General features: G+C 41.1%; 2 protein-coding genes and 1 long non-coding RNA gene across 4 annotated transcripts; 1 reads left to right on the top strand and 2 right to left on the bottom strand.

Moving 5' to 3' along the window:
- Positions 1-13,691: 13,691 nt before the first annotated feature.
- Positions 13,692-18,566, bottom strand: LOC115508768. Its single transcript, XR_003967110.1, has 2 exons — positions 18,471-18,566; positions 13,692-14,068 (listed from the first exon to the last, which is right to left on the bottom strand). It is a non-coding gene; the product is annotated as an uncharacterized LOC115508768 (long non-coding RNA).
- Positions 18,567-26,847: 8,281 nt separating this feature from the next.
- CBLL1 (Cbl proto-oncogene like 1) lies at positions 26,848-45,069 on the top strand. 2 transcript variants are annotated; one of them, XM_030307762.1, is made up of 6 exons: positions 26,848-26,951; positions 32,003-32,170; positions 35,420-35,517; positions 36,172-36,255; positions 38,931-39,004; positions 41,518-45,069. In XM_030307762.1, exons 1-6 carry the CDS (start codon positions 26,939-26,941, stop codon positions 42,551-42,553), a joined length of 1,473 nt encoding a protein of 490 aa, XP_030163622.1. In that variant the 5' UTR covers positions 26,848-26,938; the 3' UTR covers positions 42,554-45,069. The 2 variants fall into 2 exon arrangements, with proteins under 2 accessions (XP_030163622.1, XP_030163621.1); XM_030307761.1 differs by having other exon boundaries at positions 35,417-35,517.
- Positions 45,070-50,366: 5,297 nt separating this feature from the next.
- Positions 50,367-78,066, bottom strand: SLC26A3 (solute carrier family 26 member 3). Its single transcript, XM_030307760.1, has 20 exons — positions 77,856-78,066; positions 77,056-77,195; positions 75,229-75,339; positions 74,801-74,973; positions 73,332-73,496; positions 70,879-71,031; positions 70,387-70,469; positions 65,750-65,897; positions 65,538-65,651; positions 65,354-65,431; positions 61,615-61,710; positions 60,607-60,713; positions 59,437-59,506; positions 59,253-59,345; positions 57,810-57,905; positions 57,028-57,261; positions 55,140-55,194; positions 53,056-53,198; positions 52,865-52,930; positions 50,367-50,423 (listed from the first exon to the last, which is right to left on the bottom strand). Exons 1-20 carry the CDS (start codon positions 77,984-77,986, stop codon positions 50,400-50,402), a joined length of 2,280 nt encoding a protein of 759 aa, XP_030163620.1. The 5' UTR covers positions 77,987-78,066; the 3' UTR covers positions 50,367-50,399.
- Positions 78,067-103,677: the final 25,611 nt, after the last annotated feature.

The raw sequence follows: 103,677 nt of genomic DNA, 5'->3' as shown, positions 1-103,677 counted from the left end.
AAACACTGATTCAGAGGAGTGAAGCAGTGAGATTATTGTGGCTTGTAGAAATCATATTTGATATGATAATAATCATGGATCACAGTTAAGATCAAATACAATGTATGACAGATTATCTCTAGCTTAAACATGCAGCTTTAATTTACCTGAGTTTATAGAAATGATCACTGTGTACAGGTCTATAGAGGTATGTTCTACTTAAAATCTAATGTAAAAATTGTGTTATTTTGAACAAAAAAACCCTAATTTTGATACATTTATAAGGCTGAGTTGATATTTTTCTCTAAAATTTTAGCAAGATGTAAAGCAAGTGATCTTTAAAAGAATTCTGACCACTTTTCCAAACACAAACAAAGTAAATAAATAAAAAGTGAACAGCCTGATTATAAATCTATGTTTAAAATGAGTTTTTAAAGGGGTACCTGGGTGGCTCAGTCAGTTGAGCGTCCCAACTTCAGCTCAGGTCATGATCTCACAGTCTGTGGGTTCGAGCCTCGCGTCAGGCTCTGTGCTGACAGCTCAGAGCCTGGAGCCTGTTTCCAATCCTGTGTCTCCCTCTCTCTCTGCCCCTCCCTCAGTCTCACTTTGTCTCACTCCGTCTCTCAAAAATAAATAAATATAAAAAAAATTTTTAAATGCGTTTTTAAAGATGGAGCATTCTAAATGAGCTCAATATCAAAAGAAAAAAACTTGTTTGGACTATATACATAGAAAATATATAGTTTTTAAAAAAGTTTATATATTTATTTTTGAGAGAGAGGGAGAGAGAGTGTGTGAGAGCGAGTGAGGGAGGGGCAAAGAGAGAGGGAGAGAGAGAATCCCAAGCAGGCTCTGCTCTGTCAGCACAAAGCCCGATGTGGGGCTCGAACTCACGAAACCCTGAGATCATGACCTGAGCCGAAACCAAGAGTCAGACACTTAACTGACTGAGCCACCCAGACATCCAGAAAATACATAGGTTCGTAAAAATCCGTATTTTAAACCAGAACATTTTGCGTCTTTTATTTTTAATCTTTTCTGAGTGCCAACAATTTTCTAGGTATTATATATAATACATAGGCTTTAGTCCCAAGGACTATTACCATACATTTCACACTGGAATGAATGAAGTTGTACTTAAATTTGAGGGGAAAAGAAATACTCAGGTCCCCAACTGAGACGCTGTTTTGCCTGGTTGAGAGTTACATTGTACCTCTGGCACAAAACGTGTGAAATTCTCAAATGTGTTTGGCTATTCAAAGGCAGTATGTCTTCTCCCCGTTTTTCTTCTTAAATACAATCAGAAACAAGTTATCTACTTTGGAAGAATTATTTTCAGTGATCACACCACACTGGTTACCTAAAGGTGGCCCCATCATCTCCCCTAACTCCCACACGTTCTGCTTCTGTGTATTAGAATTCAAGTGAGTTGAAGTGGATTGGGATGTTGCAATATTCTTTCACGCTCATGGGTTGTACTGTCCTCCGCTGATATAGAACGATGTCTCTTTTGGGAATAGCCTAAACAGGGTTATAATATTATCTCATTTCCACATCAATACCTGCCTATAAAAGCAACAAATCTTATAAGATTGAATATAACAGTCTTGCAAAAAATGGATGAATGTCTCTGTTCGATTGAGGAAATATGCACTGCCCTTTTGCTCATTAGTTGAAGGACATACCAAACTTAAATTTTACAATAAGGCTAGAGTTTTGTAAAATCTTGGGTCCCACTCGTAAGACCACAGTCTATCTGACTTGTTTCCCAAGGACACTCTAGGGATGCTGTCTTTTCTGTGCATGTTGTGAATAGTAACCATACTTTTAAATCTGTGTCGTCAAGGACAATTTTACTTGAAATTAAGGTTGTCTTTTGTTATGTTTTTTTTTTTAACCTATAGGATAAGATTCCAGTGTTGTATGTGAATGTCTATAACAAATAAAAAAATCAAATTGTGTACATTTGGAAATATTTGCACATATTTTTTATTAAATGTAAAGTTGCCTTTGAAACTATTCCGATGTGTCCTTTCTGAACAAAACTATTACATCTTATAAAAATGCTACCTTTTAAGTTTGCCATTACTTTTATCACCCCTCATTTTGATGTATCCTTTATATCTCCAGTTCTATTTGTTTATGTGCAGTGTCTTTTAGTAAAGACTTACCAATGCAATAAACAATGTTATAAATAACCTCAGTTAATTCTTGTAATTCTTACCCAAGTGATTCTTATTTTGTGCAATGTTGATTATTTTAAGCAAACTTTTCATGTTTCTACAACATATGTATCAAAAGGATACAAAGTATAATGTACCCCTTGGAATTTTCACAAAGCAAGGACACCGGTATAATCACCATCTAGGTCCATAACCAGCAGCCCAGAAACCCTCTCATGCCCCTTCCCAGTAACAGCCCTAAGGGCTAACTACTAACACTTGTGTGGTGTCTGTCCGATTGGATGGGGTCCCGCAAATGTCAGGTGACAATCAGGTAGGAGCCTGCGGCCTGAGCACTGAAAGGATTCACCCAAGGCAGCCCAAAGGAAATAGAAGTTTATGGAATACACCACAAGGGAGTGGTGGGCAGGACAGCAGGGGGGAGGCTGTCTGCAAGGAGGCAGTGGGTGGGGGGTGTTTTGAAAGGGGGACGATGACAAAGTATGCTGACTTATTGAACTTTCCCTTTTTTGGTACCTGTGCCTGGTTGTAAGTAGCCCACTGGTCAGTTAGGAATTAAGGGTATTTCCGGGTGGGTCACCCAATTGTCCTATCTGTTCAGCCAGGTAGTCGCTGTGGCCCTCTCTGCATTCTATCACTGCTCAAACCTGTTTGCCTAAAAGCGGCCTCTACAACTTGTTTTTTGAACTTCAAGCAAATCAAACAAGGAATCAAACAAGCTGATTTCTTTTTTTCCCCTTCTCTTTTGTGTCTCCCCCTATTCGACATTATGAGCGATTCATCCATGTCACTGCGTATAGCGATCATTCATTCTCACTGCTGTGTTCTGTTGTCTGAATTTACTACCACTTATTTATCCATCCTACTGTTTGTGGACATGTGTGTCATCATTTTTTGGCTCTCATAGATATTCTCGTTCATTTGTGTGTGTGTGTGTTGAACATGCACACACAATTCAGTGAAGTATATGCCGGGGAATGGGGTGGCGGGGCCGTGTATGCATGTTTTGCTTCAGTAGATACTGCAGTGGGCTCATCTAACATCCACGGCAGACTGTTTCCCAAAGCCTTGCACCAATGCATGCTTGTATCAGCCGGGACATTAAGAGTTCCAGTTGCCACATGCTTTTGTCAACACTTGGTTTGTGTGTCTTCTCCACATTTGCATGTTGCTGATGACTAAAGAAGTTGAATGCCTTCTCAGATGTTTATTATTATTTAAATATCCCCTTTTGTGAATCATCAGCCCAAGCCCTTTGCCAATTTCTCTTTTCAATCATCTGCCTTTTTCGAATGGCCTTGTAAGAGTTTACATAGGGAGGATACAAATCCTTTCTTTTTTTAAAATTTTATTTACTGGGGTGCCTGGGTGGCGCAGTCGGTTAAACGTCCGACTTCAGCCAGGTCACGATCTCACGGTCCGGGAGTTCGAGCCCCGCGTCGGGCTCTGGGCTGATGGCTCAGAGCCTGGAGCCTGTTTCCGATTCTGTGTCTCCCTCTCTCTCTGCCCCTCCCCCGTTCATGCTCTGTCTCTCTCTGTCCCAAAAATAAATAAACGTTGGAAAAAAAAAATTTTTTTTTTTAAAAATTTTTATTTACTTATTTATTTTTTAATTTACATCCAAGTTAGTTAGCATATAGTTCAATAATGATTTCAGGAGAAGATTCCAGTGATTCATCCCCTATGTATAACACCCAGTGCTCATCCCAACAAATATCTTTCTTAATGCCCCTTGCCCATTTAGCCCAGCCCCCCAACCACAACCCCTCCAGCAACCCTGTTTGTTCTCTGTATTTAAGAGTCTCTTATGCTTTGTCCCCCTCTTTGTTTATATATATATATTTGCTTCCCTTCCCTATGTTCATCTGTTTTGTATCTTAAATTCCACATATGAGTGAAGTCATACGATGTTTGTCTTTCTCTGAATAATTTCGTGCAGCATAATACCCTCGAGTTCCATCCATGCTGTTGCAAATGGCAAGATTTCATTCTTTTTGGTTGCCGAGTAATATTCCATTGTGTGTGTGTGTGTGTGTGTGTGTGTGTGTGTGTGTGTATACCACACCTTTTTTATCCATTCATCTGTCAATGGACATTGGGCTCTTTCCATAGTTTGGCTATTGTCGCTAGAGCTGCTGTAAACATTGGGGTGCATGTGCCTCTTTGAAACAGCACACCTAGAACACAAACTTTTTGTTGTGTAGGGGCCAAGGGCAGGCCACTTCAGAATGGGCCACTTTGGCATGAAGATTATCTTTGAGTTAAAAGCAATCAAAACCTAGAAGATTCAGGAGAAGCTCCTTTACCTGCCCCACAACAGCCCAAAAAGAATTGAGATAGAAGACCTACTCTAGGAAGAGAGGTATCACCAGGGATAATTGTATTATGATATGAACTAGGTAGGGTAGACAGTGAGAAACTTAGCAACTGTTTGATCAACTGTATGTCCCATTGTTTCTGAGTGGCCCCGCAAACACTTCACAAACATTTACTCTTTTTCATCTTCCTGTGAATTGTATTCTGTCCCCTTGAAGCACCAGACCCCCTACCCAGTTCTCCTTAGTTCGGAATGTCATAGGTACCTCTTTTTGCCTCTCCGTGTCTGTGTGGACTCCCTGTATGTACGAAGTTAATTTTTATTTTCTCCTGTTGATTTGTCTTGCATCGATTCGATTCTTAGTCCAGCTGGAAGGATCTGGAAGGGCGGAGGAAATTCGTTCTTCCTAGCAGGCAGAAATATGTAGTGCACATATCTTATTCCATTTGATGGGAGAATAAAGGACAAAGCTGGACTTTGCTGTGGCTCATAGTCTCCAGGCAGGATTCCTATAGCATGCAGATTCGAGTATCCCTACAGCTCCCTCAAGGACTTCCTTTAATGTTTTACCACACTAGCTTTGCTTTGGTGTGACTTCCCTCTGATAATTGTAAACCCTCCCCCCACCAAGATATGTTAGCAATCATCCTTCAAATATATGGCCCACTGGTACACATTTGAAGGGTCTCATGACTAGTGACTTACTAGGCAGTAGTAAATAACCTTATCTTAACAGCAGCTAGCCCCTTAAGGTCCTGGAAGCCTTGCTTCCAAATTCCTTAGTGGCTTACACTATCCCTAACCCCCACTAACTAAGGTATATAATCAGTCACTCCTCACAATCCCAGTGCAGCTCTTTCTGCCCACAGGCCCTGTCCCTGTGCTCCGATAAAAACACCTTTTTGCACTGAAAACGCCTCAAGAATTCCTTCTCGACAATTCGCTTGCGGCCCCACGATGTATTCTGTGGATTGGCTTTTCATTCTTAATCGTGCCCTTTAATTAAAAAGAATTTTTTTTTACATGTTTATTTTTGAGAGAGACAGAGACAGAGCACAAGCAGGGGAGGGGCAGAGAGAGAGAGAGAGGGAGACACAGAATCTGAAGCAGGCTCCAGGCTCTGAGCTGTCAGCACAGAGTTGGATTTGGGGTTTGAACTCATGAACCGTGAGATCATGACCTGAGCTGAAGTCGGACAGTTAACTGACTGAGCCACCCAGATGCCCCAATACGCCTTTTTAATTTTAATGTAGTTCGACTTATCATTTTTCCCCCTTAATAGCCTTTTTTTTAAATATAGCTTAGGAACTCTGTGCCTAAGATAATGAAGATATTTTCCTATATTTTCCAATAAAACCTTTGACTTCTTACATTTAGATGGACACTATATCTGGAGTTGGATTTTTGTATATGGCGTGAGGCAAGGAGTGAAGAGTGCCAGGTGCACAGCAGGTGCCTGATCGACACTGTTGGAAGGCTGAATTCAGCTGAGGTGGTGCTGAACAAGGCCAGTATGGTTTGGGACGGGCAGTCGGATTAGTGTGCAGCTGTTCAGAGTTTCCTGGGCTTGCAGGCCTATTTCTGGGGCCCACCACAGCTCCCCTCCCCATTTGCCTGCTCTCCCTCCAGGTCCCCAGAAAAGGCGCTGGGTATTCACGTGGACACACACAGAGGTTCTGGGAGCGGAAGGCCCTCCTAGACTCCATACTCATTTTGAATCTGCCCACTTCATCCTTTTCTTCAGGGACACCTTTGGGCCTGGACACACAGGAACTGCCTCTGCATCGGATCTAGCTTAAAGGCCATCTGCAATGCACTGTTTTAGATCAAGTGCTCCAGGGTTCTGAGTACCCCCTGCCCAACTCAAACAAACAAACAAACAAACAAACAAACAAACAAACCAAAAAAAAAAACAAAAACAAAAACCAAAAAAACCAAACCCAAACAAAACACTTTTTGAAATAATTATAGATTCACAGGAATTTACAAGTAAATTTGTGGCCAGGTTCCCATGTACCCTTCACCCAGCCTCCCCCAGTGTTAACATCTTGCCTAAATATAGTAAGTATAATATAAAACTCATGACATTGACACTGGGACAAACCATAGAGTTTATTCACATTCCACCAGTTATACATACTCATTTGTGTGTGTGTGTGTGTGTGTGTGTGTGTGTGTGTGTGTGTGTACCTCTATGCAACTTTATCCCCTGTATAGCTTCATGTAACCACCATCACTATTGAGATGTTTAACTGTATCTTCAGGACAAAACCCCTTCTGAGGGCCCATTTTAGAAAGCACTCCGATCGCAGATACACCTCTTCACGTTACACCACCTTCAGACTTAAGGCTGAACAAAAGCATCCTGAGTCATTGTTTTTTTTTATTTTATTATTTTTCATTTTATTTATTTTTTAATGTTTATTTTTGAGAGAGTGAGAGACAAAACCTGAGTGGGCGAGGGGCAGAGAGAGAGAGAGAGAGAGGGAGACACAGAATCCAAAGCAGGCTCCAGGCTCCGAGCTGTCAGCACAGAGCCTCACCCGGGGCTCAACCCATGAACGGTGAGATCTCGACCTGAGCCGAAGTCAGACACTTAACCGACTGAGCCACCCAGGCGCTCCCTGAATCCTTGTTTAGAAGGGGTATCTCTGATAATTGCACTTCCCACAGCCCAGAGAAGTTGGCCCCCTCATATTCTATTTTAGAATTTGTTTGCATTTTTTTTTTTCATTTTTACTCATTACCACCCCCAGTCATGGAAGTCTACACCTCACAGCAGGAGCATCTGCAGGTCAGCTTTAGATGTCAAAGAATGGTACAAATCCCTGACCAACCAGTGCGACAAGTTGGTGGGGACTGACTCTTCGGGAGGCAGACCAGGTATGGCTTGTCTTCGTGCAGGCTGCCATACGCTGGGTGGCTTAAACAACAAACATGGATTTCTCAGAGTTCTGGAAGCTGGAAGTCTGAGATCAGCGAGCCAGCATGGGCAGGTTCTCGGTGAGCGCCCTCTTCCTGGTTTACAGAGGGTTGCCATCTTGCTCTGTCCTCACCCGGCTAGCTCTCTGGCCTCTTCCTGTAAGGACGCTGATCCCATGGTGAGGCCTCCACTCTCCTGGCTTAATTATCTCCCAAAGGCCCCACTTCCAAATACCATCACTTTGGGATTATGGTTTCAACACATGAATCTGTGGGAGACGCGCTGGGTTCACTGCAGCTCTCTTCAGAACGCCTGTGAACTAGGTGGCACTGTCACATGGCTGAAGACTTCTGAGCCCTGCGTGTTGATCAAAGCAGCCAACCCCATCCATTCCAGGTGAATTCACTTCCTCGCTCATCAGTCAATGGGTGGTGAGTCTCGCGCAGCAGAATCCTGGAACGCATTCCCTCGACTCTGTGCCATACGTAAAAGGAGGCCTGAGCGTTCCTCTATACCCCGGCACAGAAGTGTTCAGGTGCACACGAGACATCTGCACCATCAGAACATGCCCGTGAGCCTGTGACCTTTCTCCACTAAACGTAAGGGAAGGAGGCGGTGGGCAGTGAGGCTGGGGTGGGGGCGGGGAACTGGGCCCGCTTATGAGGGGCCTTGGATAGCACATTAAGGAGCTTGGGTTTTTATCCTCTGCTCTGGTAAGCGATAAAGGCCAAATGGCTGGGTCACATTACCTAGCTAATCCAATCAGCTGACCTGGACACCTAGAGATAAATTCCGAAGGTGAAATTAAAGTAGAGGTGAATGCAGCTTTGTTGTTTAGTTTCCAAGGAGAGAGTAACAGATGAAAGCAGACGCATTAATTAGCTTTTGTGACTTAAAAAGCTTGTTCAGGGATGTGATTTTTATTTCTCTCGTTTATCCTGAAGGCAACTCGAGCATTCTGTTATCAATAATGACTAAATGTAATCATAAAAGTCATGCCTCATTACTTTTATGATTAGGAAAACATGTGCCATATTAAAACGTTTAAGGCAGAAGCGGATACTGATTGGAGGCTGTGGAGTCAACGTTCCTTACAAACGTGTTGCCGTTTCTGTGTGGGAGTCACTGTCTTTTCTGGCGTTGCTCTCTTGTTAAAAAGGAAAAAAAAAAACAAAAAGAACTTCTGGTCTCTAAAACAAAGGGAGAAGTGTTGGCTTCATATTTCTGTTTAAACCACTTATTAAACGTCCCTGACAAAATACAAGGTCTGGCAAAGCGCTCTGTGCCTGCTGCCACTTCTTCCCAGAAAGCTCGAGGCTCTGACCCTTTGGGAGTGATGGTTTTTTGCTCTTCTCTCCCTTACCTTCTCTTTTCCGTATTGGGAGGCTGGCCTAACCAGCAACACAGCCAACCGCACAGTGAGGAAGCTCAGGATAAAAATCTAAAGTCTATAGCCGGGGAAGAAACAAGACGGAGAGCAAATCTGCCTACTTAAGTAGTTGAGGGTAGTTTCTTTTTTTGGTTTCATTTGCCTTTTTATCAGGACACTAGTCTTCCCATTAGTTCCTTATTCATCCATTCACGCATTCATTCATGCATTCATCAAGTGTTTACTGTGCACCTATGTTGTGACGTGCACAGAACTAGAAGCTGGGTAGATAGTGATGGTGAACCAAACAGAACAGACACAATTTCTCCCCTCACGGAACTTAGACTCTAAATTGAGAGAGGGTCAATACACAAGTAAACATATGGTGTCAAATATATGGTGACTACTTGTGGTAGAAGCTTGGAGGCAACAAATGGAGGGACTTCCGCGATGGAGAAGAACAGGGGTGGGAAGGCTGTGCAGACTCTCCGAGGAGTAACGTGTAAGGAAAGAATGAGCGCATGCGGATCTGTGGGGAAACCGTCCCAGCAGAGGGAACAGCCTAAGAGTCCAGAGGCGGGAATGATTTCAACCGAGAAGATGGTTGTCTGGAATTGAGAGGAGGTCAGCAGGACTGAGGGGACTGCTAATGTAGGGTCCTAAGCCTTCAAGAAGCTGTAATGGGAAAGCACTTAAAGGTTTTAAACTGGGGGATGGTCAGTTTTGTGTTTCCGGAAGATTACTCTGAGAGATATATTGACTTGTTTCTATGTGCAGCTATATCTGAAGGGATCCACAAGGATCTGGTCATTCGGGTTACCGATAGGCAGAGAAACTAGGTGGCTGAGGGACAAGGGTGTGACGCAGTTTTACTGCAGACCTTTTATTAACTTCTGAGTTTGACAGTATCATATATATCCCAAGACCGGGAGCAGGAACAGAAGGCTACTGCAGATGTCCAGAACAAAATTCAGACACACTTCAAGAAACTCGGTGATCAGACTGTGGGAGTGAAGAAGGGGGAGGCATTAAGATAATCCCTGCAACTAAGTGGATGGTGATGATAAATGATATTGGAGAGAGGTGAAGAGGGACAGTTTGGGGGCACGGACAGTTGCAGAATTTCTATTAGGAGAGGCTTAGGGGTGGTTAGCGAATTGGAAGCAGGGGCTGGAAGAGATTTGTCTGCAACATGCATTTGCATAGCCTTTATATCATCAGGATAGGTTCGATTATCCAGCCGTAACCTAAACAACACACAAAACATGCACACACCTCAGAACTAAAAATAGCAAAAAACTCGGTGACTTATATAACAGAGATTTTTTTGTTTTCGTTTTTGTTTTTTTCCTTGCTCAAAGTTTGCTACAGGTCCAAATGACTCTCTGGGCAATTTTCCTGCACGTGATGGCTCAGCATTCCAGGCTGCTTTGATCTTAGGGATCTGTATCTCAACACATGATAACTTTGGGACAAAGAAAGGGGGGGGGGGAAAGAAAAAGAAAAAGAAAAACAGCAAAGAGAAATTGTGCACCTGTGCCTAAATATTTCCACCCACATGCGAGATGTGTAATTTCCCCTCATATTCCGGTGGCCAGAGTAACTGCCATCACCCAGTCTCCCTTCAAAGAGATGGATAAATATAATTCTCCCAAATGTCTAGGAAAGCAAGGAGAGCTAGAAATACACTTATTAGTAAAGCACTAGTGCTGTCACTATGATACTTTACATAAGAATGAAAAAACTTCTGGGGCACCTGGGTGGCTCAGTTGGTTGAGCGTCTGACCTCAGCTTAGGTCATGATCTTGCACTCTGTGAGTTCGAGCCCTGCGCCGGGCTCTGTGCTGACAGCTCAGAGCCTGGAGCCTGTTTCTGATTCTGCGTCTCCGCCTCTCTCTCTGCCCCTCCCCCGCTTATGCTCTGTCTCTCTCTCTCTCTCTCTCTCTCTGTCAAAATTAAATAAACATTAAAAAATTAAAAAAAAATGAAAAAACTTCCAAAGTTTGTATCAAAGAATGGGGTACATAAAAAAAGGGGGCTCCTGGCTGGCTCAGTTGGTAGAGCATGTGAGTCTTGATCTCGGGGTCATGAGTTTGAGCCCTATTGTGGGTGTAGACATTACTTTAAAAAAAAGGAACGGGGTACAGGTTATGAAGAGAGTTGAAACATAGGCCATCAATGAGCACGTTCCCCCTCCCTCCCTGTCAGTGCTGTGTTTTGTGTGTGTGTGTGTGTGTGTGTGTGTGTGTGTGTGTGTAGGGATGACTGAAAAATTCCAATATTGGACACATTAAATTCAAGATGCCTCTATCCAAGTGGGTGTCAAATAAGCAGCTAGAAGAAAATGTCAGAGGACAGATCTGGGCTAGGGATGGAATTTGGGGAGATTTTGGGGTGCCTGGGTGGCTCACTCAGTGGGATGTCTGGCTCTTGATTCCTGCTCAGGTCATGATCTCATGGTTCATGAGTTTGAGCCCCGCATCGGCTCTGTGCTAATGGGGTAGAGCCTGCTTGGGATTGTCTCCCTCTCTCTCTGCCCCTCCCTGCTTGCTCTGTATCTCCCTCTCAAAAGAAACAAAAATAAACAAACAAAAGAGTCTGGGAGATTTAAAAAATATCTATGTATATTTGGGTCTGAGAGTGGGAAGTTCAGGACAGGGGTCTAGGCTGTTGTGGTTGGGGAGAAGATGATCTAAGGAGGATGCAGAGGACAATTCAGACAGTTGTGGACAGAACCCTGCCACCGACCAAAATTAAAGAGGGGTCTGAAAAGGAGACAAGAAACAACCGCAGAAGAAGGGAAGAATCAAGAGTGACGTTGTCACACCTAAGGGGAAGAGCTTGAAAGGGTACGTGTCTTTCTTCTGAACTTGTCAGAGCAAACTCCTCCGACCAGGGCGATGGATCCCTGCCCCGCCCCTTCTGTATCTCCACTCCTGTCTCTCCATTGAATTAGAGCTGTTAGCATTTAACGCGCTCTAGTGGCTTTTCATTGTGTGTTTACATGGTGGACGGGGGCAAGGGATCTTTGTGGGGTCTTGTATTAAGGGCACTATTCCTATTCGTGAGGGCTCTGCCCTCAGACCTTGTCGCCTCCCAAAGGTCCCATCTCCTAACACTGTCACCTTGGGGGTTAGGATTTCAACATATGAATTTTGGGGGGGGACACGAACATTCAGATTATAGCAGCGCTTCACGTCACACTGCCCTGCTGTTTCCTTCGCAGCATTTACAATTCAACACTTGATCTTAGAAAAGGCCAAGCAATGCTACAGCATTTACAATTCTAATTATTAATTAGATGTATAATGTATACTGTGAGTCCCCAGCCCCAACACAAAGCAAGCTACTGGAAGATATAGGAAAGCTTAGCTGGGGGAAGGGATGTGGATTGGCAAGCGTAAGTGGTGGTTATTTCCTTCCAAAGTATCACATTTTCACCAATTGTATGATAGTGTGTTGATAAGAGAGTTGTCGATATGATGAAAATAACATTTGAGCAAGCAGTCTGAAATTCAGATTGTGAAGCAAGCAGAGGAGTTAGTCAAAGTTTGGCACCTCAAAGTCATGGGCTCACCATCCCCCTCGACAGGGCCCCGGGACAGACAACTCTGGTTACAACCTGGGTACCCCCTTGAGACAGGACCTCGTCTATCTATACATCACAGGGCCTAGAATGGTGCCAAACATAGTAGGTGCTCAATAATTACTGAAGTTGTATTTACACAATCTTACATAAATTATTTTATTTATGCTATAATATGTATAATTATATAACATACATTATTTCATTATTTATACAATAAATAAACAAAGTTGCAAGTATTGTGGATAGCTTAGTTAGATTCAGGCTGAAAACTCCCCGGTGATTTTGACATGAAGTTCACTGGTAATCTCAGAAGGAGCATCTGCAGTCAGGTGTTGGCAAAATGGCCACAGTGCAGGGAAGGAACAGTAAGTGGAACCGGGGAGACTGCTCTTTCTAGAGGCTGGCAGCAAAGGGAAGAAAACAAGACAGTAAACTAGGAGGTGCAAAATGACAAGAGTTTTTGCTTTGTTTTAAAAGGTAGAGACTTTAATGGGGGCGCCTGGGTGGCTCAGTTGGTTAAGCGTCTGACTTCGGCTCAGGTCATGATCTCGTGGTCCGTGGCTTCGAGCCCCGTGTCAGGCTCTGTGCTGACAGTTCAGAGCCTGGAGCCTGTTTCGGATCCTGTCTCCCTCTCTCTCTGACCCTCCCCATTCATGCTCTGTCTCTCTCTGTCTCAAAAAATAAACGTTAAAAAAATTTTTTTTTAAAAAGGTAGAGACTTTAACATCTTTTGTATGTGTAGAGAACAGAGCCAGCAAAGAAAGAACTGAGGGGGCTTAGAAATGACAACTGATGGTGTGTGGACAAGAGGAGATCTGGCATGTATAGAACCAGGAATTCCCTTTCCCCTGGGACAGAAACGAAGGACGGGTTGGGGGCCCGCCAGTGGCCTCTATCATCTTTCCAAACGCAAAGAGCTGAAGCGCGACCTTTCCAAACTGCTCTTTTCAACTTGCCCTCTTCCCCAATTTAATTTGGTTCCACATTTGTTTACAGACCCTCTTCGCTTCTGCCCACTTATGCGTCATCTGTCAACTCCTCCCTGTTCTGGATCCACCTGCAGCCCCGAGGTTTTCCACCGGCCTAGTGTATTACCATGGCCAGTTGTCTGGGATTGTGCTGCTCTTTGATACCCAAATGACAAACTCTTGCATCCCGTGGAACTGTAGGGATTCCAGGCTTTTATCTGCTGTCTCTGAGTACAGGTGAGGATCCTCATGGAGTGCCCTCACATCTCACAAACTCTTAGCACCCTACTTCTGTAGCTCAGTTCCAACTGGTCTAAAAATTCCGAAGATGGACACAAACCTCTCCCTTTTTTCCCCAAAATATAACTAAGAAATCTGAAACATTTTATTTGAAGGCTTAGGGATAACAGAAAAGAATGACAAGAAAGTAAAAAAGTGTTGTAACTCAAATGTCCAGGCCATTTTGTTCTTGCTGTACCTTGAGGTCATTTTCTCAGATGTCAGAAAAGCAGATCTCATTGCAAAAGCACTACTGATATTCCTTATCACATAGAAAAATCTGCTAAAGCCCCATTTGAACACTTCCGTACTTCCAACCAAGTTTCTGTCCCCATGTCATTTCTGTCGTTTCCCTTCTCTGTCCTTGCAGAAGGTCCCTCCCACAGCGCAAAGTCTCTGGCCTTCCGCAGGGTCCTCCGATCATGTCACCTCAGCAGAACAAGAGCTGGAGGAACAGAGGTCTGCAAAACAAAAGCCCCAGTTGTTACCTAAACCTGACCAAGCGTCACTCCGCTGTACCTGGAAACAGAATAGGAGGGTTTTTCAAAGTTTCTCTGCTGATCCCCAGTATCAGGATCTCCTGCGGTCAGGGAATCAAACCAAAACGATTTGACTTGTACTGGTTTTAGACAATTGCTTCAGGACATTATTATGAGTCAAACACTTAGTTTGGGGGCCAAACTGCATTTACATCTATATATGTACATCGCCTTATCACCACAGTTTTATTGGTCTCCTCACGGGACTTCTGAACTTACGAAATAGTGTTATGTGGGAGATTTTATTTACCTGTGGTTGGTGCCACCTAGTGGACATCATCTCCTAAACAGCTTAGAGTCTAGGATTTTTATCTACCTGGCAAAGGTAGTGACGAAGATGAAGGGGGCTAACACCAAGTTTTGTTTTGTTTTTGTTTTTTGTGTTTTGAATGTAGGGCTCCACATCCGGTGCAGAGCCCAATGCAGGCTTGAACTCACAATCCTGAGATCAAGACCTGAGCTGAGATCAAGAGTCAGACGCTTAACTGAGCCACCCGGGAGGCCCAAACACTCGGTAAGTTTTCTATTATTTGTTAGGCATGGTGTTAGAGGTGATGCTAATCTATTTAAATTCATCTGGCTCATTTAATCTCCAAAACAAAACTAAGAGGAGGGAACAACTATTCCCATTTTGCAAAATACAGAGACTGAGACAAGGAAAACTTGAGAGTTGCCTCTCAGGAAGTAAATGGCAGAGCTACAATTCCCGAGTCCAAGCCGTTAACAACTGAGCCAAAACACCGAGTAAATTCTGTTAATGAGAGATTTCAGTACAATGTGTGTATATATTGGGAGGTGATGTTGATGGTGTGGGGTAGCACCTAGGAGATGGCTGAAGACTAGGTACGTAGTAGTACGTCGTTAGGTACTAACACATTCCAAGGAGTAGCTCAGTTGTCCCTTGAGGCATTAAGAAGGGGCCAAAGAAACGTCCCGCATGGGCCACTGGGCAGACAGGATTCATTCTTCTGGGTCCTAAATTCCTCTGGTGTCCACGATGCAGGCAGACCAAGCCATCATTTTTATTGCCTTTCATCATGAGAGAGAAGCAAATATTCACAGCAAGTGGGACAACTAAAGTAGGGTGAAGAAGGATGGATAGTCTCCCCCCCCCCCCCACACACATCAAATCAGAAAGCTCAGATGCTGACAACCTGGTGTCTTTATTCCTGACAAGGGAAGAGTGTATCACTCTCTAGCATCTCAGTGAGAAGTCCGATACACTCATGAGGACTTTTTCTGTGGAGCGGACCTCATGGTGCCGTCAGGGCTTTTCTGTGTAACTCGGAAAAGTTAGGTCATTCCCAGATGTCTTAGTCAGCTGGGGCTGCCATGACAAAACACTATGGCTTACACAGCAGAATTCATTTCCTCACAGTTCTGGACGCCAGAGGTCCGAGAGCTGGGTGCAGGTTGGTTGGGTTCCGGTGAGAGCTCTCTTTCCGGCTCACAGAGCCTTTCCTGAGTGCGTGTACCAGGAGAGAAAGAGAGCAAGTTCTCTGCTGTCTCTTCATATAAGGTTACTAATCCCATCACCAGGGCCCTACCCATAGGACCTCAATCTAATCCTAACTACCCTTCAAAGGCCCCACCTCCATCGCACTGGAGGATAGGAGTTCAGTATGACTTTGGAGAGGGCGCAGATATTCAGTCCATAACATTCTGCCACTGGACCACCAAAATCCACATCCTTGTCACATGCAAAATACATTTATTCCATCCCAACAACTCTCAAGTCCTGTCTCATTCTGTCAGCTCTGAAGTCTAAAGCCCAGAGTTGCATCCAAATATCATCTAGATCAGGTAGGCGTGAGCCTCTAGATAGGATTCATCCTGAGGTGAAATTCCTCTCTGGCTGTGAACACGGGAAACCAGACAAGTCATGCGCTTCCAAAACACAATGGGGGACGGGCAGAGGACAGACATTCCCATTTCCAGAGGGAGAAACAGGAAAGAAGGAAGGGGTGATGGGTCTCAAGCAAGCCCAAAACTTAGCCAGGCAAACTCCATTAGCTCTTAAAGCTGGAGAATAATTGACTTTGGCTCAATGCTCTGCCCGCCCTCCAGGTCCACTGAGGTGGCCGTGTCACCATATCACCACCCCCCCCCCCACATGGCAGCCCTGCCCACGTGGCTCTCCGTGATGGCACTGTCCATGCAGCACTGCTGAGCGGTCCCACCCTTTGAAAACGAGGCCTCGCCTGTGGAGTAGCAGCCTTAATGATCTCTGAAATCCCCTGTGCGGTCCTTCTTCCCTATTCTTGAAGGACCGCACACACATCCACGGCCAAATGGCTCCATGGTCTCGTGCTGTAAATCCAAGAAGCCCGACAGCCACCCCTCATTCCATCTTGTCTTCTACCTTCCCTTCCGCTCACGCCAGCAGAGCCTCGGCTGGTACAATCCCATCTCTACGTGTGGCTTCGTTGAGATGGCTAAGTCCATAAACTGTTGTACCGATGATCTGTATCTAACGGCTGTTCAGCCGCACCTTTAGGGATCACTTCAAAACCAGTTCTCATTTTACGCAACACGGACAGGCTGAGAGCTTCCCAAATCTTCCTTTTCCGGTTCCCTTTTGCCTAACGACTCCATCTCTCTCATTTTGCACATCACTAGGAGCAGTCAGGAAGAAGCGAGCTGCTCCTTTCATAGCTGCTTGGGGATCTCCTGAGCTAAATACCTGGTCTCATCACTTGCAAGTTCCACCTTCTATGAAACACCCAACCACAGTGTGGCCAAACTGTCACTTTACAAAGGATTGCCTTTTCTCCTGTAAACATATTCCTCCAATAACACGTTCATTTGTCTGCGACCTCACCAGAACTGCCCTTAGCGTCCATGTGTCTACTGTGCACTTCAAAGTTCTTCTAAAGCTGCCAAAGCCACTTCCGCACATTTAGGTATCTGTTATAGCAGCACCCACGTCCTGATACCTAAATCTACACTAGTCAGCTGGGGCTGCCATAACAAAATACGGCAGACTGGCTGGCTTAAACAACAGAAATTTATTTCCTCACTGTTCTGGAAGTCTGAGATCAGCATGCCAGCATGGTCAGGCCCTGGTGAGAGCCCTCTTCCTGGCTTCCCTCTCACTGTGGGCTCATGTCGCCTTTCACTGGTGTATGTGTGTGACGAGGGAAGGAACACACTCTCTGGGGATTCTTCTTGTAAAGATACTGATCCCATCGTAAGGGCCCCACTCTCATGACCTCATCTAATCCTAATTACCTCCCAAAGGCTTTACCTCCAAACACCAACACACTGGGGGGGTTAGAGCTTCAACATTTGAATCTGGGGTGGGGAATACAAACATTCAGTCCCTAACACCAGATATTTTAATTGCTTTTATTGCTTACATTTGTTTTTATTGCAAATGAGTCTCTCATTTTTTTTCTAACTTTTCATTATATAATATTTTAAACACCAGAAAAGTTGAAAGAACACAACAGTATATCACTTAGATTCATTAATTACCACATTTGCCATATCTATACGTCTACATGCCTACCTAGCTACATACTTCTTTTCAAAGTAACTTGTGGACATCATGGTATCCTATCCCTGTCAGCATACATCTCCTAACCAAAACATCATTATTACACTTAAGAAAATAATTCCCTTATGTCATCTTTCAGCCAAGTCATATTGAAATTTCCCCAGTATCTTTTATACCTGTTCCCCTCTGAATTTGGATCAAATGAAGATTTTTTAAAAATATTTTTTTTAATTTAAATCCCGGTTAGTTAACATATAGTGTAATAATGGCTTCAGGAGTAGAATTAGTGATTCATCACTTACATAGAACACCCAGTGCTCATCACAAGTGTCTTCTACACTACATTAATGCCCATCACCTATTTAATCGCTCCACCCACCTCCCCTCTAGCAACCCTCGGTTGGTTCTCTGTATTAAGAGTTTTATGGTTTGCTTCCCTCTCTGTTTTTGTCTTATTTTTCCTTCTCTTCCCCTTGCTCATCTGTTTTTTTTTCTTAAATTCCACATATGATTGAAATCATATGATATTTGTCTTTCTCTGACTTATTTTGCTTAGCATAATACATTCTAGTTCCACCGGATCAAATGAAGCTTTAAGCATTGCATTTAGTTGGTTCAGCTCTTTAGTCTTATTAATCTGAAAAGCCCTCCTACACATTTTCCCCCCATGACACTGACTTTTTGAAGAGACAATGTGATAATGGCATTGTGACCATGTTAACTCTTTGGGATATACAAAAATATTTGCCAGTGAAATGGGGGAAATGCTGTTACAAAAATACAATGCATACTTAACTGGCCTCAGATTTAATTTAGGCTTCTCACCTGAGTAGAATCTGAAAGCTTATCAGTTGAGATGCCTGGGTGGCTCAGTCAAGTCTCTGACTCTTGGTTTCAGCTCAGCTCATGATCTCGTGGTTCATGGATTCGAGCCCTGCTTGGGGCTCTGTGCTGGCAGTGCAGAGCCTGCTTGAGATTCTCTCTCTCCTCCTCTCTCTCTCTGCCCCTCCTCTGCTCGTGCACACACTCTCTCTCCCACTCTAAATAAATAAATATTAAAAAAAAAAGCTTATCAGTTGCAGAAACTGACATATTATTACATGGTGAGAATACTGGAAAACACATAATTCTAGAACTCTGCCTGAATTTACCATAGTTTTAAACCGATGTTCATTGATGGTTCGGCTCATCAAAATGTGGATGAAAATTTTTAAAAATCCAACCTAAAAAAAATTCTCAGTGCAGAAAAATATGAAGTTGCCAGAATCACTCAAAATCAGTCTATCCATAAATAACTGTTATTGCTACTAGGTAAACAGCACGTGTAGCTATCTATACATCTCTACGGGGAGATAGGTAGCAATACTTTTATAAAAATAAATGGTACTCTATATTCAATGCAGGGCCTGTGTGACCGTTCCTTGCCCTCTCTATCAGCACAGGGGTTTTGGCCCTACCAGGCTGCATATCCCGGGCTCCTATGTTGGCTAACATCTGGCTGGGGTCAATTAATGAAAGACTGTTGGGAGACTAGAGGGCACAAGAAAGAGGGAAGAGAGGGCTCTATTCTTGACAGCGGCTGTGTTTTTTCTAGCTCTCTACGATTCAGGTAACGCTGCTTTCTCCCCTTGTCCCCTCAGCCTACCCTCAGTGGCTTCTGGCTCTTGTACCAATCACCGGATTATCTCATTGGTCGTATTTAGCTTCTTAGATTTTCCTTTACCTGTATAATCAATTCCTTGCGCTAAATTCCCTCACTGAAAATACTCGAAGCAGTTTCTGGTTAGACCCTGACTGCTCTATGATAGATGCCATTTTTAATGAAAATATTCTAATTTTAATGAATTTTACTTGAATTTGATGCAACAAAAGAACATGAAGTAGAAAACTTTTTCCTTTAACGTGAAGGGTGTTGTGTTCTAAAAGCTTTTTCTAGGTTAAGAAAGGAAATTCTGAAAAGCTGTCAGAAGTTGGAGTTGTTAGGCTTAATATTTTTAACTACTTTTCAATTTTAGACAGTTAAAGTAGACAATTCATGAAAACTAGTATTCACATGCTTTCTGTGACCTCTTCACAATTTTTCAGTTATGTTTATTTTGCTCAGGTTTATAACATTCGTATTCTATTCTGTAACCATAATTTCCATAGTTGCTCAGTATTGGTGAAGATACATGTTCAAATCGTTAATTCCTATTTCACTTGGAATTGGGTTTCACACAGGCAAGTAGGCTTACTTACTTTGTTCACTGTTGATTCCTTTTTTTTAATTAAAGAGTTTACTTTTAAGTCCTCTCGACATCCAGTGTGGGGCTCAAATCCCAACCTCAAGATCAAGCGTCACACGCTCCGCTGACTGAGCCAGCCAGGTGCCCCACGTTCACTGATACATTCAAAGCAACTAGAAGAGCGTCTGACCCAAATAAATACTTGTTGAATAAATTATTTACCAAAATTATTCACTTTCTTAGTTTTAAATTTAATTTCCCTCCTAATTGGCCGGACTTCGTGGTTGTATACGTTGATACGTATAAACACACACTTACACATAGTTTGTCACTCAGGAAAAACTCAGGCATGTAGTGCTGTTTGAGTTTCTTCATGTTTGAAGACCTGGGCTGTTGTCTTCTGGCATTAGTGTTCTCTGCTCATTTTATTGAATGAACTCTGAATACGGTCATAATAAGCTGTCACAAATTCTTTACAATCCTACTGGTCAGTGCCCTCCTATCATAATTATTTTATACTGTAAGCTTTTATCTAGTTGTTTGCCACATTTGTGTGCAGAACTTCTAAATGTTTGGTGTTTTGTTTTTTTTTTTTTTGACAGGGCCACACTCACTATCTTTGATGATATTCTTTGGTAAGTCAAAAAATATTTCGTAAGTGCCTTCTGCTAAACACTGTGTATTATGTGCAAATATAGATAACCGATGGACCCTATCCTCAAGGAGCCTGTCCCTGGAGGGTAGATAAAATATGCCTGCTGCTATAGTATGAAGCAGAGTGAGGTCTTAGGAGAAACACAGTTCCTGGATGTTTTGAAAAGACGGTAATTACCAAGAGGAATGAAGGAAATGAACACTTAGAGAAGGCCTGTTGTCTGGCGAGTAAAGGCAACATAAAGAGCCTTCATAGATGTTATCTCCTTTGATCTTCAAAACAATTCTGCAAGAAAAATGATCATTATCCCCATTTCGGTGACACCAATATTGAGCTTAAGTAGTTGTCCAGTATCACACAGGGAGAGTTGAGACTTGGACCCAATTCTGCCTGATTCCAAAGCTCATTCACTTTCTCTACTATATATATTACCTGTGGCAAGAATGTCAGAGAAGGCTTGATGAAGAAAGTGGCATACGAGCAAGAACCTTGATGGGTAGGTAGGTTTTAATGTAGGAGTAAGAATTCTAAATCTACGCCTGGCGTTTTCCTCAACTGAGGTATAAGTGGGTGTTAAATCTACTGTCATGAAATTGTTTTTGTTCACGGGGAGGCCCAGTTCTGAGGAGGTAGCTATTACCAGTTACAGGAAAGAAATTCCCAATAGCCTTGTTCTTGAGCTTCCTGGCATTCTTTGGTCTTGGATATCTATCTTCTTCCTCCTCACCCCTCTGCACAGCCACACAAGAATTAAGTCCTCCTGGGGTTAAGATTTATCCTTCCTCTCAGACGTTTCTAGAATAGCATAAATTCTTCAAAACACCATGGGAGCTATAAAGCAGTGGTTTCCAACTTAAATTCCAAGTCATTAGTGCACTTTTAGACATTTTAGTGAGTCATAACCAGCATTTTTTTTTTAAAGGGACAGAAGAGAAAACAAACAGCACAGGGAACTGCATATAGTTACTTATAACGTTTACGTGTGTGATATGCAGGTGAGCTTGTTTATGTACTGTGCTATGATGTAAAGTACATTTCTGATAGCGACAGACTCTTGTTTAAACAGTAACAGGGCCTATTTACAAACCATGTATACCAGGGAAACCTGAAATCCTTTTCTGACTGGGATGGAGTGGCAGCTGGGCTTAGGGTCAGGGAACCCTGAGATGACAGCTTTCTCAAGTCTAGGAAACACTTATCACAGACTGCTTGCTTAAAAACATGGCACAGCTATCAAGCAGTGTTAATATCCTAAGCATTCTTTCAAGAGTAAGTTGAACAGAAATGTAGAGGACAAAAGGCAATTATCTCTTAGCAGAGGCTCTGGAGGGAGGAGTAGGTCCATCTAGCTCAAAGGTTACCGAGTACAAAATGTGCCTTCTCAGAAGAGAGAGAGGCTGCAGGACTTCTTTAGATTAAAGTACTCCTCCCTGAATGGGTATATATATTTCCAGAATGACAGCGGAGAAATGCCTTCAATCAGCAATATTTAGTCCTTGTTAAGTCTTTACTTCCTTCTTATTCCCTGAATCTGTCTCTTGCTCAGTTTTTGATGGTGTTTGGAAAGCCAGCTGCCATATTTGATAAGGCTTGCCTGGGGTAATATGGTAATTAGGGTTCAGTTCCAAGAGCCCGTAGGGAGAGGAGGAAGCTGGGACTGTGTGGGGCTAGAATTAAGGTTACTAACCCGATTTAATTAAACTGCTTCCAATATAGAGAAGTCAGAGTCTTAGCTAAACATCAGTTTTGCTTTGTGTGTGTATCAGTATGCTGATAGGTGCAAATCTGCCCTAGGAACTCTATCTTCGAAACCTATCGCCAACCATTTTAATAGGTAATAATAAAATTGTAGCTAACATTTAATATTCATTTAATAATGTGTCAGCTGCTATGCTAAGTATTGTCTCATTTAATCTTTACTATCACCTCAAGAAGCAATGACTCTAGCTAACTACCCCGGTAATAAGAACTACTATTTCGTGACGGCCTACTGTGTGCCAGGGGGTACTAAGTGCTCCAGATAGGTCAAAACATTTAGTTCTCACAACTCGAAAGATAGGTGCTATCATCATCCCCATTCCACAAAGGAAGGAAATCAGCCACAAAGATTAGGTAATCTGCGTGAAGTCTCACAGCTGGGAAATGGCGGCTCTGGCCTTAGAACCCCCGGCTGTTAACGCTCAAGTTCATCCAGCCAATCACTATATTCTACTGCCTTTCCCGTCTACTTCTGCTGATCCAACTTGTTGATGTATAGTGGACACTATCCTGATCAATTCTTCTCTTACTTACAGCCCATTCATACTTACTAGCAATTTGGACATCATAGGAGTCTCTGGCTGGCTACTTGGTCAACTGTTCTCTCTCTTTAAGATTTTGTTTTTAAGGAATCTCTATGCCCAGTATGGGTCTCAAACCTACAACTTTGAGATCAAGAGCTGCATGCTCCACCGAGCAAGCCAGCCAGGCGCCCTAGTGAACTGTTCTCTTACAGGCAATAGTATTGATTCACTCCCCTGCCCACCCCGCCCCCCCAAAAAATTTAAGTTCTGATCATTGTTTTCAAATGTATCTTGCTGAACTATGTTGCTTATATGAATGATATACCATGTTAGGTTTTGTTTATGTGCCTTTTTTTTTTTTTTCAACGTTTATTTATTTTTGGGACAGAGAGAGACAGAGCATGAACGGGGGAGGGGCAGAGAGAGAGGGAGACACAGAATCGGAAACAGGCTCCAGGCTCTGAGCCATCAGCCCAGAGCCTGATGCGGGGCTCGAACTCACGGACCGCGAGATCGTGACCTGGCTGAAGTCGGACGCTTAACCGACTGCGCCACCCAGGCGCCCCTATGTGCCTTTTTTTATTAAAAAAAATTAAGTAAACGCCACACCACAGGTGGGACTTGAACTCATGACCCCAAGATCAAGAGTCACACACTCCACCAACTAAGCCAGCCAGCCTAGGTGTGCTTTCTTAACTGTTACTCTGGAATCATCTCATGGTTCTGCGTAAGCACACCTAATTTTCTTTTTCAGTACTCTCAAACGAGGACCAACAACACAAGTCAAGCTGATCGCTGTCCTCTACAGAAGTTACAATAATTCTCTATCTGTGCCCTCGCTCTCACCTGTTTCATATGCCTTATTGCTGTCCTACTCTCCAAATCCTCCTCATTCATCAAGGCTCAGCTTAAATCCCTCCAGAGTCTACCTAACTACCCTTGGTCCTACTGCTCATTATTTTCTCTGAATGTATGCAGCACTGCATTCCCTCAAAACACTTAAATTATATGTGTTTTTAATTATTTCTATAAATGCTAGCCAGTGTAGTCGTGTGTTTTTAATTATTTCTATAAATGCTAGCCAGTGTAGTCGTTGTAGGGACCATTATTTAATACAGTTCTTGCCCTTTGCAGTGTTAGGCACAACAGGGTGATATTACTGAAGGAGCATTAAGGAGACATCCTGACCTGGTATTGAGGAGTCTCAGACAAGCTCCTGGGAAACAAGCTCTCTGCTACCCACTGTACTTTTCTCTTAGCATAAACTAAGTGCTATATAAATGACAGGCTATTAAAACATCTTAAAAACATCAGCTTATAAATGATGGGCTGGCAGTTTGTCCGTAAGATGAATATCTGCACCTCAGTGCTTTAGATCACCCATTACTATGATGTTTTGTTTTTATAAACCTTAGGGCAACACCATGCTACAAAGTGAATATGAATGTCGGCTTTTTTTGTTGTTTCAAATCATGCTAATTTTATTTTTATTTAATGTTCTCCATTTTATAAAAGTTGATTAACAATCAACATAATGATAGATTATTAAATAGAAGGCACATGGAGGGGATACTAATAAGAATGTCGACTTTTAGGGGCGTCTAGGTGGCTCAGTTGAGCCTCTTGGTTTCGGCTCAGGTCACGAACTTGCGGTTTTGTGGGTTCAAGTCCTGCGGTTGGGCTCTCAGCTGGCAGCACAAAGCCTACTTGGGATTCTCTCTCTCTTCCTCTCCCACTCACACTGTCCCTCTCAAAATAAATAAATAAGTAAACTTAAAAAAAAAAAAGAATGTCAGCTTTTAAAGAAATTGTGACTGGTTATAGCACAGAGATCACCAACAATGGATACCAGAGGGCAGTAATAAAAGTGTAAGTACAGTTTCACTTATCAGTTTATGTGAAGAGATAAATTTGTCACACTGCTACTGCCCTGGTAAAATGAGGCAGCTACAGCTAAGGGGATAATGAATATAGAACACAGATGCTGCAAGCAATGCATGAAAGCAACACATGTCAAATAATTCGACAGATCTTTACCTAACATTTTTTCAACAGGAAATCTAATAAAAGAGTGTCCTGTCAGTAAATTTTCATAACTTCATGCACCATAAGAATGAAGACACAACTTCTGATTTACAGACTAAACTATGTAAAATATACTTTGAAGCTTCTTTTTTGCTCTAATTCTTAAATATGCTTTTTTGCTCTAATTCTTTAAACATGAGCATCAGCAGACACCAATAATATCATTATGAACCCGGATTTGCATTAATCTGAAGTATGGCTGACAGGCTAAATATGAGAGAAAAAAAAAAAAAAAAAGAGCGCTTCCTAGGTGAAAACTACCTTCTTCTATACCTCAAATAGGTGAGAAATGACCCATCGTATCAGCACTGTATTTAGAGAAGTGGGAAGGTATGGTTAAACTTCCTTCCTCCAAACCTCCAAAACAAAAAATAAGCCCAGCAATTGAAAGCATCTGGGAAACCACTTACTAATACAGAAATCCACATGTCAACAAAAGCAGGGGTGATTCTGATTCACAATGGTCCTTGGTTGTAATTGTACCTAAAAACTTGTTCATAAAGCTTCAGGTGTAGCGGGCAGTCTTTTTAAAGACCCCAGTACAACACTCCCCAGATCAGCACAGAGCACTCATAGTGCTGATCTTTATGACTCCAAGCTGTTACTGCCTAACTACAGATACAACGCATCGCTGCACATACTTAATCCAGAATTCGGCACCGTGACAACATCTCTGTCAGAGGGCAATACAGTAATCTCCTATTGATCCAGGAACTCTGGCACCGAAAGCGTGAACAACCCAAGGTACTGATGTCGTCACCAGGGGACGACAGGAATAGAACCCAAATCCCTAGGCTCCCAAGCTCGTGTTTTCTACTAATTGTGCTCCTTTCTACTCATCCGAGAGCATCAAGCGTAGAGGGCTGGAGAAGGGAGTGGACACAAATGAGCCAAGTCGGCGAGGTGGAGACCGCACTGAAGGTCCCCAGGAACCACTCTGTGGCACTTTCCTTTGTTTTGGTTGAGGACGATGAAGGCAGCCGCAGCCACAACCCCCGGGGACCAAGAACTGGAACTAGGTACTGCCTGTTGTGCTAACTCTCTCTTCCTCATTTTAGGCCTTTCCTTTTCAACCTCTCCCTTCCGGCCAGCCCTGCCGCTCCCTCCACCTCACGCCGCGTCCGTCCCGTCCCCCGGCTCCGCGTCGCACTTTACAGCCGGTGTCCCCCAGGGAAGCGGCAGCTGCGGGGCACTCGCCCGCCACCCGGCCCTAAGCCCAGTCCTTAGGTGGTCGGGGGGGGGGGGGCTCCCAGCGCCACAACCGTTTGCTCTAAAACAAAACAAAACAAAACAAAAAAAAAACACACAAACGAGTGCTAGTCAAGCATTTTGTGTTTCAACGATCAGAAACTTAATTGGTGGGAACGGGGGTATACACCAAGTTGGCTCTGCGTAGCTGATCAGGACAAAGCAAAATTTAGACAATACGCAGAGAGCCTTTCTCTTCTCTCGTAGCTCGACCATGCCCTGGGCAACCTCCCACTGGAGGACGCCTTCCGGAGCGCGCGTGTTTACACTTTCCCTACCCCGGGTGCAGGAGACCAGCGCTCGCGCACTCCGGGGGATTCCAAACCGTTACTCCGCCCGCCGGGGTGGGGCCAGCCCAACGGCCGAGCCTGCGCAGTGAGCCTGGCCGGCCCCGGGGCCCCAGCGCACTACAAGTCCCAGAAGGCAGCGCTCCCCGGGGGCGGGCGGCCGCCTTACCTGCCGCGAGCTTATGCCTCCGGCTGCTACCGCTATCCCCCTCCCCCGTTCCCGTCGGTCGCCTTTCCCCAGTTAAAGGCTACTTTCTCGTGAAGCACGTGGGGAAGAGTCTTAGTAACCTCGACCTGGAAGCTCTTCGCGTGTCCTTTCTCTCCCCGAACTATGCCTGACTCCCTCACCGGAGTTGGGTAGTAGACAAGAGAGAAGGAAGCTTTCGGAGGCCAAAGCCGAGGCAACTTGGTCGCACTTCCGCCTCCCGGGCTCCGGAAGGTAGCGCGCACGCGCTCTCTGCGACTCCGGCGCGGTTGACTTCCGCTCCCACTGTGCCCTGCGAGCCGAATCATGGATCACACTGGTAAGGAGGCGGAGGCAGTGGGGGTCCCGGTTCCATGCCCCCTTGGCCGGCCTGGGACTTGCTGCCCAGCGGGCAGAGAGGGGATACGCTCGCCCTACAGCACTGGGGTCTGGCGGTGAGGAGGAAATCTCACAGACCCCTCCCTGTGCCCGGCAAGGGCCTGCTGCGTCCCGGCCTACCCTCCGGTGCGGTACCTACCGCCTCGGTGCCGGCAACAGCCACTTCTCTGGTTCTGCTGAGCTCTCAGCCCAGACGGTGGGAGGCGGGGGCCTCGTGGGGAGGAGAGAGCTCCGCTCCTTTTTTCCTCGTCCCGGGTGCTCTGCTCTCAGTTTGGGGGACTGGAGTCGGGGAAGCCTTGTTACGCTGGGTGTCGATGCGCGGGAGTGGGTTAGAGACTTCCTGCTGTCTCAGTCAGTTTTGGGCGGGTGCTGCGGTGCCCACTGCCGGTCGTTATTGTCTCTCTGGTCCTTCACGGATTAGAGGTGGGAGAAGGGAGTCGGATATGGTTTTCGGAATCATACTCGGAGCGGCTTTTCTGCCTGAACCCAAAGCATGCCCCGCGCTACGGCTGTGGTCCTTACCCATCATTTGGGGGCGTTTACAAAGGAGAGCTTAAAATCAAGATATTCTCGTCTCTATGTCCAAGTAAGAATGACTCCGCTCTTCGTTACGTCTTGTTTGGCTTTTTCTTCTTTGTGGTTTTTGGATATTGAATGAGAGTGCACTTGGAGTTAGTGTTCCGTATAGTTATGCCAGCCATATCATAAGTAGGAAAAAAAGGATATTTCTTGTATTAAGCATTGGTTAGGGTGTTCTCAGTCATCAAATACCCACTTAGTTTTCTACATATAGATGTAAAATTATATCTATATGGTTTTAGTGAGTGTTAGTCAATGTAATATATGCCAGATACCTGTAGGTCTGGAGATTGAATGGTGCAATGGTAAGCAAGACGGTCTGAATCCCTGACCTCATGGAGATTACATTCTGTTGGGGAAGACACCATAAACAGGGCTTTTGTTTTTGTTTGTTTGGTTTTTAAAACCTAAAATTACAGATCATGATGAGTGCTTTGAAGAAAATAAACGGGTTCTGTGGTAAAGACTAATAGGAGGAGGCTTCAGAGAGAGTGGTCAGGGAAGGTCTTTCTGTAAAAGTAGAATTTATAAGTTGAGATCTGATGCATGAGAAGAATCCAGTCATGGAACTGATCAGGAGGAAAGCATTTCTAGCAAATACAAAGACTCTGAGGAAGGAAAACTTAAAGAAGATCAGTTAGCTGCAGCTTAGTTAGCAAGAGGGAAGGAACCCTGAGATTGAAAAGGAAGGCAGGAGTCAGGTCCTACAAGACTTTGAAGTCCATGATAAAGATTTGATTCTAAGTGCTGTGCGAAGCCATTGAACAGAAGTGGAGGAGGAACATAATTTCTTTTAAAAATACAATAGCTTGTTCATGGAGATGGTGTAAAAGAGGGATACAAAAATAATAGAAAATAGAGGATTTAGGAGGTGATCGCAGTAGACCAGAAGAGAGACTCGACTTAGTTAAGTTGGCTTGGTTTAGTAGAAGGGGAGTGGACAAATTCAGTATTTTGGTGGTAGAACTCAAATATGAGCTTTGTGAGAGAAAGGAGAGATGCCTAGGTTTCTGGTTTGATCACCTAGGTAGTGCCCATTACTGATTTGGGGAAAACACACTTTTTAAAAAAGGGGTAGAGGTGAGACCTGGGAATTTGGGAACAAAATTTTGGGCTGCCAAGTATGAGCTGTGTATTGGGACATACAAGAGAAGTTGTCAGGTGGAAATCAGAGGGAAGATGTGGACTGAAAAATACATACTTGAGATTTAGTACCAGAGAGTTAATATTTTAAGGATGAATGAGATCACTCAAGGAATGAGAATACAGAGGGCCTAGAATCAGGCTGTAAGAATCTCTAGTATTTGGAAATTTTGTAGAATTGAAACTCTGGGACCTTGGTGTTAGAGTAACAAATGTGCAACTTTAGCAAAATACTTCTCATTAGAGCCTATTACTAGAATTGGTAGTTAAGCCTGTTCCACAGTTTACAGGATGTTATGTTAAGAAGTTGTAGTATCGCTGGGTGTGTGTCTTGAGTATTTATTATCCTAGTTCTCTAAGTTAAAATATTGCCTGAGAAAGTAAGAGTCATCCTGACATGAAAATATTCACAAATGAGCTGACCATTTAAAAAAATCAGTTCCTACTCAGATATCCCTGCTAGATATTTTCTATTTTTTTTTTTTTTTTTTAAGATTTTGTCTCTGAGTAATCTCTACACCCAACATGGGGCTCAAGCTTACAATGTAGATCAAGAGTCACATGCTGTACCAACTGACAGCCCTTTCTCTCTTCATTTAATTTCTTTATAAGTCATTATCTTTGCTTCATATCAGGAAACAGTGTCAAATACTGTATATTGATTGTGATTACAAACCTTGCAAAAGATTCAGGTTTTTTTTGGAATTCATAAACATGAATTTGATAACTATTTGAATCACAAATAAAATCCTTGGCCAATGAGGAAATTCCAGTCAGCCAGTTGATTGAGGATGTTATGACAGGGTAGGTATTTTAAGAGAAAGATTTTAATGTCAAAGGATTAAGAGAGGCTCTTGGGGAAATTGATAAAACCCTTGAATATTATACAAAAGTGACTGATTTTATGATCATGCTGAAAAGTCAGACATAAAATGAAGGCTATCCTCTAGGGTTCTAATAGAATTTTGCCAGAAAAACTACTCCAGGAAACGCCCAGTTAGCACTCGATTCATTCTTTGGTCATTTTAAGAATTAGCACTTAGTTGTAACTGCAATCTAAATTTTATAAAATATTTCTTGGTTCTTTAATTCAGGATAAAATTCTAAATAAATCTTTAAAAAACTATAATATAAAAGTGTTACTCCTTTTTAAAGTGGATTCACCTTAAATGGCCAGTTATAGGGGCTCCTGGCTGGCCCAGTTGGTAGAGCATGTGACTCAGTCTTGGGGTTGTAAGTTCGAGCCCCATGTTGGATGTAGATTACTTAAAAAAAAGTCTTTAAAAAATAAAAATAAATGACTAGTTATGTCTTCAGTTCTCTTTTTTCGTGTAACAATATCCATGGACTTTTATGGTTATGGGCTTTATGTTTTTAGTTGACATATTCAAAAAGAAATTGTGCTGTATTTTCTGATTTTTTAATAATAATAATAAAAAAAAGACAAACCCAGAATGATATCACTATTGAATGCTGTACTTTGTTTATGGACTTGCAATCTGAGAGGTAGGTGGCAAGGTGTTAAAGGGCAGAGGACTCCTGAAAGTCGTGGTAGGCTAAGCAAGCAACTGTTGTGATCTCAACTGCTCAAGGTGGAGGGAAAGGATTTGCAGTGATGAAGTGTTGGTATTTTGGTCCTTCGCCTAGTTGTAAAACCATTGAGTCCTAATATCAGAAGGAAAGCATTGAACTGTCAACTATCTGTCTACATCAGCTTGCTTTGTTCATTTATTGAAAAATCAGGAATACATTTTGAGCAAAAAAAAAGATTCTGTCATATCCATCCTTTGGCTATTACATTGCTTGTAGGTACTTTTACATAAGTAACTAGAAGAAAGCAGATGAAATACATTACTCAGCTTGGTTTAATACATTTGGTGAAGTGCTGAAAGTTGATCCAGTTGGGTTTATCCTAACTCAAGATTTTAGCTACCCATATACTTCCTTTCCATGAATGTTTTCTTTGAGGATTAGCTATTGTAAAAGTAATAGTAGAAAGTAGACTGAAAGATATTTAAATTAATCATTAAGAATTAAATTATTATTTTGAATTAAAATTATTTTGAATTAAAAAAATAATTGTTCAGGAAGAGTGCAAACTGATGTGAATTTAACATGTGTCTGTAAACCTAGTAGCATTGGAGAGGAGGTCATTAGTACTAGGTTACTGCTTTCAGATTTGGCTTTACTGAATGTAATGTGGACAGTGGGCCTATCAATCTTGGTTGCACTATCTCCTGCAGGGACAGTTCATTCAGTATGTCATATTTAAAATGTTACTATTTTTAAAAATTATTTTATTTGCATTTCCTATTTTGGGACATTTCCCTTTGTGTCTTTGGTGGGTAAAAGTGAATATTTTCTGTATTATAATATTTTGTCATAGACTTGAAAAAAAAAGGAGACTATTAACCTTCAAATGGAGTCAGTTCTATGAAATAATCCTCCTGTTACTCATGGGAAATGAGTTAATAGCTAATAACAAGGAGGGCCTTAGAAAGTGTCCCTTGTTTAGATCTAGTTGAATTACAGAAACCTTGCATCCTTCTAAACTCTTATTTTTCCATTACGATGCAGCTTAGAATAACACACTCACATGTATATATCTATAAAGGTTGTAGCCCAAATACATCATTGTGTGCTTCTGCTACTAAATAGTGTAATAATCTTTACTATTCCTGCATACTTTTTAGAAAAGCTATTTTACACTTAGGGAATAATCACTTTCCTTAAAACTAATTTCATTTTCAATGCATTACTTTTTTAATTTTGCTATTGTCACTGTTAGTTTTTTGTTTGTTTTATTGATTGTCCTGATGTAGATTCACTTTTCTAACTTAACAAGTGTTTTGTGTGCTTGTTGGAGATGTGGATGGTTTTCTTTCTTTTCCTCCTCCTTCCTTTTATTTATTTTTTTAAAAAAAAATCTCTTATAGTTCAAGACAGAAGTTCTTGGGCTTATAAAGGTTTTATGTTTTTGTAAACTCTTTTGGAATCATGGAAATTTTTATTGTCTACTTTTAGAGAGAGGTTCTGTAGTTTTTGACAACTCTTTAAAGGGTTCCATCTCAAAAAACATTGCTTTAAGGGTTTATCTAATATAGAGAAAATTAATGCTTAAACATATATAATATAATATTTAAAATCAGAACCCAGATATTCAGCCCTTGATAATGTTGGATATGTTACTTTAATACCTGTAGCAGAATAATCTTCAAAAATGAAAACTGAAAGAAATTACAACTTTTTTTTTTTTTTTTTCTGACGTAGACAATGAGTTACAAGGCACTAATAGTTCTGGATCATTGGGTGGTCTTGATGTTCGAAGACGAATTCCTATAAAGCTTATCTCCAAACAAGGGAACAAAGCCAAAACTGCACCTCGAACTCCAAGGACTATAAACAGGATGCCTGCAAAGGCTCCACCTGGTGATGAAGGTAATTTGTTTAAACTGACAGATCCAAAAGTCTATTGTATCTGATTCCACCAAATATTCCATGTGGTCTTATTTATTTAAGATCTTTTTATCTTATTGTTTCATTTTTCATGCACTTTTCTCTTGCTGTATAATATTTTTGGTTTTTCTTTCGTTATTGAAAGTAACACTGCCTATCATTAAAAAAAAAAAAAACCTAAATAACATTTCAGAGAGCAAAATATTAAAAGTGAAATTTGTCTCCCTACCTTGACAATACTGTACCAAAATAATTTCTTTTACAACTTTTTTATAGTAACTTTTTAATATATAACTGCCCTTTTTTCATGTAAGATGCAATTAAAATTTTGCCTTATCAGTGTGTACAGTTGTAGTCATTTAAGAAAATAGGCTTAGGTGTTTCATTTATAGATATACTATAATGTATCGAGAATTTTTCTGATTTTTTTTGCTGTTAAAAACAATGCTGCAGGAAATATCCTTGTACATATAGTTTAGCATGTACGCTTGGTGTCGAATTTAAACTTTGCATGAATTTGGGTATTTTACAGCTTGATGGTATCCATCTGTACATCTTAGAATTTAACAGATATTGTCAAATGGCTCTGAAAAAAAACATCCATTTATATTCCCACGCACTAATATTGGGACTATTAACCTTTAAAAATTTTCGTTTTGATACATATTTCTTTAATTATGAATGGAGTTACGTGGATATCTTTACATAGTATCGGTTATTTCTTTTGCCTAGGGTCTACCTGTTCATATCTTTTAACCATTTTTTTCTGTATTGTAGTCTTTCTCTTGATTTTTCTGAGTTCTTTACAAATTATTAAATTGGCTCTTTGTCACATATTGTGTATATTCACCATTTGTCTTTTGCACTTTATATATCCAATTTTTATTGTGGTGAAGTTTGAACGTTTTGTGTCATCAGATATCCAATCCAGTCTTCTGTTATGACTTCTGGGTTTTATAAAATTCTTAGAAGGGCCTTTTTTCTATTTCATGAACAGAAAATAATTTTCCCATTTTACCCGTTAGTATAGGGTCAGGAAACTGTGGCCTGTGGACCAAATCCAGCCCTGTTTTTGTAAAGATTTTTTGGAACACAGCCATGCCCATTCATTTAAGTACTGTTTATGACTGCTTTCACACTATAATGGCATAGTTGAGTAATTGCAAGAGACCATATGGCCTACACAGCCTAAAATATTTACTAATCTAGCTTTCTACAGAAAAAGTTAGCTGATCCCTGCTGTGGGACATTTATGGACGTGTATTTGGTTATTTAAAAAAAAAAAGTGGAGTCTGGCTCTATTTATTTTTTCTCTAAAACAGCTAGCTATTTGTCTTAACCATTGAATAATCTGTCTTTTCTGTGCTGAATAAGCATCCCACTATTATCCTACATTAAAGGCCTAAAAGTATTTATGTCAGTTTCTAGATTTTCCCTTCTATTCCAGCAATCTATCTGTTTTTCTTTTTGGAATCAAAATGTTTTAATTATACCTCATTTTATGGTTCCTTTTATTGTAGGGTATCTCTCCAAGTTCATTTGAAGTCACATGTTCTAAATCGTGGTGGTAGTAACTTAGGGCGATTGCTGCACTCTTCATAACGTAGGGTACCCTTTCTTTGACCTTTTTGTTTCTTTTAATAATTTTTAAAAAGTACACAGTAATGTGCAAGTACATTCTTGTTATCATAATCCAAACAAGGCAAAAAAGCTAAAATCCCCCTTCTTTCTTTTTCCTCTCAGATATCCCCTCATTCCCTCCCCTCTCATCCCCCAAGCTTACACCCCTTTCTAGAGGGAACTACTATTACCAATTTCTCTTTTAAGAGAACAAACTGAGGCTGGAGATAACTTTTGATTACTTTTGATTCAACTAATTTGGGTAAAAAATAATAAGTGATTGGTGTTTTTTCTAGGCAGATCAAAATAGGGAGATGTGGGTACTAATATGGTATTATACAATTATACATGTATACTTTAATGGTGGGAGTGCAGGTTGAACAACTTTGAAAAATGATTACTGAGCTCCTCATTTTGTTGGCTGTTGTTCAACACAATAACTCAGCATTTTAGATAAGAAGAACTGATCTTCCTTATTTTGAATTTTAGATGACAGAAGCTTTTTATAAGGTATAAATGGGCCATACAAGAGGCGAGGGTCACTCATTTGTAACTTTTAAGAATACTCCTTGAACTGTATACTTTGTATTGGAGACAATTCCTGCACTGGGAAAGTCTTGCTTCCCTGTATTTGTGTGTATGTCCATATGTACATCCATACACAGGTACTGTAATTTAGCCACGTGGGTAAAGTTAAAACTTGTGCGCTTGGTCTACGCTGTTTACCAGTTCTAGGGCCTAAAGAGTCATGAGAAGCCTGGCATTTTGGAGGGATAGATTTGCCTTCTCACCTTTAGGTAATTGGATTCTACCAAGAATTACCATTGGACTGTCCATTGGTTTTCTCTTCTTTTGTATGAGATGAGATGCTTACCATCAAGGTTAGAGAAATTGAGCCCATATGATCTTCATAATTTTATTGATACATATAGTGGAGAGAAGGATACTTGTGACTAGATATGATATGGCTTCTGCTGTTTGGGTGATCAACCAGAGAGAGGTTTTAATTGAAAAGATGAAGTATGAATATGTTCTTATTTCTAAAATCAGTTTCAGTTTTAAGACTGAAGGAGAGGATACCTAATTTGCTTAGTTGTAAGAAGAAAAACCTGCAGAATTCTTGATATTTTCATCATATGCTTTTGGCAATAAAATCAGCCTCTTGCAGCATGATACCACTTTTGTAGGTAGATTACAGTAAGTGATCAGTATCTTAAAAGTTTGTGCGGCAAGTGTGACGATGGTAATTAGTAAAGGTTTATACTAGAGAGAGTTTGGTGAATTAATAAGAGCACTTGAATGGGACTGAAGTGTTCTGAAGTCTGTTCCTGGCTCTCCCACAATCTATGTATTGAGTTACTATAGGTCTCCATACTGCAGTATTCCCAACTATAAAATAAGAGGGTTGGAGTAGATGGTTGCCAAGATCATTTCTAGCTGATGTTATAATGATTTAAACTAGTCTTGATTATCTTGTCCTTAGAAGAGCTTTGAAAGGCATCAGATGGGCTTTTGGGTGAACAGGTCTGTGGTGCCATGTACATGTACTTCCAAAATGAAATTTAGGATTTGAAAAGTTTCTTTTCTCAGAACACTTTCTTTTCTCAGAAGGATTTGATTATAATGAAGAAGAACGGTATGACTGTAAAGGGGGCGAACTGTTTGGAAATCAGCGAAGATTTCCTGGACACCTTTTTTGGGACTTCCAGGTAAAACTAAAAATAAAAAAATTTATTAGAACAGCAAAATACTTTATTATATAAAAAAATATTTTCTTTAATGTTTATTTTTGAGAGAGAGACAGAGACAGAGACAGAGAGTGGAGGGTTGGGGGCAGAGAGAGAAAGAGACACAGAATCTGAAGGAGGCTCCAGGCTCCGAGCTGTCAGTACAAAGCCCGACACGGGGCTCGACTCACAGACCGCGAGATCACGACCTGAGCCAAAGTCAGGTGCTCAACTGACCAAGCCACCCAGGTGCCCCAGAACAGCAAAATACTTTAAATATTTTATTAGAATAATCAGAATACTTAAAGAATGGTATGAACTTTTATTACAGCTATTATGCTTTGTTTAAGCACACTCAAATCATCTGTTTATTAATGCCCTATTTCCACTATTTTCAAAAATAATTTGAAATACTTTTCAGTAAAGTCAAGTAAAATCAATAACCGTAAACATTAGAAAAAAGAAACTAATGGGGGCACAGCTAATCATGTGGAATATGTGGGAATTATGCCAAGAAACCTTTATTTCTAATTGTATTAACAACTTTTATAAAATACTGACGAATTCATTGCAAAAATTATAAGTACAATTTTTAGAGATGCTTAAAAAGAAAATTTTAATTATATCATTCAACAGATAAACATCTTAGGTGAAAAGGATGATACGCCAGTTCATTTCTGTGACAAGTGTGGATTGCCTATTAAAATCTATGGGCGAATGGTAAGTATAACTAAATTAAATGTTTTAGTAAATGTAAACTTTTGTGTAGAGATGAGATTCTGAAATTTAAGTAGGTGGGTTTATCACTGTTTAATGACTAAGTTTGTGACATTTTAATTAAGCATGGAATAGCCAAGGGAAATTTGGGGATACCATGCATTTAATATAATTATCTTGACAAATTCTTGAATTGCTTGAAAATTAACTTCTGAAAACGAATTTCTTTGGACTGTTTGATACATGTTAGTGGATATTTATTCTGGTTTATTAAGGAAAAATTGTTTTCTTGTTAAACAACAAAGTCAGTTACTTGTTTCTGAAGGCTGTAATTTTTAATGTAAAACTAATAATACTAATAATTCAAATAGAATTGAATTCTAATCATTAAAAACAATTATAACTCTAGTTGTAATTTTATAGTAATTTTGACATATCCTCCTTTAAAAGATAGTTTTGTATTTGTATTTGAAAAAAATTGAATTCAGTAACGTCTGCCTGGTAGAGGGCATCGATCGGGCCCTCTTGCTTTGCTGTGTAGCGTAGTTAAATAAGAGTAATGGACTATGAGTTTTAAAATGGTCTAACATCATTTTACTGTGTTCTTCTGATTTATTTTTAGATTTTTATAAGTTCATTAACTGCCAGGGAAGAATGCTACTTACATTAAATGTAGGAGGTGTTTGTTATTTCACTGCTTTGACACAGTTTCAGGAGGAACAGGAAAAGATAGAACATGGTTATGGTATTCTTCTTTGGGAGTTTTCTTTTAATTATTTTTTTTACTTTTTACTTTATAAATTTTTATTGAAGTATGATTGACCTATAATATTAAATTAGTTTTGGGTGTACAACATAGCGATACGACAATTATGTACATTACACTGTGCTCACCGTGATAAGTGTGGTTACCGTCTTTCAGCATACAAAGTTACTACAATGTAATCGACTGTATTTTCTATGCTGTACTTTTCATTCCTGTGACTTCCCTGTTTTATAACTGGAAGTTTGTACCTCTTAATCACCTTCACTTTTGCCTCCCGCCCTAGTATGTTCTCTGTATTTATGACTGTTTCTCTTTTTGTTGTTGTTGTTGTGTTTGTTTTGTTTCTTGGGTTCCACATATAAGTGAAATCATATGGTATTTGTCTTTCTCTGCCTGACTGACTTTACTTAGCATAACACCCTCTATGTTCATCCATGTCATAAATGGCAAGATTTCATTCTTTTTTATGGCTAAGTAATATTCCATCGTGTATATGTACCGCATCTTTTTTTTCTTGGCTATTATAATATGTTGCAATAATGGTGCATATACTTTTTTTGAGTTAGTGTTTTTGTTTTCCTCAGGTAAATTCCCAGAAGTGGAATTACTGAATTGTATGGTACTTCAATTTTTAGTTTTTTTGAGGAACTTCCATACTGTTTTCCATAGTGGCTGCAGCAATTTACATTCCAACCAATAGTGCGTGAGGGTTCTTTTTTTCCCCCACATCTTGGCCAACATGTTCCTCTTGTCTTTTTGATACTAACCATTCAGATGGATGTGAGGTGATACTTCATTGTGGTTTTGATTTGCTTTTCTCTGATTAGTGATACTGAGCGTCTTTTCATGTACCTGTTGGCCATCTGTATGTCTTCTTTGGAAAAATGTTTATTCAGGTCCTCTGCCCATTTTTTAATCTGATTATTTGGGCATGGGGGGTTTGGTGTTGAATTGTATGAGTTCTTTATATATCTTAGGTATTAAGCCCTAATTGAATATATCATTTGCAAATATCTTCTCCCATTCAGTAGGTTGTCTTTTCATTTTGTTAATGGTTTCCATTGCTTTTGTTTTCCTTGCCTGAGGAGACATCTGGAAAAATGTTATTAAGTTTACTAAGAGATTGCTGCGTATGTTTTCTTTTAGGAATTTTATGGTTTCAAGTCATACATGTAGGTCCTTAATCCATTTTGAGTTTATTTTGTGTATGGTGTGAGAAAGTGGTCCAGTTTCATTCTTTTGCATGTAGCTCTTCAGTTTTCTCAACACCATTTACTGAAGAGACTGCCTTTTCCGTATTGTTTATTCTTACCTCCTTTGTCGTAGATTAATTGACTGTATATGCATAGGTTTATTTCTGGGCTCTCAATTGGGTTTCATAATCTGTGTCTGTTTTTGTGCCCGTACCGTACTGTTTTGATCACTATAGCTTTATAGTATAGTTTGAAAGCTGGGATTGTGGTACCTCTAGCTTTGTTCTTTCTTAAGATTGCTTTGACTATTTGGGGTCTTTTGTGGTTCCATATAAACGTTAGGATTTTGTGTTCTAGTTCTGTGAAAAACTGCAATGAATCTGTAGATTGCTTTGGATAGTGTGGGCTTCTTCAGGAGCTTTACCTCTATAGGAACCACAGATGAAATTCATAGCATTTATACTTCGAGAAATGTAAGCAGATGCATACGTATATATTTATTGGGGGAAAGGCCAAATATTTCATTATATCTCAAAGGGCTCTGTTACTGAAAAAAGGTTAATTGTTGCTTTTCTGTAATTAGTACTTAATAAATGTTTATCATAGTGAGCAATTATCAGGTGCCTTTTATGTCCAGGTTACTGTGCTTACAGTTATTTTTTATGGAAATAGTTTAAGTTGTTCTAGTATGCTTAACTGTAATATGTCTCTGTTCACAGATTCCGTGCAAGCATGTGTTTTGCTATGACTGTGCAATTTTACATGAAAAAAAAGGAGATAAGATGTGTCCAGGGTAAGGTTATTAGTAGATTTATTTTCATTTTTATTTTTTTTAACATTTTTATTTATTTTTGAGAGACAGAGCACGAGCATGAGCGGGAGAGGGGCAGAGAGAGAAGGAGACACAGAATCCGAAGCAGGCTCCAGGTTCCGAGCTGTCAGCACAGAGTCTGAAGCGGGGCTCAAACCCACAAACTGCGAGATCATGACCTGAGCTGAAGTCGGACACTCAACCGACTGAGCCACCGAGGCGCCCCATTAGTAGATTTTTAAATAATAAAAGTTTGTGATGTAATGAATTGGTAAAGATCAGAGTATGATGTAAGTCAGCAGCAGGATATCAAATATGTAGACATGGCTAACCTTTCTTTGTGAGCCTAGAGTTGGCCTTAGCCTTCTCCTTAGGATAGGGCTAGGTAGCTATTATCTGAGTGTTCACATTAGCCCAAACAAATACATGTGTCATCACAAAATTAGTGTTATAAACCAAAACAGTTGTTTTGTTTTGTTTCTCTGATGGGACACTAGAGAGGTAGTATCAAGCAGCGATTGGAATTACAATTCCTGGCTTCAGATCCCTAGTCTGCCGCTTATTAGCTGTGTGACAGATTGTTTCTTCATCTGTAAAATGGAGTTAATAAATAGCATCTACGTCTCTGTGTTGTTAGAACTAAACTAGTAGGTCCATACATCTATATTTATAGTACCTAGCATATAATAAGTACTAGGTAAGTATAAGCTCTTATGTACTACCTGCAAATCTTATTATTTATGTCTTGAGTATGTCTTAGGATACCATCATGGTATTGGCTCAGACAAGTTATAAAGATCTAGAGGTATTGGTTGATACTGATCCAGTTCGGTATGGTCTTGAAAGATCCAGGATAACTTTTTATACCAGTTTAGAACCCCTGATAGAAGACTTGAGAAAGCTTTGAGACCAACTTCCTTGGAACAGTTGTAGACTTCTGAGATTCCTTATGACCTGTGTCAGAAGCTATCCCAAGATTTGTAGTATGGGTTGATAACACAATTATGGACACTTACAAGGGATGATTTCTTTTTATGGTGTAGGAAGATTGGCGTCACTGAGAGAGAGAGAGGATGATTCAATAAGTGTTCTAATGGTAATATGGAAAAGGGAATTTAGTTTTCAAGATATTGAAAGTAACTCCAGTAAGCACCTCACTGGTTGGCACTTAGCTATTTGAGAACATAAGCCTATCTGGCTCAACCGACTCAGATCAGGAAGTGAAGAAATGGCAACCCAAGTTGATATAAATATTATATACTGTTGCTTTTAAACACCACCCAAAAGAAAGTGTCTTACATTCCTGTTACCATGGAGACCTTTCTGAGTTTACAGCATATTAGAAGCAAACAAATGAGAACTGTGCCAAATGGCCACTAAAGGGAAGCCTGCTAGTCTCAAGGAGGGCCAGCCTTACAGCAAGGGTGAGAATAGAGACACAGCTCAAACTCAGGAATATAGAGCCATTTAACATAGTCTCAGATGACCTGATACACATATTCCGTGATAATAGCCTATATCCATGCATATGTAGTGATTCCATGCTTAACTAGTGATTCGGTTCTGCCACTTTCATTGTTTTCAGTTATCCCAAGGATATTCTTTTAAGTAGGGCAAAGTAGATAAAAAACAAAAACAAAAAAACATTGTTAGAGTACATATTTTAACCCGTATTGCAGATGAAGAAATAAACACATTAAATGACTTCTCCAAGATTACAGAGCCAGCACTTGGTCCCCATTCTTCTGATTCCTGGTTCAGTCCTCTTTCCACTATTTCAAAAGACTCTAAAGGCAAGTGTGGATTAAATATGGTGAGAAAGAGTTATAATTTTGACCCTGAGTCATTAAGAAAATGCTGAGTTAAATTTAGTGCTTACAGTTTAGAAAGGAGGGGGTCATACTTTTTTGTAGTAAAATTGTCTGATAATTCTTCCCTAAGGGACTCCTGATAGGGTTTGAATTTAAATAGTTTACGTTGCTTAATGTCAAGAACCCTGTCGATGAGGATGATCTTACACATTTTTGCAGTCCTTGCAGCGTCTTTTACTTCGTATTGTTCGCTCAGCAAATCCTTGTTGCTCTGTAAATACTGTACAAGTTTGAATTCCATGACTATGACAGACCTTTGGTTCATCCTTTCTGGCTGTTTTTGCAAATGGATGCAAAGCATAGAGTTTGTTTGAGACAATCAGATAATTCTGTGTCTTAGGAACAATAGGTCTTTTCTTAAAACATACTCTTGTTTGATAAACAACTTTTAATTTTTACTTGTATGGAGAGTTCCAAGGTCAGTAGAAGGGTGGATGCTTAATGTGAAGCCAACAGACCACAGAGTGGCAGTGATTAAAGGTTCACTTACGGTCCCTGCAACTTGTAATTGTGAACTTTTGCAGTTCCCACAACAGATTTCAAGAACAGGCATATCTGTGAGAGTTTGTGCAGTATTTTGCTGGTCTGCTTTTAGTAAATCCGTTTTTTCCCCTTCTCATTCAGCTGTAGTGATCCCGTTCAGCGGATCGAGCAGTGTACGCGAGGTTCTCTCTTCATGTGTAGCATTGTTCAAGGGTGCAAGAGAACCTACCTGTCTCAGAGAGACTTACAGGCGCATATCAACCACCGCCACATGAGAGCTGGAAAACCTGTTCCCCGTGCTTCACTTGAAAACGTCCATCCTCCTATCGCCCCACCACCAGCTGAAATCCCTGATCGTTTTATAATGCCGCCAGACAAGCACCACATGAGCCATATTCCACCAAAGCAGCACATCATGATGCCGCCACCTCCGTTGCAGCATGTGCCACATGAGCACTATAACCAGCCACACGAGGATATCCGTGCTCCGCCAGCAGAATTGGCCATGGCTCCACCTCCTCCTCGTTCGGTCAGTCAGGAAACCTTTCGTATTTCAACAAGAAAACACAGCAATTTAATAACTGTCCCTATTCAGGATGACTCCAATTCAGGTGCTAGAGAACCACCACCTCCTGCCCCAGCACCTGCTCACCACCATCCTGAATATCAGGGCCAACCAGTGGTCTCGCACCCTCATCATATTATGCCTCCACAGCAACATTACGCACCCCCCCCACCTCCTCCACCACCAATAAGCCATCCAATGCCACATCCTCCCCAGGCCACAGGGACTCCTCACTTGGTTTATAGCCAAGCTCCACCTCCACCAATGACCTCTGCTCCACCACCAATAACCCCTCCCCCCGGACATATTATTGCCCAGATGCCACCTTATATGAATCATCCTCCTCCAGGACCTCCCCCGCCTCAGCACGGCGGCCCACCTGTAACTGCACCCCCTCCTCACCATTATAATCCTAACTCTCTACCCCAGTTCACTGAAGATCAAGGAACTCTGAGCCCTCCATTTACACAACCAGGAGGAATGAGTCCTGGTATATGGCCTGCACCAAGAGGGCCACCTCCTCCTCCACGAATGCAGGGTCCGCCTTCTCAAACCCCACTTCCTGGACCACATCATCCAGATCAGACAAGATATAGACCGTATTACCAATGATTAATAGTGCTTTGAACTGAAGATATGATGAGGAGGAAAAAAAACAACAAAAACTTATGTATAGTCAATCTTTTAATTAAGCTTTGACTGTTCTGGGAAGGAGAAGCACCTCTTCCTGAGGTGACCGTAAAACACGTAGGGTCTTGTCTCTTAAAAATGGTTTTAAATCTTGACCTTAGGATCGATTTCAAGTACTATACTGTAGTGCAGATAAGTGGCTCAGTTGAGCACAGCTATATTTTAACAACTTTGTTCCCCTAGTGTGGTAAATTGACCCAGAGGTGACCATTTGTAAAGAATTTGGGAAGACTTTTTCATTGTTCCACTTTCAAAAATAGTGCTTTTGTTCAATCCAGTGTTCAGTTTTTCTTGTGATACATTTTGTTAACCTGTGTAAAAGGATTAAATTTCAAAATGGTTGTAAAAATGCTATTTTTATGTGAATTTAAGTGCAGCCACATACTGTTTTTTAAAAACCATATGTTTTACCACTAATTTCCCAAAGTTACAATAAAATCCTAAAAGTAAAAATCTACTAGAATTTACTGTAAGGCAGACTGTTAAGTGGTAGAGAATTATTTCACATTTTAGGCACTGAAAGTTTGAGGTATATTAAGTATATAATGCACTTCACTTGGATGCCTTTTCATTTTTAGGCAGCCTCAGGAGCACCAAAATACATTGGAATTCCAGTACTAAGATATTTTGATGTTCATAACATTAAAAGGCATTAGGAATTCTTTGGGAAGATCTGGCCAAAGTAATTGACTCTACAGGCTCCAAGCTATTGGGGGATACTGTTACTCATTAACGTTTTTTCCTGAATGGTTGGAATCACATGATGCACCACATTTACTAATCTTACGTAACATTATTTTATAGAAGTGTTTAAATTGTGTTCTCTAGATAAAGTGTTCTACTCTGCTCATTGTCTCAAACTAAGTATTTAGGGCTGAATAGACTTTATGTAATTCCTCATTTCGTGGTGGAGTTGGATCCTGTGCTCTAGGTGGGTTCTTGTTTATTGGGTTTTTAAAGTACAATTTGAATGCCGTAGAGGAATATTGTATTAATGAGGGACATTCTTGTAATCACAGACTTGCATTGCTCAGGTTTCATTACCGTGTGATAAGGTTTTTTTTCTCTAACTTGAAATTTTAAGACTATAATTTCCTGTTCCTTTTATGGGTTAAGCAGTATGAAACTGGGAACATTTTAAAATGGAGTCACCAGTGAAGACTACCAGATGATTTTGTTTGTATTGGAGAAAAGTAACGACTAAATTGTGATTTTCAGAGCTTTATAACGTGCCTTTAGAGTCAGCATTTGCATTATAGGGGCTTGCTACAGTCCAGCTAAGATGACCACTTACATTTTATATGGAACTCATGTGTATAAATCAACATTCTTAGGGTATGGTCCTATATCCTTTGAGTAAACCCCTGTGAAGTATTTCCTCCCCCCTAAAATGGTGCATAATATAAAAATGAAAAACGTAGTATGCAGATGTCATTTATTAAATAGTTTGTAGTGCGTACATTTAGAACACTTCTTTTTGACAAAGGGTGAGCTGATGGCTAATTTACCATTGGATTCTGTCAGACACAGGCAAAACAGTTTCTCGTCTTGGATAATGAGATGCAGAGTCGTCTCTGAACTTAGAGCTGAAGTTAGAGATAGGCGAAATGATTATTTCAACCTTGACCGGCCGGAAATAACTAAGACGCTTTTTTTTTTTTTTTTTTAAGTTGAGTGATTTTTCACATCTAGCAATTTGAGAGTCCAGTGTTAATGCAATATATCTAGTGAGAAATTCTTGTTATTAGGAGCATGGGAGTGAAATAAGAAATAGTATGAACTGGTGGTGGTGAGTGCTTCTATCATTACTGTAGGTACTTGGACTGGTGCAAACTTGATTCCTTTTCATGCCCCTATTTAGGAGCTGTTAAAATATTACTGTTAAAAATCCAATACCATTCTTTGTTTCTTGTGATAAGAAAATAGCCAAATTCCTTTTAGGGCTTCTCAACTGTTTATGAGGAGCGCTCCTGTTTTTATTGAAATTCACTAGAGTCGAATGTGGTATGAAACCACTTAGCCTATGTATTGGACAAAATAATTAGTATCATGATAAACTTCCACATGTTTAAGAGAATTCTCGTAGACTTTTTAAAAAATGATTTATTTTCAGTTAGGTTTAAAAAATACGTGTTATGCAGGGAGGCAGATCAGATGAATGTGTTGTAGCAGACAAAATTTTTAAATGGCGTTAGACTTGAATTCATCCAGTTATTGTTTGAATGAGGGTTGGTGGGTAGAAGGATAACAAAATTACTGTTAGTGTTTATTTCCTCAAGGAAAAAGATGTGAATCCCAGCCTTATTTCAGGGAAGCCTTTGAAGCTATGATGGACATAAGTCTAAATTAAATGTATGTATGTTTCATTATATTGCTCTTAAGACTACTGAGGTGGCAGTTTAATTCTTAAAAACAATAAAATGGAAGCATAAATACTATTTTGCCTAGGTGGATTTTTACCTACTGATGACACATTTGGGAGAATGCAAAATTTTCTGTGTGTCTGTGTCGGTACAACTTTTTCAGTAAAATTAGCTTCACTTTTGTTGAGATTGAAACCAGCAAGTCGAATGTTAGTGTTTCTTCAGTGGCGTGCCCGTTCACAATATAACCTAGTATTTGGGAAATATCAGTTGCAAAAACCATAAGAAACTATATCTGTTTTGCCCTGTAAAAATCATTTGCTCAAAATCATTGTGTAAATACTAACTAGATACCACTGACGTAAACGGAAAAGACATTTGAACGTATTTTTAAACTCACAATTAAGTGACTTTATGAGGTATACAGAGCTGCTGACTTCTGTTCTAACATACTGGAAAGGTATCATACCTCTTTTTTTGAAAAGTCCTATAGTCCTTCCTATGTCATGAAAATTTTGGAAAGGTCCTATGTTATAAGTACACTTGACCCTGAACAACGTGAGAATTCGGGGTGCTGGCCCCCTGCACAGATGAAAATCCATGTATAACTTTTGACTCACTGAAAACTTTAATAATAGCCTGATAACGTAGTTGATTAGTACATCTTATATATATTTATATGTATTCTACGCTGTATTCTTACCATGAAGCTAGAAAAGGTGTTACTAAAAGTTCTAATGAAGAGAAAATACAGTTCTGTGTAGAAAACACTCCGTGTATAAGTAAGTGGACCCGTGCAATTCAAACCCCTGTTGTTCAAGGGTCAGCTGTACGTGGAAAAAAATCACAAGTACCAAGAACAAAAAATATATTTTTCTAATTATTAGATTAGCCACCAAATATTGATGTCAATTGAGGAAGTTTTACATAATCATACTCTATTTTGACCAAAGTAGATTTGTGTTTCTTCACTGGTTTGTAACTAATCTGTTAAATTTTGGCCTAGACACTAAGTAGCATTTACTTATTACAATATATGCACAGTCTAATAAAGCAATATTGGATATACTTCACTTCAAGGGGACAGAGAGATAAGCCAGTGAAAATACTTGATAGTGATACTAATAAAAACATTTGGATTTTCAAACATTTTTTGTTTTGATTCATGCCCCTTCAGTTTTCTACCATTGAGGGGAAAAGTGCTAAGACAATTCCGAGGGCAAGATTTTAGTGTTAAAAGCTTAATTTTCCCATCTCCCTCTCTAAGAATTAAGACTTTTTAGGCAGTACAGAATCCCACAACTGAAATGAACAATGCTAGGTCATGGGTTTAGGTCTCACACTTGGGCAGGACCATGTCTTAAAAAATTTGGTATTTTGAAATGTTAATCGATTCTGGTACTCTGAATACTCCGTTTCTATTCCAAGTAGTTGTAAGCACCAACTTCATGTTGCATTAAGCCCATTTCTATTAATCTTCCTTTAAAATTGTTCTCCTTTTGCCTTCAGAGTGAAAGATTCTGCTCCCTTTTACTTTTCTTCCCAAGTGTTAACTTTGAAAACTTAAAATCTTTTGTTTTAAAATTGGCACTTGAGTTACGTAAGTAATAAATCTCTTGGGGGAAGCGTAATATGTTAATGCTACGAATAAAGCTATAGATCCCCTTGCAATGAATATTTCCCTTGCAGAAATAAGTAGTTATAATTTTGGTGTATGTCATCAGTAATCAGTTACAGAGCTGATAACTAAGTAGGCTCCATGCTCTGGTTTAGCATCCTAATTCATGGGAAATGGGAGTACTTCATGACCGATACCTCATAAACATATGAGCACATACCATGTGGGATATAAATCATTCACTCATGCACTCATTCGTTCAGGTATGTGCCAGCATTCTAAGCACCTGGGGTTCACAAGTCTTTAGAGATAGACGATCAACAAATTTCATTAAATTACCTAACATGTTAGGAGTACGATAAAATCCTATGGCATGAAAGAAAAATAAGGATAATGGGGTGGAAGGAGGTTCACAGTTTTAATTAGTGAGGTCTGGGTAGAATCCACTGAAGAGATGACATTTGACCCACGATTTGAAGTGGGTGAGAGTTAGCCATGTAGGTAACCGGGGGCAGACTTTTCTAAGCAGACATAGTCTGTAAAAGTCTTAAAATGGGGGCTGCACCTGGCATATTTGGGGACCAGCAAGGAAATGGGAATGGAATGAGATGAGCAGGAAGAGGAGGTCAGAGGTAATAACAGAGGGAATGAGATCACAGGCTTTCTGGGCCATTGTAAACTTGGACCTTACTCTGATCTGGGAAGCCATCCTGGGATTCTGAGCAAAGGTGTGGAATGATCTGGCTCTTTTTAGGAGGATTATTCTGGCTGTGTGTTTGGAACAGATGAAGAAGGTAAAGATAGACCAGTCAGAGGGCTTTAATAATTTACACAAGAGATGATGGTGGTACTTGTGGAAGGATAAATATGTAAGATAATAAATATATATTATAATGTAATAAATTTATGTATATCAATTAAGCACTTACTATATGTGAGATACGGGTATCCACTGATGAACAAAATGGATATGGTCACTGACCTATAGAAGCTTACATTTTAACTCTTCTAGGAATTGTTCTTGGTAGTCATTCCTAAATTTTCCTCAAAAAACTTACTAAATTCTTTTCCAAAGGATAGTGGCCAGAAAAAAAGGGAATTACATTGGAAAATGGATTACAAAAGTACACATACATGTACAGCCATAATGCGAGCGAAATATTAAGTTTATTTGATTCTGGACATTCCTGTTTCCTAAAAGCTCTTCTGGGTACATTTTCAACGTGCAGTACTGAATTACGACTTTGAAACAAATCTGTAGAACACAGCTATATTGTTCCTGAGTTTAGTCCTGCCTTAGGCTAGATCGGTGTTTAGACAGGTGTTCATTTGTTTTGTGAGGCAATATTTCCTAATGATTAAGAGCCTGGCTCTGGAGTTGGACCGTCTAGACTGAATTCGGGCTTTCCCACCTGCAACTACATAACGGACTAATAACTTACCCTCCTTGGACCTTGATTTATTTTGTTTTTCCCCAAAATGGGGTTAAACTTAGTACCTACCTTATGCGGTCTATTTGGAGAATTAAAGGAATTGATTCTAGATATATTTTAAGGGTAGAGACAGTAGAATATCCTGACAGATTTTTCAACCTGAGCAGCTAGAAGGATGGAGTTGGCGTTAGCCGGGGTGGAAAAGATGCTGGGAAAGCAGATTAGGGGGAGAAGGTCAGTAGATCAGTTTTGACATGTAGACGTCCAGGTGAAGATGACAGAAAATGAATTAAAGGTTCCTGTTGTCTGTCCTTTATGCAGTGTAAAGCCAAGCTTGCATTTAAAACCTCTCATTTGCATCTCTAAGTGGTAAGCTACTGCATTTAGATAAGAATGTGTATCATTCTTAAATAATTATTGGCAAAAAATTTTAAGGATAAACTGGCACGTTATTAGCTTCAAGCTTTCTTAATTTCGGTAATGTATCTGTCTCTTCCCAAGCTGTTCTGTCTCCTGGTTGCAGTACCTGGGTATCTTCTCCCCTTCAGTCTTGCTCTGATTTATGTCGCTTTTATTTTTATCTTCCAACATGATCTCTTGGCCTCTTCCTAAATCAGGGATCAGATTTTTGTACCAATTTCCAATAATTGCTTTTAGGCAGGCAAGTAGAGGCCGAGTGCCACGTATACCGAGAGCATATCCACCTTAGAGGCCTAGGGAGAAAAAACATTTAAGGGTGGGGATAAGGGAACCTCTAAGATGTTAAGGTTGAATAGGCTGAAATGGCACCATGCTTGGAGTGCTCCATGGCTCTTTGGTTAGCGAGAAGGGTGTAAAGAGTACCTTTACTTGGGAAGATGCAGACATCAGCCACGATCCCGTGTGGGGCTTTGGCCCCACCCCCAAATGATGGATGAAATGGGCTTGTGTTTCCAATTCCTATTCCCTGACCTCTACAGAGAAAGAGCTCTGAATCTGACATTCATGGAGTATCCTATACAAACGCATCATATATAAATCATGTCTAAAATGTGTGTTTCCCTAAAGTCTGCAGGGCGCAGGAAGCTCTATAAAGTATGCATGACTCAGAAATTTAAGAAACGTGCCTTCAAAGAGTGCTTACGTTCCAGTTTTTAAGACTAGCTATGTAAATAAACTTTGTTTTACCTTACTGTAATTGGTTTAAGTCTAATAGACAAGCCCTTTCAGTAAAGACAGTAATAAAGAGTGGGAGGGAGCTTTGACAATAAACCTTCAGAGGCGAGATCTAGAACAATTGGGATTTCCCCATTGACAAAGTTATTTTTTACTAAGTTACAAAATTATCTGTTACATAAAATAAATACAAATTTGTACCGAGAACAATGCCAGCAAAACAGAGAAGCGCGTATCCGGAATCTTATTCTCTAGCCAAATTGAGCTCTAGAGTGATTATTCTGCCCTGTGTGTTACAAATGGCCAGCAGTGAAGAAAAAGTCAAACTGGGTCCTACCATCTTTTCTTTTCTCTAAGACTGGAAAGAACTGTTTATCCATCATGTTTTCTGTTCGTTTTTCACCTTCTTGCCTTTTCATTTTATATCTTCATTAGCTTATACAATTTGCATACTACGAGGTGGAAGAAAAGGACTTACCTCCAAAGCTTAGTATAGTTACAGGTATGACATTAGAAGGATTGTGTCAAAGTCTGTATAGGAGGTTGTTGAATGCGTTAAAAAGCTATAGTGATAATCACAAACTCTGGGCAAAGTTAAGGATCACTGCAGAAGTTTTAGACGATTCTCATGTGGCAGGTTTCCAGCCAGACCTCTACCAAGGGGACCCACAACAAGCATATTCCAGAAAGCTAACAAATTTAACAAAACAAGACATATCCACTGTACAATGGAATTTTTTTAAATGGAGATATATCAGTATGAACTGTATACAGTTCTGTATAAACTGTATACAGCATGAACTGTATACAGTATGAACTGTATATAGTATGAATTTATACAATATGAACTGTATAAATTACGAGATTCAAAGCAGTGGTGTAAATACAGTGCAAAACATATGCATGAAGGTATAGTGACCTGGAGGGAAATCTGTCAGTGCTATAAAAATACATATAAACAAAAAATTGTCTTCCTTTGAGAAATCTACAAGATAAAAAATTGAGAGTATTTACAAAATTTTATACTAGATAGGTGAAAAATATATGATGCTAGAACAATCTCGTTCCAAAGTCTGAAACATAATTCTGCTGAGTAAAAACATTCCTCATACAATGTATGAACTTATCAATAACTTTCTGGGTATAAGGTTGTTCTTTATGTGACAGTCAGATGAGGGTCCTTCCGAGTTATGTGTTGATTAGAATTTTGTTTCAACTGGTACCTGGAAGAAGATAGAAAGTTCTTGTTTTAAAAGATTTGTTAATTTCTATCCCTTTCAATAATCCTATCTTGTATTTACAGTCCATTTTATTAAAATTAAGACCTAGAATTTATCAGAGTCATTGACAAATTTTTCATCTTGATTTTTTAAAATTTAAAATGTTTTTGTTTATTTTTGAAAGAGACAGAGTGTGATCGGGGGAGGTGCAAGGAGAGAGGGAGACACAGAATCTGAAGCAGGCTCCAGGCTCCGAACTGTCAGTACAGAGCCCGATGTGGGGCTTGAACCCATGAACTGTGAGATCATGACCTGAGCTGAAGTAGGATACTTAACCGACTGAGCTACCCAGGTGCCCCTCGTCTTGAATTTTAATGATCATGTACCTTCCATTGCAACTTGGTTCATATAGACCCATGGGATACCATGTTGTGATATGTGTATCTTTCAAAGGCCTGATTTAACTTAATCATCAATATAATGGTTGTAGCAATATATTTCCTTCACAACTGTTTCAGAGGCCACACAAGCTCCAAGGGGCTATGTGTACTGGCTTTCAGCTTTTCTGTGAATCACCACTGATGACCTTATTTATCTTCCTCTAAGTGATGAGGTAGGGAATTGGTGTTAAATTTTTTGTTTGTCAGTTTTAATATGGGAAACAGGTACAGGATGGTACTGACCACATTCTGCTAGACAGTTAGTTCTGAAGCTTTGATCAGGTTGCAGGTTGGGGTGCCTGGGTGGCTCAGTCAGTTAAGCAGCCAACTTCGGCTCGGGTCATAATCCCATGGTTTGTGACGTTGAGCCCCTCGCCAGACTCTGTGCTGACAGCTCGGAGCCTGGAGCCTGCTTCAGATTCTGTCCCCCCCCCCACCGCCCCACCCTCTCTGGCTCTCACTCTCTGTCCCTCCCCTGCTCACACTCTCTCAAAACTGAATAAATGGTAAAAAAAAAAAAAAAAAAAAAAAAATTAAGATAAATAAATAAATAAAAAGTAAAACTTGGTAACAATTCTGAATCCAGACATTGGGGACAGGATTTCTAGTAAGGCTCTCCTTGTAGGGGGCTCAGGCAAAGTGCCACATGTGGATTTCTCTAGAATGCAGCCATGAGAAACATGGCTAGTTAGAAATATGACTGGTGCTCTTGGACACTGGGCTCTGGGCTGTCACTGAGACCTATCTAGCTCCTGGGATGGCTTTTTCATAGAACCTTTTTCTATTTGACATAATTTTTTTTTTTTTTTGAGAGAGAGAGAGAAAGCACACATGTGAGTAGGGGAGGGGCAAAGAGAGAATCTCAAGCAGACTTCATGCTGTCAGCACAGAGCCTGAAGTGGGGCTTAATTTCATGAACCACGAAGTCATGACCTGAACCAAAATCGAGATTTGGATGCTTACCCCACTGAGCCACCCAGGCGCCCCTATTTGACATAACTTTTAATAATGGTCTCGGGTTATCTTATGCAATATACTTCTTCATTTCTAATGTAAATTCCTTTTTTTCTTTTCTTCTTAATCCTTTGTTCAAATAAGAGAAACACCACCAGCCATCTCCCATACTTGAAGAGAATCATTAGATTCTTTCTTAGGACCCTAATTCCATTAGTCTTTCACCAAACGATAGAGCCAGTATGGCCTGGTGAGTAGTGCCCAGGTCTTGGCATCAGACAGATCTTGGTTCAAATCGTGTTGCTGTCACTTTGGTGTGTGACCTTAAGCAAATTAGTTAAGCTCTCTGAGCCCTTCCTAATTTTCTCATTTATGAAATGAAGATATCTTCTTTGTGTATTGTAAGATATGAGATATTGAATGTAAACTGCCAGGTACCTGACCTGGAGCAGATACCCATTTTGACTTGTGATTCTGGTTTTACCAAACTGGAGACATTTCCTTAAAGGACTGAATATTCTAGAAATGAATGTTCTAAAATGAAATAGAACTATTCAGTTAAGTGACTTGACAAATCTTTCTAATAAGGAAGGAGAGGAACCTCACTTTCATTGCTGCACTGGGCCCTGTGCTAGGGACTTCCTGGGTGCTTCTGGGAGTCAGGAAGTGGGTATTGGCTTCTCAGCACCCTCACTAATTCATCTGTAAGTGGAAACAGCATCCCTTTCTCTGCCCCAAGCCTAGAATAAGATTTTAGTTGTAAGTACTTTAAAAACAAAGAGATCTCTCTCTATATGATCAATATTGCACTAAAAGAGATCTAATATCATTATTTTCTATCCTTTTTTGTCCTGAGTTTATTCCTACCCACCCCCCCCACCCCCCCGCCAGGTCCCTGTGAAAACTGGCATTGTTTCCATTTTCTAGGGAAGAAGCACAGGGGCTCAAACTAGTGCCAGACTTTCTGCAGCATGCTGGAAGAGGCCTTACTGCTTTTCAGCTTTGCTGTTGTGTTGTCCAGACAAAGCTACACTTGTTGAAGAATCTTACCTGACATTCTCGATTACGTAATCCTCCATTTGTATTTATGGTAAAATCAAATTTCGGTTGTTTTTCCTGAGAAAACCAGAATGGAATTATGGATTAGGAACATTTTTTTTTTTTTTAAGGTCGAAAAAGAAAGGCAAATGTAATCACAGATGGTTTTTATACAAACAAGAAAACCACCAGAGAGCTGGTACCTGACTGGAATTAAACTTTGAAGCACTGTAATCCTTCTTCATCAGAATGTGCAAAACAGCATCATGGATTGTTAAGAAGAAGATGGAGTCCTTGACTTCATCATCAAAAAATTCACACTGTACAAGCTTCTCGATGAAATCATCTAAAGAGAGGAAAGGGAGAATCACAGGAAGAAGCACCTGTGTGGCCACGGGCTTCTTCCTGAGACGGCAGATTTGAACTTCCATTCGCCAAGGTGCAGTTCATTTGTATTCGGTTAGGTGTTTGGGGATTGCAATGGTGTGATACCAGTGTGCCATTAGTTTAGTGTTTTCTGGAACAAAAGGATACTTTTTTTATTATTTATTTATTTATTTATTTATAGCTTTATTTTTGAGAGAGAGAAAGGGAGAGAGAGAGAGGGAGACACAGAATCTGGAACAGGCTCTAGGCTCTGAGCGGTCAGCACAGAGCCCAACGTGGGGCTCGAACTCACAGACCGTGAGATCTTGACCCGAGCTGAAGTTGGATGCTTAATTCACTGAGCCAGGTGCCCCAAAAGGATACCTTTCTGGTAAAAGTATACATTGAATGCCCCAATGTCAAAAGAATGAAGGAAAAGATTGAAATGAGGAAGGCTTTTAGTACTTCTCAGAAGAAAAGCAATCTGTTTTTGCTCTAGTTGGGAGCCTAGTGGATTCTCTCCCTGGCTAATGACGAGAACAGTGAGTGTGGCTTATAAAAAATTGGGGTTCTGCCAAAATAGAACATATGCTCATAGACCAGTGACATGGTCTTGTTCTGGATTGCTGGACCTGTTACTTACCATAGTCTGTTTCCTTAAAGCTGCTGTGTTCCATCAGAAAACACCTTCCTTGGCACCCTGCATCTTTGAGAAACCCCCTTTCCGTAGGCACTAACCAGCACTTGTTTGTACAGATCCCTCAACCAAAGATTACCTCATGTGAACTATGTGCAGAGCCCTGGCTGGGTAATGGGGAGGATGAAGAGATAAATTAGACAGACATATGAAACTCACCATCAAGGAAGATAGAACTTGTATATACACCTATAGTAATGAACGGAAAAGTGATGTGGAAGAATAAAGACAGAAAGCGATCAGAGTTTTTTCTTGAACGTTTTCTTGGTTCTTCAAATCATGACCCGCGCATAGTAGGTCCCTGGGGTTTTGTTGAACGAGCAAGACAGGTACAGAAAACGTGCTATGGAAATTCAGAGAGAGGAAAGATGGTTTCTTCTTGATGGGCGTCTGGGAAAACCTGACAGAGCAGATACCATTGCCAAGAATGCCCAGGTTTGGAGAAAGATGGAGGAGGGAAGCTACAAAGGCGTGGAGGTGGGCAAGTCTGTTCTCAGGCAAGCTTCCGACACTGGCAAGACTTAGTAGTGCCTGCAGGGGGAGGAGACAGGAGCACAGTGTGGTCTCCAGAGCCTGGATGGGACTGTGTGGTGCGCAACGGGCAGGAAGGTGATGATCTTAGTTCAGGGCTAAGAGAGGGATGCCAGGCAGCTGAGGCAGCAGGACAAGACACTTTCAAAGAGATCTGTGACGATGCGGAAGGAGTATAATTGTTTAGTAGATTAAAGGGTTACTGAGCTCAACGGAGTATTTTTAATTATAAGCAAGCCTCGAAACTAGAATATAGATTTTACGGGCAGGAGCCAGTAGAGAGGAAAAACAGAAGATGCCAATTTCATGCCTCCCTCGGGACTCGGGCACTTGTCCCCTCTCCTTAAAATGCTTTCCCCCAAACTACTGTATTATGGGCTGAGGAATCAGGGGAGGGGAGGAAGAGAGAAAGCAAGCCTGCTTTCTCAGGAATATGAGGGTTAAAAGTGGTTGTATCTTCACTCTTCTGCTGCCTATTGAAATAGGCCTCACCTTGTATAGTGGATTTAATTACATATCAATACATCTAAAATATGAAGAAGCTATTTCTGTGGGGATTTCTGTTGGTTTGGCTACACGTTGGATTTCCTTCTTGATCTATAAACAAGCTCTATACTTTGGAGAGGCTGTCTACCTTGACAGTTCGCCATGAGCCTGAAGTGATTGTCAGAACAAAAAAACCAAACAACTTACCGTCACTTCCAACAATATACACATCTACGTTGATCCTGATAAATTCTTGCAAAAGCTGTTAGAAAGAAAATAGATCTTCCTTAGGGAACAGCGTTACTTGCGAGAAATATAAAGAAAACTCATAATTATACCTTATGGGTGATGTGTTGGTTAAATAACCTTTTACATTTTGAAAAACGACAATAGTGTAAAGAGAAACTAAAGTTAAAAACGAGACTCTGACAGAAGGAAATAAAACCGAAGGAAGGAACTCCCCTCCTCAGGGACAAGTTAAAAATCACCATTCTTGCGGGGAAGGACAACAGGGAAATCTTCTGCTTCAACTCACAAGATGAACTCTGATTTAACTTGAAAGCTGTTTCTTTTATGGGATGACCTTGGCCAGAGTTTTCTAGCTACACAGAATTAGAAAAAACCAAAGCCCTAATGACATCATTGTCCCTGCCCACAGTGACTAGATGTATCTAACACCAATGAACCGTTATGTTTTCCATGTCTCTAGGCTAAGAATAAATACCAGTAGTGATGTAAGGTCATATAAAGGTAAGAAAAGTCGCTTGTACTATTGATCCGTTTAGATGATCAATAAATTATTGTCATCATCAGTGAACACCGAACTTCTACTAGGTTCTGAGTTAACAATTAGGGCTTTAAAAAATCACAACACAGAGTCCCTGTTCTTTCTGCTAAACTGCTGGGATTGTGTGTGTGAGTGTGTGTGTGTGTGTGTGTGTGTGTGTGTGTGTGTGGTTTCTCCTTGAAAGCTAAAACAAGCAAACACAAAAACGGAGAAAGAAAATAAAAGGCAAGCAGTTGTGAGAGTTCTGTGATGTTAAGATTTTTTTTTTTTTCAAGCTTGAGGGAAACAAAATTGATTCCGTTTTCTAATTTTGTATCCAGTTCACCCATGTTTATAGATCTTATCTTAGCTCAGCTTTTATGTAGGCAGATTTCTGGGAAAAAAAAAAAACAAGAAAAAGAGTGGTAAATGTGGAATTTCTTAAATTTTCTTTACTTCTGTTTGTGCATCTCCTTTGGAAACTAATTTATTTTGAAATGCTGACAGAACCATGGAAAGAGAACAGAGTACAACTGGAAGGTTCCAGTCCTATTTTTAAATCACATGTGACATCATTTCTTTCACATAGCTACTTTTTTGGCGGAGCGGTGGGGGCGGCGGGGAGCAGATTTTATACAGCCAACTGAAGTTTCTTCGGTGTATAATGGGTAAAGACAAAAACGAGAGGATCCACGAGTCCATTTTGGTCCAAGACCTTCTCAAATATTCTGTATTTCAGGACAACTTAGATCCAGTGCCCACAAGGATCGGAAAGTCCTGCAGAACTAGAATTTGGTAGGAGTGTCTACTGACAATTTCAGCATACATTAGACATGTAGGTGTGGTTGTCTTCAAAATTATATGCCACTCTCCTGGGAAATGCTGTTTGAAAGACTTCACTAAACATGCCCCACCCCACTCCCTCTCTCTCCATGGAATATCCTGAGATGTAAATCCTGACGATTTACTTCTACTTATGTGTGTATTATCTAGAGGAGCATCTTTCTACAAATAGAACTTTTTACCTTTGGTTACTGACTTTTTTTCCCATTTTTAAAAAAGTTTTTTTTTGATGTTTATTTATTTTTGAAAGAGAGAAAGAGACAGAGTGCAGGTGGGGGAGAGGCAGAGGGAGAGAGAGAGAGAGAGAGAGAGAGAGAATCCGAAGCAGGCTCCAGGCTCTGAGCTGTCAGCACAAAGCCCCAAAAAATCACAAGCCGTGAGATGATCTCGCGGCTCGTGAGTTCCAGCCCCGAAATCGGCCACTTAACTGACTGAGCCACCCAGGCGCCAGTGATTGGTTGTTTTTATTAGGAAAAAAGAAATTACCGTTTTGAGACCTCTCATTGAAGAAATGTCAAGAAATGACACAGCTGAAAAGTCGAGAATGAGGCTATGCAGGCTGATTTTAGGGACCATAGTGTTGAGAGGAAGGTCGGCATTCCAGTCTATCTCGAAAGGCAGGTCGGTGGTATTGATCGGTTGATCCAGTCCTTCTATCTGATTGTTGTCCAGCTCTTCATCGGAATCTTTAAAGCCATCATTGGTACATATAATTCCTTTCTGCGAGAGAAGACAATATGCATGATAACTCTGACCAAGAAAAACAGGGCATATGTCAAAAATAAACAGTGGGTTTCTGAGGCACAGATTCAAAGTTAGGTCAAGCAATGACCTTTTCTCTGGAAAATAAACACTTTCCCAGGAAAACAAAAGTTTTAAGGAGACCCTCAAAGAAGCCATTTAAAGATATGACATCCTTGTTACCTAGTATTTCATTTAAAGAAATGGAGCCAACACCTTGAACTACTACGTTTTATATACCTTCAGCTCTAACACCCAGAAATGTGGTCAAGAAACTTACTGGTTTCATTTCCAGGAAGTAGATCTGATTCTCACGGGACTAAAGAAGCCCTTAGGAGGATTAAGGAGGCCTAGAAGGTTTTTGAGAAAATGCTCTAATTTGGTCAAATTGTCAGGTGTATACATACACAGTCAATGCTGGGCTAAGGTTCTGTTGGTTCCAGGAATCAGTGCATAGCTGAAATGATAACCCACGTGCTGTTAAATATAAAAAATAATACTTTTTCCCATAAAAAAAAGACATTTACTGGTGTCACTTGCAGCAAGCCTTTTTTCTGCAGTTTTCGGATTTTCTTCAAAGCTTTGTTGCGCTTGCGTAGAATTCGTAGTGGATTAAAGCCAACCTGAAAAATCCATTGCTATGTTACAAGAGTGCTGGATATTATACTGCTGAATATTATAGCGCAGAATTCTAATAACTGTAAGTGGGATGGGTTGGGGTTGGGGCACGTAATAAAGATACTTGTAATAAAATTTTAAAATGGTTCAAACAACGTCAGTGATGACATTGTGTCTGACTCTGGTCTGCTCAGGCTGTGTGCTGTTATCAACATGCAAAAACCTCTGTGCCGCCCGGGTTTGTTATAAATTATCCATCAGTAGGTCTAAACTCTATTTAAATCTGTGTGTGTGTGTTTGGCTTATGCAACCCTTAGGGGATTTTATTTACTTTCTATTTGTTGGATATGGTGACACTTAATTAGTACTCTGCTTCTATGTAATTTTGATTCTATTAAACTTTATATGATTGTATTTTACGATATCTATCATTTTATGATTTTATAATTTTAGCATTAGATCTGAGGGCAACCTTCGTTTCCTCCTTTTCAAAGTAAATGTGTTCTGTGGCAATATTTAGCTCCAGAGTCATAGGGAAGAAGAATCACATTATGTGGCAATATTTAGCTCCAGAGTCATAGGGAAGAAGAATCACATTATGTAATAAAAAAAATCCTTGACAAAAAAATGTAATTAGATGGAAGATAAGATTAAGTGAAAAGGACAATATAAAAAGCCATATGAGCAATATAATAGCATCTTTGAAAAAAAATAGCTGGGCAGGAAAATATTTGATGCACGCCAAATGAATAATAATAGGGCTTAAGGCAGAAGCTCTATGCAAAGTACAGAGCAGACCAAAAGGCAGGTTAGAGAATAAGTGCTGGTCTTTTGTTTCTTAACCTTAAAGGCTGCTTCTCTGTCATCTTCTCTTCAGCCCATCAGGGACATTCAGCTGTCCTTTGGTGTTAAATATTCATGTAAGTTACATTTACTCATTTCCATTTAGATCATAAATATTCACTTGCTATCCTGAATATCTTCAATGACAGTCAAATAATAAGTACTCTCTTGTTTCTGAAGTTGGTGCCTAACGAAAATCTGTAGGTTACTATCTACGAAAACCCAGCAACCCCAAATCCGTGATACATCCTTTCATTCTATAGCAAAATTGGATAAAAGTTGGCTCTGTATTGAATCTCATCCAAAGGGCCTTACTTCCCAACATATGCCTGGGCCCCTTACAAGGTAGTTTCACCTGCTCTGGAACACGGGACAGAAAAATACTAACACAATCCGGCGTCAACATATGTGAAATCATTAACCCTCTGTTGGCAGAACAAACATTTCACTCCTAGATATTCAGTGGAGTTACAAAAAGTATATATATATGTAACAACTTCAAACCTTACAGCATCGATAAGTTTCTGCTTAAAGAAATGAATGTTTGCAAAGTAGATGGGAGATGGACACCTGAAGATCTTCACCCCTTCTGGTTCATACATCTGTAAGGCAGAGAAGTACTATGAGATGATGCCCATTGGATTCATATTGATATCTTTCATCAAGTCAAAGTCAAAAATGAATCTTCCTTACGTCAGCGTAATCTTTTTTATTCTTATAGACGTTGCTCCTTCCAACATTTGCCAGTGTGCTGCATTTTGGACTGTAGGGGAAAATCAACACCAAGTGAATCACTCGTGCGTGTTTGTTAACACGGACCTTTCCCAGCCTATCAAAGACGGCTCACTTTCAAAATTTAAAAGGCTGGGGATTCATCATGCCATTAGGCACCCTGGAGGGCAAACAACTCGTTGCCCTCCCACGCGTCCTAGAACAGGGCCTCCCACTTACCACCTCCCACTCTACAAAGTGCTTCCATATGCTTTTGCTGTTTGGATCCCGAATATCACAGTTATTCAGTGAAATAGACAGATGGGGTTACCCATTTGTAGTGATAAGGACGTGGTAAAGCATAATGTTTTGCCTGTAACCACTTGGTTTGTCTCTATGATTGATGGGTCCCCAAGAAATGAGTGAAAACATAAATGAATAAGAGAGTGCAGGAACATTTCAACATAAACGTATTCCATCAGTCAGGTATTAACGTTAACTATACCACCTTCTGTTCTAGAACTCTTAAAGCAACCAAGAAGCCTGTTTCTCTGTCACACCATGTCACCTAACACAGGCTGAGTGACCACATGGTGGTGACACTGTATGACAGAGATTTAAGAATCAGGAAGATGTTTGGACTGGACGTTAAGAATCAAGAATGCTAACTAGCTTTTGTGTCATTTTCAGACAAGAGGCGACTTGGAGAAGTTCTCTAGTCCGGCTCCCTGTTTTTCAGGTGGGAGCACAATCTAGCAACCCCTAAAGAGGAACAGCCCTCCATTAGACGTGGAGAATCCCACAGTCTTTGTGGGAACACATTTCCATGTCCAGCAAGGCTAGGGCAAAGACATCAAACCTGCTCAGAGGATAATGACTTTCGGTTTACAGCTGGGCAAACAGGCTCCAAGATTTATATGATTTCTTTGAATTTGTGGCAAAGCCATTGGCCCACCAACAGCTGGTGGGACCTGGGCTGACGTTCTGGGGTCACCTTGAGGCGAGCGACATGAGGAAGAACAGACTGGCCCATCTTGATAGATAAGCATGCCTGTTAACCAAACTACATTCCCCTTAATCAGTGACAAGTATTTTTCCCCTTCCAAGGGCAGGTTGAAGTCTGCAAGGATGCAGAGCACGACAAACACTCACAACTGGGTCCTGAACACAATGGTCAGGAGCTGGAATGCCACGCTGGCCGCCAGGCCCAACCCGAGTCCCAGGACAATGGCAAAGATGAAGGTCATGATCCATATCAGCTGTAAAGAGAAGACAACGCATGCAGCACAATTTAGTCCGACTCAAGTCCAGTGTCTTAGGTCCGGAGCTCTGAGAAAGCATGAGCTTCTAAAGTCAAAGCAGAGGCTGGACGTGTGCAGGACAAGGGACCTGCCTCGAGAGGTCATTTCTGTGGGTTCATTCGGAGCCGCAGAAACGCATGCAAATATTTTTACAAGTCCGAAGAGAGTGGGTCCATTTCTAATCCCATCCCTGAGCCAGTTAAGGAAAGGACTGAGCCTAACACCGTGGAAACAGGACCTGTTGGTTACAGTCAGCAAACTAATGGGCAGCAAATTAATTTCTTACTTGTGGCCTGCTGTTTTAATCAATGGCTACTATCTGTACAAGAATCATAGCTTGCCCAAAGGGTGTTAAGATCCCCAACAATTATCTATCAGGAACTAAAGTAAACCAAGTATAGCTGATTACTTTATTCCTGTTAAGTACCGTAGGAGATGTAAGCAACCTTTTTATGCCCCAGACTTTGATCCTGATAAAATTATGGACTCTGCTTCTCCTCCTCGCAAGGCATGCCAAGTGCGAGGGGAGACTTTCTAGAGTATTTCCAAGAGGAATGCTCAGAATTTAAATTCCTCCCAGATCCTCTGGAAACGAACGTGTGATCTAATGAAGAACAGGAGTACTAGTGTTTCATGGGCATTTCCTACTTGCAAGTGGCTCGTTCTTTTAAATTAAAATCCCTGAGGATGATCGTTAGCGTATGCAGTTTAAAAGCAGCAAGCGAAATAAGCTCAGATATTTGAACAGACGTAGGCAAACAACATTGCACTTAGCTTACACTACGAACACGCACTTCCCATCAGCATCAGGACGGCGTCCCGATTCCTCCCTCTTTCAAATGTCGTCGCCTCTACTCACACAATCGTATTTATCCTTTTGCCACAGTCTTCGTATTTCTGTGAACTGCATCAGCATTCCCTTCAGGTTCCCAAGTGCTAACGCTGCCAGGACAGACTGCAAAAAAAACATTGAACAGCAGATGTACTGAAAGATAATCAAAGAAGCCATGCAAAGCAAAGGTGAAGGCTGTAGATAAGTTGTGTCCTTTAAAGGGCCTCAAAGCCTATCACAGAACACACCCTTTTCCGGTATACAGTGCCATCAAGATGCACCAGGTCTGAGACTCTGACCTGTTCCCAGTCATGGCTTTGTCTCCACCATAGTGTCGGCTGCAGGCTATGGATGGGATGAAAGCACTTACTAGCCTGTCCTTTGGGACAGAGCCAGGCAGCTCTTAAGACCTACACCTTGAAAAATTTTTCCCAAAGATAACCTGTTTGGTGATGGGGAGGCAGGTTGCTTTTTGTTAAAAACAAAAAACAAAAAACCTTGGGAAGCTTGGCACACCTGGAATCGTAATTCAAGCCTTTGATGATGATCAGCATTCAACCATTTGTTAAGAGGAAGCTGAGGTTAGCTGAGATTTGAGGCACCCTCTCTGGCACAGCATAAGCCATGTCTGTCTTGTTCCCTGCTATATCCCCGGGACTGCCAGGACTGGGAAACAAATGCATATAGGATGGGTTTTGAAACTTATTCGGTGAGTGAGTGGATATGCTAATGAATTAATATTTCCCAATATTAGCCAGCCCTAACCACTCATTAACACGGCCTCTTTTTTTTTTTTTTTCAACGTTTTTTATTTATTTTGGGACAGAGAGAGACAGAGCATGAACGGGGGAGGGGCAGAGAGAGAGGGAGACACAGAATCGGAAACAGGCTCCAGGCTCCGAGCCATCAGCCCAGAGCCTGACGCGGGGCTCGAACTCACGGACCGCGAGATCGTGACCTGGCTGAAGTCGGACGCTTAACCGACTGCGCCACCCAGGCGCCCCAACATCAGGGTTTCTTAAAAGAGGCCGTGTTGGGGCGCAGAGGGTTTCTTAAAAGAGGCCGTGTTGGGGCGCAGAGGCCGTGTTGGGGCGCCTGGGTGGCGCAGTCGGTTAAGCGTCCGACTTCAGCCAGGTCACGATCTCGCGGTCCGTGAGTTCGAGCCCCGCGTCAGGCTCTGGGCTGATGGCTCGGAGCCTGGAGCCTGTTTCCGATTCTGTGTCTCCCTCTCTCTCTGCCCCTCCCCCGTTCATGCTCTGTCTCTCTCTGTCCCCAAAAAAATAAACGTTGAAAAAAAATTTTTTTTTAAAAGAAACCCTGATGTTGATACAACTTGATTAGTAGATTCACGAAGAATGATCTGGGTGGTAAACTCTCCTCTAACCCCAGCAACACTTGGGGGTTCTGCTTCTCCACGTGCCAAAATGAAATCATTTGTCTTGCAGGAATTAGGATAGTTCTGGTAGAAAAAAAAATGCGGACTAGGCAACTATGCTCTCTTCCTTATTTGGATTTTAACACAACGGTAGGAACATGCTCCCGACACCCACCCCCCACCCCCAATTCAAGCTGTTCATTCTGAATGGACGATGGCATTTGTGTATCGACCGCTGTTATGCCGTCACGGCGCAGTGCGTGAAGAAGAGCCCAACAGCTTTTATTTTCCCACCTCAAAGATAGTTTGACTGGTCTGGGTGTTTTTTGATTTTCACAAGTAACATTCAGAACTTAATATCTAACCGGTTAATTTTACTCACTGTGAGAACAGAGGCCATTGTTTAGGGCACTAAATAATGGCCTTGGTGGCATGAAAGGGAAATTGCCAGTTAAAAAAATGGCGAAAACCGAATAGAGCCTGTAATCTAGTTAGCAGTATGGTTTTGTACTGGTTTTGGTAATGTACTGTGGCTACATAAGATGTCACCACCGTGGTGGCCGGGCGAGGGGTCTGCCGGACTCTGTACAATGTGCTCTCCCCCCTCACCTGGTCAGTATTCCACAGAGAAACAATTTTTGAAAAATTTTCATTGAGATCCCTACACAACAGAGCCCTTTCAAAAAATAAAGATTACAGAGCACTGAGAAGCCATAGAAAGGAAAAGGGGGATAATCTTAGAGGGAACCAGGCATCCATACTGCAGTTGATATAAAGCATTAAACACGGATGAAAGGCTTCGAAGTCCGCTGATCCTTAATCAGCACTCAAGAGACATTTATCATTAGCTACTGGCATATTTCCTATGACACGGAGAAGCAAGCCAGCTGTTCCAAGCAAACAGATGTTGCACGCACAATGGCAGAACGTGTCACATGGATCCTTTGTAGCAGGGCCTTTGATTCAGGTCCTCGGTGTGCTTTATTCATGAGAGAGAGAGGATTTTAAATGGCAATTACTTCTTGAGGTTCTGTATCTCGATGTGCGTGAGGTAGAGCCCAAGCGTATCCACGGGAAAAGCACAGTAAGGCAGAATTCTCAGTGGGGAGGGGGGCTGTATGTGCACTTGTTTCTATTGAGATCTACATTCTTCTATTTCTTTGAGGGACTTCTTGATTCCTTTGGAAATCAGTTAGCTCGTGGAGAAGGCACCTTTTCGGCCAATAGTACTCTGAAATGTTTGAAGACAGATTTGGCCAGTGGGGCTCTTTGGCACAACCACACTGTCCAGAAACCTGGCAACATCGTCACTTTCCAGCCACCAACCAACAAGGAAAAAGGCCTAGATACCAACCAATAAACACTGGGGGCCCGTGTCCTACCTCTATGCCCTTTGTAGTCAGAAGTGTAATATAATGTTTATAGAGTAACAACAATACGACGGTAATAATATCAATAATAATGGCTGCCATTCGTTACCTGCTTGCCCCGTGCCAGGCCCTGGGCTAAGTCCTTAATGTACAATATTTCATTTCGTTTTCACAGTGACTCTGTGATGCGGGTATTGTTTCCCTCCCTATTTTACAAATGTAGGTTCAGAGAGGTTAAGTAATTTGCCCCAAAGCACACAGAGAATAAGTGCCAGGGCCGGGATGAGAAAAGTAGGCCTACAGGACTTGAGCGCCAGGGCTCCGTGGAGCACCTCAAAATTATATTACCACCACGAAGAGCAATGCATTTACCATTGTCGGTCTCCTAGAGATCCTCTGTTTCCCAGGGCCTGCTGCTGTTTTTAAAAATCTGGGTGCTGTCGCAGGTTGCAAAGCACGAATCTAAACCCTCAAAGATGACAGCAGAGATGGACGAAGGAGCACGAGGGTGAGGATGGGAGGCCTGTGTGTGGCGCTCGCTTCCATCCTGCAGTCACCCGGCGCCGGGCTTGGAGTCCAGACTAACTCCGGGAGCTGCAGGGCGGATCCCTAAGGACGGGTTGTGTGGCTGGTAGCACCACTCCCGGAAGCTGATAGGGGCCCCGGCTACCTCGGCCTTTAGGAAGATCTTCACTCCCGTCAATGCACATGGAGGCTGCGGTGCCAGCGTGTCTTCCCGTCCAAAGATTAGTTATATTCGGGGCTACGGACACGCCGGAGGGTAGAGTAGATAAGGTAGCTGGGGCATTTTGCATTCCTGACATTCATAAAATGCCGCCAGTGGAAAAAAATAAGTATTTTTGGCCCACGAGTATTGATTAGGAAGAGTGCTTGAGAGTCTGCAGTGAGCTCATTTTCCCATTCAGTTTGTGCTTCCAGAGTTGAAGAACCAGGGTCTTGGATTCTTCCCGCAAAGCGGAGAGACAGAGAGAGAGAGCACCCAAAGGCAGACAGGCGTTACCTTTTGTAGTGGCTCCAGAAGAAATCCAATGGATACAATGACAATCAGAACGATGATAGCAGAGAGAAGCCCAGCAATCTGTTAACGACGAAAAGATGCTTATCATGGAATTGCCTTCTCCCCTGGCTTGGATTTCCCCGGCACATTCGCCAGGGGGGCCCTGACAGCAAAGACCCTGAAATACCTGTGTTTTGCCTCCAGTGCTCTCCTGAACCCCCGATCTGGAGAGGGCAGTACTCGCGGCAAAGCCTTTGAATGATCCACTGAATATGTTACTCAATCCTAAGGCTATTAACTCCTGGCAGGAGAATGAAGAGGAGAATCTTTTTTAGAGGTGGCACCGTCGAATATTACTTAGAGTGGCCAAAGGACCCCCAGCATAGGTTGTAAACTTACCTGATTGCCATCAATCGGGTAATCATACTTGAGGGAATAGACGCTGGCCACTGAGAAGGCCACCACAAAGCCAACGATCGCGATGCCGAAGCTATCCCCGATGGTCTCTTGGAAAATCTGCATGTCGGGTGCGCTGGGGGACTGAAATCTGAAAAGGAAATTGAGCCGAGTTTGAATGTCACCAACCTACTAATAAACCTTCAGTGGCATCCATTTGCCCTCAGGAAAAGCCCGAATTCTTTAGCAAGGCCCCCATCCTTCCCTTCCCCCCCCCCAACTCCTGCTCAATCGCTATCATTTCCCAGAATTTATTCTCCAGCAATACCAAGCTTTTTTGTTTCTCAAAGGCATCACCTGTACTCTTAACTTGGAAGCTTCGAATTTGCTGTTCCTTCTGCCCGTACCATTCCCCTAACCCTAACCCTAACCCTCCCTCCTTCCAGAAAGTCCTCCCTCACCACCAAGGTCAGGGTTAGTTGACATTCTCCAGGCTTCTCCAGCTCTGGATGCTTCCCTTCCTTATCCTTCCCTCCCACCCCACCCCCCCAACTCCCTACCCCGACACAAAGCAGGGACTATGACTACTTCATTATTCTATCACCAGGACTGAGCATTCTTCATGGCGTACATCATGGCGTACGTCAATAATCGTCTGGCGAATCAATGAATGAATGCAGTCCAGGCTGACTTTTGTCTCACTGTGGAGTGTGGCCAGCAAGAATTTAGCACCACCACAAACTCTGGAATCTGTTATCTTACTGTTGAAAAGCAATGCTGCCTGATTTTGATACAAGAATGCCAATCCAGTCCCATGATAACGGTGCATCTGATATTTTGCTAGTATAGCCACACCATAAGGTACACTTGTATCCCTCTAAGCTTCATGCAACATGTCTTAGATCCCACTGGTATTGTTACGCTGGATTGAAAAGCATCACCCGTAATCCCTCCAAGAGTCATCCATGGATGAAGGTCTTTGAACGAACACAGTTCAAGACAAGGGAAGCGAGAAAATCTCCCCTCCATTGATAGCAATACCTTTCATGAAAAGCTGTTCGCAAACACATGGGCCTCGGACTCTGCCCTAGGTTCCACAGAACTGCTAGAGCCAGCTATAGCCCGGATGGAGAAGGGCATTTATAGTGACGTAGTGGTCAGGGAAACGTTCAACTCAGAGAAGAGCCATCTGTGTTTGTACCTCATGAATTTAGAACAGTTCAGTGATACTTACTAATTGTATTATAAAAGGTACAAGTATCTCCAAGTCAACGCCAATTTACTGACATGCTCAACTCCTGTCAACATCTGTTTCTGACCTAAATCTTAATGAAAGTAGGTTTATTGGATCCATTGGACAATTTCGTACTTGCTGTTCATATTTTGTCAGTATCTGTGCTAATATACTTTCAACCTTAATCTTTAAAGAAATTTTTTTACGTTTATTCATTTATTTTTTAAGAGACAGAGTACAAGCGGGGGAGGGGCAGAGAGAGAGAGAGAGAGAGACAGAATCCGAAGCAGGCTCCAGGCTCTGACCTGGCAGCACAGAGACCGATGCGGGGCTCGAACTCACGAGCCATGAGATCATGGCCACGAGATGAGCCGAAGTTGGATGCTCAACCGACTGAACCACCCAGGTGCCCCAGCTTTAATCTTGAAGAAGTACCATGACCACAAATTCTGCAGCTACCATGAATCAGAAAGTTAGCTTGGAATATTGTTTTCTACAAAACAAACCCCAAATCCATGATACAATGAAGATTTGCGTTTTATACCAAAATAACCAGAGGCCTGCTATTATTCTTGTGTCCTGGCCTCTAAATACCTTAGAGTGGTGTGGTGGAGATTTACAGTCTGAAAACTGGACTCAGTTCCTAGCTCTGCTATGTACCCTTGCCTGAGCCAGTTTCCTCATTTGTAAAGGGAAGATAATAATGCTTATTTTATTTACTTCATAATTTGGGGGGGGGGGTCAGATAAAATAGTGAATACTGTTAGAACTATTAGAATACTAATAGAACATGAATACTATTTACACACTGTAAGGTACGAAGTGCCTGTTAGCTATTATTATAAGATCCCTCTGGAATCAGAATATGTCCTCTGTGTCTCCTTTACTGCTTCGATGATCACTTTCTTTCAGTCAGTGGGTGTGACTTCACAAAATCATTTCTGGGGTGTCACACTTATGAACAGCAGCTGAGCAATAATTAATAATCATTGTTTTCCAGGTGTATTCTTTTTGCAGTCATCGGAAATTTAAAATGCCCTCTCGGGGTCCTGGATGGCTTAGTCAGTCGAGCTTTTTTTTTTTTTTTTTTTTTAATTTTTTAATGTTTTTATTTATTTTTATTTATTTTTATTTTTAATGTTTTTATTTATTTATTTTTATTTATTTTTATTTTATTTGTTTTTATTTATTTATTTTTATTCTCTCTGAGACAGAGAGAGACAGAGCATGAGCAGGGGAGGGGCAGAGAGAGAGGGAGACACAGAATCTGAAGCAGGCTCCAGTCTCTGAGCTGTCAGCACAGGGCTCGAACTCATGAGCTGTGAGATCGTGACGTGAGCTGAAGTCGGAGGCTTAACCGACTGAGCCACCCAGGTGCCCCCAGTCGAGCTTTTGACCCTTGATCCCAGGGTTATGGGGTCAAGCCCTGAGTTGGACTCTGCACTGAGCATGGAGTCTGCTTAAGATTCTCTCTCTCTCTGTCGCTCACTCTGCCCCCTCCTCTGCTCACGCATGCGCTCTTTCTCTTAAAAAAAAATTAAAAAAATTAAATGCCCACTCAATTATCACCCAGAAAAAAATGGAGTGTAAAGAGCCCAGCACCTAATTTAAGTGCTAAATTAGCAACAGTTAGTAGTCATGCAGTGTGAGCGCTTACTCTAGGCCAGGCACCTAGGCATGTCACATGTATTAACACACTTAATCCTTACAAGAAGCCAATGTGAGAGCTACTATTTTTAGCCCTGTGTTTTCAGCCAACAACACTGAGGCATAGAGTTTAGTTATTTGCCCAAGATCAAAAAATAACTCAAGTAAATCCGAGGCACTCTGCCTCGAGAACAGCCGAGCTTGCCTACCAGGCTACACTGTCTCCCTAAATGCGAGTTATTCCTTCCCCCACCCCACAAACACTGTGGAGAGAGGTCCACCGACATTCAAGGTTTATTCACTAAGAAAAGTCTCTAAGACTGTAACTAAGTGTTCTTTTTTTTTTTTTTAACGTTTGTTTATTTTTGAGACAGAGAGAGACAGAGCATGAATGGGGGAGGGGCAGAGAGAGAGGGAGACACAGAATCAGAAGCAGGCTCCAGGCTTTGAGCCATCAGCCCAGAGCCTGACGTGGGGCTCGAACTCACAGACCGCGAGATCGTGACCTGAGCTGAAGTCGGACGCCCAACCGACTGAGCCACCCAGGCGCCCCTGTAACTAAGTGTTCTTAAGTTTATCTTTTATTTCCCAAATCCTTATGAAAAGATCCTCTTTAATTTTTCTATTTTAATTTAATTTTAATTTTATTCTATTCTATTTTAATTTTAATCTATCATCTATCTGCCTACCTACCTATCATCTATTATCTATCATCTATCTATCTGTCATCTAGCTAGCTAGCTGTCATCTGTCTATGTAATTCATGTCTTCTAAAACTTTTAAATAAAGTACAACCACTTGCAAGTTGCAGAGTGAAGAGAAACCCTAGAAATGGTCTTTCAGTTTCAGACTAATTCCTACTTAAAAATCTTTTAAATTAAAAGTGGTGTTTGAAATTCATTAAGTGTAACAGATGACTCTCCGGTGATAAAAATATTTTTGCTTTAAAATACGCATACTTGCTTTTTTAAAAAAAAAGGTTATTTTAAAGTCCACACAGCATATGAATGCTGATTCCTGGAATTCTCAAAAACTCTTTAGGCATGGGGAGGGAGGGAAGTCTTTTTTTTTTTTTTTTTTAACAGGAACACAATTTGTCCTTGGGAAGCAAATCGAAAGACATTGAGGCTATGGTCAGAGGGCAGAGAGAAGAAAGCCCAAAACTGGATCCCTCTTCTCAATCCGATAAATGCAATGCAATCAATACATTTTCAATGTCCTGGCATGAACTGGACCTCCCGTCCTGATCTGCAGCGTTAACTGTTGCTCTGGCCTTGTTTTGAATTTGATCACGAGGAAGGACAGAGTGTGCCCTATCTGGATTGCTCAAGCAGTGTGCCACAGGTATTCCTTCTGTGTCTCTTTTGAACTGTTGGAACTTGGCCCCAGTAACCTCAAACAGAACACTACATATTGTTTATAGTAATTTATGGACAAGGAAATCTGGCTTCATTTGGTTCCTTTTTTGGGAGGAAAAGCAGGTTTGATTTTCCTATTTTTTTACTTTGTTCTACTTTTACCTGCGTGTGAATCTCTGCTCATCTGGCATGTGCATTCTTCCACGAGGACAGACTTTCTGACATTAAGAACTGCAGAGCCTCTGCGGCTCCTTCCTAGAAGGAGAGTATCATGCCTTCCTCATCCTCCCAAGAGGTAGGGAGGGTTCTGAGCTGGATTAGTGCATTTCAGCTTGCGGCCCTCCGTAGCTACTGCCCACTCTCTAATCAGTGCTTGGAGACTGATCATAAAAGACACTTACCCTCTTTTCATCTCCCCAACCACAGCCACCTCAAACCTGTTTTTGAAGTCAAAGCCATAGGACACACCTGTTGCGATCACAGTCTGCAAAGTTGCAAATTGCCCAAGTTAGAAATATGAGATAATGACTAACAGTCTGCTTAGATAAGAATCTCAAGCCCAGGCTTTGCTACTTTTTACAAAAGTCCTGAAGCAATTCTAATGTGTCACCAGAGTTAAGAACCACAGCTCTGATTCCCGTGGGTCTGTCACTCTCTCCGAGACCTTGCTCTCTGAGCCGGCCACGTCTTACATGGAGAGAACGAACCCAAAATCATAAAAGGAAGTCATTTAATTCTGCATGAAGAGAACGCCATACTAAAGATTACACCCAGAAAATGCAGAGATGGCATCTGTCCACTAACACCTCCTGATCTGCAAATGGCAAAGGGCTTTCAACAGAACAACAGGAGACTAATGAATTCTGGAAGAAAGTCTGAAGATGATCAGTTACCATGATGAGTTCAATTGGGATGGGCACCGGAAGTTTGGCTTTGTAGCGCTGATTTATTTCTTTAACCACAAATACAATCAGCAGAATAATCAAGGATGTCACAAGGTCTGCAATATTAGTCTTCTCTATTTGTGTGAATATGGAATTCAGTACCTAAAATCATAAAAGTGAAAGACAGCCAAGTGCTATACTTTTTCTTTCTTTTTAAAAATCTTTTTTATTCTTACTTTCTTGTGAACTTTTTAAAAATTTGAGTGCAGTGGACACACGATGTTAGTTTCAGGTGTACAATACAGTGATTCGGCCTCTCCAGACGTTATGCTGTGCACATCACAGGCATAGCTCCCATCTGTCACCATGCAACTCTATTACAAGATCACTGACTGCATTCCCTATGCTGTGCCTTTATTTCCGTGACACATTCATTTTACAACTCGACTATATCTCCCTCTTCCCTTTACCAACTCTGCCCAAACCCCCAGCCCCACCCCTCTGGCAACCATCAATTTCTTCTCTGTCTTTATAGGTCTGATCCTGCTTTTTGTTTGTTCATTGGTTTTGCTTCCCCCCGGCCAAGTGTTATATTAATGTACAATGTGGATGCAACATTTGATTATTTCCAAACAGATTTACAGGAAACACTGAGTCAAAAAGGCAGACATAGATGGCATAGCAGTCCTCTGTTCTGCTCATGTTAACCACGAATCAGTAATTGTAGCTACCAGCATGGAGGTAGGAGAAAGGTAGGTTAGCATAGTATTGGCACCACACTGGTTTAGGGATGCTTTTGGCATTTTTGCTGGGAAGCTCTTTGGCCGGTGTCCAAAATTTTCACATTTTTCACAACTGGTCTCTCTGCTTTTCGGTCTCATTGGCCATTATTCCACAATCATCATCATTGCTCTATCCAGGGAATAACCTCTGGTCCCCAAAAGTTTTCTTAGCATGTGTCTCCTTAATTCCTGGCCTTTTTTTTTTTTTTTTAAAGGTCAAAGCCATTCACATTTCTTGGTTTACTGTCTGTGTCACTTTTGGGAATTCGTTTCCTAGCTAATTTTGTGCACTGTGCATAATCTTAATTTTTTTTTTTTTAGTTTTATTTATTTATTTTGAGAGGCAGAGAGAGAGTTTGTGTGTGTGCACATGAGCAGGGGAGGGACAGAGAGAGAGAGGGAGAGACAGAGAATTCCAAGCAGGCTTCTCATTGTCAGCCTGCCTTGGGGCTTGAACTCACGAACCGTGAGGTCATGATCTGAGCCAAAATGAAGAGCCACTTAACCGACTGAGCCACCCAAGAGACCCTGCATAATCTTAATTTTTGAGGCCACTTGGATTCCATATCCATGGGATCCATATAGCTTAAGCAGGCCCAAAATAGATCTCAAATTGTTCCTCGAACATTCCACTTCTAGAATAGCTCTCGATGGGAGTGAGAGAGTGTTGGTTCCAATATGGAGCAAATTCTGTCTCAACTCCCAATAACTAATAAGCCCAACTAATAAGCCCAAAGTTAATCAAAGCAAGGACATAACAAAGATCAGAGTGGAAATAAATGAAATAGAACTAAAAGGACAATAGAAAAGATCGATGTAACCAAAAGCAGATTTTTTGGAAAAGATAAATAAAACAGGCAAGCATTTAGTTAGACTCGGCAAGACAAAAAGAGAGAACTTAAATAAAATCAGAAGGGCTAAGAGGCACCTGAGTGGCACAGTCAGTTAAGTGTCCAACTCTTGATTTCCGCTCAGGTCATGATCTATGGTCGTGAGATAGAGCCCTATGTGGGGTTCCACCTTGAGCTGGGAGCCTGCTTAAGATTCTCTCTCTCTCCCTATTTCTCTGCCCCTCCTCTGCTCTCTCTCTCTCTTTCTCAAAAAAATAAAATAAAATAAATTGGGCTTTAAACAATCAGAAGCACTAAGGACACGGTCATTCTACAGTACATCCTCAGGTAGAAGAAAGAGCGACTGCCCTATTTACACATTGGTTAATGTCCTTTTGCTTTATAAACAGGGATGCATCGAAGAGTCAGAAGAACCTCAATTTTAAAAGAACAAGACCTGCCTTTGAGAAACAGCGAAACGTTAACGTTCAATTAGCACATTTCTTTCAAAATAAAATTTGGAGGAAAGTTTTAAATCTTGGGACAAAATAGGAAAGCCTTTAATAAGGCACTTCAAGTTTTTCTTTTAAATAATACTTAAGAGTCAAATCTCAGAGCACTGGTACTTAATTTCCTTTGTTCACGTTGACCGGATGGTAGACGTGGTTGATATTCAGTGTTCTCCCCTTTGCCACTAATTTTTTCCTAATGTGACTAAATATCACCACCCGTTGACTTCTTGGAAGTTGTAGGCAAGCCCCACGACGAAGGCATTACCGGAAAGTTCTCCCAGACACATGATAGTAAATTTCACAGACTTCGATACTTTTTAGGCCAAAGGACTACTCACTTTGAAAATTGAAAATGGATCAGTGTGTGCAGGAACATTCAGCTGAAGCATAAACTTGAGCTGAGAAACCAAAACGTGCACGGCAGCAGCTGTGGTGAAGCCACTGATTAGGGACTCCGATAGATAGATCACCACGAACCCAATCTGCAGAACTCCCATGAGCAACTGAGAAGAGAAGGGCAAAGGCCTTTGTTAGTGTAGATTACCGACACAGCTCAACAAACTAAAGCACCAGCCGCTGAAATGATTCAAAATGTAAAGGTTCAGCCTGTATGCCTGTGTCTTGAAGCAGGTGTCCTTGTCTCCTGGAACACCTCGGGTTCAGGGTGCCTCCCTCCCCTTCCTTCTCGTATCCTACCTGCAAGGTCGATCATGACATAGTGTTCACATAGCATGTGAGTCTAGTATACCCCAAGAAGTAGCAGGCTTATTCCTCCCCGCTCCACCTTTTAAGATGCCGTACCTTTAGAAGACTCACCCAACATACCTTCCATAGCAAAAGCTTATCTAGAATCAGCCCTCATAAATTTTCCCATGTAATTTTAAGTGACTTTCTAGCTGCTGTGGCATTCATGGGTGATCATCCATTCATGTTCCTTCCAACAAGTTACTTTCATAGGAAGGACACAACTGTGTATTAAACCTCAGAAGTGTTCGCTTTTAACCAGGGGCCACAGTTGTTAATTCCCCCAAAGCATCAGTATTTTGCAGTAACGTGAATGGACAGATTCTCCTTCCTTTGGATATCTGGATGGCCTTTCCATTCGCGTCATGGAATGCAGCTGGATCTGTGGGCACGCAAAGGCACTAGATGCAGAAACGTTATTTAAAAGAACCGGCCGTGTTGTCTGTCAGTTGGACACACTGCTGATGTCCTTGTTTAAATTGACTTTTTTTTTCTTTAAAAAATGGCCTTAGCCAATAATATCACTAATCATAAACGTAGGCAACATCTTGAGGAATCCATGACATTTTCACTATTCCCTAGCAATGGTGTCAGGGGCATGAATGAGGCTTTAGCCTGTCCATAATCCTCTATAGCTTTCCCGAAAGTCTGGTGTGGACAGTTCAAAGTGCTAAACCCCAACCCTTCCAGCTAGATCACAGTCCCTGAGGAATTAGAATGAGAAAAGTTCCAAAGATGCCAGTGTCACTGTTACTTGCATATAGTTATGTTTAGTGACTATATTAATTTCAGGTATTTTACTGCATTAAGCATTTCTCTCCTCGCCATTGGTGCCTCCCTGTTCCCACCTTTCCTTCTCTCTAGACCCACATTCACTCATCTTTGCAAGGTGGATCTTCTCTTCTGCTTCTGGTTGGGGGGAGGGACCCTTCTTATTTCCCGAAAGAGGGATACAGTCCAAAGGGAAGAGTGGAGGGGTGGCAGGAAGGAGAAAGAACAGAAAGATGTGCACCAGGGAGGGCAAGCAGAATGGGGAGGGCATATCACACGAGAAAGTGCTCACCTGAATGATTCCAGAAAGGATTGTAACCGTGGCAGCCACCATCACCTTATACTCATCTGCTGATGAATCATTACTCATCGAGCTATTAGAGAGTTCCAGAGCAGCTGTACTCTCCGACGGGGTTAATCTCACAACTACTGCTCCCACCATCATACTCAGAACTGGAAACGGACCTAATTAGCAGAGGATGCATTATAGTCAATATACGCCTCCCTAAGACACAATTATCTTTCAACCATAATGTAGCGGATAAAAAGACTGCTCCCTGTAGCTCTGGCCTCCTTCCCCAGCCCCCAGTCCCAATTCTTACAAGAAACCATGACTACCTTCCTGGGTTATGCACAATTTGAAATTAATCCAGTGCGTGGCTAATGGAGTCAACAAAGAAAAAGCAGTGTGAGCATTAATTAGCCGAAGAATTCACTTACCCACAGATATGTGTTTAGAAGTGCCCAAGAAAAAGTAGATTATAACTGGGAAAAAGGCTGCATACAGTCCGTAGCTTGGGGGGATGGTGACCAGCAGAGCAAATGCTAAACCTGTAAATACACAAGCATCAGGGTCTTTACTTCATGCAAGGGGAATCATAGAAGTCTTCATTAAGTCCTTCAAGTGTTTCAGACTGAACCTTAAAAATAAGTTACTTGATTAGCTCAAAGTGATTGAAGATGTAAATGTAGGAGCTGAAACTATAATACTCTTAGAAGAAAATATAGGCGTAAGTCTTCTTAACCTTGGATGAGGCAATGGTTTTCTCATAAATGACACCTACAGCGTGAGCAACAAATTGAAAACAGATAAAATTGAGCTCTGTCAAAATTAAATGTGTGCTTCAAAGGATACCATCAAGAAAGTGAAATGACAATCCACAGAATGGGAGAAATTATTTGCAAACCATATCTTGGATAAGACTGTAGTATCCAGAATATATAAATAGCTCTTGCAACTCAACAATACAAAAAATAACCTAATTTTAAAATGTGCAGAAGATTCATTTCCCCATGGATATATAAATTGCCAGTAAGCCCGTGTAAAGATGTTCGACATCATTAGCCGTCAGGGAAATCAAAATCAAAAGTAAATGAGATACCACTTCAGACTCACTCGGATAGCTAAAACAAGAAAGGCAGATACTAGCTAGTGTCCACAAGGCTGTGGAGAAATTTGAACCCTTGTATGTGGCTAGTGGGTTACCATGTGGCAGCAATTACTCTCCTAGGGATATACCGAAAAGAATTGAAACATAGGTTCACACAAAAACTGGCACACAACTGTTCATAACAACATTATTCATAATAGCCAAAAAATGAAAACAACCCAAATGTCCATCAACTGATGAATGGATAAACAAATGTGGTATACCCATACCACAGGATGACAGTCATCATGGAAAGAGGGGAATTACCCTCACATGCTACCACCTGGATGAACCTTGAAAACATTGTGTTAAGTGGAAGAAGCCAGATACAAAAAATTCTATGATTCTGTTTATATGAAATGCCCAGAATCGGCAAATCAATAGAGACAGAAAGTTGTTACCAGGGAGATGGATGGATGGATGGATGGATGGAAAGTGACTACTAATGGACAAGAAGGTTTGGGGATGGTGCTGGTGATAAAAACGTTCTGGAATTGCATAATGATGATGGTTGCACAACCTTGTGAATATACACAAAGAACATTGAATTTTATACATTAAAAGGATGACTTTTATGATATATGAACTACGTGTCAATGTTACTTTATTTTTTGTAAATGTTTTTATTCACCGTTGAGAGAGAGAGAGAGTGAGGGAGAGAGAGAGAGAGAGAGAGAGACAGAGCGTGAGCAGGGGTGGGGCAGAGAGAGAGGGAGACACAGAATCCGAAGCAGGCTCCAGGCTCCGAGCGGTCAGCAACACAGCCCAATGTGGGGCTTGAACTCACGAACTGTGAGGTCATGACCTGAGCCAAGCTGGACACTTAAGCGACTGAGCCACCCAGGCACCCCAATTACATCTCAATTTTATTTTTTAATCTTTTTTTATTTTTATTTTTTACATTTTATTTATTTTTGAGAGACAGAGCACGAGCAGGGGAGGGGCAGAGAGAGAGGGAGACATAGAATCCAAAGCAGGCTCCGGGCTCTGGGCTGTCAGCACAGAGCCTGATGCAGGGCTCGAAATCACAAACCGTGAGATCATGACCTGAGCCGAAATCAGACACTTAACCAACTGAGGCACCCAGGCGCCCCACATCTCAATTTAAAAAAGTTACCTTGCAGTACAGCTACCAGCCCTGTGCTGATTCCGGAAACAATGTCACTGAGTAGCCATTCCTTTATCCGGTAGGCTGGTAACCAAGATGCTATGGGGAACAAAGACAGGGCGATTCTCTTGGCCTTTTGTGTGGAACAGCTGAAAACATTGAAAACCATACTCAGTTAATTATTATCAAATTTTAACATTGGGACCTAATTGTAGAGGAAAATTGATAAAGGTGATACCATATTCAAGAATGAATGACCACGTTCACTACCTTTCCCACTAACATTTGCCTGCTTATCCATATGGATTGCCTCCTGGTCACTACCAAAGGATTTTCTTCCTTTCTTTCCTTCTTTCCTTTTCTTTCTTTCTTTCTTTCTTTCTTTCTTTCTTTCTTTCTTTCTTCTTCTTCTTCTTCTTCCTTCCTTCCTTCCTTCTTTCCTCCCTCCCTCCCTCTCTCCCTCTCTCTCTCTCTTTCTTTCTTTCTCTCTTTCTTTCAAAACATGCTGATTCTCTTTGGCCATAATAGAGCTTATGTGTCATCCTCAGCTTGGATTTTACAACGTTTCAGTGGAGAATTTTCCTCCGCCCTCATTTATTAGTCCTCTGATAGGGAAGTTGGGGTTGAGAGCTGAGACGATGTTCATTTTAGAGATTCCCTTTCCAGCTCTGACAGGGAGTAGGAGGTTTGGACACCAAAGATAAAAAGACTCTGGAGGCTATGGGCTAAAGCCAGAAAGGAGAGCTTGAGAAGTTAAGGAGAAGGTGTCTCACTTATTCCTCATACCAGTACCTTAAAAAGTATCTTACCTACAACACACTTTGAGATGATCCAGAAAGGTCTTGTGATGCCTCTGCTTCTTCTTATGTTCTTCCCCAAAAGCATTCGCAGAATACACTGGCCTGGCTACAATGTACTGATTCCCAATGGGTTCGATCATTTTGCTTGCTCTGACGACTGTGGTAAGTGGGAGACCTTTGGAACTGTGTGGCAAACTGTTCTTGCCTTCAGCAGGTTCAAATGCCTGAAACCAAACAGGGCTTGCTTCTTAAATAACTCGGAGATAATGTGATGCAATTTACAGATGAGTGATCTCCGAACTGAATGTTACCACCTTTTGAGATCAAAAGAGACAGGATTAAGGGACCTAGATTGTGTTTTGCGACAGTGATATCACTTTTTACTCCAGTGAGCTGGACGCAGCTCCTTTGGGTAAGTAAACAAGGGCTTTTATTATTTATTTTTAAAAGATCACCAAAAAGCAATAAAAATGGACTCAGTTTACTAATCAGTGAGTGCATTTTTGTTGTTGTTGTTGTTTTTTGTTCGTTTGTTTTTTTTTTTTTTTTTTTACTTGTTAGGTGTGATCTTATCAAGAAAAGGAATTTAATTTTTTTTCCTTAGGAACGTTTCCAAGGTTGTGGCATTAGAGTCCTGGGACAGCTGAGATTTAAAGTCTATTCATTGCCTCTTAACTTCCTGTCAAGGCTATTCCATTTTATACATCTGAATTTTTGTAATACCTATGAAATGCTTGAACTTTGGGAAATTCAAGGATATTGCCCATTTATTTTTCTATTGTTTCTAGGAGAGTTTTTCCGACATGTAGCTGAGGAAACTATTGCACAAAGCAAGTATTACTTGCTTACTTCGTTGACCAGTGAGATCTTTTTAAGAGATTTTGGGCAACTTTGTCAACCTCTCTGAGCCTCATCTATATCATTGAGCTTATAGTACTCAAGGTTCAGGGCACCTGGGTGGCTCAGTCAGTTAAGCGTCTGACTTCAGCTCAGGTCATGATCTCACGGTTTGTGGGTTTGAGACCCGCGTTGGGCTCTGTGATGACAGCCAGGAGCCTGCTTTGGATTTTGTGTCTCCCTCTCTCTCTCTGCCCCTCCCCAGCTTCCACTCTGTCTCTCTCTCTCAAAAATAAGTACATTAGAAGTTTTTTTAAAAATAATACTCAAGTTTCAAGGTAACTCTGAAGATTATATGAGAACGTTTTTGCAACATCTGGAGCATCTGGCATGGCGCCTGGCACACTACAGACTTTCGCTAAGTGATAGTTCATATCCTAGCTATTTGCATTTTCTGCCTAAGATGTTTGTATTTTTCGTTGTTGTTGTTGTTCTTATCTCAATCAATTTTGCAAAATCTTTTTAATGCACCTGACCTATTTTGCCCTCACACTCCTTTAAGGCGCTTCTTGTTCTTATTGTCCTCTTCCTACTAATGAGAAAATAATAGCACGCTCCTCACCACAAAAATCCAAGTACTCTTCCTCGGGTAAGAGAGCTAGCGGAGGGTCAAAAACACAGCTTCCGATTTCAGATTTCTTTGCTGTGTCTTCTACAGCATGTGCGGCTTCTCTATTGTCCAACGTGCAGGTGAGTGAGGACCTTTCCAACTACCATTAGCATTTTCCCCTGTAACCTTGTTTCTGTGTCGCTACCCACAATCCCCAGAATTTTGTTCCCTGACCTCAATCACAGTTATTAATTGAATCATTTCAAACTAGATCGTACCTTGTGGCATGGAGCTCTCTCACTGCTCAAGGGATTTCCGGCGTGTTTGCGGAGCTCAAGTGACAACCTGGGGAATCAGACGGGGCCATAATTTCCATTCCACCTGTCTTGTCTTTGACCACCCATTTCTCCCCCCCATCCTATTCCCTAGTGTCCTCTGAAGTCCTCTCTACTGATCTTCTCTGACCACTGTAGAGTGCTTCTGCCTCATCTTCTGGCTTGACCTCCAGAATTTGGGGTGTTTTTGAGCTTTGTTGTGACTGTTAGAACTCCTCTGTTCTTCTTTCTGAGACTTCTCCCCTCCAAACGAGCTGCTTGTTTTCCTGGCCTCTTCTCTATCTGCCCCCCCTCCACCCCATCCCTCCACCCCAGGCCCCAAGTGTCAAATCTCACCAATTACACACTACTCCTCATTGTCAGAAGAATGTTCAAGAAGTGGGATTGGCTCACTTATTGCTATGCATGGCACGGATTTTTGTCCTTCTGTGCCAATTACCGACAATACAGCTGGGGCGTTAACACTTCACAGCTAATGGCCGTCAATGACTCTTGACACCTTAGATCTCTTGCAAACGCTGTCTGGATGTCTTTCAAGGATAGCTTTCATCCTGTGAGGTATCCCACCTAGCCACCCTTAGGATGGAGAAGACGCCAGCACCGTGCCCTTATTTCATATGTCAGATGCTGCTGTGGACAGAAAAGAGATTCCACTATTTTGTCACTTTACTCTTATTTTCACCAAGTTGTCCAGAAAAAATCATCAACTCTTTCTTAAGAAAGTACTTCTTTTTCTTCCTTTTGCTTCTGTATGTTTTTTCTCTGCTAAGACACGGTTTGATTTTTTTTTTTTTCCAGTTACATCGATGGTGGAAATAACTTCGTTTCTCTTTGCTTCCTTGCCGGAGGATGACCATGGCTGGTTCTTGAGTGGGTTCTGTCATACCTCCAGCTGGATCAAGGGCCTGGACCCCGCCATCCTGCCCCACATTGGAAAGTTCCTCCTCACCCCAAGCACCTACTACAAGGGGAAGCGCTCAAGGGTAGGCATCAGGGCAGCTAAAGAAATCTTTCCAGAATTTAGAGAAAGAGACCTTGAGGGTCACATTCCAGTCTTGTGGTTTGTTCTTTTGCTGCCCTCCTTGCTTCCAAAGCTGCTGCCTCCTGGTCCACACGTAGCACACAATGTGAGCCACTGAATCAACCACCGTGATGGCAATTCTGCCCGGAGAAGGTCCAGATAGTCATAAATTACTGTCATTCTCCGTTTCATCGTTTCTGGGATTCTTTAGTATGACCTACATTAGTTAGGAATTTGAAAACAATTTTCTTAACTTTTTTTTTTGTTTGTTTTTTTACCTGAACAAATTACCTTGCCTCGGAAATTCTTGGAAAAAAATTTTTCTTGGTTCCTAGAATTACAATTCCGGTCTCGTCTCCAGGATCGCACCCATATTAATATATGCCTTTTCATGTTCTGATTTATCGTCATGCCTCACATTTCTCTCTGGGTTTCCTAGGGTGTCAGTGGCTTTTAGGGGATTGAAATTTTTTCTTAGGCATCTCTCCTCCTAATAATTTTAGAACTCAAAGCCTTGTTTGTACACATTTCCACTTTTATTTCCTTTCTGATGATGTGTTATTTAAAATTTTTTGGCCTTTGTGACATATATGTCATATACGTAGACTCACATATATGCATATGTATAGACCTACGTGGTTCTGAGGCTCAGTCATACACACTCGTCTTTCTCAGCTTTTTTTTTTTTTTTTTTTTCTGAGCAGGAATTTAATCCTGGATTTGATTTCTGAGGTTCAGTTTTTTTAATTGAACTATTCTGGTTTATGAATAACTTTTTGATATTTCTAGTGATTAAGGATGATCATGTGCATTACCCCCCCCAACCCCACCCTGCACCCAGTTCCGCCCATCTCCACCCTGCAGCCAGGCACTGAGTGTCACCGCCTGCCTACCAGTTACCGAGCACCTCCGCGCTGCCTGCCCCCTCCGCTGAGAGATGTCTAATGGCCTTGACTTTTCCACTCCTCAGCATTTATCTATCCAAGTGTTCTAGTCTCTCCGAGCGCTGCCCTTTCTGCTAGGAAACAGCTCATTTGAACCCAGATGCTCCTAAAACAGTGCTAGTATTTCTCTTTAATTGGTGGTGATTTGTTTTTTAAAAATTTTTTTAACGTTTATTTATTTTTGAGACAGAGCATGAACAGGGGAGGGGCAGAGAGAGAGGGAGACACAGAATCAGAATCAGGCTCCAGGCTCTGAGCTGTCCGCACAGAGCCCGATGCGGGGCTCGAACTCACGGACCGTGAGATCATGATCTGAGCCAAAGTCGGATGCTCAACCGACTGAACCACCCAGGCCCCCCTAATTGGTGGTGATTTGAAAGCAGGAGGCAGGCAGGTATGCAGAGTATTTGTCAGTTCCCCCCCGCCCCCAGTCATGGTAGATACCCGTACCAGTATTGCCCAGGATGGATGCTCAATGATCCCATCCTTCAGTAGGATCTCTGGGTACCCCTGCGCCAGTCAGGAAAAACCAGGGGAAGCAGCCCTGTTTCATGAATTGCCCCGTGGACAATGGGAAATACAGTGGTGTCTTGAGAGCTATACTTATGGGAGGAGGGAGATATAGAAGAACAGGCAGAATAATTGATTCAGTGAGCAACTTAGGAGGAGCCGCAATCTACAGCTGAAGACGAACCAGAAATCAAGGGTACCTAAAGCCCCCCATTCTGGCTGGTGTCAACCAGATGGAAGCAGGGAGAGGGTGGCACTGGAACTGGAGAAGGCCAGATGGTGATTAGGAGTAACTGGGCTGGGGGTGGTGGGTGGGAGGGCGGATCCATGCTGAGAGGAGAGGTCAGAAGGGGTCATGGGCTGGGGCAGGCAATACTTTCTGGTTAAATGCTGTGACTCCTGTGTGTTTCAGTCACTTTTTGAAACGTGGCAGGTAATTAATTAAGCTATATTATAAATCTGAATCTAGAACTATTTCATTAGGAGAAACAGATGGGTCCATTATCACTTAGAATGTGAAAAACACTCCTGTTTCCCCTATGTCTTAGTGATGATCTTTCGAAAGCTATCAGCATCTCACAGACACTTCCAGATGTTTTTGAGGCCAGAGTTTTTCCCTGCAGAGAGGAGATAAAGTGACATAGAAAGCAATTAGGGGTGATGGATCACGGTGGAGGGTACCAAGGATGTGAAGCAGTTTCCCCAGAGAGTCCCAAGCAAGGCAAGATGCCCAAAAGAAAAGATTTTGGAATTTTGGTTTTTTGTTTTTTGTTTTTTTGCCAAAATAATATGGATAATTCATACACCGCTTGCTCACTCATAGTGAGTCTTGCATTGCTGACTCAAGAAATTTGTTTCTGTGACTTAATTTATCATGGTCTTTCGGTTTTTATATTTTTATTTTTTAAAGTTTATTTGTTTAAGTAATCTCTACACCCACATGGGGCTCAAACTCGTGACCCCAAGGTCAAGAGTCCCATGCTTTCCCGACTAGCCAGCCAGCCACCCCTACAGTGGCCTTTTAACATCTTCTAGGAACCTAACTTTAGCTTCATATTAGTTCAGGCACTAAACATTATTATTATTAACAATCATTTTTAGTCACAATTATTATTATTGGCCATCCTGCCTGAAAATGAAGTCAAACCCAGGCAGTTAGGAGGTGCAGGAGGAGACAGTGAGATTTGGCAGCTAAATACACCTGGCTTCGCCGCTTGCTTAACCCTGTTGCTAGGGGCAAGCCCTCCAAGCTTCTGTTTACCTAGTGGTGGAAGAGGACGCCATTACCTTCCCTGTAGGGCTGTCGTCAGGATTGCAAGTAGGGCTGTTGTCAACACACTTCTTAGCTTTAATTGCATCGTTAATGGCCTCACGACAGAGTTTATATTGACTGGGTAAACAAGTTGTAAATTGGGTTTAACAAAAGTCTACCAGAACCTGTCTGAAAACGTTAGTGCTACCAACTTTTCTATGACTTCATGTCTGCTTTGCATTTATCCAGAGTGACCAGTTGTCCATTCTCACTGGTTTTATGTTAACATATTTGAAAGCACGCGCGGATCTAAGCTTCATAGCATGGCGTGCAAGGCCCTTTACGTATTGGCTCTGGCCTATCTCACTGGGTTCTCAACTTCCCCTCCTCCTCCCATATTTACCATACCTTCCATGCCTTCATGCATGTCGTTTCTTTTATGTGTGTTCTTCTCTTCCAACCCCTCGTGAATTCCTACTCGTCCTTAAAAATAGTCAGTTGTCCCTGAACATTGATTCGCCCCTTCACTTCCCTCAGCGAGCATTTATCGGCCTATTGTTTGTCAGGAACTCTGTCCCTAACGTAGTTGTGTAAGATAAGAAGATGTGGAAAGGCCTTCATGGAATTCCTGAGAAAGAGTTAATCATTTCCTTCTTGTACATACCTCGTATGTATTTGCTCTTCCATAGGTATACACTGTCATGATTTGTTACAAGTTTCTCTCCCTAGTTAGCCCCATTTTCCCGGCGGCAGGGCCTAAATCTTACTCATTTTTCCCCTTTGCATAGATTATAACATAGAGTAATTGCCCCAAACGGTTTGTTTACATAAACTAGACTGGGGACAAAAGAGAAAGAAATGGTAAATGACGGTAATGGTAAACTTCAAAGTTTATATTCATTTACAGGGGGAATGCCCAGAATGATTGGCACGGATAACAAGTTGTAAGAAGAAGGGCCATGAATGTGGGTTGGAATTGAGGAAGGTTTCATGAAGGAACTGTGGGTCCTGAGTTAAACCTGAAAGAACAGATAAGTTCGGGAGAGATGATGGGAAAGCAACAGGATGTGAGCAAACCATGTTCAAAGGATAGCGACCCAAAAACTGAAACAGAAGAACTTCTTGGTTGGCCGTACAACTAAGTTGTTAGAGAAATGTTAAAATATGCCACAGCAAGGAGTTTCAGACCCAGTAGGTGAGAGAAGAATGAAGAGGATCCCTGCACTTTCTATAAAGGCTTTAGGTTTTCCAAGCACTTTTACTTTTTGCCCTTGAATATTTATCCTAAGAAGTAGGCACAGAAGGTAGACATTGTTATTGCCAATTCACAGGTGGAGAAATTGAGATCTGAGGAGATACCTGACTTTTCCCAAGTCTCACAGCTAGTAAGTGACAGAGCCAGGACAAGAAGCCAGGACCTGTGAGTGATTCTCTCAGAAACACACCCCTGCTGCCATGTTGCCGTGGGGCGCCCAATTGCCCTAACTCCGAAGAGAGACAAGGCCAGAGAACAGAGTTCCAGGTGGGGACCTTGAGCCTAGAGCCCCTCCCCCCATGTCTCTACTCTCAGTATCACATGCACAAAATACGGCCATTCTCACTTTGTGAACCGTTGTGTGTCTTGGTTGAATACGAGCTATTTAGTAGATACTGATACATTAGTTAATTTATGTACATACTCATTTATTTAATCCAGATGGAAGAGGCTAGGTATGTATTTACTCACTGTAAAAGACTTGTTTCTGAAATCAAATAGTTGTCTCCTAAATTCTCAATAGGGACCATCTTTTTGTGGCTAACTTTCACTACATTGTTTCTCTGAATGACAATTTCACTTGGGAAAAGAGAATTATTTAGTCACATGATTTAATACTTAGTCCTCACTTGCATATTTAAAGCCTGTTGGGTTACCTTTTCTTGGCATTTTAAAGAAAGAAAGAAATTTTATCTCATTAGGGCTGGTAATCCATAGGATAAGTACCCATGCACAGTTCGTTACTCATGGCATATGGCGTTCTACTACTTTCCAGTGACAATTTCCTTCTCTCTCTCTCTCTCTCTCCTTTTTTTCTCTCTCTCTCCTACTTGCTTCATTCCCTTTTCTCCTCCCTCTGCTTCCCTTCTTGGACTTTCTGGGGGTGTCTAGCAGATAAATCCCTCACCTCTGGACCAAAGGGTCTTTCTCAACACCTTCTAACAGCTGATTCTATCTCCTACAAAAACCGTTCCTAAAAGCTTGCTTGCTTTCTTTCCCAAACTTCATAATAGATGATTTACCTATAAAGTCAGATTTGGGTCTGGAGTTAAAAGAATTATGTGAATAATTAAGGCAAAAACCTCTACTATTGTTGAAAAGGCTATTTAAAGCTTAACAATGCAGACAACGATTTATTTGGTTAAATCAAAGTCTACTCAAATATTTACTTCACAACGCTAGAGCTCTGGGCATACATTTTAAACCTATTGTTAGTGGAATCATTCGTTCCTGCTCATGCAACCCTAACTTCTAAATAGGTTTTGACCAGAAGATATACCATATTCAAGAAATAGCAGACCAGTTGGAGTAAAATGATCGTAAGTTTGGTTCCTACCTGGGACACACTCAGTGAGTCACTTCAGCGACAGCAGAAAATTTCTGAGATAAGTTGTCAGGTTCTCAGAAGTGTCCATCCACTTAGGTCTATAGACTCTGAATGCATCCATATGTATGGAGATGTCTATATGTAGGTTATGTAAGGCAGTGGGGAAATTACCGTTCTGTCAGCTTTAATAATTAACTTTCATTAACTTTTACAACAATGGAAAGACTCCAATGTGGTCTTGACCTTTGAGACTCCGATCAGCAGAAGGGATGGTGACAACAGTTTCCTCAAGTTCCTTGTGAGATTATACCACTCATTGCACTCTGTGTGCATGTGTGTGTGTGTGTGTGTGTGCATGAGAGACTGAGAGAGAGTTTTATTGGTTTGCAGAAATTTACACAGAGAGGTGCACATGTAAGTTAAAAACAAATCTCTGAAAGTGTTACCTCCTTGACATTTGACCTGTCAGTCTAGAAGGGAGGTCCTAGTGACTTTCAAATGTCTAACCCCAGCCCTCCAGACCCACATATTTAACTGCCTACTCATCATCTCCACTTGGATGTCCCGTAGGCATGTCAAACTTGACACATCCAAACCTGAACACTTGATTTTTTTCTCCCCAATCCGCTTCATCTCTAATCTTCCCCCTCCCAGTAAAGACCACCCCCTGAACTCACGTCAGAAACCTGTTGCAAACACTCTTCTCTTGCACTCTCCCCACCCCCAGCCAATCTATCATCATCAAGGCCTGATGAATCGACTTCCAATATGTATCACAGAGCTATCATTTTCCATCTCCACATGTCTCCCTAGCCTGAGCCACCACCCTCTCTTGCTAGAGCCCCACGCTGCCCTTGCTTCCTCTCGGTCCTCTCAAGTCTCTTTGCCACCCATAGTTGTGATCTCTTTCTGCTAGACTCTTCGAGGAGCTAATAATTATCCTTAAGATGAAAGGCCTCCAAAGTCTTGCATGATACCCCCCCTGCTCACCTCTCCAACGTCATCTGGTCCTGCTCTCTCCATTGTTTTCTCCACTCCAGCCACAGTGGCGTCTTTTAGTCCCCTGAATTTTCCACCTCCTTCTAGACATTGTTTCCTTTGCTTAAAAGCTCTTCTTTCCTGCCTCTCTGGCTTTACTTAGCTTCAGTTTCTCAGAGAGAGCCCATTTGATCCCAGAATCTAAAGCAGCTACTCTAGTGGTATTCTTCCGTAGCTTCCTGTACTTTTCTAACATAGCATCATAATTTTAAGATAAATGTTTTTGCAACTTCTTGTAATGGTTGCCTCCCTCATTAGAAAGAAAGCTCCATACAAGCAGGGACCTTGGACTGTCTTATTCACTACTGTGAATAAGTAGCTAGAATAAACCTATCACAGAACTGGTGGAATGACAAATGGATGAATTATATTCCACACAACACAATTCCAAATAATTTGGATGAGTCACTAGAGTTTTGTTCTAAATTAATGTCACCTGTATTTTTTTTAAATCTTTTTAATGTTTATTTTTGAGAGAGAGACAGAATGTGAGCGGGGGTGGGGCAGAGAGAGAGGGACACTCAGAACTTAGGCAGGCTCCAGGCTCTGAGCTGTCAAGCACAGAGCCCAACGCGGGCTCGAACCCACAAACCGTGCAATCAGGAGACCTGAGCTGAAGTCGGACGCCCAACTGACTGACCATGCAGGCGCCCCATGTACCTGTATTTTTAAACTTGGCTCAACCAATACTAACTATATAATTGAGTTAGATATGGCATCATTTAGAGCATATATAGTACTTTGAACCTATTGTGCATTGATCAAACTGTGTTCTTAGGTTTGGTTGCTAAAAGAATTAGAAAATAGTGCATGTAAGATAGAATCTCAGAACCATGAACATACTAAAAATGATTTATTTTGGAACAAACAATAGTTTGGTGAGGGTGACAGGATACAAGTTGAACAAAGATGAATCAAAAAGCATTCCTATATACAACAAAAACTAAACAGAAAATGTAAAGAAAGAAAGGTGTCATCGGTAACAGCAACAAAAGCTATTAGGACAGGTAGGAATAAATTTTACCCAAAGACACATAAGACTTTTATAGAGAAAATGCAAAACATACTAGGGACCAAAGGAAACTTGAGAAAAATGTACAGCCATCTATCTTCATGAATGCAAAGGCTCAATATCAAAGATAATTAACCTATTACAAATTACTCTGTTACATTAAATGTTACTGCAATACCAGTCTAAAAGTTTCCCCCCATAGAACTTGAGGACTTGTCCTGAAACTTGTATGGAAGCAAAAAGGGCCAAGAGAGTCAAAACCTATTCTGGTGAGGAAAAAATGGGAAGACTCGCTCTGTCAGGTATAAAGACGTATTACAAAGCTTTGTTAATTCACGCTCTCGTTGTGCTATGGACACATAAGAATAGAATGGAAGGCCAGAAACGATATTAAAACTTAATATACGATGGAGGCTGCATTATAGCAGAGAAGAGGTGACACTGCTCCAGGATGGTTATCTATGTACAACAAGTACAATTTAGACCCCAATTTCAAACATACACAAAAAAAAGTTTTTACGTTGACGAAAGACCTAAATGTAAAAGCAAATTTTTAAACTTTCAGAAAAAAAAAAAAAGAATACCATCGAAACCTTGGGATAACCGTATTTTCTTAAACAAGTCACAAACGGTGCACAATCGTAAGGAATTTGGTATCAATAAACCCTACTCTGTTTGAATTAAAAATGAAATTCACTGTAACAAAAGTGAAGACAAGCTGTTAGACTGGACAAGATATGTGCCCCAGTGTAAGTCTTCAAAAGATTCATGTCCAGAAATACAAAGAACTTCTACGAGTCAAGAAGACAAAAGGCAAAATCTCCATATGAACTGTCAATTTCCGGGGACCTGAACTGCCAGTTAATATATGAAAAGATGTTCACCGATAATCTGAAAAGTAAATCAAACCACGGTGAGGTACATTTCACACCTTTCATTCGGAGGGTTGAACTAGATTTGGTGGAGCCTGAAGTTTATATAATTTGTGGAGTTCATTTTAGAAAAAGAATACAAAATTACAAATCTAAATGGCTGTGGCCTTTAAAGGGCCCCGGAAAAATGAAGGTCTCTGAAAGTTGAGCTCCATTTACTTCGTGGTAAATCTCTTTTGCCTGCAATCCCTGAAATGCCAAGGGTACCAGGGTGTGAACTATAGGAACTCTTCACTGCTGTTGTGAGTATAAACTGGGGCAATCACTTCAGAGAGCAGTTTTGGCACTGTCTTGTCCAGTTGAGGACACACGTATTCTAAGACTTGGTGGTTTTCTGAAGTACTATCCTTCAGAAATGTTGCCAAGCGTTCGGAAATGTTCATAGCAGCAATGTTTTAATGGTGGTGGGGTGGATATCCTAAGTGTCCAATTATAAGAACGATGATATAAAGAAATTATTCTTGTTCATAAATGGAATTGCATACAGTGATGAAAATTAAATGTATTAGAGCTGCACATAACACGAATTCATCCGGTAAGCAGAAATCGAGTGAAAAATATTATGAAGTAAGTGCACATGATTCTGTTCATATGAAGCTAAAAAAAACATGAAAAATACATACGATTCAGAGACACATAGCAACTGTCTAAAGCAAGCAATGAAATGATAAAATTAAGGATAGAGGTTACTCTTGTGGCCAGAGGGAGGAAACTTACAGGGGGAAGACCTACTGACAGGGCTTCACTGCATGTGTAACATTGTTAACATTTCTTTTTTCCTACTGCAGATTTCTTTTGTGTTAAAATTTGAGGTATGAGTTTCCTAGGGTGACCATAAACAAAGTACCATCAACTACGTGCTTTGAAACAACAGAAATTTATTCTCCCACGGTTCGGAGGCAGAAATCCAAAAGCAAGGTGTCACAGGGCTCGGTCCCCTGAGAGACCCTGGGTGGAATCCTTCCTTGCCTCCTCCTAGCTTCTGGGGGGTGGCCACAAGCCTGTGTCTGTGGCTGGCAGCTGAGCAGTCCTGATTCCTGCCTCTGGCAGTGCTTGGTGCTCTCACTGTGTCTCTGTCCTCCCTTCTTTTTATAAGGAGACTAGTCATTTTAGATTAAGGGCCCATCCTACTTCAGTATGACCTCATTTTCACTAATGACAGTGGCCGTATTCCAAATAAGGTCATTCTGAAGTACCTAGTTAGGACTTTAACATATCTTTGGGGGAGGGTGGGAACAATTCAAGCCACTCAAGGTGTAATTTACATCAGTGAAATATACAAATCTTAAAGGTATGTTTTGTGAGTTTTGACAAATACCCACTTGTATTAGGTTCTATTGATCCTGTAACAAATAACCACAAATTTAGTAGCTTAAGACAGCACAAATTTATTATCTTATAGTTCTGTAGAACTCACTGGACTAAAATCAAGGTGTTGATTGCGCTGTGTTCCTTTCTGTGGGCTCTAGAGGAGAATCTACCTCCTTGCCTTTTCTAGTTTCTACAGACATTCCACATACTTTGGATCTTAACCCCTTCCTCCATATTCAAAGCCAGCAGTGTTAACATTTCTTTGCCCTTACTTTTGTTGCCATTTTCTCTTTCTGACTATAGGTGGGAAAGATTCTCTACTTTTAAGGGCTCATATGATTAGATTGAGCCCACTCAAATAGTGTCCTCATCTCAAGGCCCTTAACGTCAATCATATTCCCAAAGTCCTTTGTGCCACTTAAGATAACATATTCACAGGTTTGGAGCATTAGGATATGGATGTCTTTGGGGGCCATATTCTGCCTGCCATCCCATGTAACACCCATGCCATCAAAGTATGGAACATTTCAGTCCCCCAGAAAATGTCTTCATGCCTCTTCTCAGTCAATCTCAGCCACCCCCAGAGGCAACCTCTGTTCTGATTTCTATCGCCTTTGATTAGTTTGGTCTGTTCTAGAACTTCATGTAAATGGGGCATACAGTATGTTTCTCTTTCTATGTAGCTTTTGTCTCACCGCATAATATTAAAAAAAAATTTTTTTTAATGTTCATTTATTTTTGAGAGAGAGAGAGAGAGTGCAAGCAGGGGAGGGATAGAGAGAGAGGGAGACACAGAATCCCAAGCAGGCTCCAGGCTGTGAGCTGTCAGCACAGAGCCCAACGTGGGGCTCCAACCCACGAACCCTAGATCATGACCCGAGCTGAAGTCAGACGCTCAAACCGACCGAGCCACCCAGGTGCCCCTCACTGTGTAATATTTTTGAGGTTCACCTATGTTGCTACATGTATTAGCTGCCCATTTTTAAATTGTTGAATAGTATTCCATTGGACGAATGCACGAAAATTTGTACATTCTCTTGTTGACGGACATTTGGGTTGTTTCCAATCTGGGGTGATTATAACTTTCTTGTACAAGTCTTTTTTGGACATGTGTTTTAATTTCTATTGGATAATGACTTAGAAGCATTGCTGGGTCATGACATAGGAATATATTAACTTTATATGAAACTACCAACTTGTTTTACAAAGTAGTTTTACCCAGTTTAACTTCCCACCGTCCCATGTATGACAATTCCAGTTACTCCTCATCTTCACCAACATTTTCATATTATTGATCTGTGCAATTTTAGCCATTAGATGAGTGCCTGTATTCCTTTTTTTTTTTTTTAAGCAAAATGTTTTTCTTCAAACAACAAACAAGAAATATTCCTCAAAAGGTTAGCTCAGTTTCAAGGGTGTAAAGCTTTGGGAGGATACGTTAGCTAACTATTTTAATGCCATTGTATGATTATAACTTAGAAGCACTCTTTAAAAAATAGCAGCTATTGAGCCTTAACATAACAAATGTTACTGATTTACACATATCCTAGGAAATAAATCTTTTCTTCAAAATCTTTTCATTCATCACAATTGACATGATGCCTTGAATAAAATACTTCTCTTGGATTTTCAACATTTTCCCCCATTCCTGAACATGGAATAAACAAATAAATAGTAAACATGTGTCTTCTTTATTTATCTTTCTATCCCTGGCACAGTGTTGGAAATATCACCGGTGCTCTAAAAGGCTTTTGAGTGACTAACACAAATAAATACGCATATTGATTTAAAGCATGAATATGAAAGACCAGCGTTTATCTATCTCTCTTTAATAGAAAACAGACTTTCAAATTTGCACTAAAATCGTAATTTGATACCAGCTAAAAATTTGGGTTGAGATAAATCCTTTTTATCCCATTCTTCATTTATGGTGGAAGAATCTGCTTAATTGAAGAAGAAAATGAGCACTTATAAAAAAGAGAAGTCGAAGACATTTGATGTTCATGTTCTAAACCACGAAGTTTCCATCCACAAAGTTGTTCCAGATGTGGTATCACGTGACTCATAACACTTTCGAGATGGGTGTTTTTATTTTAGTAGCCTGGTATCACCCTCTTCTACAACATGGCGTGGACTACGAAATGTACTGAATTCTATTAGAAAGCCTCCAGAAAAATTTCATGAATCACAAACCCAAGTTGAATGTAACAGAAATGCCTGTCTGGGTTAGAATTCAGAAACCCCATTAGCACTCCGTAAAAACATGTGTGTGAGTGTGACAAGGTGTGAATTTTTCAGTGGCCATAGTTCTCATCAGATTCCCAAAAGCCAAGAAATATGAAATTATAGAGCAAGAACTAATTAGATTTAATATCGCGGCTACACTGATGTGTCCAACATTTCCGTTTGTATATAACGATTAGTGGACTCATTTAAATATTTATTCATTTAAATAACTCATTTAATAACTGTATTAATAAACTATTTAAGTAAACCTATTTTTCTTCAGAGTTGACCATTTAAGTGTTTGGCTGAGTACATGAAAAACAAATTTCCTGGCAAATGAAGGGCATCCCCAGATGTCCATTGACAAAAATGGGCAGAAAGAAATTACACCAGGAGGCAAATCTCTCAGTCGGGAAGAGAACTAGAAAACTTCAACTCTCCTAGATTAACTGTTAGGTCTTGACTTTCAGTCATTACTGATTTTTCTAATAGAGCCCAGGGTGTTTTTTCACAGATTCAATTTGCCCATGCCAGAGGCATCTTTCTCTGTTTCCTTCAGGATTTAGGCAATAAGACAGTTATTTGTTTGTTATTCATAAAGACAGACCCCCAAACGATTCCTATCATCAAAGAAAATAATTCCCAGTTTATATGAATCTCTTTTAATCCCTCTTAGTGTCGAAACCAGGCACTGGATGGAAACCTCGAATTTCAGAATGGAGAAAAAGATTCCAACAAACCAGCAATCAGCGCTCGGAAGCAAATCAGGAGTGTGCGGGTGGCTAAGTTGGTTAAGCGACTGGATGGATTTAGGCTCAGGTCATGATCTCACGATCTCACAGTTGTGAGATCGGCCTTGAGCTTGGCATGGAGCCTGCTTAAGATTCTCTCTCTTCCTCTGCACCTGCCCTCATGTGCCCATGTACTCAAAGAGAGCCCATGCTCTCTCTCAAAAAAAAAAAAAAAAAAAAAGAAGAAGAAGAAGAAGAAGAGAAAGAAGCAAATTAAAACCTTTTGATGTCTTTTATTTTGGTTCAACTTGAGACTTGGTTTAGAAAAAAGCACACTGGGAAGAGGAGAAGCAATCCCGTAGAGCACAGTCGGGTGGAAGCCTTTAGATCAGAGTGACCTCGTGGAGGCCAAGTCATCCTGGGTGAATCCAGGGGTGGGCGTGGTGCACAGAGGGAGTGGGAGGTGATGCCGAAAACATTTGCAGGAAGTACATTTTGTCCAACTTGAAGACGGTCACCGGGGCTCACAACTCTGATTCCAAGCTTAAGTCACATTTCCTTTATTGTTTATTGTCACTCCGGTTTGTTTTATTATGTGTGGTGGTGTGATAAGACTTCTTATAGCAATATTGGAATGAAGGATTACCTTTATATGTTTGAAGATAATATTATAACCTTCTGACCTCACCATTCCGGGCTCCCCTCCCATCCCCCATCTTCATTGCAGAGGTGGGACTCCCAGTACAACAATGGGCGTTATTGCCAACATTCCTTACGGTTTGGAAGGAAGCCAACTTCATCTTGGGAGGGTTGTAAAAGAGTTGGCAGGGTTTCGCACCAGCTTCATCATGGTAGAATTTTCTAGTAAACAGTAAAGGTTTCCAACAAGAAACAGTAAGAGTCACCAAGACTCCGGACATCTGGACACTCATAAGACTGAATGGATCTATTTTTATTTTATGCCAAAACAAAGGGGTCCTTTTTGGTCATTTTCTTAGTTCCTGATGTCACATGTTACACTTTTTGCTTATTTTCTGGAATTCTTATCCTTTTGTCCATGATCGTAAATTCTCTTTATTCTTCTTTTTTTTTTTTATTTTTTTTTAACGTTATTTATTTTTGAGACAGAGAGAGACAGAGCATGAACGGGGGAGGGTCAGAGAGAGAGGGAGACACAGAATCCGAACAAGGCTCCAGGCTCTGAGCAGTCCAGCACAGAGCCCGACGCGGGGCTCGAACTCACATTCTCTTTATTCTTCATCTCTGAAAGCAGTCACCTTCTGCTTGTCTTCTATCGCCATCACCTCTGGTTGCCTGGGCTTGTTTTGTTCCTCGCTTTTTTTTTTTTTTTTAATGTGTATTTATTTTGAAAGAGAGAGACAGAGAGACAGAGTGTGAGTGAGGGAGGGCAGAGAGAGACGGAGACACAGAATCCGAAACAGCGTCCGGGATCTGGCTGTCAGCACAGAGCCTGATGCGGGGCTCAAACTCACAAACCATGAGATCGTGACCTGAGCCGAAGTCGGATGCTTAACCGACTGAGCCACCCAGGTGCCCCTGTTTGTCTGCTTTTCTAACTCTACATTCACTCTTTTAGAGGAATTCATTCTCTTTACAGTCATGGTTCCAAAATCAGCATCTATCTCTCTCTCTACTCATTCAGGTGTAAATCTCATTCTTCTCGTGCCTACAAGAATGTTCCCTTTAGCCACCCTGCAGCTTCTCAACTAAGAACATCTAAAATTACTGTTACTCTGGGTCCATACTAGCACAGTTCAGGGTATTCCTCAAGCAAAGTTTTCCCACAGTCAAGCCCTTTTCCTTCCACCCCTGAGTCCTTTCCTGTAAATTCTCATTGAGTATTTGTTGAGTAAAAAACAGCAGGTAAGTGGATGAAGCCCCCAAATTTGCTACTCAGTCCTCAAGAATTTGCATCAAGATTTCTCTCTATCAAAATATTTCATTTTCTTTTCTACTTTTCCTTAATTTGACTCAAATCAATCCATTTGTCTATTGTCCTTTCCATGTTCACTTTCTACTTTTACAAGTTACGCATGCACATGTAAAAACAAAATAGAGAAAGAGATACAGAAATACATAGAATAAAAATGAACGTCCCCTTCCACCACTTCAACTGTGTTTTTCAACAAACAAAGCTAATCAAGAGAGAGCATAGAATTTTCCATTATATCATAGATTAGATAAGAAGAGAAATTATAATAATCTTTTACCTTCCATATCTGTTTAAATAGCACTGACCTTTGAAGATTTTTAAAGGATTGTGTGGGTGCAAGACAAAATTCTATTTTTCCTCTGGATGTGCTCATAGGACAGGTAGACATTGCTACCTCTGCAAATGCCGAACAGAAGAACTGGAAGCAAATAGTGGCTAAAATAAGCAAAGCAGATAAGCCTTGTATAGGAGTTTCCCAGAAGAACCAACCACGGCTGGGTAAAAGCAGATACCATCCGGTGTAACCAGGTACTTATGCCCTCGGGTTCTGTCTTCTTTCTTCTTCCCCTCCTCCCCCTCTGCTAGTGTGTGAGGCAGAGCGGTGGGCTCACCTCCCCTCACTTGACATAGATCATTTCCCAGGAACCATCTGTCTCTTGAGCCCCAGGCACAACCATTCCTAGGAGTGCTCAACAGTGCCCTCCGAGCCTCACTGATCATCTTGACAAAAGTCTTCATAGGCCCTCTCAAATAAATATCCATCTGTACAGTTTGTTTTTTTGGACTGCGTTGGCCATTGATTTATGTACACATTGAAAAGTGTATTAAAAAGTGTATTATTGAATAGTACACAGGCATATAATTTAGAATTGATCAGATGTGAATGCTGTGGTCATTTCTAAAATATATGTATAGATAGATAGCATCAGGCGTTTGGTTACAAACAAACACAACTCTGCTACTGAAGCATTGTTCTTATGAGGAAATCAGATTTGATTGACAATCTTTTGGTTTATTAGACCTTTTTGAGGAATGCAACCCGTTGTAATTTTAAGAACTGCTTGTCCTAGTGTTATTACTGTTTATAATCACTGGATATTTGTTAATTCATTATGAAGAGATTGAATAGGGAAGTATAGCCAGCTTTATCGCATTCTTTACCATGTAATCAAAATTGTAGAAATAGAGGGAAAAGAACATATAAATCATGGGCACTTGGGTATGAAAGGGAAGAAAAATGACTCCCTTTATTGAAAAGGAAGGAGTTTTCTCTGACAAATTCACTAATGCTAATTACAGTTAGTGCTGTTTTGCTCTATCTCCAAAAAAATTAAAAACAGGATTCCTATTGACTTTTCTTTTTGTGCCAGTAAACATTAAAAAATATTTTATCGTGGGGCACCTGGGTGGTTCAGTCGGTTGAGTGTTTGAGCGTCCAACTCTTGATTTCAGCTCAGGTCATGATCTCATGGTTGGTGGGATCGAGCCCTGCATCTGGGCTCTGTGCAGAGAGTGGAGCCCGCTTGGGATCTCTCTCTCTCTCTCTCTCCCTCTCTCTCTGCCCCTCCCTTGCTTGTGCGGTCTCTCTTTTTCTCTAAATAAATAAATAAACTAAAAAAGATTTTTTTTTACCGCCACACTCTATGATGGAAGCTAACCTAGCAAGGAAAGGCAGCCAAGATCAGAGGACAGGCTATTATCTTTAGAGACATAATTGTTAGCTCAAAGTTCATTACCTTACATTTAATTTAAGTGAGTTATCAGCCCCCAAATGTTATCTTCTACTTCAAACATTTATAGAGCCCTGAAAAATCTTCAAATTGTGTTAAGTCCCATTGGCTTGTCTTTCACTCTTCGAAACAATGTTGTCATAAATAAACTTTTGACCATCTAGTCCCTCTTCTTGATATTAAGGTATTTGGTGAGACCAGACTCAGCAATTAAGGCTAAGACCCCTTGGTTAACCCTTTCCTGTCTGCAGATATTCATTTTTGTCTTTATCCTTTCTTTCCTGTTAGTTTGAGGTAACTCATTTCCTCATATTCAAGTTCTTAGATATTTCCCCTCTGTGTTTATAAAGGGAAAAGTTTGACACCCAAGAGTATGAATTGGATATTTCCATATCTATTGTGAGTTTCAGGGTGTGCATTGCAAATCTCCAGTTCATGTAACAAAAATCAGCATCTTCTTGCTCTTGATGTAATTTCTAACAAGTTTGCTGCGATTTGTCTATTTATCATCCATCCAGCCATCCATCCATCCAGCTTATTTTACAGCATTAGGAAAAAATGTTGTTTAAAATTCAAATTAAATTATATAAATGATGCCTTCCTTCCTCTTCTCCTCTGTCCTCCTCTTCTTCTGTCTCCCCTTCTTCCCCTTCCCCTTCTTCTTCTTCTTCTTCTTTCTTCCTCTGCTCTTCCTTCTTCCTCTTCTTCATTTTCTTCTTCTCCTTCTCCTTCCTCTTCTAGGAAAATCTAAGGATTAGGGATACATGAATTCCTTGATTTTTACCCTGTGGACCCACCATGCCAGCCTTGAATTACTATGCCTCAACTGTAAAATAGGAGAAAATACTCCTATTTTGTTTAAACAAGTTTGAATCTCTGTAGAACAGCCAAGAATGACCTTGGGGTCTCTGAGACCCTTTTAGTAGATCCCTGAGGTCAACTCTATTATTATAATAATACGGTTGTAAGCTGAATAATGGTCCCTTAAAGATATCCACATTCTAATCTTGGAAACAGTGAACACGTTACTTGAAATGCAAAAGGGACTTTGCAAATGTGATTAAGGATCTTGAGATGGGAGTTTACTTTGGATTATCTGGGTGGCCCAGTGTCATTACAGGGACCTTATAAGGTGGAGACAGGACAGCTGAGTCAGAGAAGCAGCTAATGATGCTGCTTTGCTGTTTTTAAATTTTTATTTAAATGCTAGTAACATACAGTGCAGTATTGGTTTCAGGAGTAGAATTCAGTGATTCATCACTTACATACAACACTAGTGCTCGTCACAAGTGCCTCCTTAATACTCATCACGCATCTAGCCCACCCCCATCCACCCATAACCCTCACTTTGTTCTCCATCTTTAAGCGTCTCTTATGATTTGTTTCCTTTCTTTTTATCCCCCTTCCCATATGTTCATCTGTTTTGTTTGTTAAATTCCACATATGGATGAAAAGATATGGTGTTTTTCTTTCTCTAACTGACGTATTTTGCGTGGCATAATACACTATAACTCCATCCATGTTGTTGCAAGATTACATTCATTTCAATGATTGAGTAATATTCCATTGTATATATGTCACATCTTCTTTATGGATGGACATTTGGACTCTCTCCATAGTTTGGCTATTATTGTAATGCTGCTATAAACATCAGGGTGCATGTACTCCTTTGAAGCTGTATTTTGTATCCTTTGGGCAAATACCTAGTAGTGCAGTTGCTGAATCATAGGGTAGTTCTATTTTTAACTTTCTGAGGACTTCCATACTGTTCTCCAGAGCGGCTGCACCAGTTTGCTTTCCCACCAACAGTGCAAGAGGGTTCCCCTTTCTCCACATCCTCGCCAACACCTGTGTCTTCTTGTGTTGTTTTTTTTTAGTATATGTGCTGCCGAAGTGAGCACTCTTCTTGTGTTGTTAATTTTAGTCATTCTGACAGATGTGAGGCAGTATCTCATCATGGTTTTGATTTGTATTTCCCTGATGCTGAGTGATACTGAGCATTTTTTCATGTGTCGGTTGGCCATCTGGATGTCTTCTCTGGAGAAGTGTCTATTCATGTCTTTGCCCATTTCTTTACTGGATTATTTGTTTTTTGGGTGTTGAGTTTGATTAGTTCTTTATAGATTTTGAATATTAACCATTTATAAGATATGTTATTTGCAACTCTCTTCTCCCATTCCATAGGCTACCTTTTAGTTTTGTTGTTTGTTTCCTTTGCTGTGCAGAAGATTTTTATCTTGATGAAGTCCCAATAGTTCATTTTTGCTTTTGTTTCCCTTGCCTCCAGTGATGTGTATAGTAAGAAGGTGCTCTGGCTGAGGCCAAAGAAGTTGCTGCCTGCATTCCCCTCTAGGATTTTGATGGTTTCCTGTCTCACGTTTAAGTCTTTCATCCATTTTGAGTTTATTTTTGTGTATGGTGTAAGAAAGTGGTCCCAGTTCATTCTTCGGCCTGTTGTTGTCCAGTTTTCCCAACACCGCTTATTAAAGAGACTTTTTCCATTGGATATTCTTTCCTGCTTTGTCAAAGATTAGTTGACCATATAGTTGTGGGTCCATTTCTGCATTTTCTGTTCTCTTCCGTTGATCCATGTGTCTGTTTTTGTGCCAGTACCAGACTGTCTTGATGACTACAGCTTTGTAATATAGATAGAAATCTGGAATTGTGATGCCTCCAGCTTGGGTTGCTTTGACTATCTGGGGTCCTTTTGTGGTTCCATACAGGTTTTAGGATTGTTGTTCTAGCTCTGTGAATAATGCTGGTGGTGTTTTGATAGAGATTGCATTAAATGTGTTGCGTTGCTTTGGGTAATATAGATATTTTAACAGTGTTTGTTCTTCCAATCCACGAGCATGGAATGTTTTTCCATTTCTTTGTGTCCTCTTCAAGTTCTTTCATAAACGTTCTATAGTTTTCAGACTACAGATCTTTCACTTTTCTTGTTAGGTTTATTCCTACATATCTCATTGTGTTTGGTGCATTTGCAAGTGGGATTGGTTCCTTGATTTCTTTTTCTGTGACTTAATTTTTGGTGTATAGAAATGCAACAGATTTCTGTACATTGATTTTATATTCTTTAACTTTGCCGAATCGATGTATTAGTTCTGGAAATTTTTTGGTGGAGTCTTTTGGGTTTTCTACATGGAGTATCATGTAGTCTGCAAATAGTGAAAGTTTGACTTCTTCCTTGCAGAACTGGATGCCTTTTATCTCTTTTTGTTGTCTGATTGCTGAGGCTAAGACTTCCAGTACTATGTTAAATGTGATGGTGAGAGAGGACAACCCTGTCTTATTCCTAACCATAGAGGAAAAGCTTTTCCCCATTGAGGATGGTATTAGCTGTGGGTCTTTCATATATGGCCTTTCTGGTGTTGAGGTATGTTCCATGTATCCCTACTTTGTTGAGGGTTTTTAATAAAAAATGGATGCTCTATTTTGTCAACTGGTTTTTCTGCATCTATTGACAGGATTATATGATTCTTTTCCTTTCTTTTATTAACGTGGTGTATCATGGTGATTAGTTTGTGAATATTGAATGGTCCCTGCAGCCCAGGAATAAATCTCACTTGATCGTGGTGAATAATTCTTTTAATGTATGGTTGTATTCAATTTGCTGGTGTCTTATTGAGAATTCTTGCTTCCATGTTCACCAGGGATATTGGCCTATAATTCTCCTTTTTAGTGGGATCTTTGTCTGGTTTTGGAATCAAGGTGACTGGCCTTGTAGAAGGAGTTTGCAGTTGTCCTTCCATTTCTATTTTTTTTGAACAGTTTGAGAAGAATAGGTATTAACTCCTCTTTAAATGTCCGTAGAATTCCCCTGGGAAGCCATCTGGCCCTGGACTTTTGTTTGTTGGGAGATTTAAAACAAGTTTTTAAAAAATATATTTACTTTTGAGAGACAGCAACAGAACATGAGCGGGGGAAACACAGAGACAGAGAGGGAGACACAGAATCCAAGCAGGCTCCAGGCTCCGCACTGTCAGCTCAGAGCCCGATGCAGGGCTTGAACCCACAAACCCTGAGATCATGACCTGAGCTGAAGTCGGACACTCACCTGACTGAGCCATCCAGGTGCCCCGTTGGGAGATTTTTGATTACTGATTCCGTTTCTTTGCTGGTTATGTGTCTGTTCAAATTTTCCTATTTGTTCCTGTTTCAGTTTTTGGTAGTTTATATGTTTCTAGGAATTTGTCCATTGCTTCCAGCTTGCCCATTTTATTGGCATCTAATTGCTCATAATATTCTCTCATTATTGTTTGTATTTCTGCAGTGTTGGCTGTGATCTCTCCTCTTTCATTCGTGATTTTATTTATTTATCACAACAGCTTGAGCACATCAAACATGAGAATCCTGTTGTCTTTTACTAAGCTAGATATTAAGAAGTTTGCAAAAATATAAAAAACAATACCGCTTCTCTCACTAATTTTTGTTTTGTTTGGGAAATTTTAGTTATTTTTCATTTAAAATACTTCTTTATATTAACATATGAGAGGTCTCTTTGTTTTCATTTTAAATGAGTTAATAGTTTTTAAATTCTCAGTTTTAATTTCTAGTACAGTAAATACTGATAAATATAACCTGCATAAATGAAAGCTATTTCTGGTTTTCAATAATTTTAAGGATGCAAAACGATCTTAGATCAGGAAATCTGAGAACCGTTAATACACCCTAAATCACATAGTACCAAAATTGTTGCAATTTCAGGTCACAAATCCACTCCCTACGCCCTGCAAAAGAAAGAGAGGGCTTTCCTCCCCAAACATCAAATAGATGCGCCAGCTTTCACTGTGATTGAACCAAACTTAGGATCTCTGCCCACTCTTGTACCAATCACTGGGACAAGGGGAGGGATGACTCCGATTCAGTACTCAGGGCCCAAGCCCGGAGCTGGGGTTGGGCTCGATCCCACTTACACTGTGTGGCTGCTACATCGTCAGAGAAAGGGACATACGGATGCCGGGGCGTCAGCCAACAATAGTTACTGTACAAAATAGTAATAATGATGATTGTAAACACACAGCATTTCTTGTCAGGCTGTTCTAAGTCCTCAGTTAATTCTCACAGCCACTGAATGAGAAAGGTATTATTATTTATTGTAATATGGGGATATACCCTCTGCCACCACGTCAGCTCAGAAATATGCTTGAGGAGGGGCGCCTGGGTGGCTCAGTCGGTTGAGTGGCCAACCTTGGCTCAGGTCATGATTTTGCGGTTCATGGGTTTGAGCCCCGTGTGGGGCTTCTGTGGTGACAGCTCAGAGCCAGGAGCCTGCTTCGGATTCTGTGTCTCCCTCTCTCTCTCTGCCCCTCCCCCCGTTCACACTCCATCTCTCTCTCAAAAATAAACGAACATTAAAAAATAAATAAAAAATGAAAAAAGAAACATGCTTGAGGAGTGTTCAAACGCTTGACTTTCCTAAGATTTTGACCAAAGCTTAACTGTTAACGAAAGGCCAGGAGTAGAGTGCGAGAGTTTACGGCAGAGGCTTTGGGATAGGACCAATGTTCTCACACTGTGCTCAGATTTTGACTGAGAAAATACTAGTGTTTTTAATCTAATACCTGTATGATATCCTTTATAACTCCCCTGCCCCATGGTATTTGTTAGTGGGGGAAGAGTTATATTTTACTCTGCTTAAATAGGATAATTGAAGTCAACAATGGGAACAGTCTCTTTAGAGTTAAATATTCTGTTTCTTTTGGGACCGTGCTCAAGTTTGTCAGCTTCTGGCCCCCTCTTTCAGAAAGTGCTAAGTGTTTTTGGGAAAGGGTGGGAGGAGTGTGATTGGAGCTAAGTGCTAAGTGCTCCTCTGTGGTGGAGGACTGTAAGAGCCTCAGAACCACATCCTGGACTGGCCTTGGCTGAGGGTGATTGGACCGGCCCCTAGGTATTCTGTGGGTGTCTGCGGCTGAAGTGGGACGGTGGTCTTCTCATTGGTTTGGTTAAGTCCCCCTTCTCTTCACGAACACCTCACCCCCATCTTGGTCTTTTTGCTTTTTTAATGTTTTAATTTATTTTTGAAGGAGAGAAAGACAGAATTCGAGTTGGGGAGGGGCAGAGAGAGAGGGAGACACAGAATCCGAAGCAGGCTCCAGGCTCTGTGCTGACAGCTCAGAGCCCAACGCGGGGCTCGAACCCACGAACGGCCAGATCATGACCTGAGGCTAAGCTGGATGCTTAACTGACTGAGCCACCCAGGTGCCCCCCACCTTGGTCTGTAGTCGGCCTGAGGACATGATGGACATGATCGCTGTTGGCAAAGTCCTCAACCAGACTCTAAACTCATGTTCCTGTCACACACTCCTGCCCTCCGACCCCAAATATCCCACATGGGAGCAGAAGTCCTTAGGAGAACTGAAGGGAGGCCCTCCTCCTGCCTAACCATGCTACATTCTGAATTTACTCCAACATGGCTGCCTCCACGTTGGTGCAGGGCAGTTCATGAGGTGGTTCCTTCCCAGAGTCCTTGGCAGAAAGCAGAGCAGAAGCCCCTCAAATTTAGGCTTTCTCTTCACCTTACCTTCTACTACTATTCTTTCAAGGACATTAACACACAGAAGGAAGGTTGGGACGCATGTGTCTCCCTGCCTCTCTGATTCCACTCTTCTCTCCATAGACCATTGACAGGAGAAAGAGCAGGCTTTTCTCTATAGAGACCTCTCCTTCGTGAAAGTCTGTGATCAAGTCCTCCAGTCATGGTTCTTGATGTGGTGAAGGAGGACCTAGGAGAATTTAGAAAAATCCTTTTCTCTATTGACAAAACCCGACTTTCAAACCTGTTGTCTTGCTAAGGAATTGAAAAT

The sequence above is a fragment of the Lynx canadensis genome, chromosome A2 (genome assembly GCF_007474595.2).
Source record: "Lynx canadensis isolate LIC74 chromosome A2, mLynCan4.pri.v2, whole genome shotgun sequence".
Taxonomy (NCBI): domain Eukaryota; kingdom Metazoa; phylum Chordata; class Mammalia; order Carnivora; family Felidae; genus Lynx; species Lynx canadensis.
The sequence above is the reverse complement of the archived record's forward strand: the minus strand, read 5'-3'. Positions and strand labels throughout refer to the sequence as shown.

What these genes read in the sequence shown, in the direction of transcription:
- CBLL1 (XM_030307761.1), top strand. An exon ending in GGCTCCACCTGGTGATGAAG is followed by an intron (nt 32,171 to 35,416) that starts GTAATTTGTTTA and finishes TTCTTTTCTCAG; the next exon opens with AAGGATTTGATTATAATGAA. An exon ending in TTAAAATCTATGGGCGAATG is followed by an intron (nt 36,256 to 38,930) that starts GTAAGTATAACT and finishes CTCTGTTCACAG; the next exon opens with ATTCCGTGCAAGCATGTGTT.
- SLC26A3 (XM_030307760.1), bottom strand. Translation starts at nt 77,986, where the DNA reads ATGATCGAACCCATTGGGAATCAGTACATTGTAGCCAGGCCAGTGTAT. An exon ending in AGCAGAAACTTATCGATGCT is followed by an intron (nt 57,906 to 59,252) that starts GTAAGGTTTGAA and finishes TGGATTTTTCAG; the next exon opens with GTTGGCTTTAATCCACTACG. An exon ending in CAAAGTTTAATTCCAGTCAG is followed by an intron (nt 52,931 to 53,055) that starts GTACCAGCTCTC and finishes TGGTTTTCTCAG; the next exon opens with GAAAAACAACCGAAATTTGA.